Source organism: Podarcis bocagei, assembly GCF_964188305.1.
Source record: "Podarcis bocagei genome assembly, chromosome: 2".
Classification (NCBI taxonomy): Eukaryota; Metazoa; Chordata; class Lepidosauria; order Squamata; family Lacertidae; genus Podarcis; species Podarcis bocagei.
In genome coordinates this window covers 63,275,647-63,419,825 of record NC_138126.1, presented here as the reverse complement: position 1 = coordinate 63,419,825, position 144,179 = coordinate 63,275,647, and the positions used below count along the sequence as shown (strand labels likewise).

The window sequence follows — 144,179 nt, the reverse complement described above, 5'->3', positions numbered from 1 at the left end:
GCCATTGCTGGGGGCAGGATTAAAAGCTGCATTAAGGCTCATAAAAAGCTGCAGGGGGGGGGGCAAGAACGCTTAAGCTGCTAGGGATCTTATCAAATGATGAGCTTGCAAGAGAAATGGACTTTGGGGAGATAATTGCTGCTTTTGCAATGGAAAAGGCCAGAAAAAAAATATTGTTTTAAAGAGAATTATTCTGTTTATAAAATGTTTGCAGCCATATTGGTCTATTAAACATATAAAATAAAAATATTGATGGGATAATATCTATCTTAAGGTAAAGGTAAAGGGACCCCTGACCATTAGGTCCAGTCGCGGCCGACTCTGGGGGTTGCAGCGCTCATCTCACTTTTTTGGCCAAGGGATCCGGCGTACAGCTTCCGGGTCATGTGGCCAGCATGACTAAGCCACTTGTGGCAAACCAGAGCAGCGCACGGAAACGCCGTTTACCTTCCCGCCGGAGTGGTACCTATTTATCTACTTGCACTTTGACGTGCTTTTGAACTGCTAGGTTGGCAGGAGCAGGGACCGAGCAACGGGAGCTCACCCCGTCGCGGGGATTTGAACCGCCGACCTTCTGATCGGCAAGTCCTAGGCTCTGTGGTTTAACCCACAGCACCACGCATGTCCCTTAATATCTATCTTAGGAACAATCAAAAGATTAAACAAAAATAGTCTCACCCAAAGTGGGTAGAGGCTTGGTAGATAAGACCCAGTATTGGCTTGGATGTCATGTCAGAAATGTAAAGAAAGTAATTTCAGAATTAAAATAGAATTTTTTTCTTTCATTATTTATGAGACTATATTTATGGTATCATGGCATGCGTGTAGGAAGGGGTGCATGTTAAAAGTTTGTACTATGCTGAGGCCCTGCTTAAATCACAAAACCCCTGCTCCAGAACTTGAGAGGCTCAGTGGACCAGTAGTCTGAATCACTTTATAAGGTGGCTTCAGACTGACTTTAAGTCAGCAAAGATCCACAGTAGGGTTGTAATCATATTGCAAATAAGTCCCGAGGTAGTAAAAGCTAAAACACAATCCCCCCCCCGCCCAACACAACCATAATGATGAGTTCAATTGTCCTCATATGGATTAGGCAGGTGATGCTAGAGAGAGAAAACTTCCCGAACTTGTAAAAAAAAAAGATTCCCAGAACTCCTAGTTCTGGGACACACGCAATGAACATTAGTTCTTGATTTAGTCGTATGTGAAGCACAGAGATTGGATCAATAAATAAATATAGCTGAGCTGCTAGGAAACAGCAATCATAACATTGCCAAATTCAACAACTTGGTGGGGGGGAGAAATGCCTCTGCAAAATGAAAGAACGGGGAACTAAGCAGGAATTAGAGCCTTTAATAACGCAAAGAACGCTCTGGTGCTATTTAAAAACACTGGATCAGAGGCACCAATATAAATATGAATAAATGTGCAAAATCAAAAGGGATTAAGGTGTATGGCTGAAATAAGGTGTTGATGATTTCTCTCTGAGGAGACAGGTAAACAGCTGGGTGTTCTAGTTATCTGTATTGGGCTCTACTCCTTCCAACATATTCATTCCTGACCTGGCAAAGGGAGTGAAGGTGTGGTAAAATAGGTAGGCGCATATGATGCCACAGTGTCAAATCAAAATTGGAGATTCATAACACTGTGAGAATGGTCTTGCCTTTGCCACGCTACTTGGATTAAGGCAATAATAGGTTGGCTTAGCATTACGGCCAAACCCAGGCTCATGGTTTGTCCCTCCCGAGACAAATCACAGGTGGTAAACCAGCAATTCTTGGTTTATCTGGAACAGGACAATTGTAGAAAGGCCAAGACCTCAGATTGGTGCAGAGTTATGTCCACTGATTTAAATGGCACATAAGCAAGCCAGGCATGGCTCATTGCTGTACCATTGCTAAAGACTTCATATGAGAAGAGGCTAAAAAAACCCCCAACTGTTCCTTGAAGCTTGTGGGAACTGGTTTAGGTTTTAGCCACACACCCCACACAAGACAAAAGCATGTATGTACACTTAGAAGAAAAATGTACCTCTCTATAATACTATTTTTCAGCTGTCTTTTAAACACACACATACCCCTACCTGTGCACATTCACCCTCAAACACTCTCCTGTTTTTAGCGCGCACAATGATATCCACCTCTATCCAGTGGAAGGTGGTCTATTAGGGTGAATGAAGCACTGCCCCCACTGACCTCAGCCTGCTCTCAGCCAGCCCCCACTTGCTTGCCTCCTTATTTACAAACAGTCCAGGTGGCGGCACAGCCTGTCATTTTCCTGCTCCGTAGCCTCAGTGCTGCACTTCTAGAACTCAGCAGGGAGGAGGAGGGAGACAAGACTATAATTAGTTGGCTTTCACTTACTCTGGCTCCACCTACTGTTGGCCTCCTGCCTTCCACCCTACCTGCTGCGAAGGGGCACCAGCCACCGCTGCCTCTGTTGGACTGTTTCCAGCTCTCTTAAAAACAATTGTGGGAGCCCAACCTCAGACAGTCTCCTGCTCTTTTCAAGGAAGTTGCAAACTGAGACGCTGCTTCTGACTTCCACCTTCAGCATTGCCTGCCCAGTTGACTTACGGTAGGTTGTTTAACTTTCTAGGAAACGTAATCCAGACTTTAGGAACACAGGAGCCTTCTCTTGTTTATTTGGCCTTTCTGCTTCAGGAGACCAAACTGCTTCTTAATGCCGCTATTCCTCATGTCACAGGCACTTAATCCAACCTCATGCAAAACTCAGAACAGCAGTTAACTGGAATGGGCCAGCTCTGTCCTTGCTGCCCCTTGCTGTTGGCACACCTGCCTCTGGACACGTACATAACTTTCCCAGTCTCTGCTACACGCTGCGGTTTTTTAACAATTTGCTTAGCACCCACAGTGCACTAGGCTAACTTACCAGCAACCTACTGGTAATACGGAGGGATGAGAAAATGTCACAGTACTTCTGGGGTCAGGTAAGTTACCTCTCGTGCTGCTTCACACTGTTGGAGATTGCAGATAGCGCAGGTTGTTCTTTCAGGTAGAACTTTGCATTCTAAACAACCTAATTTCCTTTCTGACATGCAGAAGGCAAGGTGGGAGACAGCTGCTGTATCTCCATTTGCATAGATTTGGCTCTGGAGGGCAGAATACAAAAAACCTCCCTGTTACTACCCAGAGTGTGGGAACCATGAGAATTTAGGGCCAGATCCCATTTATAAGATACTACACATGATTTTAACCAAAAGGCTGAGAAGTGATCCAGTTCCCAGTTATTAGAAAGAATTATGATGTAGGTGTCATGCCTGCTTTTGAATAGATGTAAGATTAAAGACCTGGGTGGCGCTGTGGGTTAAACCACAGAGCCTAGGGCTTGCCCATCAGAAGGTCGGCGGTTCAAATCCCCGTGATGGGGTGAGCCACCGTCGCTCGGTCCCTGCTTCTGCCAACCAGCAGTTCGAAAGCACGTCAAAGTGCAAGTAGATAAATAGGTACCGCTCCGGCGGGAAGGTAAACGGCATTTCTGTGCGCTGCTCTGGTTCTCCAGAAGCGGCTTAGTCATGCTGGCCACATGACCCGGAAGCTGTCTGCGGACAAACACTGGCTCCCTCAGCCTATAGAGCGAGATGAGCGCCGCAACCCCAGAGTCGTCCGCGACTGGACCTAATGGTCAGGGGTCCCTTTACATTTACCTTTAAGATTAAAGTGCAAGAAAAGCAATGTATTTAGAGAACATTTGTTTGGCTACTTTTTATACCTCATAATAACTACTGGTATAGTTACTCCAGATATCACTAGTCAGAAGCACAGGTGAAGCAACGGTCCCCCTTCCTCCGGAAAGGTGACAAATGCCATAATACCTTGGTGCAATGAGGGCAGGATGTTGGGGCAGAGGTCCAAGGCATCACTCTGCAGAATGAGCCACAGGGCTCCCAAACACAGAAGAGCTGGCTTGTCACATTTTAGCTGTGCACATATTATACATTTAAAGCACATGAGTGTCTCCACCCCCCCACCCGAAAATTATAATTTGTTAAGTATGCTGGAAATCGTAACTCTGTGAGTGGTAAATTATAGTCCCCAGGATTCTTTGGCTCAATTGGTTAGAGTATGGTGCTGATCGATCCCCATATGGGGCAGCTGCACATTCCAGCATTGCAGGGGGTTGGACTAGATGACCCTCAGGGTCCCTTCCAACGCTACAATTCTAGGATTCTACATTATGTGCTTTAAGTGTGCTTTAAATATATGGTGTGTATACAGCCTCCAAGACGAGTAAGTGATGCACATTACCATCAAAAGGGGATCCCCTATAAAACCAAAGAGGGGAAAACCCATAAGACTAATGCACATTTCCATCTTAAAAGCCCCACCCCACCCAGTAAATCCAGTGTGTAAAATTCAATGCAGAGTCTAAAAATTAGGGCTGCCCTACAGTTGCATAGCTTGTGGAAACAAATTATGACTCCACTTCATAAAGTCCAGTTTGCAGAGATGGACAGAGCAACCTACTGACTTGATATTACAGAAAATGAAGGTGTTAAACACAGAAAAACATCTTACATGTTTCTTCCTTAGACTTTTGATATCTTCCTACAGGAATCATATGCTACCGTAATTTGACTTAGACTCTTATCTTAATTAGCTTCATCTCAGAGCCAGTTCTTCTTTTCCTCACATAGATATCGGATGTCATAAACATGCCTTTCCCATTGGCAAAATCAGCCCAGAAACCCTTAACATCTCTGCAGCGGAAGAGTGCATTTGAGAACCCTTGTACCTCTCACTTGAGCACTTACTATGCAAGTCTATGCATGCCTAAGAACATAAGAAAAGCCCGCTGGATCAGGCCAATGGCCCATCTAGTCCGGCATCCTGTTCTCACAGTGGCCAACCAGAGAATCCCCAAAGAAGGACTTGAGAGCAACAGCACTTTTCCCTCCTGTGGCTTCCAGCAACTGGCATTCGAAAGCATTGCTGCCTCCAACTGTGGAGGTAGAACATAGCCATCAATAGCTTTCTCCTCCATGAATTTGCCAGAGGTCAGATCCAGCACCTCTTGGGTGGGGACCATTGCCATTCTAAGAGAACAAGGGACAAGTTCGTGGTCAGCTCTGGCACCTCTTTTTCTAGAAAAATAGCACTTATTTCAGTGCCTCTGCAGAAGACTTCTCTTTCACTTCCAAAGAGGTCAGGCCTTAGTAAACCGCTTTCTTTTATTGTACAAAAATTATTCTAACCATTGCTGTGCGAGCTTTCATAGGTAAGGGCCTACTACATCAGATTCATCATGATTGTCCTTCACAATCCACTTCAACGCTTCTCATCAAGCGAGTGTTTGCCAAGAAAATATCTCCTTATATGAAGGATTCATCTGACAATCACAATGTGCACTCTGCTAAAAATCACCAAGCACAATAATGATATCATTGTTGGTCCATTAAGAATGCAAGTGCTATATTATCCTTTTAGGGATGTTCCCATCACCACCACCATCATCATCGAATCCACAACAACAGCAATTCCAGTTCTTCATGCCTGGCTATAGTATACTGGGAAGTTGGGAACATAATTATATTAGCCAGGCATGTAGAACCGGAATTGCTGTTATTGTGGACATTTAAATACAGAGGGCACAGACCATAGGCAGCCATTTTAGAAGGGCTGTAGCTGATTCTATTTCCCAGACATCGCTAGGCAGCAGGTGGCTCTCCTATAACAATAACTCTCAAACAGGAAGACACTTCTGCTTATACTTTCCTACCTCAGGAAAGCTAGGAGCTTGGTGCCTCTGGACCTTTTTGGACTACAATTCTTATCAGCCCTAGCCAGCAGGTCAGGGATGATGGGAGCTGTAGTCCAGCAACATAGTCCATAAACCAGCTTCCAGCTGTGACCAGCCACATACTCCAGGAAGCTCAGAAGGACATGAAGGCAATGGCTCTTCCCCACTGTTTGACCTATGCCTTAGGACTACCTCCTCCACCCACCCATCCCACTCGCTTCCCATCCTTTCTGTGGGGTCTTTTCTAACAGGCAAACAGCTTTGGGAAACAACTTGGGCATCCTCGACTCATCATGAGGCTTTAGATATTCACCTGGCTCTCAGAAGAAAATTTTCCTGGGTATGGGACAGAGCCAGATAAAAATGGTTGCGGTGAAGCTTTGAGAAATGGTCTCCACTTCCTTTGTAGCCCAGCAGTGTTGTTTCTGTAGCTGATGCTCAGTTGGCACAGCTTCTTGACTCGGGTTTCTTATATTCAGCAGGCTGCTGGGTAATAAGGAAATATTCTGCATGTTCCTCAGTTATTTCAAAATTGGATTTGAGTGCTGGAAATGGAAGAAGGTGATAAGCTACATTACAAGAATTGGATTTAGTTAAGTGTGTGATTGTGTCTTTAAGGGGACATTGTGCTAGTTAATTAGTTAGCTAGTTAGTTGGTTCACATAATTTATATACCGTACTTCTCCGTATTTCAAAGAAATCTCTGAGCCATTTTCTATTATCATCATCAAATAAAACAAAGTCTGTATGATTTCAAACAGCTTTTCAAAAGATTTTCCAGGATCAGTTTTCATAATATATACATTAATCACAATGGCATAGTGAATCTGCTCTGTATTTAGGAAAGTGCTTTGTCCATTTGTTCTCTATATTGCCACCAAATGGCACAAGGCTTCCCAAGGGGGCGATAGTGGTCTTCATACACATTGGGATGCCATGCGCCATTTTGAATCAAGATGGCGGCAGCAATATAGGGAAACCAAAGAAGCTGGTAGGGCTGCTCTGCTGGATCCTTTGAAATCAGCTGACAAGAAAGGAGTGTTTCACACTGACTTATTCAGCCCACTCCAATGAGATATGGTGCTGGGCCTGATGGCTTTTTAAGGAGTTAGAGTCCACCGGTGGCAGGGCACTTGAGAAGCACTGTGCAGGGGGCTAGGCTGATCAGTGGTGCCTGCAAAAGCCCTTTTCACTCAAGCTCTGCCTTCACCTGCTCCTCACCTAATGTCAGGCAAAGAGGAGGTGGGCGTGGCTTGGCCAAATCCACTTTGTGGGCAAAATGGGGAGGCCTGGTTGGTCGCCAACCCTGAGGAGCAGCTTGGGGAAAGCACATAGGGCTGAAGTTGGGCCAAGGGAAGCAGGAGCCAGAAAATCCCCCATTGCATGAGCAGACTTCTGATGGATCTTCTGTGGATCTGGTCCAGACTGGACTGCCCAAATTCAATTTCCCCCTCTCTTGGCACACAACTTCCCAGGCAGAACACTGCTTTCAGCCCCGCTCTAGCTAGTAGGTGGGACCTGTACTCCTAACCAGTCTTGATGACCACATAGTTAGTTTTCATGTTTTGTGGCCTGGCCAAGCTGAAGCTGAAATGTAGGCTTCTGCTGTGTTATTAAGCTCCTTTTCAGCTGAAATCATTTGTTCAAAAAGAGAGAAATTTATTAGGGTGTATGTGCGTGTGTGTGTGAAATCCAAATAATTTCTCCCATTAGAGTTCATTCTGTGCCTAAAAATAACTAAGCAACAGCTCTTGGAAGTGACTGCACAGAGCATCTCTCTCAAAGAGGGGAAGCTCCTAGCAGGGGTACTATACAATTAAACATTCACACACACACACAACTAGCATTTATACAGAGACAAAGAAGGTGGGCATAGGCCCTGCCTACACATCCCTTTCATTACAACAGAAATTATAACAGAAATGTCATAGCATCCTTTTTTTTTAATTAAAGTTCTTTAGAAACAAAAGCATATGTGTGTCTCAAACATCCATTTATTTTCTTTACAGCTTTCGTCTTGTTTGCCCCCACAACCATCCTGCAAGGTAGGCCAAGACAGTGCTGTTCTACTATATTGACGAGAGACTGAGAGAACAAGATTTGTTCTAAGTTCCCCAGTGAGTTCAAGGCTGGGCTGGGATTTGAACCTGAGATCAAAGTCAACATTCAAGGACTGCAGATGTAAACAACCTTTTCTCCACATCTGCAAATATACTCTAGTACCCTCTTTTAACTTTAGATTGGAACAGCTCATCTGAGACCCCCCAGACTCAGAACAAAGCCATTTTCTAGGGGCTACTGAACCTACCTGCCTACTTTGATGTCCAGTCCTTGCCACTGGAGCACCAAAGCTGCAAGAAGCCTTTCCAGTATGATACTCTAAAATATCTAAGCAAGTGGAGCCTGTGCATATCTGTGCAGGGAAAACCAAGGTAGACCAGTCAAAGTTGGCAGGGTTGTGGCGGGCTAAATTCCCCCATGACCAACAGTGAAGAAAGCCAAAGGAAGTTCACCCAGCCCAGAATACCCTGCACAGGAAGATCAAAGTCAAAAGCAAGAAGAATTGCTACAGGCAATCCTACTGTAGCAAGCCGATCACCTGAAAAGAATGAAAAGTGCAAAATTCAAACGGACTCCGTCATGACATTCTTGGTGCTGAAAGTGGAATGCCCCAAGCTCAAGGATGTATCAGATGATAAGCTACATGTTGAGTTTAAAAAGCATCGTCTGTTCCAATGTACCCAATATCAAGGAGTGCAAAGTATTTGTGACCATGCGTGATTCCCCATCAGTGATGCTGAAAAAGAACACAGCAAGAGTCATTCTCCTACAGAGCCACCACCTGCCACTGGGTTATAAATGAACCGTGATGAATCATGTAAAGAAAAGTCTCGTCCCAGCCATGTGATCCAGGCCACTATGGACTGCCACTCCCTGCTCCCCAAGTTTCCATGGCCTCACAGATACTTTAATTACCCATCCTTCCTGTATTCTTTGTTGTTGTTGTTTAGTCATTTAGTCGTTTAGTCGTGTCCGACTCTTCGTGACCCCATGGACCAGAGCACGCCAGGCACTCCTGTCTTCCACTGCCTCCCGCAGTTTGGTCAAACTCATGCTGGTAGCGTCGAAGCTACCTGTATTCTTTAGCAAGAGCTATATACTTGTCATGCCATTTAAATGTAATTCAAGTGTAGTGAATTTCCTCTTTTCTTGCCCTCCCAAGAGATTGAAATGTCATGCTGGTTCTGCTTACTAATACTTTTGCAGACCCCTTCTGTGGCTGTCCTATCCCGCCCTGCCCCCCCCCCTTGCAGCAATGTGGCATAGCCTGGCCTTGGGAAACAGGGAGCCTTGCAAACGTCAATTTCAGGGGAGGATCACTGGCATTTTTATGGAAGAGCCGGGATAGGGACCCTCCAGAAGTTATTGGCTTCCAACTCCCATCAAGAGTGACCCACGTGGAGCGGCACCGCCACAGAACCAGCCTCCTGGCAGAGCAGTGGTGAGGTTGGCACAGCATGGGGACACTACCAGGATCACCAGATTGGCTCCACTACCCTGCTCTGCCCTCCACACCATCCCAGGAAGCAATGCCACAACTGGGTGGCCCAGTTCATGCTGCCAACCCACTGCACTGGCTGCTCCTGACCCCCCATTATTCCTGACCTTGGTTACAGAGACCAACCACATGCGAAGGCCCACAGATTCTTTACTCCTTAGTGGCCACGTTGGTCAGAAAGCTGGACAGTAACTTTATTGTCTCTCTTTTAAAAGTACAGAGTAGCAATGGAGAGTTTCTGGTTCCACCCAGGTACAATTAAGTCCAATGCCCAATGAAAACTAATAAATGAATAGAAAGAAAATCTACCCATGTGATGCTGACATGAAAACCCCACACATACACTATGTAAAAGAATGTAAAACTGTCCAGTAGCACCTTAGAGACCAACTAAGTTTGTTCTGGATATAAGCTTTCGTGTGCATGCACACTTCTTCAGATACACTGAAACAGAAGTCACCAGACCCTTATATATAGTGGGAGGGTGGGGTGGGGTATTTCTCAGAAGGGTAGTAGGAGATGGGTGATTGGCTCAATGGGTATGGCAAACCTGTGGACGACTGGTAACGACTGCAATTAGTCCTACAGGAAAAAACAAGGGATAGTATGCAGATGACCAAAAATGGCTTTAGCATATGTAATGAGACAAGAATCCAATATCTCTATTCAGATCATATATCTCCATAGTTTTCAGTTTAGTAATAAGCTGTAATTCAGCAACTTCTCTTTCAAGTCTATTTCTTGAAATATTTCTTGAAATATGTAAAGGGATGAAAGTATACTACTCTCCCCTGCTTTCTATCCCCTCTCTTCTTCCCCAACCTTATACTGCCTATAACATTAGTGTCTCACAGCAAATATAACTGATCTGTAGAACTGATCTCTATGAACCGAAAGAAGAGAAAATCTTTAATAAAAATGTTTTTTAAAACAATTAAGTCCAGTGCTGCCTAACGACTAAGTTGCAAAGACGCTATCCACACAGATATTTTTGAAAAATGGCTCAGCTGCACTGGGCAAGTACATCACAAATGCCACTTTGCTAGATCAACACAACTATTGGGTGACCCTCTTTGATGAGAACAGAGGAAAGACTGCAGAATGCCAGTCAACTATCAGTTGAATGCAACATTAGAAGTAAGACCTTTTCTTCATATTTCTGAGGCAGTCAGTGACATGAGTAAGAAGGTTGGTTCAGAAAAGGAACAATTACACAGTGTGTGGTACGCAACACCCCCATCCAACTAGCGCAAGGGATGTTGCACTATCAGAATGGAGCTTTCCCCTTGTCTCCTCTGCAGCCCCCTGTGCCCCCTCAAAATTAACTTTGGAGGGTTGGGGGAGCATCTGGAGAAGATCTTGGGCTTGTGCACAGAGAGGAGAGAAAACAGAAGTGCTGCTGTGCCAGAAAAACGGTGTTGGTGCTACTCTGGATACAAGCCAGAGTGAATAAAATGGTTCTTGTGGGCGATATCCAGTTAGTCATGCTCAGAATTTAACTTAGTTGGATGTATAATCCTATGACTTGTAAAACACATCTATGTTTATGAACTGTGAGGATAAGTACATGGCTTATGGTAGATTCAAAATTAATTATTAACTATATTAGTTATATAATTATACACTATTATTAACTATATACAGTAGCATAATTTGCGAAGCCTTTTAAGTCATTCACAATTTATGGAACTACTGAAATTAACTTGAGTGTTGAGTTTCATGGGATTTATTATTCAAGTCAATTTGAATTAATTTATGTGCACAGACTTCACTTTATGAAAAAAATAATCATTGAGTAATCAGCAATTTTAGATGACATCCTGAATGAAATTCAGCATATGATCCGTGGTAGAATTTCTAAAAATTGCACTTCATACGCAGTTCAAGTTATAATTTATATAATAGATAATTTCAGCGAATTTAGGAGCGCAACAAGTGTACTAATTAATACTTTTTGTATCAACTGGAATGACTGTATGATTGGATTTAGGCACGTGTTTGATGAGAAAGTCTAGTTGTTTGGGGCTAACCTAATATATTGCACACGATGAGTAGTGAGCAAGAAAGTCTAGTGTTTTAGAATGAAAGCAAGAACTTCCAGGAAACAAAGCAACGAAAACATAGCAAAAAGATTACCGGTACTCCTGAATAAATCTATTTGTAAAAACAGTAAGTGATTTTCAAGAATGAAATGTCCATGCATTTAGGCAAGGATGGGGGGAGGGGGGAGAAAATTACAGAAGATTATACAATACGAACATGATTTAGATTTAATAAAACTGTTAATCAAACATGTTTCCTGCAACTTGTGTGCAGGAAAAAACAGAGATTGTGATCAATATGAAAGAATGGACAACATTATCTGAATCTGATTTTCAGAGGACTACCTGAAAAAAATAGTAAAAGAAAAATTAAAGAAGGATTCTATCATTAATTTTGCGAAAGAATGCAATCCAGTTTCATTAGTAATGCCTTTAGGTATTGAAAAAAGACCTTTGAGAATGTCTCGATGGCTTTTTTTGAGACTTTCAGTAGCTTTTGATTTTGGCCAAAGGTTTTAATTTTCAACTAGTATTTATTTGGCCAGACGTATAGACCGCTTTAAAACAAATCTGTAAGTGGTTTATATAAAATAATATTAAAATATTAAAAAGAAAATATAGCTTTTAATATATGGCTTCGATGGTTAGAATTCTGCTGCTGCCACCACAAGCAGAATAATCCTACTGAGGGACAGCGAAACTCATTTCCTAAGCCCTTCCAGGGTAAGATAAGGGGGAAGTTGTTTCCTAACTTCTTTGAACATTTTTGACCCCTTCTCCAGGGCTGTCACAGTTGAAGGTTTCTTTAGTGTTGGGAGGTGAGGACAAAGGAGTACAGTGGTACCTCGGGTTAAGTACTTAATTCGTTCCAGAGGTCCGTTCTTAATCTGAAACTGTTCTTAACCTGAAGCACCACTTTAGCTAATGGGGCCTCCTGCTGCTGCCGTGCCGTCGGAGCCCAATTTCTGTTCTTATCCTGAAGCAAAGTTCTTAACCTGAAGCACTATTTCTGGGTTAGCGGAGTCTGTAACCTGAAGCGTATGTTACCTGAAGCATATGTAACCCAAGGTACCACTGTATAGGATCCTGTGCATCCTCAGCCCCCACTCCCTGCCACGCAATATTGGCTCCCAGTACATTTCCAAGCACAATTCGAAGTGTTGGTGCTGACCTTTAAAACCCTAAACGGCCTTGGTTCTGTATACCTGAAGGAGCGTCTCCATCCCCATCATCCAGCCCGGACACTGAGGTCCAGCATTCTGGCGGTTCCCTCCCTGCAAGATGTGAATCAGGAAGAAGCCTTCTCGGTAGTGGCGCCTGCCCTGTGGAACACCCTCCCACCAAATGTCAAGGAAATAAACAATTATCTGACTGTTAGAAGACATCTGAAGGCAACCCTGTTTAGGGAAGTTTTTAATGTTAGATGTTTTACCATGTTTTTAATATTCTGTTGGGAGCCACTCAGAGTGACTGGGGAAACCTAGCCAGATGGGCGGGGTATAAATTTTTTATCATCATCATCATCATCCTGTTTTCCTCCTCACCTCTGGTGGAACACTGTTGGTGGGACATTCACAACCAGAAGGTTTTCCATGGGTGTTCTAAGGGACTTCCAGCATCCTAAGTGCTGCCTAAACCAAGCAGGCTTCCCTCCATCCTGGCAGAGTGGTACACATGCCACACTGAAGGGTCCCCCAGCCACCCTTTGGGTGATTTTAGGTTTGCGCCCTAAACCTCCTGCTGCAAATGTTTAACAAATTAGGTTAGAAAAGTCGATTTAAGAGCTTCACAGCAGTTACTATAATATTTTCTATGAACAAAAAAAAAGAGAGATTGAATTTTGATAAAATAAAATAAAAGGTTGATAAAAGGAAAGGAAGCTTGGGGGTACTTGGACCTGAGTTACACCATCATGCACATAGTTTACCGTGATATTCAGAAAGGTTGTATGAACCACGGAAAGCTGAAGGTAGAGTGGAGCAAACACATTGCTCTGTCAATTTGCAAGTTGTGTAACAGACTAATAATAGATAATGATAAAATGCTGTTAACAGACTCATACAATTCCTAATTTGTTAAGAAACTAGGACATATTCAATTAGATAATTAGTTCAGCTAGGCTTCCCGTAGCCACCATTCTATATTGTTGCACGCCACCCCGATCTCTGAGAGCTGCGAGATTCCAGGGGTTACAGGCACTTACCCAGGGTTCGTGTTTCCTTTGGGGAATGAGGCACAGTGGAAACTGTGGTGTCTTTATGCTATACAGTTTATTTACAACCTGAGCCTACAAAGGAGGGGTTCACAGCCACCTGTGGCTACAGGAGAAACAAGGGTCTTGTTTCTCCCGGAGACACAGCCTTGGAGTCCAACAAACATCCAACTTTGCTCTGTCTCTCTGTCTTCCCCCAGCTTGCTGCTTTACTCTCTAGCTCACATCACTGCAACTCAGGTCTAAACTCTGTCGTCATCCTTCTAACAACAAGCTGCTGGGGGCACCCATTTGCCATCTCACACAGAGCCCCTTTCCTTTGTTTCCTTAATGGCCCATCACCCAGGCAATCACCTCAGCACAGGAAGCTATCTCGGCTTATGTTTTAACACTTGCTGGATCCAAGGGTTAGAAGGATCTCACATACAGCCTACCATACTGTACTATATTTATTTTATCAGAAATGGAAATTTGGGCCTCTTTTAATCTGCAGAGGAAATATAATTCATTCAGCCAAATTCAGTTACAGAGATAGGATGATATCAAGCATCACATAAATAATCAATCACTTCCATGGTTTCAATATTTACAACATAGGGAATGTATTAAGAAATTAAATGAGGAGGCTAACATGTAAGAAAGTGCTGCAGCATCTGAAGATAATGATAAAAAGAATTGTATTTCCCAAACGTAAGAAGTCCTTTTAGACTACTGCTGCGAAGTGGGTAAACTACCGTATGTAAGCAATTAGGGACAGGGTTTTGGAAAGTCTAGACAGATTGGTATATGGGATTATATTTGTAAATATGGAAATAACTTCTTGTTATGTGCCAACATGAGAGGAGATGGTTTTAAATCTGGCACAACATATAATATATTATCTAAACAACAACCCCACAACCCTCTATATGATAATAGGCATTAATTTGTTGAAAATCTAAAAAAGAAAGAGGAAAACTGTTTCCATTAATGGTGGACATGTTTGGTGGCTAGGAAATTTTTGAATTAGACAAATAAAGACATAAGGCTACCATCAGATCACCAATTTTTACCAGAGAAACCCGTTCATTTCTGTAAACATATTTTTATACTATAAAGTAAGTTGCAGGTAGGATATGCAATGCAAGGCACTGGAGAATCTGACCTCTCGGGTACAATTAGAAAAATAAGTTACATTGATATGCCCTCACGTCAAAATGTACAAATTATATTTGGGTGAAGGAAGGGAGGCAGCTCAGGAATTACTTTGCTCAAAACTGGAATAATTTAATTGCTTACTGGCAACAGAACAAGTAGGGCTCTAAAACAGCAGCCACACATTTCTTTTGTTGCAATAAGTTAGACAGACAATAAGTGTATTGTAAAGTACTCTTCAGCTCATATTCTGTCATTTATAGTTGTATGTTTCCCTGTCTTGATGAGATTAACTTCTATAAATGCTTAAAAATAAAAACAAACATGAATCTGAGTGTGAAAAAATACTATGCCCATATGGCGTTCCATGCTCCCAGTGTCGCATTTAACGAGACTGCATCACCTGCATATACCATTCCTGCGTGCCAGAAATCTGTGGCAGTAGTGGGCACCCTGCGGACATGCTAACATAAACAAACTGACTGACGGCCCGGGTTAAATATGAAGCCAGGCTTGTGGAAACACAGCATAGGTAAGTTTTTCGTGCAGACCCAAAATCTCTTCTCCCTGCCCCCCCCCCTTTTAAAAAATTGAGCCTGATGCGCTTGTGTGAAATGCCAGCAAATCCTTCAGCTCTTGCATGAGAGGATCTGGCTAAGCCAGATGGGCGCATCCCAGATCCAGCACTCTCTCCGACCAATTTGCATTTATCTTTCTCTCTCCCAATTAGCACATGTAGGTTTTAATTAGTTCAGAGACAGCATGTGCCATTAATTAGGCACCCGCATTAATAAGCCCCTCTACCTCCTTAGGAGGAGTTTTGGCACCACAGAGATAGTGGGGCTGATGCTCCCCTGAATGTTGCTATGGCGAGGAGGGAAGGTACGGATTCTCTGAGCTGACCTCAGTCACCTGATACAGCTCAGAGTCACTGAGGTCACATGGGCAGGTTTGGTGCTAAGGAAGACCCAGAACTATAGTCAGAGAGGGCTTAGCACAGAGATGAGAATAGAGCCCTTGTGTGTGAGAGAGAGAGGCTGTTACTCTTCCTAAGTTAGCTGTCTGTCTCACACATTGTGAGTGAAACTTGCCCAAGGATGCTTTTTCCTCCAGCCACTCTACGGCTCTCTTACCAGCCTGCGGATAAAAATTCCTCATGATTTAAGAACACAGACTCAAAAGTGCAAATTCAAAGCTTTTCTTACTTACACAGAGCAAAGTACAACAAAACATAGCATACTTGAAAAGAAAGTCCTAATTTGTTTAAAACTTCCATCTAGCACTAAACAAGAAAACAAATAATTCTGTGTTGTTGTTGGGAGACAATGGAGGAGTGCACCTTTGGGGGTGGAGTCAAATCATTGGAGAGTTACAGCATCTGCTGTGGCTATAGAGACCGATATGGGAGAGACATGTTTTGTTGCAGCTGGGACAGATGAAGGTTTTGGTTGCGCTGCTGCAGATTCACCAGGCCATTTCTTCTCTCTGTGTTCCTCCCGGTGGTCATTCCTCCTCTGGTCATTGCTGTGGATACATGACCTAACTGTCTGCCTCCAGGCACTGTGGTCATTTGCAAGGGATTCCCACACAGCGGGGTTGATGCTGCCAGCCTTCAAGTCTCATCTGCAGACATCTTTGTAACACAGAGTTAGTCTGCCAACAGGCCTGATGCCTGAAGTCAGCTCCCCTTAGAGCGCATCCTTGGGGATCCTGCCATCCTCCATTCAGTGGAAATGACCAAGCTGGCACAGGTGTCACTGACACAGGAGAGCAGACTTGCTGGGAATGTGGGCTTGGGGCAGCAGAGCTTTGCGTGAGACTCTGTCCTGCAATGTGATGCCCCCAATCTTCACGCAGCACATGTGGAAGGCACCCAGGCATCGCTCCTTGCGGGTGCAAGCTGCCCACCTCTCACTACCACAAAGCAGCATGCTCATCACGCAAGCCTGGCAGACCTTCATCTTGGTATCGGTTGTTGGCACCGCATTTATCTCTGCAGAGCTTCCTTGGTGTGCCTTGTTAAGGCTGCATCTTCTGCAAACAACACACTTCTGCCTTGGCATGGAGATGTGCTAGGTTGAACAGACCCCTGTTGCTCCTTGAATGAAAGTACACATTGTCTTCAGTCAAGCTGAAGGCATATGAGAGAACCAGGAAGAAGAATGTGCCTAGGAGAGTAGGGGCGAGAACACAGCACTGTTTTGCACCACTCTTTATGGGCAAGACATCTGAAGATAAGGCGTCATACTGGGAGGTGCTGTGCATGTGCTCTTGGAAGGACATAATCATCTTGGGAAGCTTAGGTGAGCATCCTATCTAGCTGAGCAGGTTAAAGAGGCCTTTTCACTTGACAAGCAAAAAGGCCTTCATCTGGTACTGTATATGAAGGCAATATCTCTGCGCTCAGCGTTTCCTCTGCAGCTGAGGCAATGAGAAAAATCATGTCAATTGTTGACCTCTGAGTTCTAAAGCTGCACTGTTACACAGGATAGATGCTGTCGGCGAGTCACTGTAATCTGTTGATTACAAAGGCTTGCCCCACAGTATTCAGTAGGGAGATTGCATGGAAATTCTTACAGTCATTGCAGTCACCTTTGTTCTTGTAGAGGGTTGCAATGCTGGAGTTACGCATGTCTTGTGGCACAGATCCTTGTTCCCAACACTGCAAGAGAAGGCCATAGAGTTGTGTCGTGAGGGATTCTATCCTGTCCTGGGGCTTTACCACATGCCTGAGAGTTGATGTTCATCAGCTCGTCAAGAGAGGGAGGGACATCCAGCTCTTCCAAGACAGGCAGAGTATGAACACTGTCAAACAATCTCAACTGAACTGCCCCAGGGATAGCAACAAAGCAAGCAGGAAACTACATCAAAGAGGCAAGCTGCAACACAGCTATGTCCTCCTTTGGCAAAAGAGAGTAACAGATCCCTGTCTGGTTTGAGACTGGCATAAAGGACATAGAGCCTTTTATCGCTGCAAAGCACAAGGCTCTTGCGAACTACAAGCATGCACCTTGCAAAAAGACTCTTGCTACACTGAGAAAGGCAAGGAGCGATGTTCAGCAGATGGCCAATGACTACTAACGAAAGCTGTGTCAGAACATTCAGCTCACTGTTGACACCCGCAACACTCACAAAATGTATGAAGGCATGAAGAAAGCCTTTGGATCAACAGTCAGGAAAACTGTACCACTGAAAACTTTGTCTACAAAGCTGCTGTGTTAGAAGCTCTTTTTCTCTAGACTGGCTTCTGTATTGAGTACCATTCTATTAGAGCCTTACTGATATACCCCTCTGTTACATGCATGGTTTTTCCAAACAGTTTAATTTTCCTTTTTATGAATAGTGGTATACAAATATTTTTCTATATAAAGAATAAATGAACATTGTTATCATCCAATAACCCATGTAATAAAATCTTCTTTTGAAACAGTAAAAAATAAGAAGTTTGCTCTCTTCAGAATATGGCAACCTCCTGGATCAGTCTGCATGTCACATAGAATTATAGTGTTGGAAGGAACCCCGAGGGCCATCTAGTTCACCCCTCTGCAGCTTCTGGTTAACAGAAGTTTAGCTGATAACCTGTGCCACTGGGGAGGATTAAACCCTATGGTTTAACGGGCTGGCAAATGCTGCTTAAAAGTTTCAAAGGTGCTGCTGCTGCCACTGTACCATGGGTGACATAAGCCAGAGTTTGGCTTGTGTTGTCTGCCCTCCCCACCCCAGGTTCATGGCTTGTTTCTCTCCAAACCAGCCATGTTCTTTGCTTGCTGCTTGGGGTCTGTTTGGGGGTCAACGTTGTGAGATACTTGCCAGCAACAAAAAACCCATGGGGGCCCCAGGACTGACTCCCAGAAATCGCTGACCCTGTTTCTCTTCTTTGGCACTGCTGCAAGCAAATGGACGTTGGTGACAGTGGCAAGGAGGTAAATGCTCAAGGCATTTGTCCCAAAGTCCCACAAAACCTGGAGTGGATGTGTGCTATCTCGTCCCATATCCAAATCTCTGTTCCACTGTATTTTACATGTTAGGTATACACCGAAGATGTGATAAGGGAATACCAAAGAATTAAACGTGCAACTATGAAAAAATATGTTACTGTATGTGTAAATTGACTGTAGGTGGTGGTGGTTTAGAAGGCAATTAATAAATCAGCTGTAATAATAATAATAAGAATGCTTTCAGATACAGCTATACTCAACAACCATCATCTAATGTGTGAGTTGGCTCATAGCGGTTCCTTGTGGCTGGTGGTTTACTGGAGAACATTTGAAATGTGGCCCATAGCTTCAGTGCAAGGAAGGAACATTCCAATGGAAATGAAGTTATTTCTATAAAAGAACTGCAGGGACATGAGGCCAACTATTCAAGATTAATTCTCTTGTGAGCCCCATGACTTCACCCGTCTCTCATCCAGCACAGAGCTGGCATATTCAAGGAGGTAGAGTAGGGTGGAGCTCACCCTCCCCTCTCCAGCATATTTACTGCTTCCCAGAGTCTCACCAAGCCCTGGCTCTTGCTTTTGCTCTGCTTTTTTATAGCTGACAGCAAGCCCTCTGTGGTGATTGATACTCGCTTGTTGTATAATGGACATCAAAAGACTGCAGGGAGTCCCTAGGAAAAATGAATCCGTCAAACACAATAGGCCACATGGGACATCCCCTGGAATGTGCCCTGATGTCTCTGGGTTTGTACTGGTTTCCGTGAGGTCAAATAAACTGAAGTCCAGCACTTGAATGTGTTGCTCTGTGTCTGTGTTTGGGACTGGAGAGAAAAATGTTGCAAGTGCTGTGCAACCACTGCGCAGGAATGCATTCTGGCAGCTGATCCAATGCTCCTCTAAGATGCAGAACAGCAAGCTAAATTATGAAAAGAGGGCCCTACCCATAGAAGCCCCATACTGACCCCCCTCACCCAGCTTCAGAGTGGGGAAAGGAGGAGAGTTTTAGCTTTCCCCATCTACCACCACTTCTCCCTGGCCTTATTAGTTTCATTTTTAAAAAAAGAAACCTAAAGGCATCTAGGGACGCCGGTGGCACTGTGGGTTAAACCACAGAGCCTAGGACTTGCCGATCAGAAGGTCGGCGGTTCGAATCCCCACGATGGAGTGAGCTCCCGTTGCTCGATCCCTGCTCCTGCCAACCTAGCAGTTCAAAAGCACGTCACAATGCAAGTAGATAAATAGGTACCGCTCCGGCGAGAAGGTAAACGGCGTTTCCGTGCACTGCTCTGGTTTGCCAGAAGCGGCTTCGTCATGCTGGCCACATGACCCGGAAGCTGTCTGCAGACAAACGCCGGCTCCCTCAGCCTATAGAGCGAGATGAGCGCCGCAACCCCAGAGTCGGTCATGACTGGACCTAATGGTCAGGGGTCCCTTTACCTTTACCTTAAAGGCATCTAGCATCTCTGGGCATCGTCCAGCCAAAACCCTAATCCACAATGAGCAGAAGAGCTGTGGCTCTGTGGTAGAGCATCTGCTTCGAGTGCAGAAGGTCCCAGGTAGGAGATGCCTGTCTGAAATCCTGGAGAGCTGCTGGCAGTCAGTGTAGACAACACTGAGCTAGACCAATGGTCTGACTTGGTATAATGGTGGTGGTTCCATTATTCAACTGGACAAGGCACTTGGATTATCTCGACATCCGGAGCAGGGGGCTTTAAAAATCTAGTATTTGGGCACAAGAGTTTTCTCATTTATCACATCCCTGTTCCACTTCTAACAATTTTTGCCAGCAAGACTAGACACACTTCAGATGGCCGAAGGTTTGGAGGACTTGTGCCCAGAGTTACACAGGGTCAGTTCTCAGCTCTCTGAAAACACTCTGACCCAACTCCTTGTCTGCACTCTTCCATGAAATAGCACATTCTCTTGTTTTATGAAAGAGGGAATGCCATTTTTGAACTATTTTAAAATATATTATAGTATGGATTTGAGCTATGAGCAACAGAAGTAATTAGTGGTTATGATTTGATAGAAAATGGAGCAGAAGGGGTTAAAAACTCCATGGAAAAGGGGATGGGAAGTAAAAAATAAAAGACAAAACTATGTTATGACTGCATATGTTAAAAATGTTGAAACTTAATATCATTTTTAAAAAAGAAAGAAATCGCACATGTTCAAGGAATCTTCCCTTCCTCCTCACTCCCCTCCATCCCTTGAAAAAGTCAGAAAAGCCCCATGATAGGAGATGAGATTCATAGGCCAACTCTGCCTTGCCTCCCTCCTCTGCTTCAGCTTATCGTTCAATGATGGAAGGGCTCTGTTGCCCCCACTGAAACATAGGAAGCTGCCCCATACCGAGTCTGGTCCACGTAGCTCTCAACTGACAGCAGCTCTCCAGGGATTCAGGCAGGCTTATCTCCTGGCCCTACCTTGAGATGCTGGGAACTGAACCCAGGATCTTCTGCATATGAAGCAGCAGCTCTACCACTGGACTACAGTTGTTCCATGCCTCATCCACCCACCAGACCCTGGGAGATGCAGAGAAGGACCCTGGGAGGCTTTCTCTCTTGACATCAGCTGCACTAGATGCTGTTGCCACCAACAGCCGCACACATTGCCCTGAACAGGTGCCGTGGGTTGGGCTGAGTGTTAGCGATATAAGCAGTGTCTTGGCCACAGTTCCATACTCCCTGGCATGGTTGCAATCTGGCAGAGAGGCTTATCTGACAGCACAGAAGCTGATACAACCAGGGAAATGCCACTTACCAGGGACCAGGTGGGCACTAAGGTGCGGCTGCTCCTGGCTGAGCTGGGCAGGTGTGTCCTGTTCTCCTGACTTCACTGGTTGCTGGAGAGAAGACTGTTGGGGAGCCCACACAGATGGGACACTAAAAATGAAAGCAGCTCACAGTCAATTGATAATGTAAGGCTTCCCTGTACTCCACCCTCTTTTGGGCTACCTGCCAACAAGCAGCTGTCCAAGGGAGAGGAGAACCGCCACCCTCGGTTTCCCTTCCTAGAGAGCAAGAGATCCACGCTTGTCGCAAGGATTAGGACAAGAGGCATCTCCACCGCAAATGAGATGGGAAGCCACAGTTTTCAAACCCCACACTTAATCAAATAACTGGGATCATCCAATCTTTATGCATTAAGAAATGGTAGAGCCCTTCCAGACTGATGTTTTATTGTGGGCATATCCTGCAACATGTTTTTGCCACAACAGCAGTGCATCAACGGCAGGTTCATTTTGCTTTATTAGTTGCTCTGTGATGCTTCCCCAACGCTACCATATTATTGCTGTCTGGAGGGGCTATAGTGCAACAAAAGCTGGACAACACCCCCCCTCCTAATATTGGGGTATGAAAAGTGACTGGATTTCAGAAGGTATAGGATATGCACTGATTAGAAATGAAGCAGTATGACCACCCCAAACTTTTGCAAATATTATTGAAGATGGCATCGCATAGGACTGCCCCAATAAGATCACAATTAAGCAAGGGAAAGGGCATCGGCGTCTTAAGGTTCCACAAGGTTCCACTGTTGTTTTTCCTTACACAGATTTGAAAATCTATCCAAACATTTTCCACATCTAGCCACCTGTCCACAAAAGCTTGTGCCATTAAAAATGTAAGTCTTTAGACTCACTTGGTAGAGCATGAGCTTCTTAATCTCAGGGTTGTGAATTCGATTTCCATATTGGACAAGAGACCTGCATTGCAGGGAGTTGGACTAGATGACCCTTGTGGTCCCTTCCAACTCTACAGTTCTAGGAATCTACCGTATTTTTCGCACCATAGGACGCACTTTTTCCCTCCTAAAAAGCAAGGGAAAATGTGTGTGCGTCCTATGGAGCGAATGCAGGCTTTCGCTGAAGCCTGGAGAGTGAGAGGGGTCGGTGCGCACCGACTCCTCTCGCTCTCCAGGCTTCAGGAAGCTATCTGCTAGCAGAGGGAGACCCAGCTCTCCCACCGCTAGCGGAGCGCTGCATTAATCTCGAAGCTTGGGGCGTGCGGAGCTCAGCACGCCCCAAGCTTCTGGGTGCCGGCAAGGTCTCCGCTAGCCCTGGGAGAGCCCCGCGACGTCGCGCGGCTCTCCCAGGGCTAGCGGACCACTGCGCTAATCCCGAAGTTTGGGGCGTGCGGAGCTGAGCGCGCCCCAAGCTTCTGGGTGCCGGCAAGGTCTCCGCTAGCCCTGGGAGAGCCCCGCGACGTCGCGCGGCTCTCCCAGGGCTAGCGGACCACTGCGCTAATCCCGAAGCTTGGGGCGTGCGGAGCTCAGCACGCCCCAAGCTTCTGGGTGCCGGCAAGGTCTCCGCTAGCCCTGGGAGAGCCCCGCGACGTCGCGCGGCTCTCCCAGGGCTAGCGGACCACTGCGCTAATCCCGAAGCTTGGGGCGTGCGGAGCTCAGCACGCCCCAAGCTTCTGGGTGCCGGCAAGGTCTCCGCTAGCCCTGGGAGAGCCCCGCGACGTCGCGCGGCTCTCCCAGGGCTAGCGGACCACTGCGCTAATCCCGAAGCTTGGGGCGTGCGGAGCTCAGCGCGCCCTAAGCTTCTGGGTGCTGGCAAGGTCTCCGCTAGCCCTGGGAGAGCCCCGCGACGTCGCGCGGCTCTCCCAGGGCTAGCGGACCACTGCGCTAATCCCGAAGCTTGGGGCGTGCGGAGCTCAGCACGCCCCAAGCTTCTGGGTGCCGGCAAGGTCTCCGCTAGCCCTGGGAGAGCCCCGCGACGTCGCGCGGCTCTCCCAGGGCTAGCGGACCACTGCGCTAATCCCGAAGCTTGGGGCGTGCGGAGCTCAGCACGCCCCAAGCTTCTGGGTGCCGGCAAGGTCTCCGCTAGCCCTGGGAGAGCCCCGCGACGTCGCGCGGCTCTCCCAGGGCTAGCGGACCACTGCGCTAATCCCGAAGCTTGGGGCGTGCGGAGCTCAGCGCGCCCTAAGCTTCTGGGTGCAGGCAAGGTCTCCGCTAGCCCTGGGAGAGCCCCGCGACGTCGCGGGGCTCTCCCAGGGCTAGCGGAGACCTTGCCGGCGCCCAGAAGCTTGGGGCACGCTGAGCTCCGCACGCCCCAAGCTTCGGGATTAGCGCTCCGCTAGCCGTGTCTAGGCTGCGGATAGCAGCCTGCTTCCCGGAGCGTCGGGCGCCCTGAAAGCAGAGCTCCCGGCGCTTTGGGAACACATCCGCAGCATGGGGACCCTTGCAGGAGCTCCCCGCAAGCTTCCCCACGCTGCGGATAGCAGCCTGCCGCCCGGCGGGTGGGGCACCCTGAAGCAGAGCGCCCCTCGCGCTAGGCAGACATCAGCCAGCCCCACAAGCTCGGGGGACAGCAGGGAGGCGCAGCGCCACTATCCCGCTGTTCCTCGACCTGGTTCGGTTTCCCTGACCTGCTTTTGGGGGGGAAATAAAGGGAAAATTTTTTTCCTTTATTTCCCCCCAAAAAAACTAGGCGCGTCCTATGGTCCGGTGCGTCCAATCGTGCGAAAAATACGGTATTTGGTACCGCAATATTCTTTGTTGCTTTTGGAATCCTTGGACATCCCAGGTTTTGTTTTTCCTGGTGCTCCTCACTTTCCCCCTGTCCTGTGCATTTTCCCCTCAAGGCTACTTGTAAAGAATTTAGCAGAGTTTTACTGAACAAGACCTGAGACAAGACTACCTTCTTCTCACTCTGCAGATAATTAAATGCACTTGCACTCAGCCCCAGACGACATCTCTCTCCGCTGCACGTACTGTGGTAGATGGGAGGCATGTGTGCCTTTGCAAAACAGAGCACAGCTCAGCCACTCCACATTCATCCCCCTGGAAATCACACTCTAGTAAAACAACTACTATTTATCTTTTATACAGCGCCCTCAATGTGCTTTACGGAACAAAGTAAGAGGGGCTCCCCTGTTGAAAAGCGCTTACAAGCAAAAACGGGGCAAAGAGGCAGGAGGGAGAAGGGGAAGTGGATCTATATAGCAGTGCACTCACAGGTGCACACGCATGGAGCAGTAGGCATAAGTTGGAGTAGGAAAAACAAAGATGTTCAGAGAAGGGCTTTGCTAAAGAAGTGGGCTTTGAGAGTACAACACAGAGATGACAAAGTACCTTATAATGACTGTCCTTACAAGACGCTCAGGTTTGTACGTCAGTGAATCTCCAAAAGGTTCGCTGCTTTCTGGATGCAGTGGAACATAGGAAATCATCTAATACTGAGTTGGACCAATGTCCCCTGTAGCTCACCATTGTCCACATTGCCTGCCAGCTGCCGCCTAGGGTTTCAGGCAGCAGAGAAACTCGATTCACTTTGCATTTTAAAGGCACATCTATCCAAGCCACCCTTTCCAAAAATGACTTGCAACCGAAAGACTGGGGGGGGGGGGGGGAGAGAAACGGAGAGAACCAAAATGGATTCCAGGGATTGAACTTGAGGCCTTCTGCATGCAAACCTTTGCAGTGCCACTGAGCCATGGCCCTTTCTCCTTGTGCCATAACGCTAAGATAGTAATATTAAGAGGGTTTCCCCTCAACAGACTTAATGGATTCTAATGGGCAACAGGGGAGGAATTTTGTGGTGACAGTGGTGACTGGGAATCAGAGTTGGAAGGGACCGCAAGAGTCATCTAGTTCAACTCCCTGCAATGCAGAATTATTTTGCCCAACACGAGACTCGAACACATGACCCTGAGATTAAGAGTCATGCTCTACCAACAGAGCTATCCCAGTAACTCTATACACAGTTTAATGCATACCCCCCCCTTAAAAAAAGAGGAATTCTGGGAAGTGTAACTTGTTAACCATGCTGGGAATTGTAGCTCTGCGAGGGCTAAACTAGAATTCCCAGTTTTTTGTGTGTGGGGAGTGCAGTTTAAATGGATGGTGTGTGTGCAGCCTCCATAGGAACAGATATTTTTCTCTCCCTCTTGGACGGAAAGGCTGTGGGAGGATGCAGCTTGGTCCACGGTTGACCTGTAGCAAGTAAGGTAAAGACAGGGAGATAACTGATAACTGCCTGATGCTCATCTGTTGCTGCCCAAGAAATCTGCAGCCATTTCCTACTGGGCGCTGTTCCTGTCAGCAGAAACATTTGATAAGAGCCTCTCGACTGAGACTGAAGTCAATGCATTTCAGATTAGCATGTGCTTCTCCGCTCTCGTCTTCTGGGGATCAGCAGCTACCAGTTCTCGAGATCGGTTTCTCTCATTACCACCCTGCTACTGCAGAGAGCATCCAGGCAAGGGAAGATGGCTATGCTAAGCAGTTATTCCTGCCGATGGGGAGAGAGCGCCTAGTAGGAAATGCCTATGGCTTCCTGTGCAGCAACAGATGGGAATCAGGCAGCTCCCAGATTCCTATTTCGACCAGGTTCAGATCATAGGAGGACCTAGGTACATCCTTTGCTGAGAAAAGGGATTTTTCACACATGAGCAGGCTGAGGAGAGGTCAGCCTCATCGCTGCTCCCTCATACGGATGCCTTCCCTTATTGCGAGCTCCCTTCCTGCGAAGGACAACCCTGCCAGAGGGCTGAGGGCTGGGGGAGGACAGCCTGTCTGTGCAAATGTGCTGTGTGCTGGAGAATGGGGAAAGGGAGATAGTTTAATGAATAATAAAACATATTTGAGGCCTCCGTGACAGCTGGGCAGAGGTTCAACAGCAGAGACTGCCACAAGCTGTCTTTGGGCAGCAGCCTCTCGGTGACCAACAAGGGCGAGCACAGGACCTGACAGCAGCTTTTCTGGGAAACGCACTTGCTTTCAGCCTCTGTTTCGAACAGAGCTGGTGAGTGAAAGGTTGAGGCTCTGCCATCTCCCTCCCTGTCCCGCCAGCCCCAGGAAAGACACTTTCTTCTACCCTGTCATCTCCTTGCAGATTCAGTAGCCAAGGGTGGGCAGACCTGAGGCCTGCATAGTCTTTGGTCTTGCATGCAGGTGGGTAAGGAGTTGGGGGTGGAAGCTGGGGGGAAAGGGGGTGGTAGAAAAAGAGGGGAGTCCTGCTTACTTTTGGCTCTGGTTCCAGATACTTTGGGCCCTTGCCCCTGTAAGAAATGGAAAATGTCACTTTTTTATAAAAGGCCAAAGGCCTCAGACAAGTTGCACCATCTGAGCAGATTGCAACAGCTAAGGAACCCAAACGCCAAAACCTGGAAGTAAATGCTCCGGTTTTCTAACTTTTTTTGGAACCTGAACATCTGGTGCGGTTTCCACTTGAGTGCAACCAATCAGAAGCCTTGGTTGTCAAACAGTTCGGAAGTCAAACAGTCTTCCAGAACAGATTATGTTCAACAACCAAGGTTTGACTGTACAGTGGTACCTCAGGTTAAGAACTTAATTCATTCTGGAGGTCCGTTCTTAACCTGGAACTGTTCTTAACCTGAGGTACCACTTTAGCTAATGGGGCCTCCCGCTGCTGCCATGCCGCTGCCACGCGATTTCTGTTCTCATCCTGAAGCAAAGTTCTTAACCCGAGGTACTATTTCTGGGTTAGCGGAGTCTGTAACCTGAAGCTCTGTAACCTGAGGTACCACTGTATATGCTTGTGTTTTACTGAACTTGGGTGTGCCTGCTTTTGGGACACCCCGCTTCTTGTAAGAAACGTGTAATCAATAAAACTCTTTGCTGCTTCACCAATTTTGCTCAGACTTTATTTCAAGGGTCTCGGGACCCAGAGTCTTGGGACTGGTGTTTTTATATCTCCCACCCCACAGCCCTGCCCACCATTGGATCTAGCCCTGCCCTCCTCCCACCTGCAGGAGAGTGGCCCTCCGCTACTTCCAGTTGTCTTGAACCCCTGGCCTACCTGGCAGCAAGTCAGTGTACCAAGTCCAAAGTTCAAAGTCCGAGGGTCGATCCATACAAGTGAAGTCCAAAATCCAAAGTCCAAAGGTCAGGAAACTATTCAGGGTCAATCCAAGCAGCCACGTCCAAAGTCCAGCAGTCAGGATACAGTCCAGAGTCAAACCCGAACCATGGAGGTCCAGGAGCCTCCAAGTCAAGGTCCCTCAACATGGGCAGTTGAGCAGACACAGCCCCTCAGCTCTGCTTCCCCTTTGTCCTTTGCATGCTTATTGCAGGATCTGGCTTGATGAGGCATGTGACCCTCACCTGTCCTGAGCCTGCTCCAGCTGAGGAATCACACCTCTCCTCCCAGAGCTAGCGAGCTGCACCTGGCCAGCTAGGGAGCTGGGCTGTGGGCCCTTGCCTGCCTCAGCCACCCCTGCTCCCTGTGCTTCAGAGCCCTCCATGTTCAGGGAGACAGCTTGCTCTGGTGTAGCTAGACACCCTTTGTCAGGATCCTCTTCTTCCTCTTCCTCCTGCCCGTTGTCCTGCCAGTTCATGACACCAGGCTGGACAGGGTTGGCAGTCCAACATGAGACTGACAGCAAGTGTTGAGAAAAGTGACCAAACAACTGAAAATGTGAATTTGACCTTTGGGGATTTCAAAACATCAATTTCATTCTGGAAGTTAACATTTAAAGTTTAACACACATAACCATTGTTACTATTACTGTTATTTTATTACTACTATAACTATTTATATACTGCCCTGCATCAAAAGACCTGAGGGTGGTTCACAAGAACCTTAAGGCAATGTTAAATTGCTCACTCATGTTTTACACCTTCACAAAAGCAAAGCAGTATCTGTAACGTGGAATGTCTGGGCTTTCCTTCCCCAAGTGCACCGAGGGGACGGACCTGGGAGTGATTTGGGGAATGGTCTCTGGGAATAATCTTGAGGTCTAAGTATACATGGGAGGGGATCCTTTAGGTGGTCTGCCTTTTCTTCATTTGATTGCTTAAATGACATATTATGTCAGTGATCTGCTCTCAGGTCCCAGTTTCTCTACTGCTATTGCCTCATATTCCCTGATTTTGCCTAACACTATCATGCTCTAAAATATTCCTTAAGGAATTTGTGTCTGATGAGTCCAGAAAAGTACCCAGCTAAGAAATAAAAGTGATGTGTAAACCACCACATAAGCCCTATACTACTCCTACTTGGCTTGGAATGGAAAATGAAATAGAACTGACGGCTGGGTGCACCTTTGTAGCTCCTGTGTGGAGATCCCAGTGTTGACACCAGGGAACTTCACCCAATGCTGGTTTTGTATAAAGTATGTGCTCAGTACCATGCCAGAGTGTGGTCACCCTAGTTCTGCGACACCTGGGATCAGGATGCTCAGAACATCCTCTCCCTCTTAGCTTCTTTGAAGCCAGTCTGCCACACAAAAGGAGACAGACACGGCTGCAGAAAAAGGTGCAGCCAGGCTTGCAAAGCAGAGATTATTGCTGCCCAGGCTACCGAGCCAAGCTTTCCTTTGTTTGCTCACTGCTATCAAGTACCCTGAGTGAAAGTGCTCCAATCGAGCGGCGGTACAGGCTGACAATTTCCATGAGACGTCCGCTAGACACCGTGCAGAGAGACGAGTGGCTCTGTCCCAAGGTGACACTGTCCGCCGCACGCCCTGGGACTGTGTCAGCTTTGCCTGGAAGGAGGCTTGTGGGAGCGGCTGCTGGTGGGATCCCCAGCCTGCCGTGGCTGCTTTCATTGGTGTCTCCTTGAGCCGACCCTGAGCATTGGTGACAGCTGAGCTTGGGAAAGTCATTCTGCACTTTCCTTATCACCAATTGAAAAGATAAACAAGGGGTTTTGCTTCCAGCGGCAGGCCTGCAGTGGATTGACAGTTAACGAGGAAGAAACCAGGAGGGTTTCTTTTATGCAGACATCTTTTATGCAGTGAAATTGGAGAAAGATCTCAGATGCACTGAAATTTGGCAAGTTAACAAGGGAAGGAGTACGTGCCAAGGCAGTGGAAGCTGAAGACGTGGCAGCACCAAATACCCCCTATTGCTTTTTTATTCATTTTTTGCCTTGCCTTGCCATCAGCTTCAAGCAGCAAGCAGAGTGATTCTAAGCAGTTAAGTTCCACAGAATTTAATGGGCATCACTCCCTAGCTGAGGCTGCTTGGATTTCAGCCGCTGGCTCAGGGACCCTTTATGCACTGCACAGAATCAAGAGGTGAAGCTTTTCCTATACTGCCCCACCTCAGACAACAGGTGGCGAATCATATCTGAATCCTACACATCTAATCGATTGTAGGAAACAACAATGCCAAGAAGGGTTTATTGAGCCTTTCTGCCCCCCAATGCATTTTTTCCTCTGTAAAGAGAGGTGGTTCCTCACAAAAACAAAACATCTCTTTTTTACAGAGGAAAGAATTGCATTGGACATGCAACCTCCTCACTGTTCCATAGAGAGCCAAAAGTGCCCAGTTCAAGTAAAGCTTTCTCACTGAAGGTATGAAATGGGTTCAAACAAAACTTTGAGGAGCCCAAGGGACTCGGGGAGCAACAAGGCTCCCTATGGTACTGGGTGAAGGTGAAGGGTAACACTACCACTGTTTTGGCCATGGAATGGACAAAGCCAGCAAGCTCTAAATAAAGCCCCCTCCCTCCCCCATTCTTCCAGCCAGGTAGGGTTGGAACTCAAGATGCCTGAAGCCCAGATAATGGAAAATCCATCCTGTGTCATGTTTTTTTTCTGAAAAGGAAACCCCTTCTACCTCTTCCTTTCTCTTCTGCACACACAGAATGCACATACGCCTTTGCAGGACACCTCTAGGCCACTAAAATCCTTCTGTCTTTAGCAGGAGTCGACACCAGCCTTTTCACAGTAGATAAAACAATGTCCCATTAAGATAGCATGTCATCCTTCCTTTAGTTCTCCCTGGCCTCTGTAAGCAATTTAGAGACAGGGATTTCTTTGTTTTATGTGTAATTGCTGTTACCTGTAACCTGCCCTTGAGCTCTTGCAATAGCGCAGGCTCTGCATCAAAATAAAATAAAGTCCCAAGAATGTACAGTATTTTGTAGGAACATGGAACAATTAGGTAATAACAGAACATCAAGGTGTGGGCTGCTCGCTTTTGCTGTGCCACAGGCCATGTTAGATACCCCTTGGGCCTAATTTTTAGATTCGAAGCTCTTTCAGGCAGGGACTGAATGAATTATATTACGGTACAGTACCCAGCACAACAGAGCTCAGGCTAAATGTGGCCTTCAATTAAAATTAAAACAGCAGCCGAGAGGGGATTGATCATAGGACAAGCAGGGGAGCCACACCATTGATACCACAGCCTCACAGATCTGCTATGTGTGCGTGTAACTCAGGGTAGCAATTGGCAGCCTACAGACCCCATTTGATACCTGCCTTGATTTTTCCTTTCCTATGCCAGATTGGAAATCTACCCCAAAGCACTTTAGCCAGGGATAATCCAGCCTGCCAGATTTAAGAAGTTGGCCATTTCTGATTTAATTTTATCTAATATATTAGGACAAAAACCCAATTTTTTCTCTTTTTCTCTCCTCTTTTGTATTTATTGATCTGTGCTCAAGTCATGGTACTTGCCCGTGTAGAACGTAAGCCGAAAACTGGCTAATCTTGTCCATCACACTCATATTCCATCAGTGGTGTGAAGTTAGTGCAAAACAGGGCAGGCTATAACCAAAGCTATACACACCTCTAAAGAACCATTGTTTTTAATGGCAGAAGCACACTTTTATGTCTCTCTCACTCATATAACAGGACTTAAAAATGCTCAGCTTTGGCTGGACCACTCACCAAGTTTTTGACGTAAGCAATAAGATGCCTCATACTGACCAGTGGGCTTTTTTATGGACACATAAGTTGTGAAGTAATAAAATAAAACAATAATAAAAAGGATTCCCAAACAGCAGAGGATTGCAGATTATAAAAACATAATAAATATATTTCGTTTTCTTTTATAATTGAAAAGCAAGGTTGAAGAGGCATCTATAAAGTACACAACCAATTCAATACATGACAAATCCTGTATGATTCATACAATATGTACAGAAGAGGGATGTCTGAAGCTGGTAGAGAAGTTGCGCTCTTCCTGCCAGACAAAGTCAGTGGAATGGAAGAGCTTGCTTCCTATTCTGTTTCCAGGCCCCTTTTCTCTTGTGCAATGCTCAGTATTTCTTCCTGCTCCTGAGGCTGGCTTTGGCTTGTTTCTGACTGCCAGAGCCAATGGCGAGCTGTTTTTTGAAGTCCACTAGGCAGTCTTTGGCTTCAGAAATGGAGGTGAAAGATTTAATTGGAGAGTCACTACAACCTGCCTGGGGAAAGGTGCTCTGGACATTGTGACTGCACTCTGCTTTCTTGCCCGCCTCTGTCAAGCTGCGCCTGGTAGGAGGGAAATACAAAAGAAAACAAAATGTAAAACCAGACAGCTAGTCTTACAACATGAGTCTGTAAGCCATAGTTTTACAAAATGCAACTCTTCCAACTTCTTCCTCTTTATTTATTTAATGCATTTTACACAGCCTTTTGGTCCCCTTCAAGGTGGCTCACAACCTAAGTTAAAACGTCCTACAAAACACATGCAGTAATAAAGATGAGAAGAGAAAGTATATTGCACAAAATAGAGCAAACATATAAAACAATGGGGAGGAGGAATTGTACTAAAGACACAGTTGAACAAAAAGGTCTCAGCAACCTGTCTAATCACCAATAATGAAAGCCCAGTGGGACACACTGGAGGAGGAAGCCTCAGACTCTGGGCACCAATGCAGAGAAGGCCCTGTCTCGGTCAATTTGACCTACAATGACAACAGGGTGCAGAGCAAGCCTTCCCATTATTAATGCAGCAAGAAGGGCCAGGTCATGTAAGAGAAGGTGATTCTTCAAATATTCTAGTACTGTTTAGGGCTTTTTAGGCAATCAGTAGCACCATAACCTGTGCCCCTATACATACTGGCAACCAATGAAGAAGACATAAAATGAGAACTCTACTGTCTAATGTAGTCAACACATCCTAGTGTTGCACTCAGAGTTATTTCCTTCCTGCATGCACTCAGAGTTATTTGCTTCTTATTCAGAAGTGGCTGAGTTCCTTGTCCATCAACGGCAGAAACTAATGTTATTACATACAGTCAACTTTCCACCTTACTAAAGCCTTTCCTTTGGGCTTTGCTGATAGCACGGTGCTCAAAACCTGCACTAGGGTGGTCATACTTTTGCTATGGCAGGTGAAAGACCCTGTGGCACTAGCTCACCTTGAGTCATCTTCTCCAGATAGTGTGGCAGCCTCCTCTGCATCTGAAATGAGAGTGCATCACAGGATCTTAATCCCACCAGCAGTGGTCCAAAATTCCAAGTCCTAGGAAGTGCAAGTTCCATTTTATTTTAAACTAGTGACTGCTTAGAAGCCATTATGGCAAGTATGAAGCTTAAATACAGAAATACATAAAACCTCATCTGGAGTATTAGTTGTCCAGTCTGAGCATTACTCTTTGAGAAGGATTTTGTAGACAAATGAGAACAGGTTCAGAGGAGATCACCAAAGATGGTCAGTGGTGCGGAAACAAGGCCTGTGAGGAAATGTTGAAGAAACGAATGCTGTCCTGACCCCTGTACTCCTGTTTAGAACCCCAATGTGAAAGAAGTAGTCATTTTTCTGTGAACACGTTGCTTGGTGGGGGAGGGAGGGGAGAAGAACTTCAGTTTTGTTGGGGGGTGGGGGTTGTCTTTTACCATGAAGTAGCCTTCCTCAATCTGGTATCCTCCACATGTTTTGGACTAGTATTCCCATCGTCCTTGACCCTTGGCCCCAGCCAGCACGGACAATGGTCAGGGATGATGGGAATGGTAGTGGGCACAATATTGAGGAAGGGTGCCTTAAGGGTTCATAATGTTGCAAGGTGACTGGTGTGTGTGTGTGTGTGTTCTTGCTTAAACAATCATTGTGTCTTCCCTGGAGGGCTTTCTACCACTCCTCAAAGACAATTGGTCAAATTAAAAAGGGGCAAATATACAGACATGACCTTAAAAGGAAACAGGTATATTTAGCCTGGAGAAGGTTGAGGAGAGACACAATAGCACCCTTCAAATACCCAAAGGGTTGTCCACAGAAGAGGGCAAAGCCTTGTTCGCTGTTTCCCCATTGGGCAAGACAAGATCTAATAGGTTTAAGATTAAGGAGGGTCGAACTCAGTTGAATGTTTGGGGAAGCCTCCTGGCAGCAAGAGCAGCTCGACAGTGGGACAGATTACCTAGAGGGGTGGTGGGCTCTTCCCCTTGCTAGAGGTCTTCAGAGGTCTAAAATGTCCACCTATTGATGATGCTCCAGTTCTGTATCATGTGCACTGAGCAGGGGGGTGGACTGGAAGGCATAGAAAACCCCTCAAAACCTACAGCTCTGTGATCATGGCTGGCCACTCTTTCAAGACAACGTTCATTTCAGTGAGAAGCTGCATCCCTTGGAAAACACTGCTCAGCCAAACTGGATTTGGCAGAGGAGGGGGAACTATACCTTTTCTGGTGTTGCAATCTTGGAAGGAGCCCCATGGCAACAGATGGAGCTTTAAAAATGATTTTGTTTTAGACTTCTATCACCTGAACCTACGCCTTTTACAGAGACAAACTAAAACCAAATGTTAGCAGAAAAACTGGTAATGAAAAGATTTTTTAAAATATAGCTGAATAATTACTATGCAGGGAAAAGGAGGCAGATGCGTTTCTGCTGCCTTGTTTCAAAAGAGACCTCTCACAAAGCTTCTGGGGATGTTCCTTCAAGAATCAAGACACCCAGTAATGACCTTTGCCCTCATTATGGCCAAACAGCTCTGCTAAGAGCAACAAAATTGTGGTGCGCAAAAGCCTGGGTCTTTCTTCAGAAAAAAACATGCATGTGGGGGAGAATAGCAGCAACCAAGGCTGAGCTATGCTCTATAGATAGAAGGCAATCATGTGCTTATGCTATGTTAGAGAGCAATAGTAGAATCAATATATCAGCAATAAGGCAAAGGTCTAGTGAATCTCAGGCCCGAGGGCCAAATGCAGACCTCCAGACATATCTATCTGGCCCATATCTCTCGACAGCCCTGCTCCATGCCCTCCTTAAGTGCTTTTGCCTGGCTGGAATGTGCCCAGGAATGAATTGCAATGGCTGCTCTTCTTTGTGAATGGTAGATGGAGAGAAGTGCATGGGTGGCAGGTTAGAAACCTCTGGTGTGGCTGGAATGTACAAAGAATCTAATGCTCTACCCATTTTTGCCTCTAGTCCTGCTCACCACTAGCATGTGAGGCACCCATGAAGGCATGTAGCCCTCCAGCTGAACAAGGTCTCCCACCCATGCAATGAAGTGTGCTGGCTCTCCTACCTGAAGCCTTGTGTTCGGATTGCTCCAGCATGCTCAAGAGGTGGCCTTCCATTCTTCCCCTCTCCTGTGGCAAAGTAAGAAAACATCCTCATTAGGTCCTGCACGAACAGAGCTCCTAAGGCAGAACATTTCCTGCTATGTATTCTGGACAAAGGCAAAAAGGCATTGGGAGAATGTCACAGAGAAGACGACTACCTGAGTAGAAGGCACTTGGCAATGTAACACTGGTTTCAAAATTATGACATTCTGGAACACAAAACATTTTGGAAACTGTACCTTATTTCAAAACTTGCACATCTCCTGTGGCTCAGGAACCGTGGTCAAAAGCTTTGCCAGAGCATGGGAAAAAAGGTTTGGGTCTCATAGAAAAGTGGTGTGTAAAAGTAGGGGGGGGAGAGAGGAGCAATGAACAATTTGCAAGTGAGCTGAGCAAAGGCGGCTATCCCTTTCCCAATTTATCTTCTATTTTCTTTAGTAGATATTGGCACAGTGTTTTCAGGCACTTCTTTGCAACCCTAATCTTCAGGAACATGTGTTGTTGTTTTTAAGACAACTATGATTACAGTGGTGCCTCGCAAGACGAAAAAAATCCGTTCCGTGAGTCTCTTCGTCTAGCGGTTTTTTCGTCTTGCGAAGCAACCCTATTAGCGGCTTAGCGAATTAGCGCTATTAGGGTTTAGCGGATTAGCGGCTATTAAAGGCTTAGCGGCTTAGCGGCTAAAAGGCTATTAGCAGCTTAGAAAAAGGGGGGGGGCGAAAAAGAATCGGAACACTCGCAAGACGTTTTCGTCTTGCGAAGCAAGCCCATAGGGAAATTCGTCTTGCGAAGCAGCTCAAAAACGGAAAACCCTTTCGTCTAGCGGGTTTTCCGTCTTGCGAGGCATTCGTCTCCACTGTATTGGAGATCAGCACAACTGGCTTTGAAAGCCATAATCCACTTCTCCCCATGGGTCATCTATGTAAACAAGATTCCTAGACATCCTGTTTGTAGGTGCACTAAATCGGATAAGCAGAGAATGCTCTACTGGAGGTGTGCCATAAGGATCGACAGGCAAAGGCTCCAAGTCTAGCCTCTGCAAATAATCTTGTCCCTTGTTTTATCAACTTTTGTATTTCATTCTGTAGACTGAGGATAACCTCAGCCTCTTGTCTGAAGGAAGCACCATTTTGACATATTCTCACTGAAGATGTCTAAAATATGCACAAATCAAGCCAGGTAAAGAAATTCCATGAGCCGAGATGAAAGGAAAAACAGAGAAATGATTATTTGCCCAGATCTTCCAAGTTTTTAACAGCTTGTGGGGAGAGAGATGACATCTTCTGGGCTTTAACACTCTAGATGCAAACTACTTATTAAGTTTAGCAGGGCTCCACAATCAAGGTGAGACCTCTATGCAAAGTCCCTGCACCAACCTTAGACACTACTAATTCTAAAGGGATGGAAGAGAACATGATCAGGTTGCTGAAAGGAGCTGCAATCTGTTTTGGACCCACTGGCCTCCTGTGACACCCTTTGCTATGCAGATGAAACTTCCCTAAATGTCTCTGTCACATCAAAATGTTAATTGCCATGGAAGTCATCCCAGTTTATCTGTCCCTTTTCCTCTCTACCCACGAAATCCCCTGTCTGCCCATCCCAGCAGCAGCATACAAATCAAAAGCCAAAGACGGATGGGAGCATCTAGCAGTGGCCAAAAATGTATATTTGGCTGTAGCAAAAGAAGGCCTTAGTAAAACAGATTTGGTGAGAGGTTCACAAAAAAGTCACTAAAGATTAGAAAGAATTTGGGGATTTATCATCTGGATTACATGCTATGGCAAACATAATTAACATGAAACAGACATACACACACATCCCATGATGGTATACCAGGAGGTAACAAACAAGAACTGTGTTGTTATGTTAGAACTGGGATGAGATGTTATGAGAGGTCCCTGGCTGTCAAAAAAATAAAAATCCCCAGACCCAGCAAAGGGAATGATGGTAAAGAAACGCTAAGTGTAGTGATGTTGAATCCTACATTTTAGGTTATTAGCTGTGCTGGGGGAGTAAGAAGGCAGAGGGGTTGTAGGACTGCTGCTTTTGGTGGTAGCTGTAGGACATCTAGTTTCAGTCTAGGAATCAAATGGAGACCAGAAACTGCATTCTGATTCTGTTATGCTGTGCATCTGTTGGCTAACCAAATACAACCCACCATTAATCAAACTCTTTTAGTTTATTTTAATTGCTCATCAAGTTCTATGTGGTAATCAGGTAGAATACTAAAGTAAATTTGTCAGCTTTGAAGGTTCCAGATTCTTTAGAGATTATGATCCTTTCTTTAAAAAAAAAACCTCAGAAAAATCTTATGTACATCAAAAAATTCTGGGCAGGCATTCCTCCAGTTCCCCAAGGAATACAGACAGGGCGGGGAGGGACAGAGAGAGAGAGAGAGAGAGGGAGAGAGGGAGGGAGAGAGAGCCTCAGGAGAAGCACACTTTCAGTTCAGAACATGCAATGTCCAGGTCACGTGAGAGCATGTGGAAGCTCCTTTGTGCAGATACTGAGGAACAAGGGAGAGGACCTAGACCGGAACGCCAAAGGGGTGTGTAATGCCTGCTGTTTAAGACAGGCTCTGTCCACATGGGGGGGGGGGGAGCGATTTGAAGTCAGTGGCATTAACGGAGGCCTCCCACAGTGCTGGAAACTGCATAATGCTTGGCTGTGTCCCAGCCAAACTCATCAACAGGCAATCTCGTCATTTGCATGCGAATCCCCGAGGGCCTGGGGTATGTGATGGATTTAAGGGATTAGACAAAACTGAGACATCATGTTGCATCTTCCTGCTGAGAAATCACATTGCCTTAGCACTCTCGCTGCTGCCATGGATTACAACCTCCCTGTCAGAAATAAATCAGCAAGGAGGCTGCACGCAGACCTCTACCGCAAACAAGATGGGCAGTGCACACAAGGTAGCAGGCAAGTGCCTCAGAGGGTGCCAGGGCACCAGGATGCTGATCCTTATTTCATATGCCGGAGGTTAAATGCTCACAAGGCATTAGCTAGAGGAACATCAGTGACCAATGCGAAGGGAGAGGGCCAGCTAAATTATCATATGGTAAACAGACCAGGATTAATAGTGTTTTGACAAAATAATTATATACCCAGTTTGTCATTACTTAAAGATGATAGTATAATTGAAAACTAAGGGCTGCAGCAAACCCTGGGGCCCAGTGAATGATTCAGGAAAAGTGGCCTGTCAAAAATATCTGAATATCTGCATTCCAGTTAATACTGGGAACACCCATAAATTTTAGTTAACTATGGTTTGCATCTATGTAATGTAGGCTTTGTGGCAAAGGGGTTCTCTGTAACACATACTCTGCGCTCGGGGGGGGGGCACAGTTACCTTTTGAAAGAACAGGACACTCCTGAGAAACAAGCTCTAAGAGGTACAGGTGTGTAGTATAGACCAGTGTCTCTTTTTGCCAAGGGAGAAGTATAAAGAGTTTGGAACCATGTATTTGCATCTCTCTCTCTCTCTCTCTCTCTCTCTCTCTCTCTCTCTCTCTCTCTAAAAGAATATGGCACTCTAATGCACACTCTTCTAAAGAGTGTCAACTCAGACTCTTTCATGATGCCTGCATACTTAATGTGAATGAGGCATAATGTGAATGAGCAGGCATAATGTGAATAAGAGCTTACCTTTATTCTATGTTTTTGCCTGGGAATTTGGTTTTAAATGTGTCATGTCTGAATACTGCAATGTAGTACTTTTAAATGTACAAATGTCCCTGAAAGCAAATTTGTAAGTCACTTTGGTTTGCCCTGGGCAAGACAAAGTGAGACAAGTAGGTGTAACAAATTTAATAAACAATGGTGGTAATGATGATGATAAACTATTTTTGCAACTGCCCCTTCATGGCCTTTGGTGTGCATGGCATGGCATGATATAGAAGCATTATGAGTTCCTGGATCATATGTGAAAGATGCTCCCCCAATTCTCATTGATAGGTTCTGCAATCTGGGGAAAAGCCTGTCCTTTCTCCTCAAGGTCCCAACTTTGGGCTAGATCAAAACATATTTGCATTTGCTGTCTGTGGCACTGCAGGAAACAATGTATTCTTCTATTGTGCTGTCTACAAAAGGACAGGCCATAAATGTTCATAACAGACAAATAATATGAGATGAGCACAGAAATGATAACAGCATGCATTTTCACAATGTAGCTATGGTGCAGCTGAAACAACAAAATATACAAATTGCAGAGGAACATGCAGGTAGAGAAACATATAACAAGAACTCAAAAAGAGAGAGCTGTCTATTTGGGGACTGAAGGACAGCAAGGCATGCCTCTCATGGATATTCAGGGATTTGGAATCAATTTTGACTTAGCAAAAGGCATCCCTGTGAATGTAACACTTCTTTTGGGATGAGACAAATATGCTGCTCCAGCATTCAACTTGCTGGTGTGGCACACAACTTCAGAAGTGGAACATGGATTGTGGGAGATGCAAAGGCGGAGATGGAAACTTATTCCTGAAACAGACATTGTTTTGTTCTAGCTTAGCAGTGCAAATCCCAGCACGCACCACTGAGAAATGGAAGAATTTTGGTGCTAGGAAAGGAGATAAAGACTTCCTGCTCCTGAGAGACAAGCAGGTGTCCTTGAGGCCCTCCCTTATCAACTTCTGCAAAACTACTAGAGAAGGGTTGTGGGCTGGGGACCAATATTGGGCCTCAGCTCTTCAGCTTGGCCCTTGGTCATGCAGTGAACTTTCGGTTGGCAGGACAGCAGCAGCTCCGCATATGTGTGGTGCATAGGAACTGGTCAGAGAACGAGGCTGGAACATGGAGAACTGGAAGGGAAGAATGGAAAGAGGAGAAATGGACCACATGGCTGGCTGAGCATAAGGGAAGGAAGAGAAAGAATGGAAAGGAGGGTGAGGACAGAGAGAGATGGGCCAAGGGATTGGGAGAGGGGACGCCTCTAGGGTGGCCCTTCATCTACTTCACAGACAAGCTGCACTCTCCCTTCCCAACTAGTCACCAGCTGAGCCAGGAAGCCTCTCCTCCCTCCTCAGAAGGGAAAGGGCAAGAGCAGGAAGGAAACTAGAAAGATATAAAATGTTTTCCAAGTAATAATATGTGACTAAAGAGAGGGAAGCTGTTACAGGTGGTGGAGAAGGAGGATTGCTGAAAGCTGGCAGTATGGGGGTGGGAACAGGGTACAAGCTAACTGTGGAAGGAGAAGGGTAGAAGACATGACAGAGATTAATAAAAAATATTTGGAGAGACTGGGGGAGGTGGAGGAAAAGGGAACTATGAAATAAAAATACACTTATGGAACTGTAGGAAGAAATTCTTTCTAAAACTGGATGGCAGGGCTGAGTCCAGACGCCTCCAGAGCCAACCCTGTATTTAGCTTGAGGAAACCTGACCTATGGAACTCCTTGCACAAGGAAATTGCTGTGATAATGAATCCAACGATTTAGAGAAGAGGGGACGTCAATAGAAAATTGTGCCAGTTTACTGTTGGCTGATTATGCCAATCACCACTGTCATTTCATCACTGGCTTTGCCCACACACTGCCACTTTGTGAATGGCGGGCGTCAGTAAATGTTAACCTTCTTAAGTGGGCTCAGGGGGAAGAAAGTTTCAGAGCCCCTGTACTACACAGAACAATGTATATACTTTGTAAGCAAATCATCATCATCTCGGGGGAAAGTAATGATCTGAGAGTCACAGATTTTACCCATTTTCCACATCCACAAGGACTAGAAAGATACCGTATTTTGCGCCCCATAGGACGCACCGGCCCATAGCCCCAGGTGCGGAGCTGGAAGAACCAGGTCGGGGAACAGCAGGACGGGGCGCTCCGCCTCCCCGCTGTCCCCCGAGCTTGTGGGGCTGGCGATGGGGAGAAGTGCGCTGAGCCCGGGACTGCAGGCAGCTCTGCACGGCCATCGGGAGCCGGGCGGGACTTCGCGCCCCGCTCCCAATGGCCGCGCAGAGCTGCGCTGAGCCCAGGACTGCAGGCGGCTCTGCGCCACCATTGGGAGCCGGGCGGGACTTCGCGCCCTGCTCCCGATGGCCGTGCAGAGCTGCGCTGAGCCAGGGACTGCAGGCAGCTCTGTGCGGCCATCGGGAGCCGGGCGGGACTTCGCGCCCTGCTCCCGATGGCCGCGCAGAGCTGTGCTGAGCCCGGGACTGCAGGCAGCTCTGCGCAACCCTCGGAGCCAGTCTCCCGAGGGTTGCGCAGAGCTTCCTGAAGCCTGGAGAGCGAGAGGGGTCGGTGCGCACCGACCCCTCTCGCTCTCCAGCTTCAGCGAAAGCCTGCATTCGCCGCATAGGATGCACACACATTTCTCCTTCATTTTTGGAGGGGAAAAAGGGCATCCTATAGGGCAAAAAATACGGCACTTAGCATGCAGTGCCAAGTCAAAAACAGGAGGGGGCCAGGAGAATCGAGACTTCTCATCCCATTCCAAGAATTCAGGGTGAATTATAACACATTCTAATCTCAGGTGCACAATCCTGCAAGAAAGATTAGGCTGAAGAGATTACTTGCTAAAGGGCATTCACAGAGGCTGGTGGCTGAGCAGGGATTTGAACCTCTCTACATGGGATCATGTCGTGGAAGAGCAGCTCTCAAGCAGCAGGTAGTAAGTCTGAATAGCCAAGCTTACTTTTGTTGTTAGAAATATCAGATTCAGCTGCCCCACAGAAAGTTACTTCCTGTCCCTGCTGACCATTTAATCCTCACCCGCTGCTCCCCACAGTTACACTATGATGCTGAGCACAGTGCTTCATTTTTTTGGTGCACTGTAGTAAGTCATGATAGGTATAGTAGATAGGTGCTGCATCTGATTGAGGCAAGTTTTGGGTCAAACCTCTAGAATATCCACCCTCCTGGGGTGCCAGGTTCCATGCAAAAGGCCCATGAGAGCATGGCATCTGCACAGTTACATCAATTATGTTTTAAGGTTGGGACTTTAGGGCAAAGGGCAGGTAATTAACAAATAATAAAAACCAATTCAAAGTGCTGGATTTGACCTATAAAGCCTTAAGTGGCTCAGAACAGCAATATCTCAAGGACCAACTCTCCCCATATAAACCGTCCCAGACACTGCAATCATAATCCGAGGCCCTTTTTGATGTGCCTCCTCCATTTGAAGTCCAGAGGGTGGCAATACAAGAATGGGCCTTTTCTACATTGGCTCTCCCCAGGGAGGCTCACCTAGCACTTTCACTATACATCTTCATGTGCCAGGTGAAAATGTTCCTCTTCAACCACGTCTTGGCCAATTAATATTCTACAGACTCTAAAATGTGTTTGTGGGAGTGGGGCGGTTACCGTTTTTGTTTTAACTATTTATTTTGTGCTTCTATCCTGTATTTTTCTCTTGTGAAACGCCCTGAGATGAAGGGTAGTATATAAATTTAATCTCTTCTTCTTCTTCTTCTTCTTCTTCTTCTTCTTCTTCTTCTTCGCTGTGTGGGGTAAACTCAAGGAAGACAGTCCTAGCTGAGTGGCAGAAAAACTACCCTGCATGCAGAAGAGCCCAGATTCAATTTCTGGTATCTTCAGATAGGGCTAGGAGAGACCCCTCTCTGGAATCCAGGAGAGACACTGTCAGTCGCTGTGGACAATGCTGAGCTAGATAGACTAACAGTCTGACTTGGTATAAGGCAGTCTCTTAGGTTCCTAAGAGCAGCTTTTAAGCAGCCGGGGTAAGTCTTACTTTAATGCACAGCCTCCCTTTAGAAAATCATATGCACTAATGCGTATGACCTGCTGGAACAGATATGCAATAATGTATGCAATAACGGGACAGATATGCAATAATGCATAGACCTGCTGGAACAGATAATGCAAGCATGAGAAAATAAAACTGCTTCATGAAAGAGTCTATTCTCACCTTTGTGCGCCTTGGCCTACTGTCACCCTGGGTTCCATTAGCAGTCCGACTCCAAAGACAGTCGTCCACATGCCTGTGATACTCTTTCCATGGCACCAGAGTCTTACAGAGGTAACACTTCTCATACCTACCAGGCCAGAAGAGAAAGAATCACATTAGGATTCACTCTGCCTTGAGTGCTTTTTGCTTCTCCAAGCCATTCTGTGGTGAAGGCTTGTCAATGGAGCTGGATGTGCACAGCAGGATGACCAATAAAACTGGCCTGATGCCAATCAAAAGGATGGAGTGATTAGTGGTTTTCCCCCAACTGCTTTTCTGTGTCCTGCTGCTGCAGCAGTGGGATGGTAATGAAATCAGCTCCTCTAACTATCTCAAACAATGCCCGTTTCCCTTCAGACATAAAACACCCTGTCAACACAGCTGAAATGAAGTGTTATGCTTTTGGAAAAGGGAGTTACATTTTGCCTATGAAGCATACCTTGTGCATTAAATCAGAGATATGTTTTCCTGAGTTTGAATGAACTCATCTAAACTTGCACATCAAGACTTCCAGGGCACCGACTCCATTTTAGACCTTGCAAGGGAGAACTGAGCGTCGGCCAATTTCCAGAAAATTGGGCAGAAATGCCATCCTCTTCCAACTCCTTTCACTGCAACCTCCTAAACTGTGTGCACATGTTTCCGTGCTGTGAAACTGACTGTGCCCACCAAGCAGGAAGGACAGCTAGATCACAAGAACAACATGAATGCAAGTGCAGAACTTGAGCAGGGTGCAGCTGCTGAACTGTGGGGTCCTGAACTGGAACAGCTCAACAAGCCTCTGAAGAGCCCCCTCCATGCTAAATTCTGCAGTACTTTTCCATATTTTCTTTCCAGTCGTTGCTGATTACCAAGATAATGTGTCTAAACAGAAGCTGTCCTCTCTATAATTAGCCTAATTCCATTAGTGATGTTGCCATCCAGTGTTTGTAACAGCAAAATTACTTCCATGGCAGGGATTTTTACTGTCAGATCCTTTCTTATGATGCTGTGTGGGTGGGAGGGGGAGGAGGGGTGGCAGCAAGAAAGATTAAACTAAACCATCTCCATCTGAACAAAGTCTAATTTCATTAAGGATATCACTGCAGGTACCATCCTTGCCAGCCTTCTTCATCAAGCATCTCTCTGACATGCAGATCTGCCACTCAAAGCTAACTCACTCTTTCAACAGCTACCTGTTCTTAGAGCTTGTCAACAGCCCAAGGTTCTGCTGCTTGCAGGGATTTGATATAGGTTCACTTTAGCAACTGTAGCCAATGAATTATAACTAAATTGCATGTTTTGTCCCAGGGCAAACAAACAAACAAAAAAAATGATGCTCAAGCTTTGTGGGGGCAATTTTCTACCACTATAGGATTTTGCTTGTCAGCCACTGTTATGGATTACTTTGGAAACAACAACAACACACAAAAGCAAACCTCAGAGCAATTGGAACCTGCTCATTTCCACCACAATGAAACACCATCATTACAGATTTGTGCAGCTGTACAAGCAATCCCCTCCAACACCTTGGTAGAAAATGGGCATACTTGTTGTATGATCTTTCTTTGAGACATGGAATGGAGGGAGAGGCAAAGCAGGGCGCAAGGAAATGCAAGCTCAGATGAAACATGGCAGCCACAACAGGCAAGTACAGTGTTAGCACTTGAGTAGCAGCTCTATGTGGCTTTTTGCATAATGAAAATGGCTAGAAATTGTGACTCATTCATAATGGTTTGACTTGAACCATGCAAATGCAATGCCCAGTGGCACTGTCTGATTTCCAGATGATTTCACTGTATAGTGTACTGCAGATCACCAGCTGGTTGAATCAAAATGAACTCAGCCACGATCTGCCAAACATTTATAAAACTTAGAGATGCCAATCCTAGCATTTCATGATCCCTGTAGTGCTGAAATGGGCAACCTTTTTTCTGTCTAGGGCTGCACTCTCTCAGGAGTAATGCGTGTGTGTGTGGTGGGTGGGTGGGTGTTTGTGTGCAGAGCTGAAGACACCAAATCAGACTGTCAGTTACCCCCTTTCCTCTCTCCTCCTCCTCTTCCTCCCTGCCCAAGAGATTGAATGTGACAAGGACAAAGAACCAAGGGCAGGGATTTGAAAGTTCAGAACCAACCTTCATATCACCCACTGAGTTTTATGGGGGAAAGTATTGTTCCATGTGTGGCAATGGCTTTGGAGATGAATGGAAGGGTGGGAGAGCTGGAGAGAGCAAAGCACTAAAACAGAGAGTAGCATATCAAAAGCGCATCAGCAAAACTTGACAGAATACAAACAGAACACAGAGCCAGTCAAAAATAAGTGAAAGGGAAGCCAAAGGCAAAAACAGGTAAGAATCAGCTGGGCTTTCCTTTCACAGGAGTCTCTCAGATGCCAGAGTGAAGGATGGTGGAGGCAGGCAGTAATGCAATCACCTTCAAGCAGAGAGAGAGAGTGCCAAAGCTCCACAGACTGGTGCAGCAAAGGGACCCACAAATGGCCCCAAACAGGGTCTTCAAAGGAAAGAGGAAAAAGTGCTGTAACATGGCAGCATACCTACTTACCTGTCAGTGTCAGCAGGTTCTAACGACTCTTTGCAACTGGTGACTTTAGTCTTGGCTGCTCTCTGTCGTCGGGTTAACACTTCAAAACAAGAACAGAACAGTTGTTCCACCTCACTTCTTAAGAACCTGGGGAGGCTTGTCAAGAGTCCCAACAAAATACACAGTGTGCATTTGGAAAGCATTTTCAAAGCTCTCCTACCCAGGCAGCACCAGTTCGTTTGGGGACATCACAGTGGGAAAAGTAAAAAAGAGGACTCTTTTTTTAATGGCCTAGTCTTTCCTACTGTGAAAGCTGCAGCTGTAAAGCTTCCGCCCAGAAAAAATATTTGCTAACTTCTTTGTCCTCCTGACATAATATAACATAAAAAGATAATGACAGCAGCATTTAGATGTTACTTGCCTCAGCTGACATAAACACTTTTTTGAGCAAATAATGTATAGCTCAGTTTCAACATTCACATGGCCTCTGTTGGCAGCCTAAAAAATTAAGCTAAAGAGCTGTTTCAATGCCTGAAATAAAGATTAGGTTTGCTTACTTGGCTGCACTACACAGGCCAGAACCTATATGGAAAACCACAAAACACAGGATTCCTGTATGTAGGTTTCAGGCTCTCCATCTCTTCCAGAACTGTGATTCAATCTGAGGAAGTGCAAGACCCTTGGGCTCAGTCAAGGCTTGGCTGGATAACCTCAATGAGTAAAGGTGAACACTATTACAGAGGCTTTCTATACACTGCATAGCTAAGCATTAAAAGTCTGGTAGGAAAGGAGGAAGGCTTGAACTGTGGGCAGAATTTGTTTATTCAGTGTGTAATCCAAAAATATCCTATTTCTATATTCAGAAAAAGCCAGGCACATTTACTTGCACTGACTTAAGGTGTATCGTCTATTTTGATTGAGATCCTGGTTGTTGTTTTTGGCAGACTTTGGAATCCTTTGGCAAAGATTCAGTAGTGGAAGAAGATTGAGAATAAGGATGAAGATCCATGGGGGCAGAGGGGACGACAAGTAGGCATTAACAAATGGCATAAATCCTTTGCCTATCACTGATCACTAGGCATTCTGCTCATTTTGCTCTGTCCCATGTAGATTCCACACTTCCAGCTGAACTAACCATGTACTTTGAACCTGTAGAATTCAGGATGGATAAAATAAAGTGCTCCTTCTTGCAGTACATAGTTAAAGTATGGAGCTCGCTCCCCCAGGATGGCCACCAACTTGGATGGCTTTAAAAAAGAACTTAGACAAATTCACGGAGCAGAGGACTACTGATGGCTAGTAGTCATGGTGGCTATGCTCTAGCTCTACAGCTGGAGGCAGCAATGCTTCAGAACACCAGTTGCTGAAACCATGGTTTCCAGTTTCTGCTCCCTGGTTTCCCACAGGCAACTGATTGGCCACTATGAGAACGGGATGCTGGACTAGATGGGCCACTGGTCTGATCCAGCTGGCTATTCCTATGTTCTTAGCACCCACGAGGACCAGGAGCAACAACAAAACAAAAGGCAGATGCTAATTAAGCCAAATTTTACACCGCACTTAAGTACACATACATACACTCCCTCAAAGAACGGTTGACTTCTTTTTTTCAGTCAGAACCGGTGATGAGGGTGACCCCCCAAAAATCAAATCAGTGCTATGTGTTTGTCAGCAAGCCCAGCCAAATGCTCCAGCTTTTCTTACCAAATATATGTAGGGAGAAACTTAAAAGTGCTGTTCCATACAGTTGAATTCCTTTCAACATATTCCTGTTGACAGGCCACCAGCTATGCTACTTGGGGAACATATCAGATATCCTCAGCCATTTCCACCAGGGTGCTGGAGTTTCTAATGCAGAAACAGATGTTGCTTTAAGCACTCTTGGGCAATTTAGTGGAGGGGACAGTGTATTAGAACACTTTTACAGCCTTGTATCAGATCTTCCTGTGCTCAATATTCTCATTAGGAGAAAGGTCTGAATCAGTGTTATAGGCACTATAAAACTGTTACTGTTTGCTCAACATCTGCTGTAAAGTGGGTGCCCACAGAGTTCAGACTAGAAAGATGCCTTATTGGTGCCAGAGCAGTCTGGGGCCTTGAAACATACATTTTTGCTCCACAGTTCTTTTGTCCCTGTTCCCTTGCTGGTTGCTATAATTGACCGGTTCATCTGCTACTTTTCATGAGTGGATTTGCCCCAATGTATCTACTACAATGACCAGTGTGTGGTCTGTGCACTCCCTGGGTTGAAGCTTGTGCTTGCAGAGGATTCTGGGGTGCCCACTGTGTGTAAGACAGAGTGGATCTGCGCGCTCTCTCTCTCTTTTTCAAATGCTGACCAGTCAGTTATCAAAAGAGGGCACCCTTGTTTCCGCCAGCCTGGCCTAGATATGAATCAGTGACCTGGGTGCATGAGGCTTCCATGCCCTGCTGTTAATCCCCGAGTCACCTGACGCTCCCAAAGGCTTTTTCACAAGCTCGTTTGCAGCAAAAGCAGAGAAGATCTCTAAGCCAGTGCACAGTTGTTAATATTCCTGTAACAGTCTTTCTCAGAGTGCCTTGTGCACAGCTCAGGTGTTAATCAGTGCTATTTTTTTCCAAGAGAAAGGAACACATCTGGCACAGCAATCCTGCTAGAAACCTTTGGGACTGGCGCTACAGAAACACCAGAAAAGACCTGGTGTGACAGCTGTGCTGCCAAGAGCAGCAAGAGAAAGTGCAGGGGTGGCATCACCGGTTGGCTCAGCCCGTCACAGGTGAGCTGGCCTGCTCCCGTTCCAAACGCTCAACCCAAGAGTGCTATTGCCGGATTGCGCCAGCAGAGCTCAACTCCAGCAGAGATAGCAAGCCTAGAACAAGGTTCCCAAGGAGGAAGCTTAGTGGGGGGAAATCTTAACAGAAGCTACAAGATAAATCTCCTCTTAGAGCAAGAAAAGGAGTGGGCAAGCATGCCTCTCAGCCATCTATACAAAATGAGCACAGCATCTCCCCTCAAAACATGCTGAGCTAAGTCAGACATGTTCGCAATGCTCATTGTAGTCAAATTAAAACTTTATCAGCTTCAGATTTCTTCTTGTCAGTACAAAAGAACCTTGGCATCCTCCTGACTTCTCTAGATATCATCTAAACCATTTTTTTTTGTGCATTCCACATTGCCTAGGCTTTTCTGTCCATACTGAGATGGTCCAGGAGCTCAAGGCAGCACATCACAGTAAGAATACACCTTGAGGAGTCGATACGCAGCTCCCCTGCAGCGATTTGCATAACTTGATGGGTTTCTGAGGATTCCAGCATTCTTTTCTTTAAAAAATTGTGTACATTTTGAGCTCTTTTGGTTGCTATGAAACTTGACAGCTCAAACTGCTTGCTGAGTTATAGAAAAAGATAGATCTTCCAATATGGCCTTGGGCAAACCATATAACTGCAATGATTTCCCATGACCTTACCTCCTTGAAAGTACATCATCTTATTACTTAAGAGTTACAGGTGATCTCTTGGAAATCACCTTCAGATTTGAGGAAACAAGAAACCACAAGCAGAGAACTAAATATTGTCTCAGGGTCTGCATGGCGATTTTGAGGGAAGCAGCAGTCAGGGGCACAGCAAACAGACAACAGGACTCCTGTAATCCACACTGTGGCTGCATGCAGTCTGTGCTAGTCACCTGCCTATCCACAGTACAGGGAGAATGGTCAGGGAGCTAACTTAACTGATGCAACCCACACCACCCAAGAAATGCAGAGCAACTTTCCATTCCTACTTTCTTAACAACCAGTTTACACATGAGATCGCCTTACCCTACATGTTTCCACTCAACCACTTTGGCCAGAGGAATTGGCACTACTACAGGCGCCACATAAAACATTGGTAAGAACTCAATTGTTAAGTGTGCCATCACCTGCACTCTGAAACTCCCTGCCTATTGAGATCAAGCAGGTGGCTTCACTGTACTCCGGTTTTTGGCAGTTGCTTAAAATATTCCTCTCTAGACAAGCCCACCAGATGCTTAGAAAGTTGAGGTACCGGTAATTTTAATCTGCTTTAGTATTGTGGCTTCTGTATGTTTTAAAGCAGGGTTGTAAATTTTTCTTACCGTTTTATCTTTTGAGTTTTTGGGGGTTTTTTTACAATCCACTGGTGTATAAATGTTATATAATAATCTATAAATAATACTTTCTCTGAGATTCCTCTCTGCACGACTATTTCTATGATAAAGCACTACAGCTAAGAGTGCAAGAAATCCCTCAGAAGATACCCTTTGGCCGAGAAGTGGATCCTTTTGGTTCAGCATATTTTCCTAGCATCAAAACCGAGTATAGCTCACATCCTTTACAACTATTGGGGAACCATAAACGAAACAGATTATATCAAGTGTCTAGGTATACTGCTTACATTTTGCAGCAGACTTCCTATTGCCTTTATCTAGGGCTTCCTCCCCACCCCGCTAAATATCTATTCTCGTTTACCAGCCATGCTATTTTTTGTGTGAAGGATCCTATTAATGGAAATAATTTATTGTACGTTGGCCCTTCCAAGAAGTGATGAAGCTTTTCCCTGTGCCAGTTCTGTTACTTTTTTATGCTGCATCAGTGCCACTTCTCTCGGTGTTGAAGCTTTATTAAGAAAAACAGCACCAGCACCAGCATGGCTGCAGCTCAGAAAACTGAAGACTGTGTCATTCTGTGCACCTGAGATGTGGCTGCAGGAAGGAAAAGAATGGTACCCTGCCTTGACCTATTATGGAGCTGGACAGCTTTAGCTTTGTGGTCACTGCGGCGGAGGAATAAAGCTGGAGGGCATGTTGAGAACAAAAAGGCTTGGGGAAGGTAACAGCCAGTCTGTTGCAATGTTCTTGTCTGCAGATTGGAAGGGAAATGAAAGGCTTCTTTCTGTTTTATACCGAGGCTGGGGGCAAGGCATCAGGGGGTCTGAAAGGGAAAACTGCAGCTGTGAGACCCAAGTGTCTTGCTCTCTGCCCCAAGGGGGAGCTTGCCCAAGGGGGAGCTGCTGGCCTGCACTTTGCTGCACTTCAGCATCACTACAAATGCTCAGAGAGAAGAGCAAGACTAGCACACTTGCTGCCCCTATAATGGAGACCAAATGGTGCCTGCCCACACCTTACCAGGCAAACACTTTAAGAGGACTTACTGCACCGTTGAGATATTTACAGTGGTACCTTGGTTCTCAAACGTAATCTGTTTTGGAAGTCTCTTCGACTTCCAAAAGGTTAAAAAAACAAGGTGCAGCTTTCAATTGGCGCAGGCGCCCCAGAATCAATAGCCGACAGCCGCATCGGATGTTCAGCTTCCAAAAAATGTTCAAAAACCGGAACACTTACTTCCGAGTTTTTGGCATTCAGGAGCCGATTTGTTCGTCAACTAAGACGTTTGAGAACCAAGGTTCCACTGTATTTTATTTCATAAAATGTATACATAGGATTGTTTTTTTTAAAAAAAAATACCTTCAAAGCCGTTTACAGAAAGATAAAGCAAGAAAATCAAGAAAAAAATTACAATCCTACTTTAAAATATGCAAAAGTTATAATACTAAAATAGATAAAAATTACCTCATTTTTTCTAAGTACCTGGGTAGGCTTTGTTAGGAGCGTCCTACTCTCATGCAGAACCCTGGCAGAGACACATGCCTGACTGGCATGTTTTCTCCCTCCTGGTCGGTCGGGAGCTTCAAGAGCTTTCTCCAACCCGAACATCACAGCGACTGATGGCTTGGAGACATCAGCACACTTAGGGATCCGCAGAGTCTTCGCAGTTTGCGTAACAGAACCAATAGCTCAGCATTTTGGCTAATCTACTTTATTTACATATAATACACTTGGAGCATTCTGACTTAGCTCCTTCCTCTTTCTCATCAGACAGCAAAGAGAGAAAGAACAAAAGACAATAGTCCCACTTTACAGAACACAGTAATACCAAAACATCCTGTCTCCGTCACTTCTCACACTGTAGAATGAAAACATACACCGTCATGTGATAGACAACAATCCCATGACTGCAGACACGGGGAATGAATCTACAACAGGCTTGTCTAAACAAGAATGTTTTTAGTAGGTGTCAAAGCAAACACAGTGAAGAAACTTGTTTGATGTCAATACGCAGGGAGTTCCAAAGTGCATACGCTGCCACACTAAATGACTGAGTTCTTACGAATGTAGAGCAGATATTAAGTGGCACCTGTATGTTCCACCAATTGAAGCAGTCAAGTGGGCACATATAAGGTAAGGCAATCGTGTAAGTAAAGTGGTCCCAAATTGTTCAGGGTTTTATATACTAATAGTAAGACCTTGAACTTGGTTCGGTAGCAAATTGGCAACCAGCGCCAATCTCTGAGCACAGGTGTTGTATGCTGACAAGGCATCACTCTGGTCAGCAATTGTGCTGCAGCATTCTGCACTAACTGCAGCTTCCAAATGAAGCATGAGGGAAGCCCCACATAGAATGCACTGCAGTAATCCAGTCTAGAAGTAACCAATGCATGAACTAGTGTGGCAAGGCTTTCCTAGTCCAGGATCAGCCATAGATATCAAACAAGTTACAGTTGGGAAATAATGCTTCTAGCCACTGAGGCTTCCTGAGTGGCAGAGTTTGATCCAGAACATCAGTTCCTGCCTGCCCTCATCTATTTCCACATGATAGGTGTTTTGCCCTTCTAAATGGAAGGGCCATTCATGTCCAAGGGTGGAACTGCAGCTACCTGATCAGAAGAGGCCAAGTGGCACAAGGGGCTAACTGAGCCCCACCTGGTCCTGTAAGGCTGCTGACTCTAGCCTGGCTGCTCAGTCTGAGCACTTCTTTTTCCCAAGCACAGACTATGCTGTCAGGTGGCCTATTCTGGTACACCTGCTTTGCTCTCTGCTTCCCAGCTTGCCTGCAGGCTTGATGAATTGCAATAGTGCCTATGAAGGTGCTCTGCATGTTTCCTAAATATAGATTCCAGATAGACTTGCCATAGAATAAATGGGTCAGCTTAGGACAACATCTCCAAACAACTTAAATGGGCAACCGTGCCTGTGCTCTGAGCCACAGCAACAGTGTGCAGATAAAAGACATACAGCTGCAACTAGTGAACAAATGGCTCTAAGTATCATCCAAGCTGAAACAGCTTCTTTAGGTTACAAGCTTTAAACAAGAGCCAGCAAATTTACCCTAAGAAGTAACAGAACTGTAGACGGATAGCCACCGAGGTTCCTTTATAATAGAAAACACTGAAAGATGATAAGAGTTTATATAGTACCAGAGATCTCTGGCGTAAATCCAATTAAGAGGTCCTGAAAGTGGATCACTGACCCTTAAGCCAACAGAACGGAAGAACTACAGCAGCCCTCTTGAAGCAAATCAAGAGGGAGGATGGTGCACAGAGCTTTGATTTTCTCCCACACTGTGCTACTGGCCTGATCACAGGGCAGCCAAATATGAGCATGTAATTCTGAAGGAACTAATCAAGTGGTGGGGATGCAAAACAAAGAATACCAGTCAAGCTCAGTACAGCAAGCTTCAGGCAAGGCTGTGCCAGCTTTTCAGGAAGCTGCCTTGTACAGAGTCAGATCATTGGTCCATCTTGATCAATATTGTCTACCCTGACAAGCAGCTGCTCTCCAGAGGTTCAGGCAGGGAGCCTCTCCCAACCCGACTTGGAGATGCAGGGGATTGAACTTGGGACCTTTTGCTTGCAAGGCAGATGCTCTACCACTGAGCTATGGCTCTATGAAGGCGCCCCAAGTAACTTCATAGATGTAAGCTTACTGGGATGGAGGAATCCCAGCCCCTCGCATCCACAGCTATTACATGAAGATTCCGATTTACCAGGTTACAGATACAGGTGACTCCCCACTTAGGCGTGGGTTATGTTCCAGTGCCCCACATGCATAAGTGGAAATGGCGTAAGTGAGGAAGCACCCCTGAACATCCTTTAGATGCCTTCTCTGCCACTCTCTCTTAAACCAAATCAAAAATACTGTACCAAAAATATCCACAACAGGAATTGAAGCTCCGGGGCTGGCTGGAGGATGCACAGGAAAGCAGCTGCTGCTGGTGTACTGCCACGCACATCAGCTGTTAGGCGGGGAGGCTGAGCAACCTAAACAAAGCCCCACTGCGCCTCTGGTCTCTTAGGGGCTTCCTCCACCCTCACCGATGTCCTCTCTGAGCTCCAGGGAGGTTCTCCTCATGAGCCACAAGAACTCCCCAGCTCTCTCCCTTCATTTCCTGGTATGAATTGAATTATTTAATTATTTCCAGGCACTGTGCACAGACACGGTTGCTCACAAGTATGTGTGAACATGCCGGTATTGTGTGGAGGACCAGGAGAATATCTTTGTTTTCAGCCTTAAGGGAATAAGTAGTCAGGAACTAGGGAGGTCATGGGAAGGGTTAAGAGGCACAGTAGCTTTAGCCTCTTCAACGAAGGGAAAGGGATGGTATTAGGTGGAGAGAAGGCAAAGGCTCCAGGAGGGAAGAGGAAATGGGGGGCAGGGTTTGTATGAAAAGGAGTGAGAAGTAGATTGAATTCTATTTTGGTTTGGGAGATAATTTCTTAATATTGCATTTGCCTAATTTCTCCGATTTCCAAGATCCCAAACCCATGCAGTAAATTTCATTCTCTGCATGTGATTTGTTCTCATTACTATTATAGCACATTGTTTTAGGAACCATCAATATGCTGATGACACCCAGCTCTCCCTCTCTCAAGTCTATCAGTATCAGGAGAGGCAGTGAAGGTGCTGAGCCGTGCCTGGAGGTAGTAGTGGGTAGGATGTGGACAAGCACACTGAAACTGAACCCAGAGGAGATGAAGGTCCTATGGGTGGGGTTTTGTGTGACAGCCTATTGTGGGTGAGGTTGCACTGTCCTCCAAGGAGCAAGCTCATTGTGGGTGGGTGCTATGCTAGAATGATCATTCCTAGGTGACCTCAGTGACTACAACTGCCTACAACTTGCTTTTGTTGGTACATCAACTACAACCTTGTCTGGACAAAGATAGCCTAGCTATAGTTTTCTATGATCTGGTAACCTCCAGGGTGGACTACTGTAATGTGCTTTAAGTTGAGCTGCCCCGGAAGATGACCTAGAAGTTGCCACTAATGCAGAATGCAGAGGCCAGGGTGAGAGTAGCTGCATATAGCTCATATTCCTAAACAGCTGCACTGGTTGCCACTTGTCTGCCAGACTTATTTCAAGGTTTTTCTGTTGACATTTAAGCCCTGAATGACCTGATCCCCAACTATTTGAAAGAATGCCCTGCCCTGGATCAAGCTGCTTCTGCATTCAGATCAGTGAGTAAGGCTTTCCTTGTGGTCCTTGCCTTAAATTAGGTCTGTTGGGGGGTCCATGGGAGAGCCTTTTTGGTGGTTCCAACGAAGACCTGCTTAGATGCTGCACAGCTTCCCCAGGCATGGTGAAAGTGAAGACTTGCTTTGTGTTGCAGTTGGGATCTCTACCTGCATCACAATCTGTGCTTAAGGTCTTAGAAATGATAATGCTACAGAACTAAGAATTGTTTTCCCTGTATTATTATTCAATTTATATACTATCCTTTATCCAAAGATCCCAGGGTGGCATGAATATCAGTGAGCCTGTGTTGTATGCAGGGCATAAAGGTATACAAAAGTACACAAGATGCCTCAACAGCAGGAAGGCAACAGGGAGGCAATGTGACCCAAAGCCACCTCCTTAGAGCCCACCAACACTTGTTAGGATTCCTTTTTATAAAAAAAAATAATAATATTGCTTTTATTAGAAAATTCCTACTCCTTATTGCCGCAGAGAGATATCTGAATAATTAATGGCAAATGAGTTTAATGGCAGAAAGCAAAGTATAAAATGCAGCCCCAATTCACTGCATTTAACATTCGTGATGTCTAATTTTGCACACCAAGGTGTTTAAAGGTGAAGTCAAGTTTTTCACATTTGAGGTCAACAATTTCGGAATAGGAATCATGCCTACTAATAATTTATTTCAGCTTGGCTCGACAAATTTAACAAAAACAAAAAAAAGCTTTGCCAATTATGTTAATCACTTGCTATTAAACATGCAAACTGGCAACAGGCCTTTGGCTTATGATGTATTTCTAATGTGGTCCTCAGGTTTCCCCTACCTTAACGAAAGGAAAGCCAAGCACTGCATTAGCAGATTTCATATAGTGACTAATAGCTCAACATAAAATCGCCATGTCTGTGGGAAAACGGGATTGATATCCTCGTTAATTAAAACACAAAAAGTGTTACCCCATTTGAGGTAGATAATTAATAGTGAACAGTCTTTCTGTGTACGCATTCACATTCAATCTGCTCAAAGCTATATTTGCTGGGGTATCCGAAAGCCTTTCCCAGCATTCTACAGGCTGAAAGATTACAAGAGCCATAAAGGAAGTTGTCTGTTTCCAAAGGGCACAAAGGAAGTGAAGGGGTCTAAAGTTGCAATCCTAAGCACACTTGCAAAGGAGTAAGAGGTTCTGAATAGATATGCCCAGGACGGCACTGGAAGTATTGAGGGTGCTCTTTGTAAGAGGCAGAACCTGTGTGCCGTACTACTACCCGCTGCCTAGAGAAACTTTTCACAGGGGGTAGCTCTTTTACCCCACCAGCAGACACTGGGGATTTCTGCCAGAACCACAGGCAACATTTCTCATGACAGGAGGAGTGGGCCTGGAGCCAGACGTGAGCTGTGAATGAGAAACAACAGCCAGCCAAGAATGAAGCGCCAGGGCTCACTAACAGGAACAGCAGAAATGATAGGAGAGGATGTGATAGAGCTGTGTTGAGCAAATCACAGGGCCTGAAGGGTTGACTGAGATGCTGGGCCTCGGAGGCCCAGAGCAGGATGCATGGATGTGGGCATGCAAACTGTCAGGTGCCACAGGGCCCTGGCTCCCTACACCACCAGGGCTCCTGGTCAGAGGAGGGAACTGCAGGCTGAGAGGTTCACTGCACAGGAAGCCAGGCAGCACTGGACAGCCAATCTGCTGCCACTGGCGTTTATGAAAGATTCTCACTTCCCTCTGTGTGGGCAGCTTGTATCTGAGGGAGGCTGCTCAGCCCTTCCTCTGCACGCCCAGACTATGGCCCTTGTCTCCATCCTGCCTACCTCTGGGGTACTTGCATACCCTTCAGAACTGAACACATGACACACACACACACTCATGACTTGTCAGGATTTGCTAGCTGCGCTAGGACAAGCCATCAGACTGGGTGACACACTAGGTGCCTTTTGACTCTCTGGTTTTAAGAATTTGCCCAAGACTCGTCCCAAGTGGACTACTCTAGCTAATACAGGCGTGTGGGGCAAGATCTCCAAATGACCAGCATGAACAAACGGCACATAAGAACAGGTGCTTAGCAAACCTGGAGCATCTTCGGCTGGGTCCTCTCTGGCGCCATTACAATACATGGCGTGCAGCTCAATTTCCGAAACTGGGAATGTGCGATCACACAGTGGACATGGAATAGGGTCGTCACCAAGAAAGCTTCCCGCAGACACCGTTTCCCCAGCATCTTCAGCTGCATCAGCCTGAGAAAGAGAGGAAGAGAAAGGGGCAAGTTGATCTAGTTGCAGTTTCAACAATCATCCTAGTTCCCTTGATCTGCAGTTTCTGAATCTCTCCAGATTCTGGGCTTCCATCACCAGTTTTCATTCCTACTGAACCGGTCAGATCTAAGAACCCTGCAGTGATGAGCACACTCAACAGACCTAATATCTTATGCTTACTTCAAAAGGCACCGTGCCCTCCCAAATCACTATGACGCTCCCTCTGGAGAGCCACATGTTCTATTTAAAGCATAGATCACCTGCATCGCCACTGTGGCTCTCTTGGGAAAGCATAAAACACTCTTAAATTGAGAAAGTCTGAGTGCCAGCGAGGAAAAAACACACAACTGACAGAAAATTAAAGCACCCAATTCAGAGTCAGCCAGTCCCTTGTTGGCAGTACTGCCTTCAGAGTGTGGACCCGTCCAGGATGAAAAGAAACCGCCAACTTCACACTCATGGCTAGCCTGAGTCAGTGAGAAATGTTCACCGAGTTAGATCATGGTCTGCATAGCAGAAGTTGCATGTGTATTCGTGAGGTGGAGGCATGTTGCTGTTCTATACACAAGCTTGGGCATTTTATTTATTTTTACCAAAGTACAGCCATCTTATACGATGTCGGGTTTTCTAAATCCAAAGGTTAAGCTACAAGACTGAGATGGTTGCAATGGAACATACACTTGAAATTACTGGCTAGTCCTTTGATCACAATTCCATTCAGTGATGTTTCTTGGAGGAAAAGAGACTCTGGGTATCTTGTGGCTTCAACCTGTAAATTTTCCCTTTATTGACTCCCAGCTAGGTTCAAATTATATGTACAATTTTTGAAATGTTGCTAAAATGCTTTCTCAAAGCAGCTTGACCCAGAAAACCAAGCTGTATCTAATATGGGAGATTCCCCAACCAGCCCACAAAAGGAGAGTGTGGCTTTGTCCCTGGGAAAACAACACCTGGGCTTGAAATGCAGCTTACCGAATGTGGTGAACAAGTGGCTCATTTGGCCCTCTGATGGAGATCACTACCAAGGGACTGATAATTTAAAGAACTCTGGTACCTAAGAATTGCATGTGCTATTTTTACACTTATTTTGTTACATTTTACATTTGAGGATTTTCTCTCAATAAACCCTGTTTTAATATGATCTTTTTGTTGCTATTCAATAAAACATAGCTGCCACTAGAGAGAGAGAGCTAGGTATCATCTTGGGACTGTGCTACTTGGATATTCTCAAGGCAGAGAACTATGAGGGCTTGGAGCACAAAAATGTAAAAACTGTCGTGCAGGATCAAGCCATGTGCTGTTGCCGCCTCCTGCCCTGTTGGTGGGTTTCCTTGAAACATCTGGAAAGTCACTGCTGAAAGTAGAAGGCTGGATTAGATGGGAACTTCGTCTGATCAGCAGAGCTTCTCTCACATTCTTAGTAACTGTCCAACTAGCTCAGCAGCCTGAGCTTCCCATGGGCGTCCGGATGATCTCTGTTAAAGCCAAACCAGACAAGACTGAGACAGCCACTGCTGCTTGCTCTTAACAGCTGGTAGTCATAATGAACTGGCTCTGGATATCATCTACAATTGTGTCTAACTGGAGTTGCAAATGTTTGAAACAATCCTGAGGTCAGTAAGTAAGGGAAGCATAGTTTTCATGACTGTTCCAGGTACGCCTGTTAGCCTATCTGGGTGTATACTTTTCACCCTTGCATCCCAACCTTTATCCCAAGCAATTTAGGGCTGAGTACACGGAGCAGAGGTTCAGCTTGCCCAAGGCCATGCTGTGAGCTCTGCAGCAGATTTGACTCAACTCTCCCTAGTCCAGGTCCAGCACTATCCACCCCACCGACTTTCTAGTGACAAGTATGTGGAAGAGTTACAGCAGTTACTTTGAATTAACTCCCAAATCCTCACTGGGCCTTGGGTTTGTGAATGGGAAGCCTGCTGGTCCAACCAGATCAGCCCCTAGTTTTGTGGCAGGGAGACAGGATGGGAGCAAGAAAACACATGGGAGTTCTTTCTTGGCTTTTTTGTAGGATAAAGTTAAGTACTATTATCTGCATGTCATTAAATACACACATTTTTTTACTATCCCCAACAGAGTCTCAGAGCCACAGTGCGTTTCTCCCTCTGAAACGCACAGCCTCTGCCTTGAACTATTCATGTCTGAAAGAGGCAGAAGGCTGACTACTGCCATCTTATTTCTTAATACTGGAAGACTTCTACATAATGTCACCCTATCTCAAAGGTTCCTAAACATTCAAAAGCAAAGAAGATTTGCCAGAACCATTAAAACGTCTGTTTAAATATTAAACCAGATAGATGGAACCTGTGGGAAATATTCTAGGATTGGTGATTTTTTATTGGGGTGAGACAAGCTGACACACTCTCTCTCTTACACATACACAGAAACTGTCATCTGTGTCCTTATAACTGCACAGTTCCAAGGAAACCATCACTAGACGTGAGCCTGACTGACTGCTTAGGCATGCTTCATGTTTTGTTTTATGAGTGGTCCCCATTATGTAGGCCTGTTGCTTAGCAGCTTCATTGCAGAATCTACATTGTCAAGCAAGAGCCTAATTCTATGTGAGGAATTTCATTGACTTATTGAAGACTGCTTTGTATATGTGTGTGTGTGTGTGATTGGCTGGTGTTTTCTTAAAGCCCAATCTCAAATGTGCCAAATTCCCTGCTGACAGGTGATCAGTACCAAACTGCAGGGACCGTCAACAATTGTTTCAGGCAAAAGTCATTTTTTAAAAATCCTTTTCTAAAGAGACCTGACTCCAAAGTGGGGAAAAATTGCTCTGTGCATTCTGCAGTTAGTAAGCTACACTACAGCTACTACTGCTACGCCATACATTCCTAGTATTTTGCATCTCGGCATTGCTACATCTTGCTAAGTGCTTTGAGGCTGTGGTGTGTCGTGAAGACATGCCAAACACAAAACAAGACATGCCAACGATAAGGAGTTCTGATCAAATCGGTGTTAATCTAATAAGATGACACATATACAGATGTGAAGAGCTCTCCGCTCCTTCCCATTTCCACTTTACACAGCCTTGCAGATCACATCCTTTGCAAATACCAGGTGTCCAAATAAACTGCTTACACTCCCACAGTAAATAACTCAATTGTAAATGTAAATGCGGCATTGTGTAGCAACACATCAGCCCCCTCACCCACCCCCCTCCCTGAGAATGACTTTTGACAAGCCCTGGGAGGACGGCTGAGAGAAGCCTTAACCGCATGACTGGCTGCCCACCCAGCAAAGGGGAAAGCAGAACCATCCCACGCCGGCGCTTACAAGAAGAGATGCCCTGAGCAACTGAGGCTGCCTCCGTTCAAGCAGGGCTCGTGCCTATGGGCCAGCAGCAGAGGCAGGAGATCAGGCTGGCTGGTGTATGGCTCAGCTCCCATTATCCACTGAGCCATATAATACAAGGTTCAAATCCTGCCACAGCGTTCAAGTCCTTCTGATCACCCAAGTTAACACCGGGAGGCCTAAAATGGGCTACTGACCTATCCTTAGGGCCTTTCGGAGCACTTGCTGTCTTTCTGCCTGGATAGGTTTTTTAAGGCACAAATCCCACCCAGGAACTAGTCCCATAACACAAGAGACAACTCACTAGTTCTGGTTTCCCTAGAGGTCCCTAAGTTTCATAATCACTATGCAAACATAGCATAGGCTGTGAGAGTTCAGATACTCACTGGGTGCACTATCCCACTCAGTGACACTGCCTAACTGATGAATGGCACACAACGTAAAAAACCTGAGCTATTATGAAGTTCATTAAGGTACCTGTTACAATGTGATGCTGCTTCTACATGTTAACAGTCATCATCATGGAGACAGACAACCCTGTACAGGCTGAAGACTCCAAGAATTAGCCTTTTACATATGAATCATCTTGTCAAGTGCTCTCCAATTCACCTAGATTTATGTATCCTGCCAGAATAGTATTTGAAAATCCCTTTTATATTCCCACCAGCAGCAACCTAAATAGGCATTATTTTTATATTACCAGAAACAGCCATTGAAGTCAGATGTCACTGTTGTGACAGCGGCATGGTGACTGCAGCACAGGTGTGGTGATTCAGGAAAGCAGAGCAAAGACAACAGAATTCATTTGGCAATGAGACAAGCAAGAAAGGCCTTTCTCTGGATTAATCTAGAGGCACATCCAAGATAAATCATGACTGCGAAGACTTTGTTTAAGGTAATAGTCAGAAGGCCCACACGAGCACAGTGAGCACCCCAAAATTAAGCAGCAGCAGCATTCAGACCAGTGCCAAATCTTAAAGCCCTCTGCCCACTCCCTTCTTGTGTACACATGCTCTACTGTCAAAGCCTCAAAGCTGTAAAGAGCCAATAGCAACAGCTTAATCACACTGCAGAGTCACAGTTTTGCCAACATGCTTGCAACCTCTTTGTTCAGTCAGACACGTGCAGCTCGGGGACAAGCAACTAGCTCCCTTTCCCTCGTTGGGCCCAGTGGTGTCCTTTGGCACATCGCAACCCATGTAGCACATTGAATAGGTGTCGCCCGCAAGATGACAAACGTGAGAAAGTCAACAGCAATCCCTTCCGTTAACAAAGGTGCTAGGCTTGTAGTCCATGGCCACATAGATGGAGGAAAAGAAACAAATGGGAGGAGTTGCTGACAAAGGGAGGGAGAACAACAGGAGGCCTGACACACACACACACACACACACACACACACACACACACTCTTACACAAACATTTCCTAGCAGGTTGCATAGTTTGCAAAGCAGCTCATTTTGGGAGACAGGCAGGAAATGAGACTCTGCATTCCAGACGCTTCACTGGCTGTTATCCCTTAGGGGTTTGCTTACCTGCAGAGAGACATCTTTGCTGGATGAATGGATTTCTCCGCTCTCAGGCTCGATAGCTTGCAATGGACTCGGCTGGGTCTCTGTAACAGAAGCCTCCCATGTTAGCAGCAGCTCAGCCCCTCCCTATTATTCTCCACAAGCCCCCCTCCAACCCCCCAGCACATTCCACACTAGCTGATAAAACTTATCCCATTTGCTTTACAGTGTCTTCACAGTTTCTAAACATTTTTTAGACTTGTCACAAATGTTAGCAGACAACGTGCAACAACATAACTGGAGTAGAAGTTTAAAGCTATAGTGCAGCAGTGTGTGGATAAGGCTACTGCCACGCTGCAGCTTAACAGGGAGCAGGAATCAATAGGGCATGTAGGTTGTGCGCCAGGGTAGGTTTTGCTGGCGAGCAGCACAATGCAGGAGCAAGCGCTTCAGCTCGGGAGAAAGGCAACACACCTATTGCTTTGCTGTACAGCTTGCCTTTCCTTTGTACCCGCTCTGCCTCTTTGTTAGAACACCACCCCTCAGTTATTACCAACAATGAAAACCTCATCCAGTCTCCTGCAGGGAACCTCACAATTAAACCTGTTCCTGTATGAGATGTGACACTGAAAAAAGGTTTGCTTTAGAAAAATAATTTCGAAATCAGATTGGGTCTTGAAGAGAACAATTTAACCTTGAACAATTTTCTTGCTTACTGAATATAAGAAAATTCCTTTCCCCTAGCGTGATTTTGAAAATGTATGCTCAGGGCAGATGGATTTGTAAGCATTGCTGTATGACTGATTTGCTCTGAACTGAGGGGGGCGGGTGGGGAAAATACATCATTCAGGATGTCACTGACAAACCCAGCAGGTGGGGACCGCTGGCTCTTCTAACAGGAGGTAACCCTCCTGTTAAAGCCGTAGTAGTTGACACCCCTGGCTTTGAGTGTCCAAACAATGATTAGCAATTGCAGCTTCATTAAACACAGGACTGCAAAAGGCAGAGGAGGAAGTTCATTTGCTCATCCTGAGAGGAAGACATATTTCATTCAGTTTCTAAAATATAAGCTCAGGAGTCCTTCTCCCAGTATGTTTAACCAAGGAACATAAACTAACATAAACACTTACATAAGTGGTTCTAGGACAAAACTAAGAGGCTCAGCAGGTGTTGCTCAGTGTCACCCTTGTTCTGCGGCCAAGCAAATAAATGATGACAGTGCCAGCATACTAGCAGCATCCGTCATGGTGCTCCAAGGGAGGCATTCCAGTGAAGCAAGAAGTCCACAGGAAACAGCATGAAGCCCCTCTCCAGGGTACCATTGATGCAACCACCCAAATGAAAGAGCAGAAAGGGAGTTGAGTCAGCCACCTTCCTCCTGCCTGCATCTGGACACACTAGGGCCGGAATGGCAAGGGACCAACAGGATTTTGCGTTTTCCCAAGGAACTGATCAGGCCTTTTTCAAGGGATCCACCTACCAAACCTACCAGTTTGACCTCATGATTTACAACCTGCCAAGCAGCACAGATTTGTCTGCAACTAAAGGATGTTGATTTTCTTGGCTCAAAACCACAAATGAATTGTTAGAGGGCTCATACCAGGGCAAAGAGTGATTTCTTCCTCAGCTTGATTCTCTGCGGCCATGTCTGGGCTTCTCCTACTGTCCAACGGGGTCAAGGCAGAAATGCTATTGAAATGCAAACACAGAATAAACCAGTGTCACAACATGCAGGCCTGTGAAAGTCAGCTGCAGCCTTAGGAGCTCTGATTATCCAAGAAAGGCAGCAGGAGAGAATGCAGAAAGTTACAGGCTTGAAAGAAGCATCCCAAACAAGACGACCGTGGAGAAGCCCTTCTTCCCTAGAGACACTTTCTAAAGCAAAAGAAAGGGTCATTGTGTCATGCAAGAGAAGTAAGAATATCTACTCAGAACTGCAAAGGCTTCTTTGATGCTTTCTGCTTTTGGTCACAGGAGTACTGCAGGTAGCAGAGCAGCCTAATCCTTAGTGAGGAGTGGGAAGAGGTAGAGATCTGTTTGACACTGAACTCTTCTCTCTCCCATCCTTTACTGCTATTCTTCCCCCCCCCCCCATTTCATCACTGCACACAGCTCTCTAAAGCAGCAGGAATCTGACACAACTCAAAGCTTCCCTACAGCAAAGTTCTGCCAACACGAACCAAGCAGCTCTTTTATGCAGCATTTAACTGTGCCTGGCTCCTCTCATTTTGACCTTCCAGTGCCGCCATTTTCTCTGCAAAGCACAGTCGCTCCACGTCACGGGAAGACACAGGCTGAGCCACTGTGACATTGCCACCCTGTCAACCTTAGAGTTCTATGTGGCTTTCCTATTGGATTGATCAAGTATGCAAGTGCACACTTGAAAAACACGAATCCCCACACTGACGAAAGGAAAGATTTATTAAACTCAGCTATGAGCCTCGGAGAGTAGGGAACAGCCACCACAGATTTATGATAAATAAGAAAATCCTGATGGGAAACCACAAGTGACTTCTCTCGCTCTCTCGCTAAATAAACCATCTCAAAGCATTTGTTATGAGCCCAAGCTGAGGACAGCTTATGCTGTGTAAACCATCAAGACTCACTTCAAAAGGCCTCACACTAAACAATTTGCTATGACATTTATAAAATGTGCTAATCAATTTGAAGTCAACCCACATTGCTTCCTACACCAACTATCTCCCAGTAACAAAGCATATAATCATTTATTAAAATCTCAATCTAGCATACTTTGCACAACACAGGAAACAACAAAGCTGAGTGGCCAATGGAAAATGGGGGAGGAAGATGCCGTTGGCTAAAGCTGCTTTCAAAATTACTCCAGCAGTATAAGAACCAAAGAGCATCTGAAGCCCGCTGACCAGGTTGCCTGTGCTCTGCCCAGTGCAGGGCTCTGCTGGCAAACTGCCAGGTGCCAGATGGCCACACTTAATGTGCACAAAACTGAGAATACTGCAGCCACTGTCATCTTAATGCAGATGTGCCGTCTGATCAAATTAGATGTCGCAGCACGTAATGGTCAATCTTGATCCCAGCAGCCTGATGAGGGCAGCCGCCGGCTGCATTGCAAAGTTCCCGGGGTCACAGCATGGCAAGTGGGATGTACTTTGAGATCCCTGCTTGCGGCTTGAAAAATGTGCAAGGCGCCCAATGTAAACAGAGGAGACTAATCCTATTACCTACAGTCTGAGGGGGAAATGGAACAAGCCTTAAGGGTAGAAGCCTCACACCAGTGCCACTTGTTTATATGAGTGCTGTCCCTGGATGGAGCTAGGGGGATTTTTTCCAATCAAGCTCTGGCTAATGAGTACTTGAAATATTACGCCCTAGTGAGGAAACAGGAGCATTATATCTCTCTCTCTTTCCCCACGCAGTCCCAGAATCTCCTGACAGCTGTGATGGCAAAGAAAGGCATCCACACTTGAATCTCTCCTCCCAAGTATGATCACCATAAGGGTGAAACTGCTATCCTCCTTATTAGACTATGTACATAGGAGAGCTTACCCCACTGCAAGGTGGGAAGAGCTATCACATTAGTCAGTCTGCTCCCCTCATTGAGCATTCAGCCAAAATGCTGTTGGATCAATGAGAAGAGAGGATATCAGGCAGAGAAAAACCAGTGGCCTCATGCCAAGAGCATTTTAATTATAAAACCTGGGGAAACTAACCCAAGAATCAAGGAACTTCTCACAGCTAGACTTGTGGCTGAGCAGCAAATATTGAAATCTTCCTAGCAAATTACTTCATGAATCTTCCCCTATCTGCACCATCTCCTACCGTTTCCTTCATTTCCTGATCTCTACTGCAAGCCATCCCAGCCAGGATGCTTTACTCCTGGGCTCTGGGAACCTTTAAGGCGGCAGTCCTCCCAGGAGGTATTCCAGAAATGGCCACCATGCTGTGCCCTGCCAGAAAAAGCAGCAGCAGCAGCAGGGGCCCAAATGCGAGACACAGGCAGCAGCCTCCCCAACTTGTTATTTAATCATCTGAAGCAAACAGGGTTTGGACCCTCCCCAGCCACACATGCTCCTTGCTCATACTTGAATTGGTTGTTCTCCCGGAACATGGCTTGCTGTCTCAAGGAGATAAATGTGCTGCCACTATTACGATATGCTTTCTTGGTCTTGTCTTCTGTTCTTGCCTCTTCAAAGAACTGCATATATATATTACATATTATATATATTTAAATACTGCTCCGCCATGCTGTTTGCATACCCGCTGAGACTCTTGCTGAAACTCATCTTTCAACCAGCCACAATTTATTGCTTTGTGGTGTCAAATCAAATTAAATTAGCTCCTTAGGCCAAGGATTGAACTTTATTATCTTTACTGCAATGGCTACTTCTTGCTTTACATTTTTAAGACACAGGTACTGTTGAGGGTCATACTTCTCTGTTTGACATTAGACACAAATATACTGCAAGAATAATAACGCATGCTGAGATTTCGGGCAGAATATCCGTTCAAGGCTCTGAGTCACATACATTTGACACTATACAAACAGAAATTAGGTTTCTTTGCCCACTTATCACATTCCAGCACAGTATAGTTACAACCTGAAATATACAACAGCCACAGGCATCAAAAAACTAAATTTCTGTGCAACAGCTTCTGAAGAAGATCCCAGTAAGACCAGGTCATTCCAGCAGGCTTATTATCTCCCATAATGAACTACTCTGATATACACCTACTTACCTTTGGGTAATCTGCATGGGCTCCCTTTCTTCAAGCACATCTTCTGCAAACAGCACTTGGGTGGCCTAAGGAGAAAGAAAATAATCAAACCAGACAATCTTTTAATGGCAGCTCAATACTTCTAAGCTAGAACATCCAATGTAAGAAAAAAGTAGGGCAGCAGCAACATAAAGTCCTTCAGAGACCAGAAATATATCTGTGCAATAAGAATCAGCTAACCGTGTAAACGTGCATTTAAAAGGGTTTGAAGGTCATTTGGTCATAGAATCATAAAACTTGGAAGAAACCAGATAGCTACCATGACCAACCTGTCACTGTAAGGTAGGATCCACATACCAACCCATATCCAGACAGACTGCCACAAGCAAAGAGTTGCATCAAAAAAGGCACATTATGCTGCATGAACCAGGAGACAAAGGCAAAGACGTTAGGCCCTCTGAAAGCATTAAGCTCGAAGGGTTAACTTCAGAAGCAAAACACTTGCAAAATTCACAGCTGAGACAGAAGCTGTCAGGAACACACTGAAAAGCAAAGATGTTGGTTGCAACATTGTCCTTAGCTGGAACATAAACAGAAAGAACTATCTCGCAAGATGTTCTGAGAACTCGTAGCTCAGAACTAACTATAAACTAGTCCTATGCCAGAATTAGCCAAGTAATTACATTACTGGGAAATGCATTACCATTACATGTCAATGGAAGCCACTGAAACAATTAATTAAGTAGCACTCTAACTGTATAAACCGTGTGCAAATGTATTTTACTCTAAAAAGCTGTGCATTAAATGGCTCTTTGAATTTCAGAATCCTACCCATCTTCCTGCAAAGAGATCCAGGTGTTGTATCTTCCTTAGGTAAATAAAAAATTGAATCACACCTGTCCATGCTCTCTCACATGCCAGTTTCTTGATATAAAGGGGAAAGAGGAGGGGAAATCTGTAGGTGGAATCTGTAAGGTTCTTCGGCATAGTAATGTTCAACCTTTTAAGACCATCTTTAACCTCATCCGGCAATACAAAACCAACTTTTAATTTTTGACTGTACTGTAGTTTTGCCTCTTTTCTTTCTACTTTTCTCTTTCGCTCTTCCTCTCACTTTCTCTACATCCCATCTTTTTCCTTTTCTCTTGCCTACTCTTGGATCAGGCACAAACCACAACTGAAGTTTAATGCTTTTGCCACCACTTGGTCTCCTTCCCAATATGCACCAAGGTTTTTAAATAGCCAGCGGCATTGTAGGAGTGCAGGAAGTTGCCTTATACTGAGTACGTTGCCTTATACCTCATACTTATACCACTGCTAGTTAGCTCAGTATGGTCTACATCAGGCATAGGCAAACTCAGCCCTCCAGATGTTCGGGACTACAACTCCCATCATCCCTAGCTAACTGGACCAATGGTCAGGGATGATGGGAGTTGTAGTCCCAAAACATCTGGAGGGCCAAGTTTGCCTATGGCTGGTCTACATTGACAGGCAGCAGCTCTTCAGGGTTTCAGACAAAAATCCCTGCCAACCCTGTCTGGAGATGCTGGAGATTAAACCAAAGAGCTTCTGCCTTAAAAGCAGATGCTCTACAACTGAGCTACAGTCCTTCCCCAAATAAGAACTCAGATAAGTTGCCACAGGAAAGGGGGTCAAGAAATGAAAGAAAGGAGATGCTGGTAGACTCCTCTAATTTTTTCATTCTTATATTTTGCCCTATTCTTATATCAAGCCATCCGTCACTGAGCCATCCATCACTGAACTTCCTATTTCCTGTGTTAGACTCCAAATGCAGTTGTCATGGGGTTTTGCATTCTACTCCTGCTCATTCCATATTAAACTAACTTCATCTCTCATACATCATGCACAAATAAATATTTTCAGACACATCAAGAGCATCTAGCCTCACTGGTCTTCAACAGGTGGGTCAGGACCCACTAGTTGCTCATGACTTGATCGAAGGTGGGTCGCAACAGCAGTACTACAGTGGTGCCTCGCAAGATGAAATTAATCTGCTCCGCGAGTCTCTTCATCTTGCGGTTTTTTCGTCTTGCGAAGCACGGCTATTAGCGGCTTAGCGGCTATTAATGGCTTAGCGGCTATTAACGGCTTAGCGGCTTAGTGACTTTAAGAAAAAGGAAACAAACTCGCAAGACGTTTCGTCTTGCGAAGCAAGCCCATAGGGAAATTCGTCTTGCGGAACGACTCAAAAAATGGAAAACTCTTTCGTCTTGCGCGTTTTTCGTCTTGCGAGGTACCACTGTACTACCAGAACCATAGATTGGAAGGGACCACAAGGGTCATATAGTCCAACCCCCTGCAATGTAGTAATCTCTTGCCCAACACGGGGCTCAAACTCACAACACTGGCATTAGGAGTCTCATGTCTGTCTAAGCTATCAAGCCACCTTGTGGGCTTATATAGTACAAGATTAAGAAATGGGTCCCCAAATGCATGCTTGGGTTAAAAGTGGGCCTGGGTGTGAAAAGGTTGGAAATACCTGATCTTCTACAGCTTTCTTCTACAGATGTTTCTATCTTATTGATGGCTCTCCCACTTTTGGCTCTGGACCCCAATAGATTTTCCCCATGAGTCAATAGTCATTTATAGAAAAAAGGTTACCCTGAGCAATCTTATTACTCCTACTCTTCATCTGTTAAAAAGTAGGTGCATATTGTTCTTCAATAGTCACCTGCAGGAAATATTGACCTATAGATCAAATATGAATTAAGACAAAAATGCAATGTTCTATGCATTACTTTAAATAATTGTTCTAAACATCCCAGCTACCATCCACGCAAGCATATGTTGACTGCATTTACAGCAATCTCACAAGAAACCTGTAACGGTCTATGTTTATGTTTATTTTGTCCTGAGAACATCTGGTCTTATGTGTTGGAAGACCCTCCCATCCAGTGTATGGTATATGGGGTGTATGATTTGGGTTGTTCCAGAGTTTACTGCGTGGTGCACATTCCAATATTTTCATTCCTTTCTACATACACCAGATATTATTGGAGCACTGTGCTAGACCCAAATGAAGCACTGGAAGCTGGAAGTGATGCTGTGGCAACCATAAAGACACTGCACGGAAGGTGTGGGTAATCAGACAAAGAACTCTGGGTCTTGTATTCCACCCTGGCATGGGAATGGCTTAAGCAGATAGCCTCGCCTCGCTGCATGGCAGGGCTTGCTCTAGATAAGACGTATATAAATTGTGATCATACACAGAGCTATGTGATTGCTATACATCTCCTACTTGTTTCCAACTTTTGGGGTGTTGACTTTACCCAAAATTGTATTGAGGATTGTTTGTTATTTACGGGAAGAACAAGAAGCGGTCAATGAAGTGGTGATGGTGGGAACTTGCAAGGTAATGATGTTATATCAGGCGTGCAGTATCCCTAGAATTTACGAACAACAAGAAAGGAAGAGACAGAGACATGGGGTTGTTGTTTTCAGTAGAGGCCCACATCTGCCATAACATCTAGTTTCAATCTATTCTAGGCAATGAATCATGAAAGCCGTTCATCTAAAGAGACAACAGAGGTATATATCGTTTCCCAAAGAACAGCGGGAAGCAGAGTCTGAAGGGGTAGCTCAAGCACACTGTCCATTTTAGCAGCATTTCACCGTAGCAGGATGGAGCGAGGAACCACTAGGGAAGACTTGAAGGCAACGGTAGTTACTGTCTTGATTAACAGCTTTGCAATTCGGCAGATGCAGGGGGCATAGTCAAACAGGCTTGCCAGCAGCTCAAACCGCCAGGAAAAGCACGATGCAGATTTAACATCCCAGACTAGAACGGATTCAGCTGTACTGGAATAGCAACAAGTCAGAAGCAGGGGGGAGGGGAGAGGTAGCAGCCGCCCGGACTCAACAGCTAAGGAGACACTTTGGCACCTTAAATACATTAGGACTTACACTACTGTCAACACAAAGGGTGCTGAAACAGTGACAAAGAACGCCGGTGGGTAATTATGGCGGAGAAAAATGTAGTGCTCAAATGAGGCTTAAAACATGGAAAAGTGGTCTTTGAATTACCTGCCATCAGCTCCATGTTCCATTACATGGCGGAAGAAAGAAAAGGGGTGTTAAGAATCACCTGCCGCAAAGCATATTGTCATACTCGGCTGAAGCCCTGCCTTGGCTTCTCTGCTATACCTTAAGGTGCTTTAGTGTATATTTATGAGTTGGAACTTGAGCTTTTTACATTTTAATTGTGTTTTCAGGTTGCCCCAACAACCCCATTTGTTTCTCACGGCCCTAGAGCCATTTTAAATGTCAAATCTATTACTCTCCGTTTTTGCTGGAAGACTGCTTAAGACTTGTGCACTCAACGCCTGCATTCCTTGAGGATGTAGTCGAAAGGGACACTGAATCTTGCGTTATGGTGCGCCTTCTTCCAGGAACTCGTTTAGGGCTTAAAAATAGAAAGGCTGTGGCTCCGTGGTCCATGTAGCTCAGCATCGTCCACACTGACTGGCAACAGATTTCCAGGATTTCAGACAGTGTTCTCTCCCAGCTCTACTTAGAGATGCTGGGAGCTGAACCTGGGATTCTTTGAAAGCAGAGCAGTTGCTCTACCACTGGGTGGTGACTCTTCCCCAGCTGCTTTGTGTACAGAAGGTCCTGGGCTCAGTCCTTGGCATCTCCAGACAGCGCTCTGAAAGACCCTTATCAGAAACTCTGGGGAGCTGCTACATCACAGTGTAGAGCAGCAATGAGGAACGTTGGTCCTCCAGATGTAGTTGAACTACAATTCCCACCAGCTGTCGCAAGCACAAGGTTGGGAGTTGTAGTTCAGCAACCCCTAGAGGGTCAACGGTTCCCCACATCTGATGTAGACAATGCTGAGCTAGACGGACCAATGGTCTGACTCTGTATAAAGAGTCTCCCCGTGTTCCTAAGAATGGCTTTGAAGAAGCTGGGGTATATCTAACTTCTGTGCTTAGATGTATCAGCTCATCACAGTCTCCCATTTGACAGCTTCCTATATTATTAATTCCCTTTCTTGGCTACCAGTGCTATCAGGCCTTTGGGGTTTTCCTAGATTTTCATCAGAACTTCACATGCCACACACACACACAAAAATCCAGGCTAAATAAGGCCTGGATTTCCAACAACTGAGGCAGAGAGATAAAAACAGCTTTGACACAAAAACACTCGGTCATCTCGGTCATCTCCATCTATCATAAACGAGCAAAAATAGGGCACAAGTCCAACATTTTCTCCTTCGCAGGTCACCTTTAAGGTGTGTTTAAATATAGCTACTCTGGATCCAAAACTGTGAAACCAGAAGCAAGGCTGCACTGCACTTTTGCTTCTGAAAGAAAATGCAGACATGACAGTTTTTCCTCAGCGCGTTCAATATTACAAGACAGAATATAAATATCACAAAACAAGTTAAGTATCTTTCCATCACTGGGGTAAACAATCAAATACACTTGAAAATAGTAACAACAAGGTTGAGCTTCAGTCAGAGCGAAGATAAAGTTATACAATGATCTAGCAGCGAAGTCATTATGAAAAATGAGGGTTGGAAAAGGCTGACACAAACCTAAAATACAGCAGCAATAAATACTTCATCTGACTAGCAATCTGTTTAAACAGCAGCAATGACCGAAAGCTGCTTCCAGCTCTTGAAATGAAACAAACACTGACACCTAGTGGCTGTCCGGCAGCTTGAAAAAATGGCACACAGAGACAACAATTAAAGCAAGAGGAACAGGTTAATGTTTGGCTTGGCTGCGCATGCCACACCAATGAGGAAGGATTATAACATTCTCCCTGTCACATCTCATCCTCTGTTCAGTGACATGATAAACACATAGGAAAGCTTGCCCATTAAAATCAATCACTGCTGCTTAGGCGCCCTTAAAACCTAAGTTGTGCAACTGGCTAAGAAACACAGAGAAATCCTAAGAGACTGCATAGTCTTATGAATGGTACATCTCCCAAAGAGCAAAATAATGTAAAAAACTCAGTGCAAAATAGCAAATGTTTTCCTGCTGAAAATGTATTTTAGAACTAGGTCACATGGCATTTTACTATCTCTGGTAGCATATGGATTTACCTAGTAAGGCAGAGAACAGGCCAAGCAAAACAAACAATTTTTTTTAAAAATGCAGCAATGCTCATGCCAGCAATAGATGACTTGCTATACTAGAACTCTTTGTGTATAAGCCACAATTTTCAGTCATATGGTTGCCTTCGTAGCTATTAACATAACCATCAAGAGCTGAACATTTTGGCGGTAAGATACATTGATATATGCTTTCTAAGATTGATCTTGCAAAGGAAAGTCACATTTGTTACAATTTAGAAACCAGAGAGCACAAACTGGGTTTCAAGTCTATTATTTAATCTCTTGGCAGAAACAAGCTATCTCAGTGATGGGGAACCTCAAGCCCACCGGCTCAGACGCAGCCCATGAGTCCTCCTCATCTGACTATAACATGCTCCATGCCCCCAATATTCCCCAAGTGACAATTAGGCTTGAAAAAATGACTTCCATTAGCTCCAATGCTTTTTTTCAAGCCTGACTGCCACTCTGGGAGGAGAGGGCAAGTTCCTGGAGACTGAAGCTAGGGAGAGCGCATGGAAGTGTTTGTGTTCATGTAAAGGAGTGTGTGTATACCCACTTTTTGCTTTGGCCCTGCACACAGCTAGCATGTGGCCCCCAGAAGGTTAAGCCACAAGGTTAGCTTGGGGCTGAAAAGTTTCTCCCCCCTTGCTTGAACAGCCACCTACTAGAGATTCAGTTCACTATAATGCTAGATCCTATAAATTTCTGAGTTGTCCACTATTCTTTTAAAAAGCTGCAAAGTTCACCAAATCTCTTTGACCTTAGAAGTGTGGCAAGTCGTAGTGAACCAATGTACCCCTAAATACGCACCAACATTCTTTGGGGTCTAGTCTGTTGTATAGATCACAACATCAAGCAAAGATAACTAGCCACTCCCCCTCCTTCATTCAGAATTCACCAGACCGACAAAGAAAGCGCAGCAAATTTACCTGAAATGAGCTGCTTGCTGGCTCATCATCACGCTCAGGGTTTCTTCCCCCTGCCATGTTCTGCTCTCCATTTATTGGGGACAGAAGCCAGGCTATGCTCTCAGGCTCCTTTTTCTCATCCATTTCTTCTCCTTCCTGCTCATCTGTACCTTCATCTATCTTAGATGCTTCCTTTGCTGCTTTGCCACGGTCACTTCGCCTCAAGGGACACAAATTGGGGACAATGGGCTCCCCAAATGGTTTCTTGTGTAGAAGCTGTCGCTGAGCCTGTTTCAGGCTTTTCTGGTAAACCTCAAGCTGACACAGGATGACTTGGGTATATTTGTTGGGATCCACGCCTTTAGGGCAGAAGGGAACACCCCAGTAATAGTGCACCATGTCTCTCTCTTCGCCTTCTTGGCACTCCTCGTCACCCCTATGAAGTGCGCACAGTGGAGGAGCATTTCTGGGCAATTCAGTCCTTTCCACCAGCCCAGGAGAAAGACATGCCTTCTTGATGGGCTCCAACCGATGTCCAAGTTCAGACCCTGGTCTGCTGGAGTAGTCCAACATGCTTTGCTCTAGGGCCACTTTCTCCGGAGCTTCTGAGCAACCAGGAAGGGAATCTCCTTCCATGTAATTTTGGGAATGCTTTTCAGTTTCCTTGCCTGTTGGCTTTGGAGGGCTAAACCGTCCTGCAAAAAGTCTCTGAGATGCCAGTGACAAAGTGCCCCGAGGCCTTTGGGGAAAGGTGGGACTTAAGGCAACTGATGTCCCTTCTTCTAGACTGGGTGGTGTATCGCTGGAACTGCTCCTTGCTGATGGGGAAGGGTTTTCATTTGACCTTGCAGAAGGTTGGCTCTTCCCTGGAGATACAATTATGCTAGAGACTAGTGAGCTCTCAACTGTTGCCTGGCTTAACCTCGTCAGTACTACTAGGGGCCTCTTGGCGACATCTGTCTGTCCATTCTTATCAGTTTTGTCACTGTGTGAGAGGGAGCTGTACTCGGAGCAAGGAGACTCAGGGCAAGGCAGTAGAGCTGCAAGGAGCTCAGGATCCTCTTGCCCAGCTGGGTAGCTTGGTGCTGAAGACACTGGTGCCTTGGAAGGATGGGGCACGGCAGCTGCAGCCGAAGACTCAGAAGGCTGGCAGCTCTAGAAAGGAGGGTGAAAAATGCACACAAATGATTTGCCTTTGAAAATGTACATTCCTAATTATTAAATCAAACTGACTGCTGCTCTACTGAGTAAAATATATAAATGGACACTTCCATGTTAATCTACAAAATGATAGCTAAAGGTGAAATCATTCATTAGCCGTGTTTGGGGCTGTTAACATGGTGAAGATTAACAAATGTATTGTGAGCTCACCTTGTCAGATGCATTTATGCCTTACAGAAGACTGGCTAGAATTCCAGATGGAAGCCTGTCCCATAACAAACACCTCATTTGAACTGCAGAGGGGGAGTACAGGGCAGGGAAAGATGTGAACGGGCAGTTCTGTAGCCCAAGTATTTCTGCTTCACTTACACCAAGGCTCTCAGCAATGGCCTTTCTCAGAAGCTCTTCCTCTTCCTCCTCTTGAGAGTTCAACTGCCTGGCTTCTTGCTCGCTCATTTTCAGAGCCAGGGCAAACTGTTCATCTTCCGTCATCTCTGAAAAAAGTGAAAAAGAAAAGCGTAACACAATACAATGCAGCAGGCTCTCATTCCTTATGCCCTGAAGAAGGTGCCTGGGGACTTTCACCTTCACAGGGAAAAAAGGCCAACTAAATTGGATCAAAGCTGTTACATCTCAGCTTACCTTGCCGTGTGCCTTCAAAACTGGAACAGACAGTGCTAAATGCAGAGTAATGCATTTTGTGCAATATCAAATCACTGAACCAAGTCAGGGCATTTAGTTAAGGTTCCCATAGTGATCTCAGCTTTGACTCTTTGGTGAATTCATCACAATGAAATATTTTATCACATAATCATCTGGCAGCGACCCTGTTTTGTACTTCCACATGCAATACTATCATCAAAGGGCGCAAAGGAAAAGCGGTAGACTTTGAACACTGAACTGTGCATGAACAGACTTTTTCTAAAAGGCACAGTCTGCTGGTAGAGCACAATGAAGTTAGTTCCTTTCCACTCAACATTATTATTAACTTTAAAAGTCATAGTGCTCTGTGGTGTATACTGCCAAGCCTCCTGAAATGCAAACGGGCAAAGGTCACGAGCCACATTTGCCTGGACTAGTGCAAAAAATTAAAAATATAAAAATGAGAAGAACAACCTGGAAAAGGCAGAGAATGATCTTCAGATCTGCACGCTTTCCTACCTGGGATGAGACCACTCTCTCCCTACCTATACAAAGTTGTTCCCTAAATGATTTTCTGGGACATACTAAAAATCACAAGCGTTGCAAAAACAAAAAACCAAAGCTGTTCTGGAAAACACCAGGGTGTTGGTTTTTTTAGATTTCTGACCCATCACTTTCACTTAACTAAAAATATCCAAGCCTGAAAACCAGAATGAAAAAGAAACTCCAGCAACTCCCCTGCTTTCTGAGAATTTGAAGAGCACATTGAAACACTCTTCAGTCAAACCATTGTAAGTTGATTCTGAGCAGCACTTTCTGAGAAATCCTCTCTCACACATAACAACTCTTAACCCAACAAGTGCACCTGAGCACAAAACACCATAGAAGAAACTAAAGAGAAGAGCTTTGAAGAAACAGATCACCTTCCAGACACGGTGAATAGCTCAGATTCCTTTACTGTAAAGTGTTTGGACACCAAAGCAATTAGGACGCCATCACAGCCTCCTCAGGAGCATCTTCTCAACACATGAGAAATGCCTCCAAAGGAAACCTCATTTGTGGATTACTGAACCTCACCACTCCCTCTTCCCAAGAGAAAAGCAGCAGGTCTAAACTGAAACATGGACTTTGCAACACCCCTTGGATATGGTCACAACTATGAATAAGCAACTATGTGACACAATGCCGTTTCATTTTGCCCTGCTTAATGGGCATTAGCTTTCCTGGAGCTGAGTTTAAGTCAGGGGGGTGGGGGCAATGCCCCACCCATGGGTACAGTATCAGGGCACAATAGCCTAAGTTTATTTATTATTTTCTTAAGAAAATCTCTAGCCCTCCTAGAAAGAAACCTATGAAGCAAAAGATGCAGGTATCCTTCTAAGCAATTTCTGTGAAGTGAGCCAGCCTGGCTGCTCCCAGCTCCCAATGAGTGATGTCAGAGCTGCGATTGATATGCGAGTTGTTTGGACACCAGGCAGCAGGAATCCCTGGGGTTCTTTAGTGCACTTTCCTGCTTCTGTCTTATTCTATAGTAGTCCTTGAGATTTCCAGAGTTGGCCCTTCCTTTTTTCCTGGTAACCAGGATGCACCTATGGTGGGTTCATATGAGATCAGGTATTCCTTAGAGGTGATGATCTGCAAATACTACTACACAGTAAGTGCAACTGGTTGTTAAAGAATCCCTTTCCTGAATAGCAAATGCAAAACGTGTAAATTCTTCAAATATGCTTAGGTGTGTCTCCTGCTGTGCAGGGCCTAAAGCCAGACACTCATTATGTTAACTTTCAGTACAATGCTATACATGCCTACTGAAAAGTAAGTCTCTTTGGGATTAATGGGGCTTATTCCCAGGTATGTGTCTACAGGATGACAGCGTAGGCTTTGGTTTAAGTTTGGCACTAAGGAAACAGGGTTCTTGTGCCTTTAACAGCTGTATGCAGAAATAAGCTGCTGAGTTATCCCCCCCCCTTCTTAAAAGCAACAGTGCTTTGAGCAGCCATATTATAGCTTTTCCACTGGAATGTGTATTCTTGTACATATACAGTACAAGGGCCTGGACATCCTCAAGAACCAGCAGAATATTTTATAATTACTGGAATTCATATAATTAAGATACTGGCAGCAAAACTGCAAGGGATCTAAGCAGAAATTAATGGACATAGGATCACAATCATCAGTTACCTGTTCTCAATCTCTCACTTAAAAAAAACCAAAAACCCATGACTGCATAACCAGACTGTCAACAACTATAAAACACAATGCAAATGAAATTCCATCTAAGAAGCAATATGGTGTATCATGCTGCCAGGGAGTGAAAAAAAGGGCATAGTAAAATGGAACACGGAAGAACTCTAGACAAGAATCCTTCTGGCATATCAGAGAGAGAAAATAAACAACATTTATTCCACTTTCCAAATTCACGGGTGCATTGAAAAGGATAAATCTTTGCCCCCCACCCACCATGAAATACATCCAACTTGCACGACAGTGAAAGGAGCAAGCCATCTCCCTGAGAGAAGCAGGGCATCTGTTCTGTCAAAGCCATGCTGCGTATCTCTGGCTATCATGTATTATTCTGCTTAACATCTGATCATTTCTAAACGCTGTCTGCAAACGCTCACAATTTGTGTGCGCTTGATGTTGATTACATTGGTCATAATTTATGATGATTAGAAATTCTAAGTATTGCGTTAGCCTCCTACTGGTGTGGGCAAACAGACTATTTAAGAGCTCCAAGACACAAAAATAGAAGCTGAGCTCTCAGAAGCAAGCACTGTCTGAATGGTTTGGCAGGTAGTCTATACAACCAACGTCTAGCAGACAGAAAACCATTTGCATGCCCTTTCGGACACAAATTATGTGCTTGCACATATGTGCCCACGAATTCTGAATAGCTCCATTATAAAACTTGAGGGGTTTTTTGTTTGTGTGCTAAAGTCAGCATAGTTTCATTGTTCCAAAGCTAGGCTCCCACTACACTCCTAGTTCCATTGATAAGTAGAAATGTCAGTGTCATATGATCAATCCCGCCAAGAAAACATGAGGAGGGGGTGTACATACACTGCTTTTAAAGACATTACAGCCTTAAACAAATTAAACTAGTTCTGAGCCTTTTTACATGCTAATATGCCAATTTACTACACAATTCATGTTTCAGTTGGACGTTTGAAAACGAATTAGATGCAAAGCACCACCAGTTCTGAGTTTTCTTGCTAACAGATTCCCCACCCCCACCCCCAAAAATGTTGGCTGTATTACACTCACAATCATAGTGAAATTAATGTACAGTGAAAAGAGATTTACTGTTCTAGAAGACATACATCAGAAACATTCCAAAGAAAAGGATTTATGTAGGTTTGTATGTTTTAATCTTAGCTTGTTGAGAATATAACGTCACGGGTGTATTTGAATTATAGCTCAATGTTAAAAATGATTAAAAATTACAAAGTCAGAAAAGAACAATGTGCCTTAAACACTAACAATATGAGAAATGTTCCAGCTTTGGAAATTGGCAGCACATGCGGGCCTTATTTCTCCACATAGGATGAAACCAGACGTGACATTATTCACGGATTAGTAGTTGGGTGAATGTTTGTTTTAAGTAAATAGTGGTCATGGGGAAATGCCAACTGCAGGGAGGGGGACTTTAACCCTTTGCCCATACCCCAGTTCCAGCCCCTGCCCCTGGTGATTGCTGTTTGCATTGGGAGGAAAACAGCCTTTTCTTGAATAAAAACATCACTACCACTATACACAGTTATTAATTGCTTGAATAAGTCTCAATTGGCCTACATAGGAGGGGCCAAACAATCCCACCCTCCCTAGGCAGCCACATCTCCAAGAGGCCAATTTGTCATAAAACCCAAGCAACCCTTTAAAACACTGACAGTGGTTTATATTTCAAAGAAATGAACCTTAATTTGCCTAAAAATAAACACTAAAAGGCTAATTATAGTTCTAATAAATAAAAGAGCAGACATGTAAGTGGATGTGCCTAATTAATTATTGCTAATTGACTGCTCTAATGTAGTAGGTATGAGACCTGCATCCAAAGGAGCGAACTGATGAGGAGACTCACTACCTTTGCTCATGCCAATTATCAAGCGCAGTTCTAAGACCACATTCTGCTGGATGCTGGACGGAGGATCTAGTCTTGTGCTGCCAGCGGCAAATGGATTCTACACATTACAGTTTCAACACAAAACATGGATGGCTTCATGTTAATCTCTCTCCTAGGTATTCTGTACACACAGAGGATTTCATGCCTTCTTGCTCACATCTGTGGGCCTTTAGCTTGTTTGGAGTACTGAATATGCACTTCTTTCTTCCTACAAAGGGATTTGCAAAGAGGGCTATTTGCAACCTACTTCCCATCTCCTCCATTTGGAGTTTATCAGGTTACAACCACTGCTTGGGGTCCATTCAGAAATGTATTCCATTATATTTCCAAATCAGATGCTCCTTGTAAAACCAGCACCACTCACAATAAATCTTGTGAGTTGGAGCATACTTATAAACTGCTGCTGCAAACTTACAGCAATGGGCTCAGCTGAGGCGATCTAACTAAGACTACCTCTGTGAAACAGCACGTTTCTAGAAGAACAAGATCCTAGAATCACAGCAAAGAATTTCATTTCACAAATAAATTAAGTTACAGAGTCACCCAGAAGGCTAATTACTGAATAAACCGCATGTACTCTTGCCCTAATAACCAATCAAGCAACAAGCAAGAATATTCTGTCCGTGAGACTGTAACTCTACACACCAACTACAGTTGTCTCTGGATAGAGCTTAGATTCAAGGTCTTCTTATCCTTTTTCTCATCTCACGGCTGCCATATAACATAGCCCTTGTTCCATTGTCTTCATAGAGGAAATAGATAGTAATGTTGTACTTTGCATAAACAGTGACAGCCTTGGCAACCTTACAAGGCTCTTCTCCTTTATGCCAATAGATATGCACAATGACACTTAGCTGTATCATATCTATATGTATCTGTGGTGACATTGTTTATCCGCATACAATGTCAGACCTCATACAAAGCGGCTACTTTTGAGTTGGTAGGCCCTGGCATATGTGTCATGCAAAGGCATATGTAAGAAACTCCATACAAAAAAAACCAGTGTACTCTCATTCTCCAGCTCCCACATTCCCCTGCGCAGATGAGACCTACGTGCTATTTTCCTTTTTGCGGCAAACTTCAGTCTATCCAGCTGCTGCTTTGTTCTTTTCTTCTGCAGACCATGTTCCTCCTTGGACTCCTGCTGCAAGAGAAGAAATATGGTAAATACATAAACTACAGAAGATGCTACCATTTGCCACCCTTCCCCCATCCCTCCTGCCTCAACCTTCATCCAAATCTCCAAGCCCAGGGAAGAGGGGGGGAAAGAAAAGGAAAAGCTGGCACAAAGGCAGACTCCTCGACTGGTGAGAAATGTGACTTTCAGACACAAATAAAAGAGTATTCTGTAGCTATTAAAGGAGTTGTGTGGTAAGTATAATGAGCAACGAGGGATGCAGGCAAACGTGTAAACAGATTAGCAGCAAAGGACAATAGACCTCATGTCAGTCACTCCCATGCAGAGTACCAGCTGCATAGGATTTTAACAAGAAGTTGTTTGCTTTTACATTCAGGAAGTTATAAAGAGTGAAAATGCAAAAGAAAAACTTGATAAGATCTTCCAGCAGGGACATCTAACAGGGCAAGGTGCTTTCTTAGTACAGCTGGAAAGGTATCATCCAGCAAAGTTGATTCCCCAAAGGCAAGGGGCACTTAGTTAATAAGGGGGGGGGAAGAACTCCACAATCTAATGCTGTTCACTATGAGACGTCACCCTCCTGTGTATCATACTTTAGACTGATAACTTCTTTTATTTGCCTCTGAAGGAAGGGGGGTGGCACATCCATCAAAATGGCTATCATGCTATGGCCTCCCTGAACTGACAACTAAGTACATTTTTAAAAGTCAACAGTATGAGCATTTGTCAGGGACAGTTAAGATTTAAAGGATGCAACAATGGAAGCACAATTGCAAGCCATATCCAAGCAGAGAAAGAACAGGAGAAATTGAACATGACACATAACGGCGACGCAGGAATCTTTTTAATGACTGAAGAGTCTAAAATGGAAACTGACCAAAAGGAGAAGGAGAGATAGATTGCTAAGGTCAAGAATACTGATCCAGCACAGGAGTGTAAGGCTGGACAAAAGTCAGAAAAAGAAAGGTACACAATGAGTTGCAACCAGCCAGAGACAGATATTTTTATGTTGCAAACAAAGAAAGGCATCTCAAGTGTGTTGTTTACCTCAGAAAAAGATACCAACAGAGTATACAATAGAGTGCAACATCTATTTTAAAAAAGGTGAAGTACTGAAACAACCAATGATATTAATAGAAACAAAAATTGAAGAGAAACATGAAGTTAGTAGCAGAAAAGAGCATGTAAAATAATATTTGGGCAATATGAAAGGGACATTCTACACAAATTTGAATTCAGAGAATTGATCTGATTCACAAAGCCTACTACAGTGGAACCTCGGTTGTTGAACACTTCAGAAGTCGAACGTTTCGGCTATCGAATGCCGACAACCCAGAAGTGAATGCTTCAGTTTTTGAATGCGCCTCGGAAGTCGAACGGCTTCCGAGGTGTTTTTCTCCATTTTTCTCAATGGAATTTGCCAACCGGCAATTGCACCTCGGTTGTTGAACGTTTTGGAAGTCAAATGGTCTTCCAGAATGGATTACATTCGTCAACCGAGGTTCCACTGTACAGGGTAGGTTTTTTTAAAAGGGCTAAAGAAGATAGAGCTAGGTATTCAAAATGAGGAAAATACTCTTAGAATTGTTTAGAGAAAAACAAAGCCAACTTCTCATAGCAAGTGTAGTGATGTTACAGAAGAAATTATGGCAAACTGATGGGCAAAGCTGGGGGGGGGGTGATGAACCAAATATTGGGGGCTAATAATGGCTTCCACTAGCCAAAACACCACTGGCAGATCTAGAACCACGAGCACGGCAGGACCTCTGCACTGAGCATGGTCCTCCCCTGGCTGAGAGGTACCTCTGTCTCATCCTAAACCATCTCTAGCCAGCAGACCTGGGGATTAGAAATGCTCTGTTGGTTCTCTTCTCTTGTCAGTTAAGTATACAGGTGGAAATTATCTAGGCTGCAATCTACAGCCCATAAATACACAACGCCAGCACCACACGTACAAGGAGTTTCCTCCCACTCTTCAGCCAGGAATTGGAAAGTCCTGTTAGTGTTCTCTAAGCAGCCTCACAGCCCTAGATATCAACAAGGATATTGATCCAGCCCCAAATCGCATCCTCTTGGGCAAGGATGAATTATGTGAACTAAATGAAACAACCATAAAGTGGGTATGCAAGTGTCTAAAAATAACTGCACTCAGTGGATAATAATGAATTGACATAAAAGAGAAAAGAGGTGGCAAGTGGAGGTCTGCAGTGAGTTCTGGGGCCTGGGCTGTTTAGCTTCATAAATAATGTCAGGGAAGAGTTTCCAGAGGAGCAGTAGTATTCATCTGTTGTAGTGAAAAACAACAAAGAGTCTTGTAGCACCTTAAAGACCAACGCATTTATTATGGCTTAAGCTTTCATGGACTACAGTCCACTTGGTCTATGAAAGATTATGCCATAATATCTTCGTTAGTCTTTGAAAGCACTACTAGACTCTTTTGTTGTTTTTGATGCAAAAGACTAACTCGGCTATCTGTCTGAAAAGGTTGAGGCAGTGGCATTGCTGAGAAGGCAGTCTTAAGGCAAGTAAGAATACAAGCAAGAAAAAGTGGGGAGGTGGGGGGATGAAAATTGCCTGGAACTCCTCAGGCAGTCGTGTTCCCCTCTCAGCATCTGGCAAAACTCATCTCTGTGGCTTCCCTGCCCACCGCCTCTTCAAGCGCTGGGCCTCACGGGCCTCACCATCTTGGCGCAGCAGATGCTTCAAACGCAGGCGGTTTCAAACATGGCGACAGCGCCACCTGCAACAAGACAGGGCTGCTGTATTTTTAATACAAGCACTACAGGAGGAAATCCAGCAGGTGAAGCTCTCATGGCCAGGACTTGTAAACAGGGGCATTTGCAAGGTTGTTTAGTTTGAGGGGGAAGCCTGGAGCTGTCTCACAGTGTGTGGGGAACCAAGAGACCTGGAGGGTAATGCAGCTGCTGCAATTACCAGCAACATCTGTGCCATGTTTGTCTTCCTGCCTAAGAACGGGCAAAACTACACATGTAGCAAGTGCAAGCTGATTACCTTGCTGGAAGAGAAGATACAGCAACATGAGGCCTGCCAACCACACTCTGAGCTATCAGGCAAGATGAGGAAATTCTCACTAGACCCGAGTGGACTATCTTGGAGCAGAGATGCAGGAAGGGAACCCTAGGGAGGAGCAAGATCACCCAATACAGGAGGCAACCCCCTGAAGGAACATAACACAAAGAAAGCAGGACTGTCAGGAGCCATGTTTTGTCTCTGGAGTGGCAAAATCAATTCCATGCCCTCACCCTGGACACCAATTCTCAGCCAGAGCAGCAAGAATATAAGTAGAAAACCCAAAACACACTGAGGTGGCAATGAACAGAACAATTCCTGCTGCTCTCCACAAACGAAAGTGATGTGTGCTGGCAGCAGATGATTTCCTACTGAGGGTGACAGAGGCAGCAGTGTGCAGAGGAAAGACTCATTGTTTCACTTGTCTCTACACTAATGCACAGAGTACAGGAAACAAGCAAGAAGAATTTTCACTCTTAATACAGGTTGGCAAATATGATCTTTTAGGCATTAGTGAAACCTGGTGGGATGAAACTCATGACTGCAATGTACAAACTGAGAGGTATACCCTATTCAAAAGGAATAGCCCATACAGGAAAGGAGAGGTAGCAAAATTATATGTAAAGAATGTGTACACTTATCAAGAGATCTATGACTTGAATGACAGAATGCAGACTGAGAGTATATGAGTAAAAATTGTAGGAGAGGGAAACAACAGTGACTTGACTGTGGGTAGAAATATAAAAAATAAAATAAAATAAAATGTCCAGTAGCACCTTAGAGACCAACTAAGTTGTTCTTGATATGAGCTTTCGTGTGCATGCACACTTCAGATACACTGTGGGTTCCTAACAACAAAGGGACATGGCAAAGGGATGGTATCTGCAATATACAAAATACTACTCCAAAATCCCACGAACTCCCTAGACGTAATAAAAAAAAATGGGAAGACGAAATAGACTATGAGATTAACCCCACTCAGTGGACCAGAATGTAGCCTAAACCCCCCTTTAAATCCATATCAACGAAAAGAAAAGAACTCACTCTGAAACTTACCTAAAGGTGGTACCTAACACCAAGGAAACTAGAGCTAATACGCTCAGGAACCTCACCAAAATGCTGGAGAGGGTGCAGCTCCACGGGCATATACCTCCACATGTGGTGGGAATGCCCCAAAATCCAACTATTCTGGACAACAGCCATACAAGAAATACACATACATTAAGCAAAATAGAAATATCGCCTCCCAACCCCAACCCCACCCACCATGGCCCCCTCCGCCTCTTCCACCCTTTTTCTTCCTAATGTAACCCTAATGTCTCAACAAATGAAACTGACCTATGGAAAATTTAACTTGAAAAAAGAGACATTGTGCATACCTTTGTAAACCAAGAAAACTTTAATAAAAATATTTTTTTTAAAAAGAAGATTACACTGTTGGTGACTGTGGGTAGAAATATATAAAAAGAATAAAAAGAAATTGTCCAGTAGCACCTTAGAGACCAACTAAGTTTGTTCTTGGTATGAGCTTTCGTGTGCATGCACACTTCTTCGGATACACTACATTCTTCGGATACTACATTGCCTGCGAAGCCAGAGTGAAGGCTTGGATGATACCTTCCTAGATCAGATTACCAAACATTCAGTACTGAGAAAGTGATCCTGTTCTCTTGGGTTTCATTACACAGAGACAAGGGAAAGCTGAGTGTAGTCAGACATGCACTCTGGAATTTAAGAAGGCTGGTTTCAAAAAGCTTGAACTACTGGGTGAGATCCTATGGTCAGAAATATTCAAAGAGAAGGGAATGGTGCTTAATGTATTGCTGGTGCATAATGCATTGCTCACATCCATAAACTATATTTTTGCAAATCATGCTTAATTTTGTGGACTTCTGTTCATGTTTACTAAGTACTCCTGGCCCCTTTGGAAGGTGATTCTGCTATGGTGTGTGCTTGCAGCTTCTCACTATTTAATCTCATCTATGGATTTCATTAGTGCATAGATTTTGATAATTAATTTAGACGTTAAACACAAGCAAACCCAACACCAGTCCCTTCCTCTCTGTGCTGTTACTCAGAACTGAATTCACTGCTGCTCTGTGCTACCCTTTGTCTTGAGCTTTTAAAAAATTTCATCCCAGGAGCATGCCTCACAAACTAAGTGCAAGGCATAGTATTATATGATTCTCCAAGTCCCAATATGCATTTTCTTTCACTGCTTTTAAAATAATCAAACAAGCAAGCCATTTAGTACAGAAGTAGTTATTCACCACTCCCTTTCCACTCACTTAAGAGATAGCACTTCCATTTATTTCTCACAGTACCTTCCAGCTTTAATACTAATGCTTTTTAAAAAAAGCCTTATTCCCTGTCATATACAAATTCAAAATATGGTACATTCACTCTCTGAAAAACAGGTTCTTCTCCCAACACAGTTTACACTCCATGCCCTGCTTAGTCCAGGAGTCTTCAACCCAGCATCCCTTGTCCTCTGAGCTGAGCTGCTTAATCTCCCTACCAGACCTGGTGACACCACCCTGCTTTCACCTGCTTGTAGGCTGCACACTCACAAGCTCTAGTCCCCCATTGGCTCTCCTCTTCCTATAGTTTCTAGAAATATTTCCCCAGCCATTCATTTGCTTTGACCTGAATAAAACCGCAGAAAGCTTGCCTTCGGGACTACTTTCTTCTGCTGCTTTATTTTATTTGTTTGATTGTTTATATTCTACTCTTTAAAATATTTCCTCCAAAGCAGCTTAGAAAAGTCATAACAGTTAAAAACGGGGGGGGGGGGACGGGAGAGGTAAAAACACATCAGCATAAAAATCCAGTAGAAGGGGCTTTTCAGAGCTCTTCAGGGAAGGAATTCCTCAGATGCTCTGTTACCACCAAAAAGGCTCCATCGCTGGTATCTGCCACTCAGATTTTGCTAATCAAAGGCGAGAGAGAATAGCCTCTGATACTGAGCTCTGGCAAACTAATATTGGTACAAGCAATTCTTGCACCAGATAACCCTTCAATACTAAAATGGCCTAGACAGTGGTTCCCAACTAGCTAAGTACTACAGAACCCAGTTTTTCAAAAGCCAAGCCATGGAACCCCTACTTTTGAAAGTGTTATATCTGGGGTAGTTTTTGTTATGTGGATGATGCTACTATACCCTCCAACATGTCCCAGTGCAAAACTGGGAAGCCCGTCTTCTGGGCTGCATGCCCACATGAGTCACGTGACCTGCATGTTTTGGCGTTCCATGCTCTCTTACTTATTGCTTGTAAGCCGCTCTGAGCCCGGCCTTGGCTGGGGAGGGCGGGGTATAAATAAAAATTTATTATTATTATTATTATTATTATTAAAACAGAATGTCCCAGACAGTTGACGGATATGTGCCACGGACCCCGAGTGGGTTATGCGGACCACCAATTGGGAACCACTGACCTAGAACAAAATCAATACCAGCTCTTAAAACTGAGCCCAGAAAAACTGGCAACACATGTAGTTGGTATAGAATCATTACACTGATACACAGCAAGTCCCAACTGCCTTGCTGCTACCACATCCTGGCAGGTGTGTTTTGAAACAGTTCTCGATTCCCAGGCCATTTCTAAAGCCAGCCCCATATGGAGAGCACTGCAGTGAACCGGGCAGTTACGTAGGGGCTTATCTAAACATATGCCCCCCCCCACCTTCCACCTGCAGTCCTAATGTGCAACAGTCAAGGAAGGACTGTATTACTTGCTATTTCTGCATATTTGAATTGACCCCTGGATTCTCTGAAAAACCAAGCAGATTTGAAAATCCATGCAGACTGAACAAGTAGTGACTGCTGATCCTCCAACTTGGAATTTGGTAAGTATGTAATGCAACGACTGGATGTTCACCTAGTGCACATCTGATCCCTTTAAAAAATTTGCTTGCAGACCACTCAGAGTCTACCTGCTAAAAGGATTAAGAGAGTGCCTGGAGGTACGTTTGCTTTCCATGTTTAGCTTAATGCGTTAAAGAGGACAGGCAGCCCAAGGGCCTTGGTTCTATCTACGGGGAAATATATTTTTATGACATAGAACTAGAAAGAAAAATAAAGATATGCTTTCCTAGAATCAGATGATTTTGGAGCAGAAAATGAATATGTAACCTATTTGGGTGATGGAATAACAACAACATATAATCTGTAAGTTGCATACTTCTTTGCTTTGACCCACCACCTAAGAAGCAATTTATAAACAGGCAGTGACCATTTCGCACAGGAATTCTGCTCCCAACCTCTGCCCCACCTTCCATTCCATTCTGCTCTGCCCCAAGAGGACCCATGAGTTGGCAATTGCATGGCAATTGGACACACCTAAAATGTACCTACCTACCTGGGATATATACAGTGAAATGATCTGTCATTTCATTGTTGTTGATTGATCCTTGACTCTAGTGGACCAATAAATGAGCACGGCTCAGCAGATAGCAGATGAGTTGGTTTTAGTTACCCATCCCTGATTTAGACCCATGCCTACTTTAAGTATGATCATTTCTACTTTAACTGCCCCTAACTGATCTTTGTCTCTACTGAAAAACATCCAACGGACGAGGTATTCCCAAACCTCTCTTATTGAGTTCTTAACTTTTCTCAGTTTTGAACGTGATGTTAAAAATCTTCCCTCCTTCAACAAAAGTCCATTACTTCCTGTCAGTTGCATTTCTGCTTGAACAGCTACAGAAAAAATGTACATCTATTAGAAAGTGGTTGTCATCTCCAGGCTCCACCATCAGCCTTTTCTACTAGTCTTATTTTCAAAAGCTTTATCCTTTTTCTGCTCTTGATTTTTCTCCCAAGTCCGTACTAAGGTCTGACTAGTATGGAAGAGAATGAAACAATGATTTTCTGTCATATGGAAGCAATGTTTAAAATTCTGCTAGTTCAAGTTGCCTTTTGGGCATATCAGCATTGTAACATACTTATTTAGGCTATACAGTAGTTCCCTAGAACCATGCAGATTTTTCTAAGTGGAGCAATTATCTAACCAATTTTGTTAATACGACATTGATTTTTCTCTTGTTCATATAATTATGCTTGTCTTAGGAGAATTTTGACTTCTGCTCTTCCATTTCCCAATGTGTTAAGAACATTTAGGGCCAGGATATTGTTTTGTGCTTGTGGTTGGCTGAGCTAGTATAGTAAACCAAGGACACTAAGCCAGCTATAGTCTAACTTCTGTGAGGGAAAGTAAAGCTGTCAGTTTTGCTGGAATCAAAAATTACTTGGGTAGGCTGAGGACCCAGGACAAAGACAAAGGGAGCCCAGAGGCAAGGCAACTGAAAGAATGATACAGAGTATAGGGAATAGACTTGAGAAAGTTGAAAGTGTGGTGTTTTGAGAAAAAGGGCAGCGACGACACAGAACTGATGCAAGAAGAAGTGAGTCAAAGAGAAGATCAACAGGGGCAGTATGCTATGCAGAATGACAGGAGGAGTGCTAGGGAGGACTGTCAAGAAATAAGGCATGTCGAGGTAGTGGTAGAATCTTAACTTTGATGGGGGAATTCTGTCAATGGTGACTTCTACTAGAAAGCAGGGTGGTGAATAGTCATGTGGAATTTATTCTGGCTTTGCATTATCTGAAAATACTTCAAGAGTGACTATCTATCTACATTTTGGGCTTCCAGATATTGTTGAAGTCCAGCTCCCATCAGTCCAAGCCAGCACAATGGGAGGGCCACAGGGCAGCCACCTCTGCTCTACTTCATCTGACAGCCTGCCCCTTTAGAATTCTGCAATTCTGCATTTCCTCCAAGCCATGATCAGATGTACGACCATATGCATCTACATGATTTTTTTTCAGGTGAGGGGCAAAGTAAATATTCCAAATAAATGAATAGCACCAGAGAAAGGGTCTACTATTTCTGGTAGATCTGGTGAAATAGCAGTGGAGAGCCCTTGGGAATCCAGGGGATCTGGATCTGGAGGAGGGAGCGACCTCCATAGCAGACACTTACAATCCATATTTTCCTAATTGCTTATGAGAAGATATGGTGGGAAATATACCAAATATCTTAACATGATCATGGCATAGTAATTGCACTGGCTAGAAAAACCACCACTTTATTAGAAACAAACAGCACTAGCTCACCATGATATGTGTGTGTTTTCTCTCCAGACAAATCCATCTAGCCTTCTTTTTGATGATCCATTTTTATCAAGGCGCTCACAAACTGACTGTTTTGTTATTGGCTGTAGTAACATGACAGGTGTTAACCATTCCAGAGACTCCCAGATGGTGCTTTACAGCATGCCTAAAACAGAGCAAAGCTGCTGCTGCTGCTGCTGCTGCTTGATGCTGTGTGGGTGGGTTTGGACAGCTACACAGCTATCCTGTTTTATCCCCCTTGCTGTGCTCTCCCCTCTCGTTTCCCCTGTTTACACTTTAATATTCTTTTTACAAGCTTCGTCATTTTGCAGTTGCGTAAAAAGGAAGAGCTAGCCCCTGTCAGTGCCCTATATTTGTCACTGGAAAGCTGGTCCTCTTTAACAAACTACGGTCGGAAAGGCAATTACCCAGCATGGACTCTAAGCTTGCACCTATTCTTCTCGCGACAAAGTTCAGAGAAACCCCTTGACACTTTTACTCCTGGCAGCCAGACTTCTGATTTTGCCTTGATACTTTAGCTCAACTCTCTGCCAAGGTGACATTAACAAAAGGCTTCTTCAGACTCCCTGTGAAACAAGTCAGTTTCAGCTCACTGATGAGTCCTTGCTGGTGGCTTCTTTTCCAGGGTTGCCATATTTCAAACAGTGAAAATACGGACAGAAAAGTTGTTGAGCTTTTTTAGTTCTGCCCAAAATCACAAAAAGCCGTTTTTGAGCAGTTTTTAGAGAGAGTCGGCAAAAACGGCACTGCCAATATAGGCTGCCATACGTCTGGATTTTCCCATACATTTTAGTGGTTTCGGCCCAGACAGGAACGTATGCCAATCCTATTCTTTTCTGCTGCACTGGAATTACAGGCCTGTCTTAAGAAAAATACAGTCATACCTCAGGTTGAAGTTGCTTCAGGTTGAGCACTTTCAGGTTGCGCTCCGCATTTGCTTCTGGATGCAAACGGGGCTCCGGAACAGATCCCATTCGTATCCAGAGGTACCACTGTACAGTGGAACCTCAAGTTAAGAACTTATTTCATTCCAGAGGTCAATTCTTAACCTGAAACGGTTCTTAACCTGAGGCGTGCTTTCACTAATGGGGCCTCCTGCTGCCGCTGTGCCGCTGTTGTACGATTTCCGTTCTTATCCTGGGGCAAAGTTCTTAACCTGGAGCAACCACTTCCTGCTTAGCGGAGTTTGTAACCCGAAGCGTTTGTAACCCAAGGTACCACTGTAGGTGGTGAGAAGGAAGCAGCATGGCTGACTTCCCACACAGCAACAAAGCTACCTCCCTGCTGAAACATTACCCCCACCCTCATATTGCCCCCAAATTGGAATGTTCAGGACTATCCTGCAAAAGTTAAAATGAAGTAAGGTCACCAGAGCAAGACAGTCTGAGCATATTACATCAATCCTGGCCTGACTGCACTAGCTGCCCATTAGTTTTTGGGGTCAATTTAAAGTGTTAGTTTTGACCTATAAAGGCTTAAATGACTCAGGACCACAGTACTTCAAGGACTGCCTCTTCCCATATGAACTGCTTCATAAGGTCTGGAGGGTGACAACACAAGGATGGGCCTTTTCTGTGGTGGCTCCCAACTTGTGGAATGCTCTCCCCAGGGAGACTCACCTGGCACCTTCATTACATATCTTTAAGCAACAGGCAAAAACATCTATAACCAGGCCTTTGGCTTTTCTCTGTGTTTGTGGGAAAGAGGTTAGTGGTTTGTTTTATTCTGTATTTTGTGTTCTCATTTTGTATTTTTATCTTGTGGACCACCCTGTCATCTTCAGATGAAGGGCAGCTTACAAATGTAATAAATAATAATAAGGCATGGTGTTACTACAAAAGTGGTTTTGTCACTGCTCTCTGCTTATCCGTATCTCGGATGCGCCCGAGCTACTGAAATAAATTTGCCTTAATCTTCCCCACTATGCTTGGCTTGTCATAGAGACTTCTTATTTCTTCTTTAATCCTTCATCTGCAGGTTTCATTTCCCCTGATATGACCAAAGATTTTCCTGATAATTTTGTTTTCAGATATCATCAATGTGTGTTTCTCATTTTTTCATTGTTACCCAAGATTCTGTCCTATACAGCAGTACTGGATGTATTAATATTGTGCACATCTAGATTTTATATAACTGAGTTATGTAGGCTATTTAAGATGATTTCAATGGTCCTTATTTTCTAGTCACTGCACATAAGGTTGTTTTGTAAGAATTCATTAACAATTTTCAAATCATCTAGCTTGAAACAGTGGTAAATTAATCAGTTCCTTTTGAATGAAAATATATGGAGTTTTTAAGAACAAATCTCTTTCTGCAGTCTTTGGACAAAACTGACGCTGCAGTTGCTTGTAAGCATAAATTAAACTGCACATCCCTATTTGAAAAAAGCAACACAGATGATGATATTCTGAAAGCTTTTTAACCCAAAGAAAGGGAAACTCTATCCAGAATTCTTCCTGTGAACAGAGGAATACAGCACAGAGATCAAATCAAGCATAACTATTAGTTTTCCTTGTAAGTTTTGCATTAGGAATGACCTTGTAGCAGTGCTGGAGATACTTAATTGATTAAGATTATTTTTGGACTAGCAGTCTTATTAAAAAGGCAGTTGGTTGAATGGTCCCTTGAGTAGTTGATATTCTCGTAGGCGGATGAGCATTATTAAAAGGCTGGGTCAGATTAGAGCAGCCCCACTGCCTTTGTTGATTTCTTTCCTTCTCTGCATTCAATGAAGGTATCTCAAGGCCATTCTCGCCAGCACAGATATAGAGTACTTCTGGATTAAGGGGTTTGCTCCCACTAGAAACAAAATCTTCCCATGAGCAGATCTAAGACCTAATTAAATAGTGTTTTTCATTTTCTGGTTTTATTAAATAAGTATGCTTTTAAAAATCTGAGTCACTGAAAACCGCGCGTGTGTGTTTAGGCCACGAGGATTAATTGGATTCACTGCAGAAGCTCCCTGGACTGCAGCTATCTAATAGAGCAAATCATACATAGGGTCTATTGAGGCTATCACTATTTCGCTCACTTGTTTTGCACATTTCAGGGGATTTAAATGTCTTTCCAGTATTGTATCTTCCCAACACCCAAAGAACTTTATATTCTCATTGAGAAAATGATATTTCCCAAAAAAAACTCTCCTATTCTAATCACTGGAATCTTCATGTAGCCCTTTTTCAGAAGTGGCAAATACCAATAAGTCAAGCCCTCTCCCTGCAGCTATGAATTGTACACTTCCTTCTAATGCATAGGAGTCTTGCCAGCACAGACCATCTAGCCCAGCAACCTGTCCTCACACTGACCAGCAACCTGCCCACCAAGAATTGCCAGGTACCAACTTTAGTTATTATTATTTTTGCACCAGCTGAAGACTCTCCCCTGCTTCAGGCCTTCTGAATGAGCCGTTATATAACCCAAAGATACTTGACTGTTTATTGTTGTGGGCCCAAGATCACATATGATGGGTTCAGGATATAAATTATATAAATAAAATATAAAATAAATAAATCTAAATGCTTATGAGAAGTCCACAAGCAGTAAACATGCTGGACCAATGCTAGTGGAAGAAAAGTGAAAAGTGTTCTATATATTCTGGAATGACCAGTAGTCTTGACCTGTTCAAGATTCATCCAATATATTTCATTCAAGCACTTTGACTTTTGAAGTTCATAGCTTCTGTACTGAAGAAGAGTAAAATAAGTGCATGTAGTTCACGGATGTAGCTGAGAGATTTCAATAGTCTCTCCTCTGTCACAAAAACCTGCACTCCACTTGGGCTTGCAAATAATATGTAAGATAAGAAGAGCCCTGCTGGTTCTGGCCAAAGGCCTACCTAGTCCAGTATCCTATTCCTACAGTGGCCAACCAGATGCCTATGGGAAGCCCACCAGCAGGGCCTAAGTGCAACTATAATCTCCCCACTTGCGATTCCTAGCAACTGGTATTCAGAAGCCTACTGTATATGGCCAATATACTGAAATCGTATCCTGGCAAGATGAAGGCACTGCTGGTAGGTGGTTTGGGCATCCAAGAAACTGGCCATTTGCCTGTTCTGGACACTCCCTTAAAAATAGCATGTTCATAGTCTGGGGGTACTCACTGATTCATGTGTCACTAGAGGCTCAAGTGGCTTCAGTAGTGAGGGCTGCTTCCTACCAGCTTAGCTTGGTATGCCAGCTATTGACAGTCCTGGACAGGGATAATCTCACGACTGTGCCACATACACAGCTCACTTGATTACTGCAATGCACTTCATTGGGACTGTCCCTGAGGCTGGTTCAGAAGTTGCAGTTAGTGCAAAATGCTGCTGTGAGTATGCTGTCTGGAGTTAACTGCCATCAATATATGACACCTTTGTTGAAGCAGCTGCGCTGGCTGACCATATGCTTCAATCTAGGCCATGTTCAATGTATTAATTTTATTGATTTATTGTTTGTTTATTTATTACAGTTGTATACCACCCTTCATCTGAAGATCACAGTTCAAAATACAAAATACAAAACAAGAGCACAAAATACATAATAAAACGAAAACAAGCCAATAACCCCTCTGCCATCAACACATTTAAAATACTATAGAATGTTAATCAGCCAAAGGCCTGATTACAGAGAAACAGTTTTCACCTGGCACCTAAAGATGAAGGCCCCAGGCAAGGCTCCCCACAAAGGGGGAGCCACTATAGAAAAGGCCTGTTATTGTGTTGCCACCCTCCAGACCTCTTGTGGCGCCAACAATCTGCTGTTTCCTATGCAGACCTTTTTATTTACCCAGTTTCTGAATGTGAATTTTAATTATTGTCCGCTGATCATCTCCTGGAGTTATACTGATATTTTAATTGTATTATTTCTGATGTGTACTTTATACTTATTTCTGGCTTTCTCTGCGCTGCTTTGATATTCTATAATGTAAGTGGGGTATATATATAAAATAAATAGAAAGTCGCCATGTGGAATGGTTGAGGTACAATTCCTATCATCTCCAATTGAAAGGATGACAGCGACAGAGTAGGACGTCACTGCAAGTTGAAGGAGATTGTCCTGAGCTACATGGACCAAAAGGCTGACCCAATGCCAGCTTCCACATCTTCTTTCTTATACTTTGAAAGCTGTACAGATTCAGCTCAACAAGTTGTCCTAATGAAATATGTAAAACTACAGAAGAAAGTCAGTATAAAGGGTTGTATCCAACAAAATCATCCCATTAACACAGAGACTTCTGCCCGTGAAACAGAACTTCCTTTCCCTCTCAGTCTAATTTACTTTACAGGGTAGCACTCTTGAGTTCTCTAAAGGAGGGTGTGATAAATATATAACGAATATGTTAGAGTGAATTCAGCTTAACATCGCTTCACAATCTACATACACTCTACTGAGAAAAGAAACCATTTTTTGTCGATATCAGTAAAAGGCTGATAAAGGGTCTAATCACATATGCACAGATAGCACAAGTTGAAGACAAAAGCAACTCGAGCCTATGAGGCAATCAGTATTGATTAGACAGGCCACTGGGCAGAAAAGTTGCTTCAGATTAGCCTTAACAGATGCTATGGCAAAGCCCACTGCAAGAAGAAGTTTGCAAAATAGCACAGAGGAGTTTGACAACAAAGCATGACTGAGAAACACCAGGGAGACTCAGCCTGCCAGAGATCATCAAAAGCGAGTTGCTGGAGACTTTCCAGCTGCAACTGCTACAAAGCATCCTGGCTCAAGAGGAGGATGGGAGGCTTGTTCTAAAGATACCTGTCAGGAGGTTGCCAAAGAAAGAGCCCAATGAACTTCTGGTTTCCAAGCCTGCCTTATAAATCTGTGTATCATAGGGAACCACATGTGAGCAGCTGCCAGAAGAATTGAGAATCTACTCCTCTCTAAAACTGTCGTTTATCCAGACTATTACATGCATTTTACTTTAATGCAACAATGGAATTCAGGACTTGAATTTTGTATTGCATGCCTGGCAAATCTGAGGAAATGTTTCAGGAGTCAGACACATTTTTCACAATTCCCAGGAAAGGTATTTTTTGCAGGAGAGAAAATGAGAAGGCAGGGTTATAGCCTCAGATCTGAAAACAGAGCAAACAGAATAAATCCATTTACTCAACTGGCTGTGAACTGTTTTCACTTAAACAGAACCTAATTGGCTCTTTAATGGCCTCCCTGAGCATATCCTGTACTGTAATATGAGAGATTATGCCACCAGAATTTATTGTTTATAGGTCTGAACGTACAGTCAAGTGAAAGTGCCTATTATTTTTACAGATTCATTTTAAGAGTTATTTTGTTTCTCTATTTTCAAATATATGCACACTGAGATAAGAGATTTTGGCCAACAATAGGTCCTGATCTTGCATGCATTGTAGACTCTCTTGTCATTATTGGTTTTGTCTTTCCTTGCAGATTTCAATATGAAGATCGCAACACAGCACAAATCTGAAGTTAGCTTAGCATATTTGCCGAGATCGGGGTTTAACAAAAAGGAATAATCACTGCTGTATGATGTATTTCTTTAAAGAATTTTCCCAGCAGGGAAGATCTCTAATAAGGATGCAGATGTAACTTTCAATATCATCTGATGTAAAGGTCCCCCCCAACCTCTGTTTAGCTTATGTGGGATTTTTTGTATTTGTGTTTTGTTTTTGTGGTTTTTGCTTTGTTTTTAGTCTTTGCACATAATAACTATCTGCTTATCAATACTGGCCACTAAAGGAACTAGGAACAAGATCTATAATCAGTAGGGAAGTCAAGATCCCTTGGTATTGTGTAAAATGCTATCCTGAAATTTTAAAAGTACTGGGTGAGGATGTACCATAAAAACTGCAACTATACAATGGCAAATGAGTTCCTCTGGTGGTCGTTTTGCTGGACTTGGCTTTAGCTTACAAGGATTTGGACCTTCCCTAGAATCAGTGAATAATGTGTGAATAATGCTGCTATCAGCACTTATTTAATAGTAAAAGGTTGTCATTAGGGAATTCTGTGGAATGCCCCCAAGCTTGACATTTGGTTTCTATTAAACATAATTATGTCACACTGGACAGAATGAGACTCCTGACTGAACAGGGTCATTTGTTAATCTTCTTAAAGTTCAGCTGAACAACACTTAGCCATCACTACAGCATATTTTAAACAAATAGATACCACAAGTGGAATAACTTTGGAGTGTCATCCCCAACACCTCAGACACCTACCATCCTCCTTCAGCAGCTTACAGGGCAAGTTCTCATAACATGGGAACATTTTTAGGGGTCATGTGCACTTCTGTTTTTCTAAACCACCCTGGAAGTTTCCTTAAAGGGTGGCATCTAAAATATTCTAAATAAATAAATATAAAATGTTGTACTTGGAGAACAGGGTATATGGGGGAGCTTTTCTCCACCTCTGGCCACAACCTTTTTTTTACCTATTTATATCTACTGGCCTTTGTTCATCCCTTCCTAAGCTTCCACAGGCATCTGGTTAGACTGTGAGAATATGATGCTGGACTAGATGGGCCACTGGCCTTCTCCAGCAAGCTATTCTTAGATTCAAAGCAGGCTCCTGTAATTAACTGTATACAGAGAATTGAGGACTGCTGGGTGACTGCAGCTGATGCAGAACACATTCACCCTCCTGACAGAGGTGTTTCAAGTCAGCTTTCAGCTACTTTCTGCACAAAATTCAAAGTGGCAATTTTGAGCTATACGAACTAGGATTTGTCCTGTCAAATTACATGAGACACAGATTTCTTCCCCTTATGAGCATGCAGCTATTTTAGTTTAAAGTGTTTTGTTTAGTGTTTAAAATATACTGCAAAGAGCCGTGTGTGTGTGTGTGTGTGTGTGTGTGTGTGTGTGTGAGAGAGAGAGAGAGAGAGAGAGAGAGAGAGAGAGAGATAATAAAAAATTAAAAAATACAAACCAAAAAAAGGATATACCATATTGGCCCGAATATAAGCCGCGCATTTTTTTTTCCAAATTCCGATCATTAAAAGTTAAAGTGCGGCTTATATTTGTGACCTTACACCACCGGCAAAGTGGTGTGGCTCCCCCTATTCCCCACCCCGTGAGCAGCCTGGGAGCACAGGGCAATGGTGCCCATCCCTTCCGTGGCTTCCAAGTCTCCCCCAAGCCACCTAATTTTAAAGGTGCAGCTTATTTGCGGATGCGGCTTATATTCAGGCCAATACAGTAGTGAGAGGAAACTGGGGGTGTGGAGAGTTTATTTCCAATGCCAAATGCCTATTCTTTCCAAGTATGACAATATGATTACTTAGAGAAAAATAAATCAAAGCTCTCCTAAAAATACATTAAGCAGAATAGACTATTGTGTCAAAGTCCAGCTACCTAACTCCAGATAGAGAGGTAGAATAAACTCTCCCTTAAAAATAAATTAGCAGATTGATTAAATCTGAGGGACCATGATTATTGTATGAAGTTGCTCAATAAGGAAGCAATTGTATTGGGGGGGACAGGGCGTTCTGACACCATGGTTTTTGTTTATCTTATCTCCTGTGAAAGCCCATCAAACACCTGACTGCATTCTAATCAAATACAGATGCATATTTCTTTTCTAACTGTAGTTTGGACATCCAAACTCATCCAGTAGTTAGTGACCCTCTCCCCAGGCTGTTATACTCTAATTGTCCCAGCAGCCCACGCCTGATATACCAAGGCCAGTAATCAGTGAGTTCCTTTTTCCGTTTCCTCTTAATTAGTGATCATGATATAATATTCTGTGGTGTTCTTTCATTTTGTTGCCTGTATTTCCAACTTTATTTCAAAATAAAATTTTATGGGGGAGGGGAAAGAAAATGCACTGGTATACAAATAGAATTCAAGTCAGAATTCGCATTGTTTGTTCTTGACTACTCACCTCTCCATCACTGTCAGATATGACAATGCACGCATCCACAACCATGGCATTTGACAATTCCCTTGACTCTTCTCCCTGATCCTGGCTCTGGGAATCAGGCCCATCTGAAGTTTTCCGCTTTTTCTTTGGCATCCTTTCCACTGGAACAAACAGAAATATTTATTTGTCCGACTGATCGTGGTTCAGTTTCCTCCCTAATTGATTACTTGGAGGTAGAGCACCCTAGGCAATCCATTCTTGTCTCATAGGTGTGGAGACCTGAGACTTATTCAGAGGCACATTCATAAATCCCCGCTCACCCAATTAAGACTACCTTATATAGCTGATTAAATCAGGAAGAAGCTAGAAAACACAGACTAACAGCAGGTTCCAAAGCAATGAAGAGCAACTACAAAAACACATTTCCAGCTTGCCCAAAGTTATTCATGCAACATCAGAAAACATCAGCCTGCCATCCCAAATCCCTATTAGCCTAAACCTGGCTCCACTGCTGATGCAGGGAAAACTGAGAAAGGGACAGCGGATCGTGCTAGACTCAGCACTACAGAAGGGGGAAACCAAAGCATCAGAAGCAGTTGCCAGCTTTCATATTCAATTAGGCACGGGAAAGGAGCTGCATTTTTCAAGTAATATGCTCACAGAGCAACAGCTTGGAAGTGTACTGTAGGAATAAGACAAAGGTCAGAAGAACGGCAAAAAGACTAAATGAAAACGAGAGAGAAAAGTCAAGGACACTTGGCTCTTCTTTTATAGCTGAAGTCACCCACTGAACAGCATGCTGATAGTGCCCTCTGCTGGGACAAACCATGGCTACCTGTTCCAGAAAGGGCATTCTGCAGCTAGAGGGGGGAAACTGCTGAAAAGCCAGAAATGCTAAGAGTCATGAGAAACAGAGGGGAGGGCAGGTGCAAGTGCAATTAGAGCTGGCGCTTCCGGCAAAGTCCTTCATTGCCACACTATACATAGCAAGAGAGCTACATAACAAGCTTTAACAGTGAAAGCACAGCCAGAAAAGCTGATTAGGGCTCTTGGCCAACTGAGAGAAGCAGCAACACCGCAAATCCTCCCCCTCCCCACCCCCGCACTATGTTCTCCAAAGCTTTTCTGGCTATCAGCTCAGCATCCTAAGTGATAACAACATGAACAGGAAACCAAAAGAATGCGTACAGAAAAAATCAAGGTCCCACAGCATGAAAGCTATCATGGTAGGAATAACTTTCTGGGTTATCTTACAGCCAGCAGAGATATTTGTATGATGATGGTCAAGGGCCATATTGGTTAGGTTTGGCTCACAAAGGGCTGCCCTGGTAGGGCGTGTTGAATTTTTCAACTTTCAAATGAGGGGTGCTAAAAGGTTGTAGCATCACTTGGGAATTCAAATGATATTTTGGTTAAATTAATGTACTTTAGTTTTGCTTGGTATATAGCTACATAAAAAATAATGACCTTTTAACATTTTTGTGGAATTTCCAATAATTTTTAAATTGTCATATTAAAAAAATGGGTTTTGTTGGTTTTTTAAAATTTGCATTAAAATCATTAAAAATGATTGGATCACATCAGTCTGGCTTGCCAGATCTGCCAGGGTATAAGAGACAAGTCAAAAAGCAAGTGGCAAGAAGATGAGAGAATAAGTCTTGCTGAATATAAGCAGAGAAGTAAGCAGGATGCTTCAATACCATCAAATTAAATGATTTTCTCTGCTGATGGAAATGAAGAACAAATAGCTGATACCCAAGATTGAAATGATGGAAGTTATTAATTGACATTAATAAAACCAAGTATACCTTCCACTTCTAATACTTCAAAAATAGCACTTGAATTATAAAAATGTATACAACACATTCAAAATATATAAAATTGCTATGCATAGCATTAGATATGGTGCTGGCCTACATGCCACAGCTGCCATCACCACTGCTGCCTTTGTGGATGCTGGCTTGATCACTGAAGAACACAAGAGACTTGTCATTGATCACAATAAAGTAAAGAGGGGCCAATAAAAAGTAACGAAAACCCTGGATCAGGAATTTGATTATCTTTGTCAGAAGGATGAAACTGACTACATCTTTTTAGACGGCCGCGAAGATACAACTAAAGATATGCTGAAAGCAGACAATTCAGATCAGCAGTTCCCCAGCATCATCACAGAACAGGATTATTCTGTGTGCAGTGAGCCAGGTGGAAGGTATCTCTACCACTTCACTCCAGAGAAAGGTTCAAATAGGGTGAAACCAGCTGACATTATTGCTAATTATATTGTAGATTTCATGAAGAAGAAGGGCATTGATAAGAGCCTGCAGGCCATTGGAGGTGATTCTACAAATGCTAACACTGGCTGGGTAGGTGGTACCATGCACTGGGTAGAGGTCAAGCCAGGTTGTAAGCTGCTCTGGTTGGTTTGTGTCCACACCCCTCTGACACTTGATCACAGCATTTGATGGGAAGACCTTATCTAACAGCAAGTGGACAGGTAGCAGTAACAAGATGCTAGACACTGCTGCAGAACTTGAAATTGATCCTTCATTCACCCAACTCTCAATTGGACAGCCTCTTATTTCACTGAGTGACAATGTTGTTAAGGATCCGTCCACTGATTAAGTGTACGAGTATCGGATCACACAGGCCATAAGGACAGAAAAACATCCCACAGATCTGGCTCTTCTAGACATTGGTCCAGTGAACTATTCAAGGTGGTAACAGCAGCAAACAGGCTTTGTTGCATATGGGTTTCAAAAAAGACTTAAAGGCAAAACCCTCAACAATTTAAGACTGAGAGTGGAATACATTGTTTGTGTATACTACCCCTGCTGGTTCAACATCACAGTAAAACACTATTGGGTGGAAGGCGCACACTGCATCTTGTTTCAGCTACAAAAGGCGGCTGTAGTGGATGCTGTTTTGCCAACCACTTAGTGCTCAGCATGGTATGCATTCAGCGAAATGATAATCCAGACACTCTGGTGCTCAGATGACAGTGAAGAGAGGGGAGCTGGTGTCCAAAACATTGTTGACTTAAGGGGCGGAGATGATGACATACTGGGAGGCATTTCTGTACGTCCAAGGAAGATGTATTGCATCAACCCCTGTGCTTTGTTCCTGTTGGAGCTGATAGGACTGGTCTGACTGGGTATATGAACCTCCTTTGACATGTAAACTTACTACAGCCAAAGTATAGAAGTCCACTGACAAGCCCATGCAAGTTCCATAGTGGGCCTGCCATGTTCAGTCTATACAGAGGTGTGTGAAACAAGTCACAAAGCCAGTAAGTAGGGTGTATACACAAGAAAAGTGTGAGGGCTACATCAGTGGCAAAGAAGCAAATTAGCGGCTGATGTCCAAGAACGAATCAAAGCAAGACTTGATTAAACTTCCTGTTTACATTTCTTATTAACTGATGATGTCATTACTTTCTTTTCTTTTTTTAAAGTATTGTTATTAAAGATTTTCTTGATTTACAAAAGTATGTGCAATATCTCTCTCTCATATTTTTTCCATGTAACATTTTTTCCATGTAACCATGCGGAGTTGGGTTTGGGGAATCCAGATTGGGAGGGTTTGGAATAGGTAGGTTTTGGGAGGGTGATCATTTTGATCATGGCTATTTTGTCTGAGAGAGTGAAATTCATGTTGTTCCATCTCTTTAGGTTTTTGTTTATTTGGCGCCACAGGGGCTTATAGTTGTGGAGGTATAATTTATTGAGGTTTCTGGTTATTTGTACCCCTAGGTATCTGAATTTGGTGTGGCAAAGTTTTATCTTGGTGACATTAGTGAGTTCTTTTTGGGTGTGAAGAGGGGAGTTGAAGCACATACCTGTATTTTTCGCTCTATAACACGCACCAGACCATAACACGCACATAGTTTTTAGAGGAGGAAAACAAGAAAAAAAATATTCTAAACAAAATAGTGGATATATGATTTTTGTGGTTCATGCTGTGGCCACAGACATGTGATCTGACAGTGAGTTTGGAGTAGACCAATGCAAAAATCCTGAGGATCCATGTGGATCCATGCTTTGTAACCACGGAGGAGGGAAGGAAGGGGAACCATGGATCCTCTGCTCACGACTGCAGCAGATCCCTCCCGCTACCCGCAGGCATTCGCTCCATAACACGCACAGACATTTCCCCTTAATTTCTAGGAGGAAAAAAGTGAGTGTTATGGTGCAAAAAATACGGTAGCTTCTGACTTTGCAAAGTTTACTTGTAGGCCATTGCAAATGTGTTGAGTTCTCTGATTAGGGAGGTTGCTGTGTTTATGGGGTCTGGTCCCTCTGGCCTCGGAGCTCCGCTGGGTTGTTGGGTGAGGAGGGAAGCTGTGGCTCCCTCGGTAGGCGCACTGGACACCCCGGTTTCCCTCTGGCAGCGGTGCTGGCAGTGGTGGAGGCCAGCCTGGGCTTTTTCTGAATTAAGTTCAAAGCTGATTCAGATCAAACCTTGTGTATACCACTTCCAAAATCAGTGGTGGGAGTGTATTGGATGTGGAATAAACGGGAGTGTCTGATGTCATTACTTTCTAACATTGTCTTATGATTACAAGGTAATGTTGTATGATTAAAAGGATATGTTTTATGCAGAGAAACAAAAAAATTTATAGCACTTCCTGACATTTTCGGAAGGCAAAATTAAAGTTCTTTGGCTTTCCAAGAGCAGTTTATGTGCTTTCTAATCAAACATAATTTACCAAGCTAAATGTTACTCAATCAAAAAATAAGAAGAATTGAATTCATTAAAAACATATTTTAAAGACCCCTCACTGAAGAAATTTGCAAAAGTTAAGTTTCACCCCCTAAAATGACACGCCCTACTGCACTGGCCGAGGGGGGCTTTGTGCACCTCACCATATATCTAATGCAGATGTTACCATGACAGTCCCCTCCCATAAAAACAGCTACCCCAGTACAGGTAAGTGTTGGTCTTTTCTCAACCATCTTCCTGGATGTATCCCTATAACTCTATATCATAGAATGCAGTGAGAACCACTAAGAATTAAACCAATTCCAAACTGTATAGCTCTGCTTTTCATTTCCTGATCATGCTACAATGCAATGAAATGTTGGAAATTGCTTTTATATGAGAGAATGTAGCAATAATGCAAATGGTGCTTTACCGCATAAGTAGAAAGAAAAGCAGCCAGGGCAGGAGCCTACACTCTAAAGCAGGGGTGGTTAACCTGTGGTCCTCTAGGTGTTGTTGGACTCCTGCCTCTCATCAGTCTCAACCAGCATGGTCAATGGTCAAGGATTATGGGAGCTGTAGTCCATAGACCTCTGTAGCTACCGCCTCTGAACTAAAGCTCCACAATGGAAGAGAATGGATAGGAGGGGCAAGGCCCATAAGAGCTGAACTTGAGCAAGGGCAGTAACACACATTTAAGGATGACAGGACAGATAATCAAGAAGTATATGGAGGAAGGATTTGGAAGAAGAGAGAGGTAGAACCAGAAGATTGTTCTGGGGGGCAGGGAATCCAGGAACAAGGGACAGCAAGGAGAAACACACAGAGTTGTTTGAGAGAACAAGATACCTTCAGGCAGCAGTGAAAAAAAGGAATAGCTGTACTAGTTCTGTCTGAGCTATTGCTTTAGCAATCAGGTTATTAACAGAAAGAAATAGGATAGAGATTTGACATTAGGAAAAGAAGATTAATGGAGCAGACTCATGTACTCTACTAGGTTCAGAACCAGTGCTGTCTGCACTGGGTGTTGCACCTCTCTATCTGAAATTGTGAGAGGAATTTAGCAGAGCCTTTCAGTTTACCAGATGAAACAATTCCCTTTCTCCTTCTCCCACAGCCTCCAGACTAGGGCTGTACAGCTGAATACCAGTATTGAAATAACATTGTGATAAGTGTTTCAACAAGGCAATATACTGGTGAACAAAAGGCTGAGACTTGACAGCTTCCCATGGGATAGCTCAGCTGAACCAATACTTTACAGATACTTTGCAGATAGTGTGCTGGCTTTGTTTGCTCTCTCCCTTCTCCCTCTTAACTGATAAGAAATGAGGATAAGCCCTCACATAAACCAGCAAACTCTTTCAGCTTCACCTTTATGTTTCTTGCTACTTTCCTCAGCAAGAAGACAGTCACCTGTCTCCCTGCTTTGCTGTCCTCCCCTCCCTGATAGAAGCTCTCCGCTGCAGCCAACTTTAAACCCCACCTCTTTCAGCAGAACTTTCTGCTCTCACCCCAAAAACTTTCAGAGCTCAGCTAATTATGCAGAGCGGGCTAACAATCCAGGAGCAAGGTAGACAATCAAAGATCCAGCGGCAAAGTAAACAAAGAACTAAAAAGTGCTGCAGATATATATAGCGATATAGACTGCCCCACAGCCAGTATCAGGCTCTGCATAGAAAGGAAAGGAGGGGAAAGATCTGGTGCACTAGCAGAATCCTGCCCTGTATGTTTGTTTGTAAATACAAAGACCCACTCCAATGCTCTCACTTTGATGGGAAAACAACCACTGCCATTCTGAAATTTCCACTGCTTACAGAAAGGGAAGCAAAAACACTCAAATATTTACAAGATACACACTTTGGCGCAATAGGCAAATGCAATACAAAAGACAATTCAGAAAGATTTGATTGTGTTATTACTTCATATTCAATAAATCAGATCATGTATCTTAGTATGCCTGTGAAATACATGGAAGCAGATTGGGGAAGAGCATTTGCAAGCCTGCCAAAAAAACAACAACATTCACACCAGCACTCAACTTGCTCAGATTGTGCAGTATATCATCTGCCTGACAGATCACATTCAATATGGGATTGCTATGAAGCACAAAACACAGGTAGGATGACACACTTATCCCTAACATTTTAATAGAAGCAACACTATACATGTCTACTCAGAAAAAGTCCCATTGACTTAAATATGGCTTAGTTCCAAGTAAGAGGGTTTAGGATTGCATACTCAACCACACAACTGTCACTGGTGCTCTGAAGCCAACAGGGCTGATGTCCCTGCAAACATAAATTAAATAAACCAATTGAAGTCAGGAAGCATTGAAAATTTTGTTTTGCTTTCATGCCTCCATCTTACTCTCTCCCTGGGAGTCTGCTGTTAACTAATTCTGCAAGTTAGCTCACAGGCTGGTTTTCCAATCATCTGGGTTCCCAACCCCATCTCTGGATGCTTAAGAACATTTCTTTCTTTAAGCTCAGACAGTAAAAGTGACCCATTAATAAGCAAGCCCACATGTGTTTCAATTCAGAACTTGCACTTTTCAGGGGCATCCTTGAAAATTCCCCATTTATGATTATTTGCCATTTTCTTTCATCATCATCTATCACTTTGATGAATCAGAAAACAATTACCAGCAGGATAATTCACAATCTTGACATTGCAGCCACTAGACCTGCCAAGCTGTGACAGCTTAAAATGCTCAAAAATAAGGCCAAAAATGAATGACTCTCATCCCCAAATGAGTTAGAGAGGTTCAAGCTACAGACGGCTGTTTGTAAGCTGCTATCCCAAATTTAGGTATGAGGAAAAAAATTATGAGAATCAACACTATGGACTCAAAATTTGTGGTTAAACACAATACATAGTGCTCTCCTTTAAAAATTCTGTTCCCAACAGTTTACCATGTTTTCTGAAAACTAACAAATTTACAACAGCCCCAACAGATTGGGTTTATTGTACCCACTGTTCAGAAAACTCCTAAAGGGGACCTGCACTGCAGGAGCCTGGACTAAATTACCCTTGGAGTCCCTTCCAACTCAACAATTCTATGAATTTATGACCTGGGTAGCAAGATGAAAGGAATACATAATGTTACATTTTTTTTCAGAAAGGATATACACTATTGCACTCTGAATCCCTGCTGATGGCTCAAGATTAATAAGACTCTTACAAGAGCCAATTGCAGGTCCTTTTGTGTGTGTGACTTTTGTCTGCATCAAAGGCAAGAGGAAGAACCAGAGGGTGTACCATAAGGTTGACCCAAATCTGGTAAAATTGAATGAATCAATTTTTAGATGCACTCGGCAGTTACAAGGAAAGATGAATTCAGCCTAGTCTCCCAAATGTAGAACAGATCTGTAGAGTTCACGTCGGTGGTTGCAAGCACAGGCTCAAAGAACAAATACAGTGGTAGCAAAGTGGGAATAAGGATTCAGAAGAGCAGAGTTGCAGATTCATACCTTATGCATCAGACAAGTCTTTTTTATGCAACGACTGAGAGTCTAAGCATACCTTGAAAGTACCACTGAAATCAAAGGAACTTGCTTCTGAGAAAATGTGTTTAGGTTTAAGATGGGCTGCTTGTACAAAAAAATATATCTCTGGCTTGAGGCTGTTACCTTTGAAAACACATGCACCGATAATCAAGTCCGCCTCTAGGGGGGCTGCAACTATTCTGTGCCGATTCAGATCTACTAAGGCCACAAGCGGAGACTAATAAAATATATCTGTGACAGCACTCCGCACAGCAGAAAGTAAAGTTTGTATTAGGCTCAGCACATTAGTCATTCCAATTGCATGGAATGTCACCATATCAGTGTTACAGAGCATCTAATATTGGCATGATGTTCTATGAGATCCTGCCAATTTGGTATGTACAATATGAACTTTGAATGCCACATGGAAACATTTCATCCACAATGAGCAAGTAAATAATGTTCAAATCAGACCTAACCCTATTACAGTTCTGATGCAGACTAGATACAGCAGCAATAAAATATTTCCTGTTTGCCAGGAAATAAGGTTCAACTTGAAAGTCATCAATTATCGCATTGTATTCCTGTACAAATCAACCTATGACCAAGTTTAATGATTGCCATAAAAGAGTCCATAAAGGAGCCCCATCCCAAGGCATACTTATGCTACCCTAATTCAATTATACACAGCTCTACAGAACAGAATTTTGACAATTTCCAGTTTTCCAGAAATCCACAGCTTTCTAGAACACACTTTTCATATGGAACACCCAATCCCTTATATTTCATCCTGACCAAAATAAGAATGTTCCATGTTTAAAAGGGAGAAATTACGCTAAAATTCCTTCTAAACCAATCATTCTTTTGTTTGAGTACAGCTTGGAAACCTAAAAGCTGCCCCAACTCCATTAATTTTTCCTCTGCACTATTTCCAGTTCCCATGGTAAAAGTACCTGCATAGATGTGCTTTGCTACAGAATACTGCTTGCTGTTAGAAGACAGCCATGCTGCTCTGTGTCTCCCCCTTCTGCACATGTGGTACATGCTTTACTGACCTCGTATGTGATACCATAAGCAGATGAGCAAACTAGACAAGACTTTCGTTTAAAAAAATAAAATAAGAGAGCTTTATAACCCAGAACTGGAAATGCTAATAGCACACAAAACATGGAAACAAATCTAAACTAAGAAGGAAATGTGAATATAATTATGACCAAAGAATTGCAGGGGAGGGGCACGGCAGGAAACGCAGAATGCTTTATTGGTATTTTGTCACTGGGAAATTGTTTCTTTAAAGGGAATGTTATTATTAAGAATACTAATTTATAATTTATATGCTGCCCATCTGACTGGGTTGCCCCAGGCACTGTGGGTGGCTCCCAACAAAAAAATAGTAAAAGCACAATACAACATCACACACAAAAATTTCCCTGAACAGGGCTGCCTTCAGATGTCTTTTAAAAATCACATAGCTGTTTGACATCTGTTGGGAGGACATTCCACAGAGCGGGCACAACTACTGAAAAGGCCCTCTGCTCGGTTCCCTGTAACCTCACCTCTCGCAATGAGAGAACCACCAGAAGGCCCTCAGAGCTGGATCTCAGTGTCCGGGCTGGAAGATGGTGGTGGATATGCTCTTTCAAGCATACAGGGCCAAAGCCATACAGGGATTTAAAGGTCAGCACCAACACTTTGAATTTGGCTCAGAAACATACTGGGAGCCAACACACTTCTTTTAGGAATGGGGTTATATGGTGCTGGCAGCTGTTCCCAGTCACCAGTCTACCTGCTCCATTCTGGATTAGTTGCAGTTTCCGAGTCACACTGAGCGCATTGCAGTAGTCCAAGTGGGAGTTAACCGAGCATGTACCAACCTGGCCACACAACGCACAGACAGGTCTCAGCTGGCGTACCAGCAGTATTGTCTCAACTTTACTGCATCTGAGAGAGCACTCAACCTAGGAGAATTATGGCACTGTGATCATGTGACCACACAACACTCAAAACTGTAGGAGACACTAAAGTAGGGATGGAGGTAGCAAGAGCTGAAAATGCTATTTCTATGAAATATATATCGTAGCTTGAATAAAGATAACTATCAACAGTGACTTCCAAAATATTGCAAAAATAAAATAAAAAGTAAAAATCCTGCTAAGCACTCCTGTCCCCGTTTGTGGGCTCTTTTTATACAGTCTCTTCTGAGGAATGCTCAGTTATCAAGTACAAACACAACCAATCTGCAAGGCAGCGGGCATAAGAAATATTTTTAAAAGTTCTGCATCCTCCAAGATCAAGAACCTGAGGCAGAAGGTACTTCTAGAGGAGTGCATAAGCTAAACAGAGAAGAAGAAAACTGAAAACAGACACATTAAAAAACTTGCAAAAGATAATGAGAGCAGGCAGGCCTCCTGTGGAGAGGCAGGGCCTTTGTAGAGAGAACGAACTTTTTGTCAGATTTGACTCTAAGGTTGCAAACTTTTGAAAGGGCTCCTGAAGCTCTGCCAGCTTGGTAGGTATCTCCAGGCCATGAAAAGCGTCCCATGACGATTTCTGCATATTAAACGGCTGTTTAAAAAGTGGAAGGACAGGCCATCCCAGGTCCTACTGAATCCTCCCCTATTTTAGACGGACGGGGTGGGTTTAGACCACTAAGGTTGCTGCAACGAAGCGCCACCCAACCACCAAGACTCCCTGCAAAGAGGCTGCTAGACCCATGGGGCGACCCTGTAATGGGGGGGGGGGGAGAGGGAGTGAAGAGCCCCCACAGGGGAAGCATGGAAAAGGTCCTACGGGCCCCACGGAGGAAGGGAGGCGGGCAGGCGGACAAGGCTACTCACCGGGGCCGGCTCCTCCCCAAACCGGGCCACTACCCCGCCTTCCCCTCCCACCAGCTCAGCGGCGGAGGCAAGTCGGCGGCTCCGCTGCCCCTTGCTGGGAGTGACGGCGGCTCGGCAGCGGATATTTTGCCCGCACTCAAGCTGGCGCCAGCAACTTCACTTCCCGGAGCTAAAATGGAAATAGTCGGCGGCCTCGCTTGAGGGGAAGGGCGGGGCTTGCGGGGGTCACGGGAGCCGTTCTTCTCGCGCCGTCCCACAGCCCGGTCCTTCGGTGTCATCCTGGGTGAAGGCGGCTCAGCATTGGACAAGCAGGCGGGCAGCCCTGTCTACTTCTCCCCGGTCCTGGCTAGCATCAGCGCTGCCAGCCGACACAGAAGTCCTTTCGGCTTCTTCTAGGAGTCACTTCACTCGACTCTCAGCTGTGGTTTGCTGCACGCGCGGCCTTTCCAGTCACTCTCTGGGGGCTCTGCCTTTTGTTTCCCGCCAACCGGATTGAAATCGGGTTTTCCGCGAGGGGGCTCTCCATTTAAGAACACGCATGTCCTGCAGCCTAATTAGGCCGTAGCGTAATTATTAGCAGCCTGCCATGTTCCCCAAGAGAGGGGTGTGTGGTTTTAACAGAGCTGCTACTCTCTTGTGCACAGAAATGAGGTGTGTGAATGAGACATCATAGAAATGAGTGGGCACACACACACACAGCAGTTGGAGGCGTTTTGGGGGTTTTTGGAGTGGGGGGTGCGTGCAGGTCGGCGCCTCCTCACGACAGCGGCCATGCAGCCAGGTTCCATCCCCATAGCAACTGCTTCCCGCTCGGCCCTCCCAGTGCCCTCAAGAGAAATGGACGCCCAGGGAGAGGCGGCTTCGATCACGTGCAAACCAAATATCGCGAGGGCGTTCGATTCTCCTCGCGGTTCCCGATCTTTTCGGTTCCCGGGCTGCGCGGTGGGAGGGGGGGAGAGGTCTCGCGATACGTGTCTTGGAGAGAGGCGCATCTCGCGGGATCCACGAGACGTCCGGGGGAAGGCGGGTACCTCGGGGGCGGCGACGCGGGGATAAGATGGCGGACGAAGCGGATAGCAACGGGGACGCTTCAGCCTTACCGGTGGGGAAGGAGGCAGGTGAGGCGGGGGCGCTTCTGTCATCTTCCTTCTGAGGGAGGCGGGGGTTTGCCTCCTCCTTACTCTGCCCCGCCCGGCTCTGCTTTACTGCGCTTCATCAGGAGCGTGGTGGGTGGGGCCTGTTGGCCTCTCTTCTCCCCACTTCGACCCGCGTGTGGCTGCCAGTGGCTACCGATTCTTTTGACCCACGGAGGCGGAGCGAGCGTCCCTTTAACGCTGCGTTCTTTCCGCCACCTCCAAGAAGTCCTCCGCTGCTTGTTTCGCAGCCTGAAGCTTCCAATTCCCATCGATCCTGGTTTTTAATATACACACACTCACAAAATGTAAGATTTTGTAGGCTAGGTCCCACAAAAGCTTGCATCTTACACATTCAGGTCTAGCCATCACTTCAGCTGCCTCAAGGCTTCAGTGCTTATTGAGCGGGCGTAGAAGAATGTGTCGTCCTCCCCCTGCTAGTGGAGTGGCTTTAGATCTGGCTTCTCTGCCCCGTTACATGCCATTTGTTCCTTGCTCTTCTGTGTGATGAGGGAAGTGAACTTTCGTGTCTGCTTTATGGGACAGTGTATCATTCACAGATTATGGAACATATGCAGCTCTCCCCCTACGGTGCTACTGGACAATTTTTTTATTTTTATTTCGAGAGTTTGGTTTGTGGTTTGTGAATGTGTGGCTGTGTGATTTCCTAAATTCCCTTGGCTTGTTTTTTTACGAACGGGATTAGATTTCTATCCTCCTAATGGGTTGAAAATACATACTCTCCTTTCTTCCTTAAACTTCCAGAGTGGTGTCTTAAAGAAACAACAAACTTTACAGTGTCCAAGTTCTGTGCAATACATTTCAGTTATTGATGTGCATGCAGTTCCCGTTCAGAACAATAAAATTTATGAACAGCAGCAAAATGTTCTTGTTGGGATGTGGGTGAGGGTGGATGAACCTAGGATGAGTGAGTACCGAGAGTACTGCAGAGAACTCTTGATTTACTGCAGCATTACTGTCTACTGGTCTGCAACCTGTGTAATACGTGTTCTGTGGTCACAGTAAAGTTAGACAATTTGCAAGAAATTGAAAATGTTGATGAAATAACAGGAAGGCATGAGAATGGGGGGGGGAATGATATGGAATGGGGATGATAAACATGTGGGTTGGGTGTGTTTCCTCATCCCTTAATCACTGAAATCCTAACCCTGTGCTTTCTGAATCATTGTCTTTCAGTGACATGTAGGTTTGCCAGATTATGGACAGTGCAAATATTCAGCTTGCAAACTTTATTCTGTTATGTTATACTGTACTGCCTTGGACAGGACTCAAAAATCTTTGGCCTTCCAAATGTTCCAACTTCCATCAGCCCCAGTCAACTTGGCCAATGTTCAGGTATAATGGGAGCTGGAATCCAACAACATCATGAAGGCCACAGGTTCCCTATCCCTGCTTTTGATGCTGATTTTGTATTTTTATAGACCCAATTCCTTAAATGCAAGTCTCACTGGAGCATTCCCCCTGCCCCCATTCAGCTTCTTTCGAAATAGCTGTACAAATATATATTTAATGCAATATGGTGGTCTTAGGACAGCAGTCTTACTCTCATTCACAATTGCTAAAATTTTTAGAAGCATTTTGTTTACTGTAGAAAAGGTGAAACAGGAGTCTCTGCCCAGCTGTTACAGGAAAACTACTGTTTATAATGTACTCAAAGCTCTCCCCCCCCTTAACTTTGTTCTGTTGTTACCATGTCCAGTTGTGAACCTTTTGGTAGAAATGTGTAGTGAGTACAGTTCTGTTTAAAGTTTGATGTTTCTTGTTAAGCCACTGTATGTCACTAGGCTGCAGAAAATACTTTGTGCTGTTAGCAATTGTCATATTTAATCATTACTAAACTGAATTACAACTTACTACTAAACTGAAAACTATGGAGAGACCTGGTCTGAATAGAGATATTGGATTCTTGTCTCATCACACATTCTAAAGCTATTTTTGGTCATCTGCATACTATCCCTTGCTTTTTCCTGTAGGACTAATTGCAGTCGTTAACAGTTGTAAACTTCTGTTTCAGTGTATCTGAAGAAGTGTGCATGCACATGAAAGCTCATACCAATAACAAACTTAGTTGGCCTCTAAGTTGGCAGACCAACACCTACCTGTAACTAGTCGTCAACAGGTTTACCATACCCATTGAGTCAATCACCCATCTCCTGCAACCCTTCTGAGAAAAACCCCACCCCACCCTCCCACTATATATAAGGGTCTGGTGACTTCTGTTTCAGTGTATCTGAAGAAGTATGCATGCACATGAAAGCTTATACACTGGTACCTCAGGTTACATACGCTTCAGGTTACAGACTCCGCTAACCCAGAAATAGTACCTTGGGTTAAGAACTTTGCTTCAGGATGAGAACAGAAATCGTGCTCTGGCGGCAGCGGGAGGCCCCATTAGCTAAAGTGGTGCTTCAGGTTAAGAACAGTTTCAGGTTAAGAACAGACCTCCGGAATGAATTAAGTACTTAACCCGAGGTACCACTGTACCCAGAACAAACTTAGTTGGTCTCTAAGGTGCTACTGGACAATTTTTTTTTTTTTATTTCGAGAGTAATATTGGATATTTAAGTAATGCTAGATAGTGTGCTGAAAGTCAACTATTACAAGTTGTCTGTTTTATTAAATCAACTCTAACTTTTGACTGCCTCTGCAAGTAAGGTATTTCTTACAACGTAAATTCAAGATAAAAGCATGACTAACTGCTTGTTGGAATGATATTAACCTAGATTATATAAAATATGTGAGTTTAGACAGCGTTATTTTCGAAATGACCTTAATTTAGTAGTAATTTTTTTTTACTTGGTTCCTCAAGACGTAAGAGTTGTATACTTCTGTGTGAGATGGGGTGGTAGTGGAATAAACTTACTCAAGTTCTGTATATGCTATGCAAATAATGATAATGAGATTAAATGCACTTGTGGATTCAGCAAAGGTGCCACAAGTCTTCTGTCACTAACCTTCCTAAGGATAGCCTACCGTATTTTTTGCTCCATTGGACGCAGTTTTTCCCCTCCAAAAATTGAGGGGAAATGTGTGTGCGTCCTATGGAGCGAATGCAGGCTTGTGCCATAGCCGCACGCAACCCCTCCGGCATGGAGAGGCTGCACGGGGCTATGGCTTCTTTAGCCCTGCACAGCCTCTCCCGGCAGGGAGGGATTACGCGGGGCTATGGAACAAGCCAAAGCAGCCAGCGGGATCCATCCCGCTCGCTGCCTTGGCTTGTTCCATAGCCGCGCGCAACCCCTCCGGCAGGGAGAGGTTGTGCGCAGCCTGTACGCTGCTTTTTGGGGCTGGGGGGGGAAAGGTTTTTTTAATTGATTTCCCCGTCTAAAAACTAAGTGCGCCCTATGGTCCGGTACGCCCTATGGTGCAAAAAATACGGTATTTGATACCAAGTTTTCCCTTTCTTTTTTTTCTTTTTTAGTAATTGAAAGCATTTTCACCACATACTTCAGCCAAACAGAGTCCCAAAGTAACTTCTAAATTAGTATTTTTTTAAAAAAAATGTATTTGCCTTCAGAGTTACAATCTAAAAGACACAAAAGGAGCTGATCTCTCAGCAGAGTTGGTAAAATAGTTATTCTTCCCTTCTCTCCCTCTGCTGCAGCCTCTATGATTATGCAGAATGGGCTGGAAATCATTGAGGATATATGATTGAGTGTTTTTATCTGGGATGTATAGATGAGGCAGATAGTAGTGATGAGAGGCCTAATAGACAAAATAAGAACTGACGAATTGCCAGGTCCAGATGGCAGCCACCTGAGAGTTCTCAAAGAACTCATATGTGAAGTTGCTGATCTTCTAACAAAAATATGCAGCTTGTCCTTCCCACCCAAGGACTGGAAAGTAGCCAATGTAACAACAATTTTGAAAAAGGAACCCGTGAGGGGAGAATCTGGGAAATTACAGAGCAGTTAGCTTAATGTCTGTACTGGGGAAACTTGCTTCAATAACCAAGCATATAGAAGAGCAAGCCTTACTGAAGCAGAGCCAGCATGGCTTCTACAAGGGCAAGGCCTGTCTCACAAACCTATTAGAGTTCTTTGAGAGTGTCAGCAAGCATATGGATAGAGATGATCCAGTTAACATAGTATACTTGGATTTTCAAATCCATCAAAGAGTCCTGCATAAGTCAAGGAATAAGAGGATAGCTCCTCTAGTGGATCAGGAATTGGTTATGTTGCAGGAAGCAAAGAGTAGGAATAAATGGACAGCTCTCCAAATGGAGAGATGTAGAAACTGGAGTCCTACAAGGTTCAGTATTGGGACTTGTGCTTTTTAACTTGTTAATAAACAATCTATAGAGTTAAGAGTGAGCAGTGGGGTTGCCAGGTTTGCTGATGATACTAAGCTGTACTGGGTCATTAAAACAAAAATAGATCTCCTTCCCCTGATGTGCCTAATGGCAGTATTTGAAATGCACTTTGTCATGTCAATATAATGATTTTGAGGAGTTTGTAAAGTGAATGTAAGGGATGTGTTTTGAAGACAATTACAAATCAATCACAGCTGTGACGGTTTTCTACCCTCACTTTTGTATATTTCCAGTCTGCCTCTTACTCAGTGTGTAAATAGCAACTTCTTGCTTGTAAGATCATTGCCTAAGAGACCTGCATACATGCACACCAAAGTGACCAAACTTCTGACCACAAAGTGGTACTTATCATCTTGACACTGTTGAGGCACTAAGCATTGCAACTTTGGAAATGGAAAACAATTCCAGGCATTCTGTGTGTCTCTAACTGAAAGACCCATTAGCCAATTGACTGTTTAGCTGAAGACTAATGAAAGCATTGGCATTGTACTTAAAATTGGGCATGGATCAATGGTAGGAAGAAATATCGAGCCTTTCTGTGCAGTGTTCTGTGCTGACTTAAACGACATTATTTACATGGTAAATCATTAATTGCAGTTGTTGGAAATGGTTTTATTCTGCAGTGGACTCCTGGCATGTCACTTAACAGTAGAGTTACTTCTACCTTTGCATGATTCCTCATTGTTAGCCTGTCCTTTATGTAGCAGTGTGGAAATCGCTCAATCCTATACTTCATCCCTGATGGAAAGTATGCTATGCAGCATATCAAAGAAATAGTAGACATCTCATTCTTTGCTGTGTTATTACTAGATGATTCCCACCTCATGTGCATTTTCACCCTTCTTTGAATGTGGGATAAGAAAAAAACCCTGCCTTAATGTATTTACATGTTTTAAATTATGTCTCCCCGACTGGGGAATTAGAATTGTCATTGTCTGCCACAAGACCTTTATTTAACCAGTGTTCAATGTTGGTGCGAACATTTGTGTGATGCTGGCAAAACCCCTAAGAGGTGATAGCTGGGTCCTTGGCAAAGTTTCCTGGTTTTGTTTTGTTTTGTTTTGAATATTGGTGTGCTTGCTTTTTACAGTGGATCGTATGATCAAAGAGAACAGCCACATCTTCACAGATGCCCATTGTAAAGTGTGTAGTGCAGTGCTCATCTCCGAGTCACAGAAGCTCGCTCATTATCAGGTATGCTTAAATCTACAGGCAGTTACTGAAATTTGCCCAGAGTGTGTGGGATTCCTGAGATGGTTATGTTGCTCTTCTATACTGTTTCCTTCAGAGTAAGAAACATGCCAACAAAGTTCGTCGATACATGGCTATCCATGGTGAAGAGGAGGTCTGCTCAAGCAAGAAAATAAAGCTGGATACAAAGCAGGTAATGCCAGTCAGGCCAGAAATCCAAGGACAAGTAAAAGAATTTAATGCACTAGAAAGTTTGGCAAATAGCGTTTCTTGGATTGTGGAATAATGCACCAGTGAGGATTTTGAAGATCAGGCACTGTTTGCAAGAACAATCTATGCATTATTCTGCTTGGGCAAATGCACATTTAAACTTTGCCCACCTAATTGTATGTACCTGTACACTGAAAAATGAAGAAGCTGAGTGCAAGGAGATAACTCATTCAAAAACCATTGGGAATAAAATGGTTATATGCTCTACTTATAATAAGCCGTTTTCATATTAAATTTATTTGAAAAGTAGAATTCAGCCTTGGCACACTATTGAGAATTCTGTTTGTAGTAACAGAAACTACTAACTGAATGGCAATTGTATCTTGCTGCATAACATGTCTTGAATAGCTTTAATAGTCTTCTCTAGCTTCTTTCAGTGTGTTCCGTAAAGGATAGGGTGAATCTGGACAAAAGAAATTCCAGTTACTGAACTTGGAACACTTTGCTGATGAACTTTCATTCTGCAGCCCCAGTAATTTTTTTTCATTCCTTCTTACAAACAGGAGGGCAGCAGTGAAGAAGACAGGAACAAATGCTGCCCCATCTGTAATATGACCTTTTCGTCGCCTGTTGTGGCTAACTCCCATTACCTAGGCAAGACCCATGCCAAGAATCTGAAGCTGAAGCAGCAACCTCCTAAAGCAGAAGGTACAGAGGAATTGTCTCCTGGTGCTGTGCTGAAAAGTCCAGGTCAGAATAGGCTCCTGGGTATCTATTGTACAAACACAGAAGAGTGAACCCTGCTTCACATATATGATAATGAGACAGACACTGAGGGAGTTCAAGAAAACATGTTTTCCAGTTGAAAATTTGCATTCTGGTGTGATGAATTTTCTTGATGACCCTGGTGGTCAAAGATAGATAGACATAACAAACCTTACACCAAAATCTTTCTTTTTATTTTTGATCACTGTTTTGGTAGCTGATATTTATGTATATGCCCACAGTAAGCTCATCCAAATTTTATGTAGAAAATAATTATTCTAAGTGGGATGTTTTGGCACAATTGAGATTATTGTGCTTGTTCTGATTACATGAAATTGTGCCTTAGACTTTCCTGATTGGATTTTCTTCATATGTTTTTTTTTGGGGGGGTGATTTTACAGCAGCTGTACCTGCTCAGAAACAACCAGCTAATCCGCCTCCCACTACTGTGCCCTCTAATGAAGAGAACCAAAACACTTCTGACCCAGACAAATTCTGCAGTCTCTGTCATGCCACATTCAACAATCCCCTGATGGCAAAACAACACTACGTGGGCAAGAAACACAAAAAGCAGGAGACCAAACTTAAGCTAATGGCACACTATGGGAGAAGCCCCGATGAACCTGCAGCTTCAACAGGTGAGTTTTTAACAGCAAGACTTTCCAGAATAAAGAGCGTGAAGAGTTGTAAAGGTTTGCAAAGCCACAACTCGCCTTCTGTTGGGAATGCCCTGCATGGAAAGCAAGCTCTCAAATAATTCACTACATTAGGTATACCAGTTGTAGAGGGAATGGGCTTGAATTGATCCCTTCAGTTGGGGACAGGCAGAAGTAGTCGGGAAAATCTTGGTTTGGGGTGGGAAAGACTCCCAGCTCCCCACAAAATCCTGAACACGAAGAAGAACCTCCAGCCACATGTGTACTTGAAAGGAGGGAGGTGGTTGAAACTTGGAAGGGTGAGAGGAAAATGCAGAGTGCTGGATGAATGTGAGTGAAGGTGAGACAGTGGAAGACTAGACAAGAATGTAGGAGTCACAGCAAGGCATGACCAAGTTGTGGGCAAGAGTTTTACTGAAGGGGCAAAGAGAAGGGCCCATATTTTTGTAATGTTGGAAAGGGAGAAGCAAGATGACTTGGAAATAGACCGACTTTGGGGGGCAAAAGTTGAAAAGAAAAGCAACAGTTTATGCCTGTGGGTGGTGCCAGTGCCACTTGAAAAAGCATGTGAATGGGGAAATAAGGGCTTCTGAGAAAGTACGAGAAGTTGTCCAGATTATATTGAGAATTACCAGGTAGTTGGAGGTGTTGGATTGAATGGAGAGCAGAGAATTGACAGTGTATTCTCTCTCTCTCTCTCTCTCTTTCTTTTTTTTAATAGTCTATCTACACCAGGCATAGGCAAACTCGGCCCTCCAGATGTTTTGGGACTATAACTCCCATCATCCTTTGCTAACAGGACCAGTGGTCAGGGATGATGGGAGTTGTAGTCCCAAAACATCTGGAGGGCCAAGTTTGCCTATGCCTGGTCTAAACACTTTGAAAAGGAAACTTTCTGAATTAGATGAGCATGGGGGGTAGGTGGGAGAAAGAGACAAAGCTTCACTGTGGCTCTGTGATAGTTACACTGTAATCAATAGGTCAAACAAACTAGTGAAGACATACAGTACTGCATATCCAGCATAGAACATTCTCCTTGGCTTTGGATAAAAATCCAGCTCCCAACGTGGCATAGTAGTTCACAGCATGATTGTATTCAGTACAAAGAATATAGAAGACATCAACCATGGCAGTAAACAGTGTTATTACACCCATTTCCAACATAGTCACCTGTGTTGAATACCTCATCAGCATGTAAGATGTAAGATGTTGGATGCAGGCCAGGTTTAACTCCTTGCTTGATTATCAAGATGCTAGTTTAGGTCTGATCACTTTAGGGCTAACCACTGAGGCACTCAAAGAGGTTAGCCCTAAAGTGGTAGAGAGAGAGGGAAAACAATTGGTCTTGGTTCCATGTATGGAGTCTGCATTAAGATGGAATGTGGGAAGAGCTACTAAATGAAGGTATGATAGATGCTTTGCAGGTTTGAGGTTGCATTTACAGCAGTTAGAAGGATGACTGAGTCCCCATTTCTGAGAATATAAAATCCACCTGTTAACCTGGATCTATCTCTATGTACTGTAGATCAGCAGCTATGAACATTTAAAAGGAAGCAATATAAAAGGGTATATGGAAAAGGCCGCTGAAGAAACAATATCTTTCAAAGTGCCTTTTTGATTAGGGCAAATGTTTGCATACATTGTGGATTTGACAACCATCAAATGAAGCTGACCTATGGGAGGGAATTAATGTATTTTCAAAATTGCCTCAGCAAGGTAGTTAAGACTATGGAATTTAAATAAGTAACATCTTGGAAACATACGGTTTAATAAATGAGTCTGGGCTATCCAACCCCAAAGCTTGAGCCATCTACAAATTAGTCTGACAGTGCAAGCATTGGCAAATTCAAAGCCATTTGAAGTAGCTGAGTTTTATTACATCACTTAAATCAAGCCACAGTTGGTTGATTTGAAAAAAAAAGTTGAATATTCAAAATATACATCTGCAGAAAACAATGAGAACCTGTTAAGGTTTGTGCAGTATCTCTCTGGATTAGAAAATGGAACCTTTATTACAGCTTGTATCAAGCAATGATACGCAGTGCAAAGCATCCAAGAAATTTCTTTCAAAGTAGTGACATAGCTATGCATTTTGTTGAAAAAAAGACATTGTAATGGTATTAAGGTTCATTAACACAAAGTGGCATAATAAGTGGAGCTCTCAACTGTGTGTTTTGAACATATACAAAAATTGTTCACTCTTAAAGATTGCAGAATAAGAACCTAAAGATGAATACTGAATATATATGCCAGAAACCTTATTTATTTTTAAGTGCATTTAATTGGGAAAGTAATTCCCAAGTAAAAAGTACCGGTAATTCTCAATTAAAAACAGCCTCTGCCTTTCAACTTTAATAATGCGTAGTATGATTCTGTACAGAGTTTGATGTGAATAAGTTCCATGCCACACAATAGACTGGAATGCACAACTTTGCACAGAGTAGGACTGAATAGGAACATAATGATTAGGAGCAAGGTATTTAATGTGCCAATGTGCTTTCCACATGCCTGGCAGATAGCAGGTGCAGAGAGGAGCAGTTCAGCAAAGGGTAGAAGCAGGGAGAGAGAACTGAAACGCAGAAGGAGAATTTGGTATCCAAATGAACACAAGCAGATTATATAAATTTAATGTGATTCAAAACTAAAAGGCTGAACTAAAATAGCCTCTCCATATGCAGGCTACCATACGGACTCACTGTTAAGACCATGTTCATGGAAGGCAATCTTACTGTGCCACGAGCGATCACCAAGAATAAAGAAGAAGGGTGGGTGGGGTAATGTTTCAGAAGATAGAGGGCAAAAGTCAATGATGACAAGTCCTTAGATGCCCCTGTCAGAAAGATGTTTCATCATTGCATATTTTCATTCTAGCAGCTCTAGGGATTTTGAAAGGTAGCTAGCATTACCAGGAGGAGCAGTGCTGAGTTTTGCCACCTAGCTTGAACTTTGCTCATCACATCCCCCCACACACACACCAGTCCTGCCCCCCTTTAGCTCCTTGATGCCTGTAATTTGGGGGCAGTGTTCTCAGATAAGAACTTTTGTCTTAAAATATAATATATAACTTATAATAATATAACTTTATCGAGGTATTGCAACAGTGGAGAGGTTTGGTAATTCTACATTTGTGCTGATATCTGATATCCTCAGATACTTTTTGAGAAAAGCAAAAAAAATAATAATGGGTGACATCCGGCTGCGTCAGAACAGATTTCCAATTGTGCAAATGGGACTTCTTCTACCTCTCCAGCCGCTGCACATCCCGGGAATCTCTTCCAGAGGGAGGGGGACCCTCTGGAGGAGATTGGGGAGTACAGGGGACTGTGGAGGGAAAAGAAAACACAGGGTTGACTATCCCCCATGTCCTGTTACAAAATCCAGGCAAACTAACAAGCTCCTCAAACACATCCTGAAGAAGGGGGGAAATAAAGCAATGCATATTTAAGAGAGAGAGGGAAACATGGTCAGCAGAGTATATAGAACAAATAATATGCAAACAATGTATGCATAGAGGGTAAGTTGCAGATCTAAATATTTTTTAAAAAAATAGAAAAGTAATAATAACCTTTATTTAATATAGATCAAACCCAGGGGGAAACCCAGAACCAAAATCTTACCAAGGACCAGGGAACTTATCTATGGAAGGAGAGCACAAAAATACTCTTGGTAAGAATCAAGGGGGGAAAATAGATATACAAGAACATTGATACAGGTTATACTATTTTCAACAAATAGCTAAAATGATAATACAATAGCAGCAATGTTATAGGGCATGGAAGAAGTGGTGAAAGAGAAAAGAGAATTCCTAGGGACAGTGGAGAAAAGAAATAAATATGTTATAAAAAGCAAATGATATGTGATCTCCAATTCAAAATTGCTTTGTTTGGAAACAAGCAGAAGCACTAGAAGAGTTGAACAGTAATGATAAATAAATAAATCCACTGGATTCTACCCGAATTAAGAGTCCTGGTTTTGACCTTCAGGGTTTTAAAAGGACTTAGATCAAGCTAACTTAAAGACCACCTCAAAATTTCTCAAGCTGAGCTCATTAGAGGTCCTGTTCTAGATGCCTCCCCCTTCAGATGGATGGCTACTATAGGCAGGGATTTTTTCAGTGGAGCGCCTTCCTTAGAACCCCCTTTCCAAGGAGGCATAAATGGTATGCCCTCCCCTTCCAAAGGTCCCAAGACTGATCTTCCCTGGAAAAGTCCCTTGAGGAAAGTGCTCTGGGCTGTAGTTCTTCTTACTACTGCTAGCACTATTGATAATGTTAGGGAAACTTGTTTGTGATTATATCTTACATTGCAATTTTCTCTTGTTAGCTGACGTAGGGGCCTCTTGCTTGGCAGAAATGTGAAACATACAAATGAAAAAAAATGCTGAATTCAAGAAGAAACAAACATTTGTATGATGTGGCTGTATTAGATGTATACAGTTGGTGTCAAGTTTAAAGAATATTGGTAAAGTACAGAAAACGTCCTTACTGAAGAAGAAAAAATAGTAGAGGATATGAATGATACTAATTACCAACCCCTCACCCTAGCATCCCAGTGCAGGTTACAACATTTAACCACAATATTTAAAAGAGTTTAAAACAACGTGGGTCCTAAAAATATACATCTAAATTTTCAAAAGCCAGGGTAAAGAGGTGTATCTTCAGCATTTGCTGAAAGCTGTATAATGGTGGTACCCTCTGTGCGGCAGGAGCTCCACAACATATGGGCCACCACAGAGAATGTCCTCTCCCAGGCCGCCACCCCCACTTGAAGTCTCCAAGTCATCTTCAAGGGCAGCTCCATGTAGAGTGCTTTGCAATAACCCCATCTTGAATTTAGGAAGCATGGAGTACAGTAGCCAACTCATCTCTGTCTGAAAGGAGCTGTAGCCAGCAAACCAGCCAGTGCTGGACTACATGACTATATATGTTATACAAATATGACTACAATGCAAGATCATACGAACAGGCTTCCCCCTTATTTGCTTCCTCAGAAGCCCCATGCACCATTCAGAGCTGCTCTGGAGGGGTCCCCCAACCCTTTGGAGTAGTTTTGGGGGAGAATGCAGGAAGAAGAAAGAAAGAGGAAGTCCTGTTGTGCAAGTGGAAAATCTGCTGTCCTCTTGCAAACAGATATCCTGTATATAAAGGCTGTGAAAATACTATTCAGTGTTAATGAAGCAGACCTTGGTATCAGTTGCTTGGTTACAGGGAAATGGCAGCAGAACGGTGTAGTCAGAGGGTAATCATCTTGCCCTTTCCCTCTCTGACAGCCTTTTAAGCCCCCTGAAAAGCCACTGTCAGTGGTTGGTAGGCACTCCTGAATGCAGTAGGCTGTGGTGTGGTGAGCTGGAGGAGGAAAGGGTGGGTAGAGGCAGTACCCCTTTCCCCCACTGCATTCAGAGTGTCCCCCAACCCATTTGTGTAGGTTTTCAGGAGGCCTAGAAGGCTGTTGATGAGAATCGCCGTACAGTAACCACAGACAAATAGTGTGAATGTTTTTAATTTAAGGTATGTAGAAAGGCATAGTACTTTGACTTCCAACTCCTCAATGGGGTTTGGCATTTCAAAATAAAACCAATCATCATCATCTGATTACCTTCACTTCTGTGGCACAACGTAGCAGGAATAAGAATTGCGTGTCATTTCAGTAAATTTAACTAAAACCCCAAATCTTCCTCCATCGAAAGACAGTGAAGTTTCACAGTTCCGCAACAGTATTGTTGTACCCATGCCCGTTTTTTGTTTATTTAGAAATCAGTAGATTTTTTTTCCATAGGCTAATAGTTCACCTTCTCTTCCAGTACATACAGAATGAATCCTTTGTTCTTGATGTTTGGCTGCTGGGGGGGGGATAATTCAGTGATGGGGGATCATTAGGAAAGGAATTGAAAAGTAAAAAATGTAAGTGCCTTTATATAAGTCTATGGTGTGATCACACTTGAAATACTGTGTACAGTAGTAGTCACTGCACGTCAGGGAAAATGTTGTAGATCTGGAAAAGGTGCAGAAAGAGGCATCCTGAATGATGCTGTGGAGGAGAAAATCCCTTATTAGGAAGGATCACATTTGAGGTTTCTTAGCTTGCAAAAAAATGGTGGTGCATGATATAGAGAAAGTGGATAGGAACACTTTTTCTCCCAGGGTCATCTAACATTGAATGGTGGGAGATATTTCAAGTTTTATGTGTGTTGTTTTTTGTTGAAACCTTTAATGTATTTTGTTCCTCCTTGCTGAGAATGCTCCTCTTGAGTCTTTAGCAGTGTGATTGGTGAGCCAGTGTACAGAAGCAGTGTCATGAATTTGCCATAGTATGTTCAGTCCTTTTGAGAAGAGTTTTCATCAGGCTGTTTACAATGTTTGGGTAAATACGCCTTGATTAAGCCTTTAGCGTTGTTGTGTTTATGATAAATTGACTCCCCTTCTAGCTGACTAGAGAACTTTATTTTACATTTCTCATGATCCTTGAGTGAAAAGACAGAAAATTCATTTTCTCGGTTTGGATTTATTTGATTCATTGAAATGGGAACAGGTGGGAGTTAAGTTAGAGGCCCCAAAAATGTTACCTTTATTAAGATCTGGAACTCCCAAACTGTCAACACTTGCAAATTAGAACTGAGAAAATTGTTCACAGAAATTGCTTAAAAACTATTTCCAGCTAAGATAAGTTGGGGGAAGTGGAAGGATGCCTAAGACTGATGTCTGCTGTTTCATAGTCATACAACATTAAGTAGCCACATCATACGCTTGTCAACTATGCCTCTGTGTGTGCTGCACCTCCTTTTATGTGGATGCCTATTTTTGCTCCTATATTCCACACAGGGTAGCATGGTAGACTTGTACTATGGAGGTGGGTTTACAGCAGGGGATTAGGCTTTTGCCAGTGAATGCCTTCCATCCATTAGCCTCAGCCAGCATGGTCAATGTTTAGGGTTGAGGAGAGCTGTAGACCAAGAACCATCTGGAGGACACCACATTGGCCACCCTTGCCTAGACAAACTCAAAAATTTCCTACTACTGCTGTGTAAAAAGTTGCTTTTCCTAACCATTGGGGAACAGATATTCCAACAGTGTTCAAGTTACTTACATAACTGCATTTCCTATAATTAAAGCCCATTGAGAGAGAATGTTGGGGCTGTTACAGCAAAGGAGATGGTAGTTACAGGCAAGAACACTTTAATATGCTTCCCAAGTGAGAATTCTGAGGCATTAGATGGTTACAATCTGTATTTCCAACCAAATTGATTCTACAAGTGGCTGATCCAGTTTCACAGTTAGGAACCGTTCTGGAATGTAGCCTTAACACAATTTTTCTCATCTAAGCAGATGCTTTGAGCCTTGGAATTCTCCATAGTGCACAGTTGCCATTATAATATACCCATTCTTCATTCTTTCCTACAATGTGGCATCCATACTTGTGCAGTATTAGCATGAAGACACTGGTGTATTCCTTGCCTCTTAAATTCTCCTCTCACTGATACCAGTCCCCTAGACAGACATACCAGTCCCCTTAAACAGACATACGTGTCTTTACTGGAGAACTATACTGAAGAAAATCCACCAACATAGCTTGAATACATTATATACCATACTTACAAAAGGTGGTTCAGCAGTACAATCCTGTGCATATCTACTCAGAATTGGGTGTCAGTGTGTTCTTTGGGACTTAGTCCCATGCAAATTGGTTTAGGATTGCAGCCCCAGTAACTATAGATGACCTGAAACAGATGAATCACAAAATGGAATACTACTGCATTATGAAACACATTGTGTCTCATTCTGTTTCTTTGCTTTAAAATATTCTACTTTTCTTCTGGAACAATTTAAGCATCAGAGCAAAAGGGACAAATATAGAAAATAAAATTGCAGTGGGAGTCCTGTGAAGAACAGGAGATCGGTGATCACATCTTCCTGTATTTCTGTTTTTACTTTTTCTAGAAGGGCACGTACTTGAAACTGTTGCAGCAAAACCAACAAAGTGTATTGTGACACCTTAAAGGGCAATATTTATTAGTACACAAGCTTTTGAGAACTAGAGTGCTTGTGCCGTATTAAATTTGTTATTCTTTAAGGTGCCCCAAGACACTTGAAGTGGAATTCAGCATCACACTGTGCCGGTCGTTTTGTCAGTGCAAGCATTGCTTGCCAAATGGAATAACTTCCTCTCTCTCCCTCCCTCCTTCCCTCCCACTGCACCCTGTTCTGGTTATTTTTATTTTAAATGCCCCCCCCTAAATTTAATTGGAGCAGTGGCCCTAGGAAAGCAGGGGGTTAGGCCTAATACCTTCCATGTCATTTTCTTTATCTAACACACCCCCATGTATTGCAGCAGCAGCTGCTGTTTACCATGCAGGGTGAAAGATACCTGTGTATTTTTCCCCAGTGGGGCAAACAGCAGCTGGGGCAGAAACATTTAGATAATAAAAATGGTGTGAGGGAGAATTACTCTACTCAGATTTTGAAACTCCCTTCAGTAGTTGTCAGCAAAAATAGATATATTTGGAGATCTAATCATGGATCCTCCCACATCTTCTGTAATTGACCCTGAGTCACAGGAATGTTCTTGGAAACTGTTGATTAAGCTCACTGTGTGCTGAGAGATCATTTTACCGTCCAACTTAAAAGTGGCAGCTTGGAGCTGGATAGCAATGCTTAGAGCAGTGGTGGGGAAGCTCTGGAACCATGAGCTTAATATGGGCCTAATTAGGCCCAGCAAGGTTCCCCCAAATCAAGCCCACCTGCCCCACACTTGACATCATATACGGCATCGGTTGTGGGGTAGGTACAGATGTGCACTCCTGGTTGATAAGCAGGGCTTGTATTTGACACCTGCTGTCATGATGACCTGCCATAGGATAGCCCTTTCCACCTGTCAAGTGACACATGGGGGAACTCACGATCCAGGTATTTGGCTGGATCCTGTTCCTCTCCCCTGGCTTAGAACTCCTAGCATCATCTTTGGCTTAGTCACTGTGAACAACACTTCAGAATTGGTAATTGACATTGGGGTGTTTGCTTCAGTGAATTTGGTGCTCACACTTGTTTAACCCTGTCTTTCAGCTGGGAAGGGATATCCATGTGAAAGCTGTAACATAGTACTGAACTCCATAGAGCAGTACCAAGCTCACATCAGCGGCTTCAAACACAAGAACCAGTAAGTGTTTAAATATTCTTCTGTCTGTAGTAGCTACATTGTATAATCTGCCACTGAATAGGAAGCATTGTCTCGCATCTGGCTTATAGTCTGGATTTTTACCCAAAAAAATTAAGATTCATCTGCAGGCAGCTCTAATGTTTAAAAGGTCTATGTTGCTACTTATGTACCAAAGGTAATAAGCATTTTGGGGAAAGAGAGGTTTATGAGTCAAATGACATATTGCAGATTTTCCAAATGATGCTGTCTGATGTGGGGCCCCTCCACTTGGTCAGAACCAAATCGATGAAGCCAATTTGGCAACTGTAACCTCTTATTTGGTTTGGGTCTTGTCCTAGTAGCCTTTCCATACATGTGCTTCAGACATGTACAGGTCAACAGCCCTCTTGACTTCTCTTGTTATTCTGGTCATTAGCATCAAGTTCCTAGGTACCTGTAATGAATATAGGGGTTGCTCGTGCGCAAGTTGCCGCCACTCCTGGCTATGTTGCCTTGTTAAACCTTTTCTGTCTGGACAGCCCTTCACTTCGTGGCTGCCTCAGTCGCTAGCAGAATCCGTCAGTGGGCGTTTCTTAAACCTTTTCCAGCATAAAAGCTGTTTGACGCCAAGTCTCCTCCTACTCTCCCTGCGTGGAAGTCTTCTGCGCAGGGAGGGTGTGGGTAGCGGAGGACCCGTGCTCTCCCCGATGGTGTCCAGCGAAGAGTCCTGGAGCCCTCTCGCCGATTCCCCCATCTGCCCCCCTTTATCCCTGGTGTCGTGCTGATTACCTTCCCCCGCTGAGCTACCTCTCTCCCTGCTGGGTCCCTCTCCAGCATCACTTGAGAGCCTTCCCTCCGCCTCTGGCTCCGATGTCAGTTCCCTGACAGTACCATACCCAGCATCTACTACTCAAAGTTCTGTTTTGTTTTTTTGTGTGTGTGTTTTTTTGTTTATTTCACCAAAGCATTTTTAATTTTGATAAAGTTTGTAGAGAAATTTTGAAAAAAAAACTTCCAGTATATGTCACTGTCAAATGAGTACAGGTTTTCTTGGAGAACTCCATAAAGCAAAATATTTTACATAGAACATGTCATGTGGTGTGTTGCCTGTCTTTCGGACCACGGGGGTGGCAAGGAAAAATATTTTCTATTATATCATTTTAACACAGAGATCTGCAGATTGTTCTTTTATATTAATTTTGTTTTTATGGGACCAGTCAAAGCACCATGGAATCGCCGCAAAACATGAAGACTCACAGGGTATGGCATCAAAGAAATCTTATTACCTTTTCTGTATGGCATACGTTAAGCACTTGGGTGATGCTATATCCTGGTGGTGGCATTGGTCTTACCAAGTCTGTGCAAGCACGTGGATGCACTCAACTTGCTGGGGAAACTCTGTTTGCCAAATGCATGGCATTTTACATGACAAACAAGTTTTAGGGCTGTGGCTCTGTCTGTGCTGCAGGTTAGGCATTCTGCCAAAAGTGGACAGTACTGCCTTGTTGCATATAATCCTGTTAACTTTTAGCAGAAATCATCTGAAGATTTATAATTCTTTTCCGTTGGTATGAAGTTAAATCTACAGGTGAGGCCATTTTTGTATGCTAAAACTGCAGATCTTATCGGATTGCTCTCCCCACCCATCACTCACTTGCAGGGTGTTTTATTGTGGTGAATGGAAGTGGGATTTTTCAAGACAACTGGATTTTGCACAGTATTGGTCCAGCTTGAGATTCCACAATAAGCAGATGTTCATTTTCTGTACACTTTGCAGTGATAATTTTTGAAGCGGTTTCAATAATCTGTCCCATCTCTGTCTCAATCCACAGTATACCAGGAGGAATACCTGTTACAGCACGGTACCAGAAGCAGCTGTACACACGAGAGGAGACAACGGGCCCTGATGGCTACAGCTATTTTAGCCAAGACCTCTAGAGAGGAAGCTCCTGCACTCTTTTTTGGATTGCCGGTGGCCCAAAAGTGAACATCGCTTCTCAACCCACTACGGTTTTATTGTTCCTCTGGCTGAACGAAACCCTCCTATCCTGCAGTGTACAAGTTTAGCTGATTCAGAACTAACTATTGGCTAAAGGATCTAGAAGGGACAGATATACTAGTTGGCATTTGGAAAGACCTTTAGAATAGTTTTCATTGTGTAATCTCTTGCTGTAACGGCTGATGGGTGAGGTGGGAAGGAGTAGGAGTTGTGTCTGGCACAAGTAAGACTTGGCACCTACCAGTGTTCTATCTTGAGCCCATCCTTTCCCTCTGCCCGGAAGAAACAGACGGGAGTTCTACACCCACTACCAGCCAGAGAAGAGCAACTTTTGGAAGAAAGTTCATAATTCTTGGTTATGGGGTGCTTGTTAAATGTGAGATGTGGAATGGGCATAATGGACAGGCTGATGATCTCCTCCTTGCCTAGAAATGGGGTGTTGCATCGCTGTGTTTTTCGTGCCCCTTTCTGAATTAACTGGGTTTGTGTGCAGAGTTTCTTAGGTCACCAATATGCCATTTGCATCCTTTTTGTAGTTCTGCAGATGTTGGTTCTGGAACATCTGGTAATCTGTTTAATAAAAAGCTGTTTCTGTTAGTAGTATGCATAATCTGCTTCAGAAAAGCAAGCAGAAGGAGTGCCTCCAGACAACTGCACTTCTCCCTCGGTTCCTGGCATACTTGTGGAAACGTGTGCTTTTGAGCCTCACTATGTACAGCTTTCTGTTGTGTTAAATGTTCATCAGAAATGTTTTTTTGGGTATGATGGAAGGTTTGAAAAAAATGTCCTTTTTCAGAACCTTAAAGCTTTTTAATTAATTTGTACAAAGGTTTAGCAAGGGCAAAAGAACAAGCAGCTATGGTCTGACTTTGAGGCAATTCTAAGCTGAAAAATAGTGCTTTGCGTAGCATTGTGGGCCTTCCATTTGTGAACTTTGCAAGTCCAAGAACTAGTTTCCATCCATGTGAAACCATTTCTCAGAGACAAGACATTCTTTCCGATTGCTTCCTGAGACTCGGAAAACAACATAGGTAGCAGCTGGGAATGCTGCTTGAGGCAAACTGACTATGCTTTGTTTGGACAGAGGTAAAATTGGTTTGCGTTTTGGTCATTTCCTTTTCCCTTGTATGGATATAAGATGGTAAGCTTGAAGTCTCCTAACATCTGAGTTTGTTTCAAGTCTGCCAGATGGCCTGTTTCCAAAACAATCAGTTGAAATGCTAATCTTATTTGTAAGGAAAAACCACTCACATAAACATAAAGGCAAGAGATGTGAGATACTCCTCTCTTGCCTAGCCCATCGTTAAACTGCTTTTCTACTCGTGTACAAAACAGGATGTGGCTCTTTTTTCCTTAGTGCTTCTCCCTTCCTACCTAATTGCTTCAGTGTTATTGATCAAAATGGACATTCATTAAAATTGGACACCTTGTACTCTTGAGTCTTGACTGACTACAGCTTTGGAGTCGTCCCTGCTTATAAGTTTGTTTAGCCCATGAGTCCCCATAATTAGCAGCAAACCAGTATTCTATGTAGACGGTTCAATTCTGTGTCTCATAGGGCCTCTCATTCTTCATTACATTCCTGACCTCATCTTCTGGCTGGCATTTTTGGAACCTAGGTATGGGAGATGGACTATCCTGTCCTCTACCTTATCTGATGGCTTTCATTGTGATTTTGCTCCCGTTTCCATTCTGACTACAGGAGTGGGGCAGGGTATTGACTGGAGACACACTCTTTCTCTCTTTTCTGATAGCCTCTGTGCCTCCATCTGCAGTATTGCTCCAATAGAAATGAGTGAATATTGCTACCAGTATTTACACTTAACATGCAACTCCTCTTGGATATGTCTGTGTGCTCAGTCTGTACCACCCTAGAACACTTAAGAGAGTCTTTATCTGTGCTTTCCCAGCAGTATTATTAGTCAGGGTAAGGTTCACATCAGACCACACCAGCGGTGCATCTTCTTGCATTCCCTCTTGTCTTCCCTACAGTGACGATTCATTACCACATTCCAAGTAAGCAGTCTTTCTTACAATAAAAAGCTTATCTTTCCCCTTTCACCAATGACAGGTTTTTGCGTATGAGATATTCTCTACATGTAGAACACAGGACAAGCATAGATGATAATATATATATATGTCCTGGATATACATCTCCCATTTCCAACAGACTGAGCAGTGTTTGTCCTGTAAGTCCCTAAAATTGCTTTATTTCTTTATTTAGCCTCAATCAAGCACCATGACTAAGGGGGGAGATATTGAAGTAACCTTGTGCATAAGGCTCTGCTCTTACAACATGTGGTGAAAAGCTCTATCTGCATACATGCACATGCTATGCAGCTTTTCTGTAAATAATTGATGGGACAAATAATGTATCTTCTGACTTAAACAGTAGCTATGTGTGCCTAACCCTTTATTTTAAACTTCATATTTTTCCTGCATTTGACTTTTCTGTTTTGGCGTTCTCCAGTGTCTTGTGCTGTACTTGGATTTTAGTCTTTGACCTGCCCAATGAACTTTTGCAGCCTAGAGTAGAGATTTGAGCAAGATGATTGCCTCCATGAAGATCTAACCTTATAATTTGATTTCTGTTGTATATTGCATTCTGTTACAGTTGCTAAGAACAGATATTTTTGGCAAGTCCAAAGCTGAGTAAGTACTCTGTTACATCATTAACATGATGACTATGCTGGCTCAGCCTGATATGGAAGCGTCATGATAAATTCATGAATTTCCATTTGTCTCTTGCCTGTTATTTGGGTTGGGTTTTTTTATATATATATAAAAATAGCCAGGTACACTCCGCCTTATTCTAGAGATTAAAGTTTTGTTTTTCTGTTCATATTAACAGTAGACGTTCTGTTTCTGTTTGTGTCAAGTTTTTACCCTAGGAGCTGGGTATCAACAAACAGGGCTGGTCTTAACATGATTCCAGGAAAACCCAAATTCTGCACTTGAAACAAATTATGTAAAATGAGAAATTAGCATAAATACCATAATTTGATGTGTGTTAATTGCACTGTGTGTGCTTGAACAGCTTGCTTGGTGCAGCATTGTGGATTACAGGGAGAAGGGAGAGAGACTACTTTTAGCCACAGCCACTGGAGCTGAATCTTGCTTTAAAGCATGCATAGAACTGAAACTATGGCAGTGTGTGCTATAGCCCAGTGTTTCCCAACCACTGTTCCGCGGCACACTAGTGTGCCGCGAGATGTTGCCTGGTGTGCCGCGGGAAAAATTAAAAAATTCAAAAGATATTTTTTTTTAAAGTCAAATTTTTGATTGGGGCGCCGTCACTAGATGACCCCTGGGGTTCCCTCCCTCCCTCCCGCTCTGCGCCTCCCTCCTCCTCCTCCTCCTCCGGGGAGGCCCTTCCTGGCTCTCGGCCAAGGCTTGGCGGCTGCCACTCACTCGCTCGCCCACCCGTCCCTCCATCCCTGCACCCGGCCTCTCCCCCTCTGTCCCTGGCGCGGGGGCTGCCGGGATCCGTAGTCCCCTCGCCCTTGGGCTCCGCGCCCGCGCGGGGTGCGCAAACTACGTTTCCCAGCGTGGCCTGGCGGGCCGGGCGTTTTGTTTGAAGCGCTCTTCTCCTGGCCATGGACTGAGCACAGCGGCGGCGGCCGGGCGGGCAGGGGCTCTTCCGCGCAGCCTGCCTGCGCCCCCGCGGAGATCGGGCGGCAGGATGGAGCCCGGGGATCCCCGCGGAGCGGCGGAGGCGGAGGCTGCCCCCCAGGTAGGGCTGCGTCGGGGGGGTGTTTATTTTTGCAATGCTGCATCCGCGCCGGAGGGGACGCATCGGACCGCGGGGAGACCCCTTGGCGGGCGTGCAAGGCAATGCATGCGTGCAGGCGTTGCATGGAGTGCAGTGCAATGCAATGGCAATGCGGCGCCCTGCATGCATGCATGCAACTTCCACCGGCGCTCCGGACTTGGCAGGTGAGGGGGGTCCCCAGTGGGCGGCAGAGAGAGCCGGGAGGGCGAAGGGGAGCCGGGGGGAGCAGCGCTGCTCCCCGAGCCGAGCCCGGGGGGAAACTTCGGTGTCGTTGCGCCGGGTGTTGGAAGCGGAGGCTGGCGGGGGCCCCTCACCTGCAAAACCTGGTCGCCTCTCATATATTTCGTGCATTGCATTCATCGCCCGCTTTCTCCTCCAAGGAGCTCCCGGGGGCGCGCGTGGTTCTCCCCGTGTTATCCTCGCAACAACAGCCCTGCGAGGTGGGTCAGGCGAGTGGCCCAAGGGAGCACCCAGGGATTGTCCTGGCCAGGTGGGGTGATTTGAACCCTGCTCTCTGCCCGGTCTTCGTCCTCATTTAGCCCCCACATGTGCATGACTGTGCATGACTGAGGTTTTCCCCCCTCGTCTTGGCTATGGTGTGAGTCTGTCCTGTTAATTAATGGGGTTCTGCCTTCGGAGAAGATGAGCCAGCCCTCAAGGAGGTGATTATGTAATTTGCTAGCAATTCATGTCCCTCCCGGCGTGACGCTGCGCGCTGACGTCACGGGGCTGTAATGGTGGTGTGCCTCAAGATTTTTTTCATGAAACAAGTGTACCTTTGCCCAAAAAAGGTTGGGAAACACTGCTATAGCCCATGAAGATCCACTTCTCAGCACAATATGCAAAGAGGTTACCATGATCTAGTAACAGTAGATACCTATTGGGTTTTTGTTATGAGGGCTTGGGATGAGGTGCAATAGAGTTGAACTGAACCGGAACTGCTGACAATATTAACTATTGACAGTATAGAAGTGGCAGTGCAAGGCCTGTTGATATGTTTGTGGCATATTTGAAGGATGCCAAGAAACGTCTCATCTGTCTGGATACTACAATGTCCTCTACAAACACTGCTAAAGTTCTGGCTTTCAAGAAACTTCAGTGAGCTACCTGAACATTGTCCTGCTTCTTGGTTGCTTCTGTAGCAGAAGACTAGCTACTACAGTGCAAATTCATATTTTGATGCATAGAGACTCAAAGAATCTCTTCGACAAGAACCAAAGATACAAGTGGTCAAATTCAAATCAAAGAAGTTTATGATTATTAGCAGAATGGTTCCTTAAATGTGAAAAAGCTTGTCTTATGGCAGGTAAAACTCCTGCAGGGTTCGCTGTGCCTTTCCTAACTTTTCCAGTGATACACAAGTGAATGAACTTTGTAATAATGTAGGGGCCTGAGGTTAGTCTCGTACTTGCTTGCTCCCTCTCTCCCTCTTTGGTTTTTATTATTAATATGATTTAGAAATAATTGAACCATTTGTCCTTTTTTAAAATAAACTCCCCCCCCAAAAAACAACAACTATCAGATAATGTATGCTCTTGCAATGATAGAAGTGTGAAGATTCAGGATAATGGGGGAAGGAAGAAAAAACAAAGTGTGTGTGAAGCAGCATATTTTACAGCAAAGGCATATGTTCTGAAATGGTTAAGAGTTTGGTAAAAGCAAGCACTAGATTGGATGACCCAGTTATATTGTTGCTTGCTAAACTCGCTGTTCCGTTGTACCAAAGAACCTAGCTGTTCCTCAGTGTGGTGTTTCCTCTGCCTACAATAGACACTCATCGTTGAAACTGCTGTGGAAATATATATATTCTGAGATCCCTGAATATTTCATGTGCCTGCAAATTAGAGGAAAGTGTCTGCATATATTATGTCTTGGGGCAAGTTTTCCTCATTATGAATGGAGCTTTACCATCAGGTGGCAGCACAAAGCCTTGCTAATGCATGGCTCTCTGTGTCATATTTAATCTCGGAGAAGGAATCTTTGGATCTTTGCTGAATCTCCCCAAGTAACTATAAATACTTCCCAATTTAGAGAGAAATTGACAAGCAAAGATCATGTGCATCCCAGGAATTAGACCAGATGGATTACAGGGAAAAGAGTCGGAGCAGGGGGCGATCAGGGAGGATTTTGCATCCGTCTCTATCGGGGCACCTGTAAGCTGAAAACCATGGTGTGCCTGGCTTCTGTTGCTCTTAAGGAAAAAAGAAGCTTTCTCTCCATAGCATAACTTGACTGTCTGCTTGAACAGACACATTTGGTTGTATTTGGCTAAGTGATACACAGAGTAGACACATTAAAATTAATGAACCTACCGGTAAGTCATCAATTGATGTCAATGGGTCTACTATGAATACTGCTGTGGGTCTGCTATGAATACTCCTATCTTCAAGGCTGCTGTTGCACAGAGTGGAGTAGCCATGTCATCATTCTCTTTCAAGGACACAGCCCTTCTGTCGGAGAAACAGCAGGAATGACAGAAGCTTACTGAAGTGTAAGGATGATTTTGAAGCACAGCATGGCCCTTTGTATACTTTCATCCATGTTGTAGAACCTGCTGTAGCACGGCATTCCCAGAGAGTTTTCACATGGATGCAAGTTGTGTAGATAAAATACATTTTCAGAACGACACAATTCTGTAATTGTGAGTGCTGAGAAAATATGACGGTCCTGCTGCGGAAGCATACTTTGAGGAAAGACAGCTGGATGCCCCTCAAAAAACAAGTTGACTGTGGTTTTATTGCATATAAACAGACATCAGTTGTTAGGCGTAGAATAACAATTATTCCTGTACATCTGAGTGCAAACAGGATGGTACCTACATCCTTGTAGGGAGCCTCCATGTTTTCTCATCCAACATTCCTTGTGCTTAGGAGTTCAGTGTGACAGCTTTTGCTGTGGAGGAAGAGGTCCTCATTGCAAAGGCCCTGGACATCTTTCCCTGGAGGAAATAATGTTTGCCTACCTGACGTCCTCTTAAGACTGGAACACTGGTTCCTTCCTATGTCAAACACTAAATTTACCAGACTTGCTCACTGCATTCAAGTCTTGTACACATCTGGAATACTTATTGCTAGCACTAGATTTTTATTAATTTAGCTGAACAAAGTTGAACTTCATTGCTTTCCAAACTTGTGAAAATCAATTTTGTCCTGTTCAAATCACACCTCTTCTGCGACTACGCCTAGAATCTAGGGCCTAGATCGTAAAATGTGTGAGTTAACTTAGGAAAATGTGGTCTTCCTTGGCATTTGCAAATTCAGAATTAAAAAAGAAAAGCTAATGTGTTTTCAGTGATCATGCAATAGGGTCTGAGTCATGAGATACTTATGAACAGGTCCTCAGGCTTTTTAAAAATTTTGCAACTTGTCTTTGGGCTTCTTGTAAAGAGCTCCTGGAGAGACAGAGGGGTGTATGTATAAAGTCTAAATTCAACTGGACAAACATGGTTTCTCAAGGGAAAATCCCCATTGCTGGAGCCTGGTAAAAAGCTGGAGTCATTCCTGTTCATCTGTTACAGTTTTTAGGAGCACATGAAGGGAGGGCAGCTTACACCTAAAAGCAAACACAAGGTGTTTATCCTACACACACTGGTGGCAGCCCAGTTTGGCTGTGGCCCCCTCTAATATGTAGATACGGTGGCAAACACAGTCTTGCTGTTGTGTAATATGTGAAATAAGCTCTGTGTAAGGGTCACTTACTGAATATAGTTTGAAAGTTATTTCCTGTGATCTTTCAGCCCTTGAAAGTTGAGTGTTGCTTCCTTGACATGCCTGGGTTTCCATGCGCCTCCCTGGTGAATAAGGCAGACCAGAAATTGGCTTATTTCAGGCCCTCCAAAGCTTCAAGCAACAAACACATCAGAACATCAGCTTGGTGATACATAAGAGCTATTTTATCAGACAAAGAACCACATGGGGAAAAGGGGAGGTAGGAGAGAAATATCTGACCTACTACAGTGTTTTTAAAGCAGGGGTGGGAGAATCAGGTCTTCCAGATGTTGCTGGCTGTTGGCTATGCTCACTTCAGCTGATGGAATCTGAATGAACACCAGTTTCCTCCTCTCTGTTTTAAGGGGCAGGGAATGCCTTTGGTGTCTCTGTCCTTCTGTGCCTTATTACAAACTCGGAAAACAGAACTACAGTTTCCAACTAGGACCTACTCACAAAAAGCAAATGAGGTGGGACGCCTCCGTCTACATTGTTCCACTTCATGCAGCAGCTGGGGGGCTTATATAATTGACTACTTCTCTACATATAGAAAAGAATGTTTCTGTGTATAGAGAGAGAACATTCTGCCATACTGCCATGTTTGTGATCTGAAAACGGTTCAATTTCTTGCCGATGAGTCTCTTCATAGGCTTACCACCTCCTCATCTGTTGGCAAGCACTAGTCCCAAACCATGTTTTGAGTTCAGAATACAGTGTGTTAAACTGCTTTCCGGCTGCCTGAACAGAAGAATAAATGCATAATTCTGGGTTTTTAACATCTCTGGCCACACGGGGGTGATGAAGGAGCATTCAGTCGCCCACAGCTTTAAAACTGCAATCCAAAACATGCTTGAAAAGGAGCACCATTGATTTCAATGTACCTCTGTGGAGTAAACAAACTCGCTGCTGTGCTAGCTTCCTAATCTGATGTGGGCTGTTTTCCTTGGCTTTGTTGCATGGAGCACTCTCCTCACTGACTAGCTCCATGATTCATAAAACCTAGTTGTGCTTTTCATTGCTGCAGTTTTCTTTCTTGGAATGAAGTAAGTAAGCTGGGACTGGAAAGCGAGAAGGTGCTGCAGGTTAGGCATTTGTTATGTGTTCTCCATTTTACAAAGCTGCTTGGTCCTCTGTGCTGTCTCTGGATTTGTTTCTAGAATATGGTTACCAGACATCCCCGTTTCCTGGGGACAGTCCCCGGATTTACAAATCTGTCCCCGGACAAAATCCATCCCCGGAATGTCCCCAAATTTCATTTAATGTCCCCGGATTTATATTTTAAGTGTTGTAGATTTATTAGTAGGGAATGAATGTTGCGTGATTGGTTCAACGGCACAAGACACATCATCTGGGGACACACACACCCCACGACCCAAATCGAGCCGGGTGTGAGAGCACCCAGCCACCTGGCTAACTGCCCAGCAGCACTCCGGGGCCAGGAAAACCCCGGAGCCCACGCAAGGAGAATGAGCAGAGGAGAAGGAGAAGGAAGAGAGAGAAAGAGGAAGGAGAGAAAAGGGGAGCCCTGGCCTTGCTGTGCCACTGCCACCGCTGCTGCTGAGAAGGAGAGGCAAGGACACGTGGCCAAGCCCAGGCCCGACCCGAGACTACTCCATGGCAGCTAGCACTCCAAGAGAGCAGGCTGGGGCCCAGAGGAAGGCCACGAGACAGAGGAAATATCTAGAAATATCTGACATTGTGACTTAAATGTCATTGGAGGGACAACAGCTCAGTGGCAAAGCAGAAGCTTTGCATACCAAAGGTCCCAGGTTCAGTCCTTGACATCTCTAGTTATAATGCCTAGAGAGCTGCTGCCTGTCAGACTACGCTGCACTAGATGGGCAAACTGTCTGAGCTGCTTACAAGGCAACTTCCTCTGCTGTGCTCTTGCCCCATCCTCTTGCTTTTTGCTAGCTTTGGCACATACCGTATTTTTTGCACCATAACACTCACTTTTTTCCTCCTAAAAAGTAAGGGGAAATGTCTGTGCGTGTTATGGAGGGAATGCCTACGGGTGGCATGCCTACGGATTTTCCTCCTCTAAAAACTACGTGCGTGTTATGGTCGGGTGCGTGTTATAGAGCGAAAAATACGGTAACTACTGTTGCCGCAGCTCCAGCTGTGTTTCCTGTTGTTAGTGACATACACACTAAAGATTGTGGACACTGCAGGTAAACAGTTAGATCTATGCATATCTGGTGGGCGTGCTTGTTGGCTCAGCAGGCATGTGGATGAAGTCTCTTTTGCAGAAATGCAGGGCTGGTAAATAACACTGCTTTTGTGTCAAACATTAGTAAGACTTTCCTAGTGCAGTTTTGTTGCATATGTGGTTGGAGCCACGTACTGCGACAAAAGTGCCACCCGACCATACATTCTGGCTCTGAACGAACCTACCTTTCCACTGCTAGATTTCACAAAAGGTTTAATTTATTTATTTGCCCACACTTTCCCACCCAGTGGACACACAAGGCAGTTTATTACCACAGAATGTGATCTGAAGTCGTTACATTCAAAATAATATATTGGTCTAGCATCCTAAAAACAACAGCAACTCAAGAGTTATAAAATAAACACAAAAAGGTAGTGAAACGTATTTCCCAAAAGTTTGATGAACCAAGAATGGCTAAACAAATGGCCTACATCCCAGCAGAGAGGGAACCACACTGCGGTTATGTTAAAACATAGTGCTACCATAAAGGTTTTCCATAAAGCAGGGTGAAAGAACTTGCTTTTCAGATGCTACCTGAAAAAGTAGTGGGTGGGATATATGAAGAGAGGATTTGTGTCTAGGACAGCATTTTTTAAAAATATCTGGGGATGGGGGAATTGGGCTCCAGGTCAGGAAGCACAATGTCTTTGGTTGGCAATGTTCTCTTGCATCAAATAAGGAAGTCACCTGACCATGCATCTGGAATAAGTACATTTTTCTATAAGGCAACATGGACTGAGGGCTGCATCTACTCTTTTTGAGCCTTTGTCACAAGTGCCCCTCCCTTTTCCTGGAGCTGCTTTCCTCTTCTTCTCCATGAAACTAATTCCCTCTCTGCTTCTGAATTGCTTCTTGGCATCCTCTTCTCCACAAAGCCTTTCCTCCTTCACTTTCAACTTAGCTACAATGTTTGCTCTCACTTAAGCCTTTACCTCCCCTGTTATTACATGGGCAGTCATTAAATAGTTTTCAGAGCACAAGGAAGTAAGCAGTGGGGTTCCCCTAAAGACCTGTCTTCAGACCAGTGCTATTTAAATTACACATAAATGTTGTGGAGCCAGGGTGATCAGTCAAGTAGCCAAGTTTGCAGATGATACCCAAGTTATCAGGATGGTGAAAATTCCAACAGACTGCCAGGAGCTCCAAAAAGAGCTCTCTGATCTTGGAGTTACGATAAACAGTTCACCAAAAAAAATAAAAAATCAGTGCTGTGCAGAGCAGTCAAATAGTCAAACTCAATGTGGAAATTATTAGGAAAGGGGTTTAAAACTGCTAGTTGATATCATAATGCCTTTATAAATCTATGGCGGAGCCACATTTGGAATACTGTGTTCAATTCTGATAACTCCACCTCTAAACAATAATCTTGTACTGGAAAGTTACGGAAAAGGGCAGTTAATAGCACTCATCAGCGCAACGCAGCACTCTCTGAAGAAAGAAAGCATTTTGCATCATTCCGGTTTAGAAAATGGCATCAATGATAGTAGAGGCTTACAAAATTAGGAATGTTTTTGAAAAAGTGGTTAAAGATCCTTCTCCCTCAATACTAGAACTTAGGATCACCCAGTTAAATCAACCAGCCCAGAACAGATAAAATGAAACCCTATTTCACATAATAGCATAGCTATAGCTAATGACACCCACTCCAAAAGGAGGTGGGGTCACTAGCTTAAATGGCTTTTAACAATATAAATTAATCGTATATAGAAAAACTATTAAATTAATAGATCGACCAGTGGCTCTTAGCCATCGTAGCTAAGCTAAAGAGAATCTTCACATCCAGAGACAGTATATATCTAAAAACATGAGCCTGAAGAACAGAAGTGGGCTGCTACCTGCACCCCCTGCTCTGTACTAGGTGGGCCCTAGTTCTGATCTAGTAGGGATCTCATATTCTTGCTTCCTTAACATTTTCACACCTGCTATTGTCATTTTGGTTGTGTCCATGTTAGTAAACTTGGTAAAGGTAATGCAATACCTAGCATACTGTTGGTTCTAAATCAGTGTTTGAAACTCCCATTTTTCTAGGCGCATTTTGTGGCAGGGAATTTCATTAGTGTGAGCAGTTTCTGAGCTCTGGGCACAGTACAGTACTGCACCAAAGATTTCAGATTAAAACTGCAGGGTGGAAGGAAAGGAGGACCTTTTTTGCCTCCCCACTTCCAGCTACTCTCTGCAGACTGGAGAAGAGACCCTCTTAAGAATATTAGGGGGGTAGGCAGGGGAAGGGCTAGACCATGTGAAAAATGAACATAATATTTTAGCTGCAGTTTATTTTCAGCTTTGTATTCTTGTTATAAAAAAGCATGCCTAGAATTCTGTTGTTGTGCACATAACCTAGGTTTAAGGTGCCATTTAGCTCCTAGCTTTCATATCTCAGTTTCTAACACTATTCCAAATGGCTATTTACAACAAATAACAGAGACTTACGTGTGAGTCCGTAACTGTCTAACTCAAACAGTCCCTCCAGATTGCATTTTACTCCACCTAAATGCTTCCACTTCTGGTGCCTGGGACCGCTTCCTGTTTTTGTTTGTGTTTTTCAGCCAGGCAGCTGCAATGTGTCTTTCAGCCACTACTATACCACTCTTTGTCCTACCTTCTGAGCTTCATTCACAAAATTCCAGCCTCTGAAAACTTCCAGGAGCCAGTGAGAAATGCAGCTGCTTAATACGCTAACCTCAAAAACTGAGTGGGAGTGAGCTGAACTCTCTAGCTCAGCCTGTGTCACATCCCAAGTGGTGTTGACTAAGGCTTTGGACTGTCAGGTTTACATATGCTGAGCACCTCTTAGCAGGTTGGGCAGACAGTACTCTAAATTTCCCTAAATACCTAGGATCATGAATGGGGAGAATGCTGTTGCATTCTCCTGCCCTGCTTGTAGGATTTCTGGAGGCATCTGGTAGCTGCCTCTGAGAACAGAATACTGGACTGGATAGATCTTTGGTCCGATCCAACAGGGTTCTTAGATTTTTATGACTACAGTGGTACTTCGGGTTAAGTACTTAATTCGTTCCAGAGGTCTGTTCTTAACCCAAAACTGTTCTTAACCTGAAACACCACTTTAGCTAATGGGGCCTCCCGCTGCTGCCACGCCGCCGGAGCACGATTTCTGTTCTCATCCTGAAGCAAAGTTCTTAACCCAAGGTACTATTTCTGGGTTAGCGGAGTCTGTAACCTGAAGCGTATGTAACCTGAGGTACCACTGTATAAGCTTCAAGAGCTGTTGTACTTGGGAGCAGTGCCTGCATAGAGCCAGGACAGGTAAATTAAATCTTAATAATGAAGCTGGTAGTGGCTGATGCAAGAGGTGGAAGTGGCTTGGGTCTGCCTGAAAAAGGAGCTATATATAGTGGTACCTCAGTTTACGAACTTAATACGTTCCGGAAGTCCGTTCTTAAACCAAAACCGTTCTTAAACTGAGGTGCTTTTCCCTAATAAGGCCTCCCACCACCGGTGCTCTTCCACCATTCGGATTCCATTCTTAAACCAAGGTAAAGTCCTCAAACCAAGACACAATTTCCTGCTTCGCGGAGTTTGTAAACCAAATCGTTCTTAAAGTGGACCGTTCTTAAACTGAGGTACCACTGTATTCACAAGTGCATGACCTAGCTAGTGAATAGGAAGCTTTAAAACTTCCACTGGGCCAGATGTACTGTAGGAGGGCCATATATATTAGCCAAAATAGCAATGAAGCACTTGCTCACTTTGGCCTGTGATAGGTTTTTGCCATTTTGCCCACTTTGGAATTTGCAGTCATGGTTCACTAATGATTCCTTGCTAGATCCTGGTCTAGTGTTATGTCCTATTGATAATTCACACAGCCACATGTCACTGATAAGAGCTAATGGCAACAGATGGGCAGGGCGGCGCTTCCAGGTATGAATTGCTGCACTTCGCTCTGAAAAGTCAGTATTCCCACCACAATAGTAGGAACCTCAAGGCAAGATCAGTAAAACCCTGGGCAGACAATAAACAGTAAATGCACGTTTATTGTGCCGCAAGCTGAGTTCCATCGTGTCATGGTCCTCATTATTCCCATTTTCCACACTAGTGTTCCTCTCACATTGTGCTATTGCAATGGAGTCTTAAATTGCTTCGGCCTCTTTCTATCTCCTTAGTCTTTTGCTTGCCCCAAGCCCTAGCCCTTCAAGTGCCTACTGAGCCCACATAATGCTTTTGTCTTGGTTCTGGAACTTTCTGCACCCTTCCTGTTGCCTCCTTTCAGCACCCTAAAGCATCCCGGAGCACAAGCCCCCCCACCCCCCCGCATCCCATGCCTGCCTGACCTCTTCCCAGAGACGGATCAGACAACCCCTGCTCCTGTCCGTGACCAGAATAGGCCGCCTGGATTAAACATTCCTTCGGCTTGGCTGGGAGGGGGATGGGCTGGGGTTTGCAGTACTAGGAATGGGGAGGCCTGACAGCTACTCCTGGAAGGAATGGAACAAGCTCTTAATTTCTGGCCATTTCTGCAGTGGGAGAGGGAAGAGGGATTAGCATAATCACCTACAGCATTTCCCGGGTAGGCACAGATCAGCGCAGGCATGTGGAATAAGGAGCCCAAGAGGTGCCGCTGGCTGCTGGTCACTCTGAGTCACTCAGTCCATTAGGAACGGGGGAGAGGTCAGGTCACTCTGCCAGCTGCCAACTCCAGGCTTCTCCGCCTCAAACGTTCCTCTTTGCGGAGGCCCAGGACTGTGGCTGCAGTGACTGGGGAGATGGAGCCAGTCTTTGGCTTTCGCAGGATGGGGTTGTGTATGGTGTAAGGTGGAACATAAAGCTCCCTTCTGTGTCTTGGCGTGAAGGGTTGCATAAAGCAGTTGGCTGGACGTAGAGGAATGTGCAGCCTGGCTTGGGGAGGGTACACACAAGGGAAATGGAACACTTTTCACCTCCGAGGGCCACACTGTCTTCTGGGCAACCTTCCAAGGGCCACATGCCACTGGTGGGTGGGACCATAGCCAAATGTGGGTGGAGCAACAAATGCTAATTTTCTCTCTGCAATAGGCTAGTTTATACACACACACCACCTCTGTCTTCCATTCAGGCAAACGGGGTGCCTTCCAACTAAAAACATGCAAGGAGGGTGCAAAGAAGGACAGCTGAGGGGTGAGGCTGCAGAGAGTCCAAAGGGCCACATGGAGGGGGGGTCAGGTTCAGCCCTGGCCTTAGGTTCCTCACTCCACCCCACAAAGCAGACTAGAAATCTCTTCAAAAACAATACATCAAAAAGGCTGAAACGCTCTTCCAGTTAATAATAGAAATACAAAGCACAAAGATGCATACTTGCATCACCACAATTAATTAATTACATTTCTGTCCCACCATTCCTCTCAAAAGCGCCCAGGGCAACACACACACATGTTAGAACAATAATGTGTCTGTGAGAGAGAGGGGGGGAGAGGGAGGGATTTAAGAACATATCATTTGGGGTGTGTATGACATTTGTTTGAGACTAATGGCTGTGCTGCTAATGTCTGATGAAAGTGTAGGAAGGCAGACAGTGGGCCTTCAAGTGTATGTATCCTGTGGCCAGGCAAGGCATATCACACTGGAAGCCAAATGTAAAATGGCCTTCGGCAGAGTAAGTGGAGGGTTTTTTTGGAGGGGGGAACCCTCCAATTGTCCCTAGTTTTCAGAAACATCCATGATTTAGAGAAGCCGTCCTAGTTTCTGATTTGAT

The 144,179-nt window shown here is 44.2% G+C and overlaps 2 protein-coding genes and 2 long non-coding RNA genes across 12 annotated transcripts; 3 read left to right on the top strand and 1 right to left on the bottom strand.

Moving 5' to 3' along the window:
• Window positions 1-5,706: 5,706 nt before the first annotated feature.
• LOC308580299 lies at window positions 5,707-8,762 on the top strand. Its single transcript, XR_014004792.1, has 3 exons — window positions 5,707-5,810; window positions 6,243-6,321; window positions 7,770-8,762. It is a non-coding gene; the product is annotated as an uncharacterized lncRNA (long non-coding RNA).
• Window positions 8,763-31,357: 22,595 nt separating this feature from the next.
• On the bottom strand, window positions 31,358-110,264 carry UIMC1 (ubiquitin interaction motif containing 1). Of its 2 annotated transcripts, none has more exons than XM_081184931.1 (14): window positions 109,391-110,264; window positions 98,392-98,531; window positions 80,295-80,382; window positions 74,849-74,973; window positions 73,340-74,473; window positions 66,344-66,408; window positions 63,228-63,316; window positions 61,652-61,731; window positions 56,620-56,785; window positions 45,284-45,362; window positions 42,704-42,830; window positions 34,801-34,864; window positions 32,695-32,737; window positions 31,358-31,822 (listed from the first exon to the last, which is right to left on the bottom strand). In XM_081184931.1, exons 2-14 carry the CDS (start codon window positions 98,521-98,523, stop codon window positions 31,609-31,611), a joined length of 2,406 nt encoding a protein of 801 aa, XP_081041057.1. In that variant the 5' UTR covers window positions 98,524-98,531; window positions 109,391-110,264; the 3' UTR covers window positions 31,358-31,608. The 2 variants fall into 2 exon arrangements, with proteins under 2 accessions (XP_081041057.1, XP_081041056.1); XM_081184930.1 differs by having other exon boundaries at window positions 80,295-80,385; window positions 109,391-110,263.
• A 92-nt stretch (window positions 110,265-110,356) lies between these two features.
• On the top strand, window positions 110,357-130,237 carry ZNF346 (zinc finger protein 346). 8 transcript variants are annotated; one of them, XR_014005493.1, is made up of 9 exons: window positions 110,357-110,508; window positions 115,947-116,050; window positions 116,145-116,240; window positions 116,821-117,007; window positions 117,424-117,660; window positions 121,259-121,344; window positions 126,734-126,827; window positions 128,024-128,066; window positions 128,639-128,734. XR_014005493.1 is itself a non-coding variant. In XM_081184981.1 (8 exons), exons 1-8 carry the CDS (start codon window positions 110,448-110,450, stop codon window positions 128,711-128,713), a joined length of 855 nt encoding a protein of 284 aa, XP_081041107.1. In that variant the 5' UTR covers window positions 110,357-110,447; the 3' UTR covers window positions 128,714-130,237. The 8 variants fall into 8 exon arrangements, 6 of the variants coding, with proteins under 6 accessions (XP_081041107.1, XP_081041105.1, XP_081041110.1 ...); XR_014005492.1 differs by lacking the exon at window positions 128,024-128,066 and having other exon boundaries at window positions 128,639-130,237; XM_081184981.1 differs by lacking the exon at window positions 121,259-121,344 and having other exon boundaries at window positions 116,821-116,965; window positions 128,639-130,237.
• Window positions 130,238-130,944: 707 nt separating this feature from the next.
• LOC308582143 lies at window positions 130,945-131,653 on the top strand. Its single transcript, XR_014005514.1, has 2 exons — window positions 130,945-131,556; window positions 131,622-131,653. It is a non-coding gene; the product is annotated as an uncharacterized lncRNA (long non-coding RNA).
• The last annotated feature ends 12,526 nt before the right edge of the window (window positions 131,654-144,179 follow it).

Excerpts from the sequence above, each read along its gene's own strand:
- ZNF346 (XM_081184979.1), top strand. The coding sequence starts at position 110,448 with ATGGCGGACGAAGCGGATAGCAACGGGGACGCTTCAGCCTTACCGGTG. Across the intron at positions 116,241-116,820 it reads TAAAGCTGGATACAAAGCAG|GAGGGCAGCAGTGAAGAAGA; the intron begins GTAATGCCAGTC and ends TCTTACAAACAG. Across the intron at positions 117,661-126,733 it reads TGAACCTGCAGCTTCAACAG|CTGGGAAGGGATATCCATGT; the intron begins GTGAGTTTTTAA and ends CCTGTCTTTCAG.
- UIMC1 (XM_081184930.1), bottom strand. The coding sequence starts at position 98,523 with ATGCCAAAGAAAAAGCGGAAAACTTCAGATGGGCCTGATTCCCAGAGC. Across the intron at positions 42,831-45,283 it reads GAACCTGCTGACACTGACAG|GTATGAGAAGTGTTACCTCT; the intron begins GTAAGTAGGTAT and ends CTGGCCTGGTAG. Across the intron at positions 31,823-32,694 it reads TCTGGAGAAGATGACTCAAG|GCGCAGCTTGACAGAGGCGG; the intron begins GTGAGCTAGTGC and ends CCCTCCTACCAG.